The following is a 144179-nucleotide window of genomic DNA, read 5'->3' on the forward strand; positions in this document are numbered from 1 at the left end:
TGTATATATGTGTGTATATTGATCCACGTGTGTCATAGGGAGTCCCTACTATCTAGTTTAGGTATATTATTGTATCTTGTCAGTACACAATTTACTCAAATGAAATGGTATCGAGTGTTAGGGAGTGCACATAATAAGCTAAATCTCTACTACCTAAACTAAACTTATGGTATGCAAACTGCTCAGTTGAAATGGGATCTAATTTCGTGAGATTTACTGAGAAAATCTCTACTACCTAATATAGTATGTTGTTGTGCCTTACCGGTATGCTATATATTTAGATGAAATGGTGTATTGGTTTAGGAGATTTTATAGTAAGTGAGTTTAGATGATCCATATGTGATCATGATTATGCAGTCTAAGTGGCAAATATTAAATACATATATATTATGTAGTCTTGGCATAATCAATAACTCACTTATAAGGCTCATTTATACCATTAATGTGACTGACTTATTTACTGACTGATATAGTAGGGTCCTTAGGTACACATTCTCTGTAATACTCCAATTAGCCCATTGAACTGGAGGACCAGTTTTTTTAAAGGTCCATTTGGCTTATTCATATTTTTATCATTATTATATTTATTAAATTATTATTTTTGTGTGAGTTAAAATAATGGGTAAGTCTTGTAACTTGTACGTGACTTCAATCTTTAAAAGGCTGATAATACGAACCTAGGACGACCTACTCCTAAATCCGTATTATATTAGCCCGGATCTAATTATGTTCAAGTTCTAATGGTCACCTTGACCCCTAACTAACCTGTGATTAGAAACCTTGGTATATAATGAAAACGCCACAATAGATGATGGAAGGCCTATTGATAAGTCAAACTAAAACACTCATTCATTAATGGTGTTTTAAGTATTCAAAAGAACAAAGAGAATTCAATCTCACAAATAATTTTCTGTATAAAAGTCAAGCTTAATTTTTATTGAAAAATAAGCCTTTAAATAGGCTACAAAGTCATGAAATAAACCCTAAAAACAAAGAAAAAATTGGGCATACAAAGTAGTTTCCTATGGTGGCCGAAATTCTCACTCATTTCCTAATCTAATTTGGATTAATTAATTCCTTTATTTTAAATTAGGAATTAATTAATTTACAATAAAAATAATAAAATAATAACTTTCCTAAACTTATTTTTCCAGAAAATAAATAAATAAAAACCAAAAAGGAATGGTAATTTTCTAAAACAAAAAGTAGAATCAAATTAGGAAACTAAAACACTAGCTTTTTTTTGACTAAGTTGACTTTGACCATTCTTTGACCAATTTGAGCTCCAAATCAGCTTCAATATGCTTTTTAGGATGCCAAATAAGCTTATTATGGACTCCCACACGTTTCCCTTGCTTGGAGGAAAGAGAAAAAACCAACTCAGCACAATACAGTAAAGCCAGCACAAAATACAGCAAAAACAGGCCAAATTGACTAACTGTCCATACAACCCCTTTTTGGATGAATTTGAAGCTGATTTGACTTGATTTCATGTCCTCTTATAGATATGTATTGAATCCATGAAACATTGGAACCATTTCATGCTTCACGGCCTCCATAATTGCACCAAAACCGCTACGTGGGTCCGCACCGGCTTCCACCACTTGTATGCTCAAGATAGGTCTTAGATCTTTGGGTATGGACAAGCCCTTTTGAATATGAATTACTCCCTGGATAAATACAACAAGATTTTCCTTAAACTTCTTAGCTTGAGCCCTAGTGATCGACCCGGTCTTCATCCGTATCGGGTCGGCACCCCAGCGGATTGTCGGTTGAGCGAGTTCAGGCGAATTCGCATCAGCTGAGGCCTTATTAATAGGGCAAGAAAGAAAATGCACACACCATATTTTCCTTAAGATTTTGTAGATCACCTCAAATCTACAAGAGAGACGTTAAAGAGCAGTGTGTCCATTTTAGACACCGGTATTACATGTTTTCTGTTTCGCAGATTGCAAATCAAGTTTATCAATGGTTGCTTTTGGATGCTAGTGGTTCTACAATTAATCTGTTAATATGGGAATTTATTAGGTGTATAAGATCCGTGTTTATTTTGTTCCAACATGCACATAAAAAAATGTTAGAAAAAACTCAATAATTATCATAGTTTAAAGACTAATATAAACTTTTAAAAAAGTTAACCTTTAATGAATTGTTCATTTCATGGAAAACAAATGGTTTGGATCCTCCTGTATGATTGTACCAGAGTTTAGCTCAATTCTTTTTATTCATCTCTGAGCATTTCTGCAAAAACAATAAATAAGAAAGTAAGAATTCTAACATTCAACAACTTTTCTCTGATTAAATTGGAAATGAAAATTAATTTGATTACCTTAAAAACCTCACTATCAAAAAGATTACAGAGATATATAATTCCAGTCATCTTGTGTAACATCTTTAGGAAGATATTGACGTGCTTGTTCAGATGTTCAAAACCTTTGAAAATGTTTGGCTAGCTTATTGCGATAGCCATGATAAGCTCTACCACTATAAGAAAATTATCAATTACCGACAAAACCAAATTGTCGGCAAAACTGGCATATCTGTCGGTAAAGGTTTTACTGAGGAAACTAAATTTTTTGGCACTGTCATCGCATATGCTTCCTCTGGGATTGTATTTACCAAGGAATCTTTTACGTTTCTCGGTGAAGCCCTTTACTGACGACTACCAAATATTCTCACCAAATACTATTTCCATCAACCCCAAAATTGTCGGTAAAGGGCTTTCCAGACAAAAAAGAAGCAGTTGAAAAAACAATTATGAAAAATTTTAAATCCATTAGCGATGACAAGCTATTGTCAGCAAATGGTCTTTTAGCGAAGAATTTTATTTTGTTGGCAAGTAATTCTTTAAGGACGAATTTGTGTTTGTCGGCAACGAGTTCTCTAGCGACAACACTATAATTGGGCAGCGAAGGATCCATTACGAACAAATTTATAGTTTGTCGGCAAATGTATCATTGCAAACAATATGTGTTGTTGTCGGAAAATAGTTATTTAGCAAGGAAAGTGGTCATCGGCAATGGATTTTGGGACAAATATGCTACTGTCAATAAAATGTTTTAGCGGCAAAACTTTTTCTGTTGGTAAATATTCAATCATTTACCAAGGAAATGTGTGGTCAGTAATCATATTTCCTGACGAAATGTGATTTTTGTCAGCAAAAGCATTTCCAATTTTTTTTTTAATTTTTACAAAATATGGTAAATTTTTGCAAATTTAAACCTGAAAGTTTTATCAACACAAATATTATACAAATATTCATAATGTACAAATGTAAGTGAACAAAAGAGATAATTCATTAATATTATGAACATACATGTGAATAAAAATCCAAAAGCTACCGCAACAAAATAAAAATATTCGTCTTTGTCAACAATCAGCTGATGGAGTGGGTGGAGGTGGTGGAGGAAAACGAAAAGATGTACCATCACCAGAGCAAGAGTTCTGGACCATAATTTGTTGTATAAACTCTCTCATTTGGCTCATATCTTCTTCATATTTTGACATTTGTTCTTTACTTTGTTGCCTGTATGAGTCATATTCTTCTTTTAAAATTGACATCCATTCTTCACTTTGTTGCCTGTATGAGTCGTATTCGTCTTTCAAACTTGACAATCGCTCATGCAAAGCAGTTGAACCTGGTGATGGTTGTCTTTTACGAGAATATGAGGCTGGTTTTGGACCATATCTCATGCCGGGTATATATCCTGCTCTAGTTTCCAATACTTCTGGCTTAGCTTTATTTTTTAACATAGCCTTTGTAGGTTCCTAAAACCCTACACCAAAATTCATGATCTAAATCCACTTAAGTTCAAAATACTATTATTTGAAAATATAAAATAGTCATTGAAAAGCATCAATTTACCTTTCTATTGGATACATCCATCGAAAACCAACTAGTCCGGCAACTCGTGCTTCAAGTGGTAAATGGACAGCTAAGTGAACCATAATGTCAAAAAATGCTGATGGGAATATTCTTTCTAATTTGCACAGTATAAATGCAATTCCATCTTTCAACTTCATCAAATCATTAATGGAAATTGTCTTTGCACATATTTGTTGGAAAAAACTTGATAACTCAGCCAAAGGATTGCAAATATCCCGTGGCAAAAATTTTCAAATGCCAATAGGAAGAAGACATTGAAGTAACATATGAAAACCATGACTTTTGATGCCCGTTACCTTACCATCTTTAAGATTAACACTTTTTGAGATGTTTGTTGCATATCCATTAGGATATTGTATGGTGGATAAAAAATGACAAAATTCTACTCTCTCTTGTCGTGTTACTGTGTATTTCACATGTGGCTTTACATACCTTTGGTCACCACATTTTACTAAATGCAGGTCTTTCCTTATTCTCATGTCTTCTAAATCTTTTCGAGCTTTATCAGTATTCTTTGTCTTGGTATCAATGTCCAACAGGGTTCCAACTATATTATCACATATATTTTTCTCAATGTGCATAACATCTAGAGTATGTCTTATTTTCAAAGAGAACCAATATTCTAACTCAAAAAATATACTCCTTTTGGTCCAATTCAACTCTGCTGGTGTATGCTTACGTTTCAGACTTGGATGCTTTCCCAATTTCATCGTTTCTACACATTGCAACTGCCTTACTATATCCTCACCAGATAATTCCTTTGGTGCAGATCGAGTGTCATATTGACCATCATGTAGACGACTTCATCTCCAGCGATGGTCAGAAGGTAAATACCGACAATGACCAATGTAACATATTTTACTTCTCAACTTTAACAATAATGTTTCCTTGTTGCACACAGGACAAGCCATATAACCTTTTGTGCTCCAATCTGATAGAAGACCATATACTGGAAAATCATTAATAGTCCATAACACTACAGCATGCATTTGAAAGATTTTACCAATTAAGTAGTCATATGTTGCCACCCCATTCCACAACTCTTTAAGTTCTTCAACCAAAGATCGTAAATACACATCAATTTCTCTACCAGGAGATTTTGGGCCGGGTATCAATAAAGACATGAACAAATATGGTTGTTTCATACATTTCCATGGTGGTAGATTATATGGTGTAAGAATAACCGGCCACATGCTATATGAACTACTCATATTTCCAAAGGGATTAAACCCATCGGATGCAAGACCAAGATATACATTGCGTGCATCATTCGAAAATGACAGATACATTTTGTTAAATTCTTTCCAAGCTTCACTGTCAGGACCCGTCCAGAATTCCTCCCCGGAACCCTAGACAAGCCCTGATCCCAAGGAAACCCTACCGGACCCTCATATGGAAAATCCGGCAGAACCTCCCCGAAGGGATAGACTTACCACAATCACCTGCACTAAAAACACACTTCTATACTCATCCCCTTATTCCTCCCGCAAACTACAATTTGATTCCACAATTTACAGCACTTCATAACAATAGCAACAGTCCAGTGCATAAATAAAACATAAGTGTCCCAATAGCATACAGAGCTTTATGAAGTGCTAATCAACAGAAATACAACAAGATAAAAGAAATAATAATACACTGAAATGAATGAGTACAAAGGTACTTCTCGAACACGATAGCAGCGGAAAATTGGTTCGCTCCGGAAGAACGTCTACCACCATTTGCACCTAAGGGAACGGAACTTAAAAACGTGAGATGCTAATCATCTCAATGAGTGACCCTAACTACTGAACACTTTTAATGATAATAATAATAATAATAATAATAACAATTAAGGGAATTGAATAAATACCAACAATTAATAAATAAATAACAATAACTATTGGAAATAATAATTTCCCTCAAAACTCTCACCGATCACTCCGTTTGAAATGTTCCCTTTTTAAAACAATTTCATAAAACCCGATGTGCATACTTCCCGAAAACCAAGGGATTAACCCATTTGATAAACAATAAATAAATAAATACATACCCCAATATAATTAAAATGTAATAAATTATAATAAATAATTTTTGAACACCTTTGGGGTTTTAAACTTTATTTGAAAACTACACTTAACAATTACACTTGACAAATACACTTGACGCACCACACCATATACCGGTGATGCCCTCCGATACCCAGCGTCCTGAGCACCGACTGGCGGGAAGTTAAAGAGAGAAACTTGCAAACGGCACTTCGGCGTCCCGACAGTACCGCTGCTGAAACCATCATCCAGGCCAAGGAGGGGGGTGGCTGAGGCCAATAACAACTTGCCTGCCCACGGTCCAATGACAACTCACGGGTGAAATAACAATACTTGCGCGCTGAACCACATATACATATACCAGAACACCAATACTGTATGAATGCGTCTAAAATAATTATTAAACCAACTGTACCGTTTTCCAAAATTTACCGTGGGAAATATACCAAATTTTCACAAAATACCATCCCACATATTTTTATTTAACAACGGTACGGAAACATCGATAACCAATAAACCACAATTTTCTCGAAGTACGAGGTTCAACAATAAAAATACCGCGGGCATAATTTATAAAATTTAAACAAATATTTCATAAAATATTTAACCCAATTATACCCGAAAATAATACTTAAAACCACGTACGAATATTACCGAAATATAATTTGCTCATGAATAATAAATAAATTAAACCACAATAAAACCATAACCAAATTGTACCACATGAGCATAATTTAAATACCAATTAAACATAATTAAATTCCCAAAATATTTTTTTGAAGGTGGGTCACTCACCTTAAGCGCGTAAATCAGCTAAGATCCTCCGCAGGATCAACTCCACTACTCGTACGCGCACCTAAAACAACCACAGTGTACCAACCAAATATATTAATATTTTATTCGGATAATTTCCCAAATGGGTACCCTGGGAGCGAACACCAAACGATATCTAAAGGTTGCGAGTTATATACCGAATCGAAACTCGAGTGATGAGGATCACAGATTCGGTCTTACTTTCCGGTGATCGAACCCGAGGTGGTCGGAATCTCGCTGGAAAGCTTTTCGGGGTTCGACTCCGCAATTCTCCCAAACCGTTGCGAATTGGCGGAAACGGATGCCGGATTCGGGTTTAGGAGGTCGAACACAGTGGACAGGGACCGGCGGTGAGACTGGGTACTCGCCGGAACAATAACTTCCGGCGAGCCGCCGCGGTCACCGACAACCGTCGCCAGTGGCGGCGCGTACGGTGGCCGTTGGCTGAGATTTTTTGCAGATTTGTAGATCGAGGGGAGAGGAATCTAACGGGACTGGCGGTGAGGTAAACGGAGGCCGGACGGCGGAGAAATTGCGGTTTGAAGAATTCCGACCCCTCGCCGGAAAAAGCTCCGATCCCCGCGCGTCGGTGGTCCGGTGGCCGTGAAATTTGGTGGGTAGGCCGGACTTGAGGAGGTGGTGAGGGCTGGCTGGCGCGTGTGGCCGAAAAATGGCCGAAAATGGGTCAAACGACGGTGGAGGGAAAAATCGCCGCCGATCTTCGCCACCGCGATCCGGGGGCGTCCGGCGGCCAATGGCCGTGAAACTTTGGGGTTTTGCCGGAAATGGGGAGGGGCTTCTTGCTGGCCGGCGCGTGTAAGGTGGATCGGCCGGAAAATTTGAAAAACTCCGGTGGCCGGTCGGATTCTCTCTCTCTTTCTCTCTCTTCCCCGAGATTTTTGTCAAATAAAAGCCACCGTGTGACACTGTTCATCCACGTGGACCAATCAGGTGACGACACGTAGCATTTCACTGTTCATCGACTCAAAAACATTAAAATATTACGGTATCCGGCAAACTTCACGCGTCCATAACTTTTTAACCAGATGTCCGTTTTAAGCGTGCCGCTAGTCTGTGAACTCGTATCGACGAGCACTTCACAACTATGCATGAGTCAAAGCTCATTTCCCCATAAATAAAAAGTCAACTCCGGCACCCCTTGGACAATTTGGACCTCAACTTGTTTTGGTCATAACTTTCAAACCGTAGCTCCGTTTTCAACGCGCTACTAGTCTACGAACTCGTCCCAATGAATACTTCGTAACGGTACCTCAATTAACCTAGAATTCCAACTAGAACAAAAAGTCAAGTTTTGACCCGCTCGATCAACGGTCAACCTCGGTCAACATGCACGGATTCCGGTGCGATTTGGGACGGGGTGTTACATTCACCATCAGCTGGATGTCAAAGCACACAATTATCAACTCGCTTCTCACTATGCCACCGCATATCCCTTAACGTATGTCTCGACATATATAATCTTTGCAATCTCAACTTTAGTGGAAAATATCTAAGTACTTTGTGTGGAATGTTTTTAACTTTATAACAACTCTCATCACATACTGGACATCTTCCTAAATCAGCATTCTGTTTCCAAAACCAAACACAATCATTTCAACATGCATGAATCTTCTCATGCCCTAATGCAAGTGCACGTAACATCTTCTTCATGGAATATGTATCTTTGGGGATATTTGCATCTTCTGGAAAGGCATCACCTAATAATTGAAGCAACATGTCAAGTGATTTATTACTCCAATGGTTTAGAACCTTGAGATGCATTAACTTAACAACAAAAGTTGATGATGAGAGCTTACAATCTGGATCTAGTTTTCTTCTAGCCTCAACAATTAGATTGTCAAATCCATTGTTATCAATTCTGATTTCCTCATTGGAAGTATTTGGCTCGACATTTTCCATATCATCCACTTCACAAGATTGATACACATCATTCAAAATGTCCAACATATCATCATCATAATATTCATCCATATCTCCTGTTTGTTTCTCTCCAACACTCAAATTGCTCATGGATGCCACATGTTCTTCTCCATGGAACACCCAATTTACATATAATTTATAGAACCCATACCTATGAATATGTTTATGTACAACCTCAATAGATTTCCAATAGGCATGAAGACAATTATGGCACGGGCAACGTGTCTTCCCCTCATCATCCAAATGTTGTTTAACAACTTCAATAAAAGATGCTACCCTATTAACATATTCTCTAGAAAGTCGATTCAGATGACCAATCCAACTTTTATCCATCTATTTCATACATCAACAGATAATAAACAATCCATCCCATTTGGACATGGACATAATCACATCTAGCTACTTCATACATATACATATAGGTATGCTCACCATTATCAACATCCTATGGCTCACTAGCAACTTTCTTATGATTTAGTAAACTTAAGATTTACTAAAACAAATTTCATTAAGTTTATAACACTTCTTATTGACTACTACCTTTGATTTATCTATGTTATGTTAAAATATAACACAATACACAATTCAATCTAAAATCTCTTTCTTGCCCTTTCTACCTCCCAATTACATGTTTCAATATAAAACCTACATAGGAACCAAACACTTATTTTTGCCCTTTCTACCTTGTAATTTTTCTGTCAATATTTTTATTATATTATTTAATTTTATTCAGTCATTTTCTTTTCTGTTTGTATTTGTAAGCAAAATCTAAATTATCAAACATATGTATGTGGATGTCGATGGGATTTATTAGCCATCATCTATAGCAATAAAGCCTATCCTGATTAATTAGGAGGATAAACAAGCTAAACTTTCTTATCACAGTCAGTGTGTTTTTATCATATGGGTATTATTCGTCCTTTCATTTGTTTTAGTAAGTCTAATACTATCGCTCTCCATCTAATCCAATCCAAACTCTTAAGACTAACATTCACACAGTAATTTCAATGAACAATTCATGGTCACGAAATGTAACAACATCAACACCACGACAACTCATAGAGAAGACAGAAAATATGAAGACCATATCAAAGCAATACCAAGTTTCCCAAATCCTCACATTTTGACAAAACAATGCAACATTTCTTTCCAACCACAATGGCCAAGACAGCATGGCAAAAAACAAGGAAAAAAATAGAACGGCACCAATTCAAAGACAGACAGAGAGAGAATAACAAAAGGGCCCAAAAAAGAAAAAACGCACAACATTAAACCAACCTCCAAAACGGCAAAAACTAGATCGGCAACCAAAACGGCACAAACGTCCAGAAGATTGGCTACCTGCAGAAGAAGGAAAGAAAATAAAAGATAAATTCGAAGAAAAATGTTAAGACGAAATTCAAAGAGAGATATGATTTGCTTCAACCTTTGGAGATGCAAAGAGCTGTTGTTTTGACTTACTGTTGAAGTAGATGCAAACCTAGAAATATTTGGCCACTGAGAAAGTCAAAAACCCCAATCTATTGCAAAGGAATAATAAAGAGATCAAATGGAGGAGCAAAATGAAAAGAAAGGAGAAACTATTGTATTTTCATTTATTTTCCCATTTGAAGACTGGCGGGATCGTGTGGCGGGATTGGGGGTTCCTAAACTATCGCAGACAATTTTGTTAAAATTGTGCCCAAAACTTCCACTATTTACCGAGGAATAAACCCTTTTGTTGGTATAGGATATTTACCGAGGAATGCAGTTCGTCACCAATGAAATATTTTTCCGAGAACAACCATATTTCATCGGCAAACACAGCCCTTTTATTATTTTTTTTCTGAATTTATGTGCTATATAACATTAGTAAAAAAATCATTTTCCACACAATCAACAATACATATCAGTTTTTTATTTTGTAAACAATATGTCAATTTTACCTAAATACAAAAATAAAAAAGCAATACCTTTACCAAGTAAATAAATATAAATTTCATCAACAAATGTTTACTATGTTTTAAAAAATGATATAAATATATGATGAAACAAATATAGCTGCTCTCCACCAGTAGCATTAACATCAATATAACTTACCTGCAAAATTAAGGGTAAGCTAAGATAAAAAGTAACTTGTAAATAGGTTGATTCAATTTAATTTTATAGCTTACGGGCCAAAATAATACTACTCTTATTAATACTAACGATAATAATACTAATAATATAACTTATATATTATTATGATACTAACTAATAAGCATATGTCATAAAAGTGTTACAAACATTAATAAAAAAGTGTACACATATGCCATAAAAATAGACGATGGCCAAATTAAATATTTGGGATTTTTTCAAACAATACATTTTTTGGGAAATAAAAATTCCAACACCTTTTGCCAACATTTTCAAACATAGTATATATTAATTACAAACAAATAAAATACATAAATTACCTAAGTAATAATAATACAAAATTTTATATATTGGGATATTACCTTTTACCGACAATAGTATGCCATTTGTAGGTAAATGTAAACGTTTTGCCCAGATAATTTCAAATCGTTGGTAAAAGATGCTACTTTTGCCGACGAAGTTAACATTTCATTGGTGATTACCACTTTTTCCCGACAACATCAAAACTCGTTAGTAAAAGCTATTACAATAGCAGTGAAATTGTGTTTTCATCGTTAAAAAGATATCATTTGCCCACGACTTTTATGTTTTGTCACCAAAAGTCTCAGTGTTACTGAGAAAATGTATTTTCGTCGGTAAATATCTCTTTGGCGACAATATTATGTGTCGTCGGTAAAAGTTTCATCGGGAAATGATCATTTTCTTGTAGTGTACCCATAACACTATACACATATCGATTGATGTTTATTGACCACATATCAAACACAAACTTCTTCTGAAAAATTAAACAAATTCATCATTTGTAACAAATACAAATTAATTTGAAAAATTGACAAATATAAAACACAAGCAAAAAAAAAATCTGCAAACAATCGAATTATATGTGACATAGCCTTTCCAGGGACATTACTTCACTTTTCAACACGTAACGAAGCATATTTTCTAACCAAAATGCCACACTGACTTGTAAACCTCCTCCATCTCTCCTCTCCTCCAAAACCACCCCATGCTCTCAACAAATACCAGCATTATCTTTCCCGTAACCTCAACAATATAATCCGTGCTCCTTCTCCGTGAAGGGCCACGAGTTTTTCTAATCATTGAGGGTGGGATCAAGTCTGTAAAATGTAAAACATATAAAATAGTCTAGTCCAAGCTATACCAATCCCAAGTTTCAAACGAGCACTAGGAGACTGATAAATTAATAATTTGATGTCATTAAAATCAATAAAAATTGTTTAATAAAATTACCAGAGCAGTTCTGGAGAGTTGTAATATCTACATTTCCCACAATATATAGGTTCAGGGGCAACTCCGCCACCATGCTGGGCTGTATTCTCAGTAGTTGCAATATTTGTTGGGTGGTCCAAATTATCCTTCTAGACTTAGCGAAAGGGCGAGGTTCATCTCCATGGAAAATCCAATTTTAAGATAATCTTGACATTCAAAAACCTATATAGATGAGCTTCAACAGCATCAATGGAATTTCAATTTACATTAGGACAATATCGACATGGACAGCATGTTTTACCATCACGATTAACATGATTTCGTGCAACTTTAATAAATGACTTAATACCATCTTTATATTCTTTACACAACCGATTTTGAGGAAGTCTCCAATTCCTATCCATCTGCACATGTAAAACCAATATTAATTTAAAGGAATGCACTTTCAATTCAACTTTTTTGATAGCTCCTCCACAACATATTCAAATTCTTCCCAAATTTTGAAAACATTTTCTTGTAGTTCTTGAAAAATATGATACACATATAGATGCAGAACTTCATTAAGTATGAAATGGTGCTTGAAAATGAAAACTCAGTAATGAGAACACTAAGAGCTAGCAAAAACCATCAAGCATTTCAAAAACTTTTTAAACTAGACGTATTTCAATTGTCTTTTACACCATTCTCTTCACAATAAAAGTTTAACAACACCATGTGTTGGGCCAATTCGGGTGCTCCCAGGCCCCTAGTTAATTTAAACAGTCCCTAAATATCGGGCCCATTTGGATGTTTTTAGACCCGGTCCCACTTGGACAATTCCAGGCCTCAACCCTGTTCGGGTTATTCTAGGCCTCAATTTTGTTGGATGACATCAAGTTTGTGATCTATATGATTTTTTATTGTGTTAAAATTGTTTCAAAAATAAAAAATAAAAAAAACAACAACAAAATTTTGTTAAAACGTAAGTAGCAAAATGCTTTATGAGTGTTTTTAAAAACAATTTTCAATTTTCGAAATTAAAAAGCTATTCTAAAAACAGCTGGCTAAATAAGTCCTAAAAATTCCATTGCCAAAAACCATAACTGTCGTCGTTGATAAAACTTTTTTCTTTTTTGCAAAATAAGATAGGGAATTTTCCTGCCAAGTGATACTCATATGTGAGTTGCAAAATTGAACTCTTTCTCTTCGTCGTAAAAATTCTTTCATAGCCAAGCACTTTCTCGTAAGAAAATGAATTTGGACTGGAGATTCAAAATAGGATTATTATTATTATTTTTTATAAAAAAAATAGGATTATTATATCTATGAAATTAGTAGTTTTTGTCAAAGGATTGTTCACACAACAAAATTTAATTTGTTAAAAGAGTTAACATTAGCTCTGTTAATCCCATAGTTGCATTTCATCCTCAATTTTTTCTTTAGCATTTTAATTCTTAAATTTCAATTTTTGGTGTTAAACTATTTTTCATCCACTTTTAACAATTTTGAATCATGCAATGCACTTTTTTTTTTCTTTTTTTTTTTTGGGTTAAATAGTCATGCAATGCTCCTGATGCAATATGTTAAGGTTTTATACATATGCTTTAAACCTATTAAAAATTAAACTAAAAGTAGTTCAAATACCAAATGTAATTGAAATTTAAGAACCAAAATATTAAAAGAAAAAAATAAATAAGGCATCAACTTGAAAAAGCCTAATAATTGAGAGGGCATAGATGGTAAAAAGTAATAAAGTTTGTCATAAATATTCAAGGATGTTGTATGTTTGAAACAAAATTGACATCGCATATATTTTAAACACTAACAAAATGAAAATGCGTATGGTATAAAAGCTAAATATTTTCATAAAAAAAATTATGTTAATCGTTATTTATTTATATATTTTACTTTTTAAAAATTAAAAATCTAATATGGAAAATTGAATCAATATAGTAATCAATTAAATTAAGCATATAAATATTATTTTTAATATCTATATCAACATGTCTTAATTCCAAGATGAATTGAAATATAACTTTCAAAAGATCAATTCTGTGTAGCTATATAAAAGGCACAAGGTTATCTAGCCACTCATTAGTTTTCTTTGTAGAATAGCTACAATCAGTACATAAAGAGTTGGCAATAGGCCTTATTGCAATAATCTAATCGGAAACCTAATCAGCAAATTCAAGAGGCTGACTGCTGCTTATTCATTTAACTGATAAAAAGAGTCATAAAATTAATAAGGAACACAAACTACTAGAAATACTCCGAAGGTACTTAAGCTTTGGAAGCTTTAAGCGCATTCTGTCTCACATATTTGAGAAATAGCACAATTTTTTCATGAGGGGGGAGTGTCTCTTTCACCACAGGTAGTTCAACCAAAGTTGTTAGCCAAGAAAATATCAATGGAGTCTTCTCTAAGTCTATAATCTTTATGCCAAGGACTTGTTCCTGAGCCTTATAATTTCCCAATATACTACATATCACAATATCTAAAAGTCCCAAATTTTGACCATCAACAGGATGAGTAGAAGCTTGGAAAAAATTCTTCATGCCCTCTTCTAGTATATTTAACTTCTCATTCACTTCCTTAATGGCTTTATGTTGGGCTTCACCATCTGTTTTGAGGACTGAAAACATGGCCTCAAACAACTGCATCATATAGCAATAAATCATATTAAGGTAAATTCAAACTTTTAGGAGGTTTTTTTTTTTAAAAAAAAAAAAAAACAAAACAAAAAACAAAAAACAATGGCTTTGTTATTAAACTATTTCTATTAAAACTTGTTGTAATTAATCTAAAACGTTAATAAAATAGATGGATCACAAAATTAAACATTTAAAATGTGTCAATTAGGTCCCAACGTGATAATACATATATATATATATATATATATATATGTGTGTGTGTATATCATATTGTATGGGCAAAAATAAATAAATAAAAGAAGCGATAGAGAATAAGTGAATCAACCCTCTCTCTCTTTTTATATATATATATATATATATATAAATGTGTGTGTATATCATATTGTATGGGCAAAAATAAATAAATAAAAGAAGCGATAGAGAATAAGTTGATTGATTCAACCCTCTCTCTCTTTATATATATATATATATATATATACAATAATAATAATATTATAATTATTAAAATATTAAATGATATAATAGATGATGCAGCAACATTTAAATAATTTATTTTTTAGTTCATTTATCTATTATTTATCTATTTTTAGATTATACAAATATATCGGTAAATTTAATAAACATTTTGGTATATATAACATTACTAACATACATATATGCCTCCATGAATAAACAAATTATATTTATTTTGCAATCCAAAAAAAATTATATTTATATGATTTATTAAACTTCAAAATATGATTATTGCTTGTAGAACTAAAACATGCATAAATTGTTATGTGCATATAATTATAAAATATTTATATGCATAGTTTAATTTCCAAATTTCAAAATACAGATGTGAAATATATATATATATATAAATATATATATATATGGAAGTAAGAGAAATATATATATATATATATATATATACAGAAATAGTGCTACAATGGAGAAATCGTCCACCGTTTGGAAAGGATAATTATCGGTAGATATCAGATCGTACAGATAATATATGTGAATGAATCTTACCTGTTGCTGAATAAAACTGACCCAGAAGCGAACTTGGGCTCTCTTAAAAGGATCTTGGGGCAAGAGTTTAGGACCAAAATCCCTCCAGGTTTCATCAATATATTCAAGGATGACAAGAGATTCACAGACGGGTTTTCCATTGTGGACAAGTACAGGAATCTTCTTGTAAACAGGATTGTATTTGAGAAGCAAAGGGCTCTTGTTTCTCAGATCTTCTTCCACATATTCATAGGCTATACCTTTCAGTTTCAGGGCAAGTTTTACCCTCTGATTGTAAGGACTTGACCAAGCTCCATGAAGTCTCACTTTATTTTCTTCTGCCATCTCTCTCTCTCTCTCTCTCTCTCTCTCTCTCTCTCTCTGATTGTGCTCTGTTTGGATATTGAGTTTTATTACTTCTATATATATAGACTTTCTATTATCAGAAATCTTGGTTAAAATTGTCTAAGATTCATCTTCTCACCGTTAATAAGGACCATTCGCAGCCTTATTATAGGCTTATTTTATATATAAATATATACTTATGATAATATTAGTCTTTTTTCAAGTTAATCAACATTTTAAATTTAATTTTAAAATACAAGCCCAACCTAATTAAAGAAATTTAATAATTATGTTAAAAGAACTTAGTTTAATATCATTGGCTGGACCTAATATTATCGGCTGGACCTTATAAAAGATTTTTGTATATATACAAAAGTAATTTAAAATAACATTACAAAAATCTGTTCACAAATTTTTTTACTATATCATTTTTGCATATATATATATATATATATATATATATAATATGCTGGTTTATACTCAACAACGATCGGTTTGGGCCATCCAGTCAATTACGTACGCCACTATGATTCTTACTTTTCAATTAAAAAAAAAAAGAAAAAAAAAAAAAGAGAGAGAGAACATGCAAGGAATGTTCTTTAATTCACACGACAATGACCTTATAATCCATTAACTGACCAGGTAAGCGAAATATAACCAACTACATAAATAATTTTTTTAATATTTTCTCTGTTTTAAGCCTTATAAGGAATTTTCATCCTCTGAAATTGGATTAATAATATCCTTTCGAGTTTTGAGATTTTCAATGCAATGGTCATATAGTGTTCATAATTATTTTCAAATTGTCTTACCAAACGGAAAAAACTTTGCTTGCAAATTGATAGCATTTCAAATTTATTACAAGGACTCTAATTGGCTTTACCCAAGCAAACAAAAAGTATACCTTTGGCTAGTAAATACCAACAAAGCTTACCAAACTGTTTTCACACAAACTAATGGCCCGTGGTGTAGAGGATTTAATACATGCCAATTATTGAATTACCAACCAAAAAAAAAAAACCTACGTATATTTAACATAGTTAAGGTCAAGCAGCAGTAGATTTAAGGGCAACATTTCTAAGAGTATGAAGAGCTGCAACAAGCTTGTCATAAGGAGGGATTAACTCTTTCACCAAAGGTAGCTTATTTAAGGCTGAAATCCAAGAAAATATTAATGGGGTCCTGACTGGGTCTATGACCTTTATACCAAGGACTTCTGATTGAACTTCATGAGGGCCAAAAGTTGTAACCAATAGAATGTCCAGAATTCCAAACTTGTTGCTGTCAACCGAAGGAGTCCCATCAGGGAAAAATTCTTTCATTCCTTGTTCAAATACTTCAAATTTCTCATAAAGTTCCTTGGTAGCTTTCTCTTGTGTGTCTCCCTCACTTATGATTACCAAGTACATTGTCTCAAACAACTGCATTTGAACATTTTTTTGAGCATATAAGTTAATGCATATATATATATATATAACTCATTTATTCGATTCTATCCAACAATTTATATTGGATACTTAACGTTCTATTAGTGTTAATATGCCTCTGTTGCAGTTCATAGGACATTAAAGCATCCAATATGAACTATCCAATAAAATCGTCTAGATAAATTTTGTATATAAGATAAATACTTTTTTACAAACTAATAAGTATCACTTTCAAAATAAGATAGGACCCAATACAAATCAAAAAAACAATATAGTGCCACGTCAACATACATTCAAACGTTGATTAACAAAGTTAATGACTCGCATGTTTTTTATTTTCTGTTTTGTAGTGACTAGATTGTGATATGCAGAAAGAATTTTAAGTAGCATAAAATTCTCACCTGTTGATGGAAAAAGCTAATCCAGAAGCGAATTTGGGCTCTCTTGTAGGGATCCTGGGGCAAAAGTTTAGGACCATAATCCCTCCAAGTTTCATCAATATATTCAAGGATTACAAGTGACTCACAAATGGGCTTACCATTGTGAACAAGTACAGGAATTTTCTTGTGCACAGGGTTATATTTGAGAAGCAGTTGACTTTTGTTTTGAAGATCTTCTTCAACATATTCAAAGGGAATTCCTTTGGCTCTCAATCCCAATTCCACCCTCTTGAAGAAAGGGCTAGACTGCACTCCATGTAGTATCACTCTGTTTTCCTCTGCCATCACTTTAATTTTAATCTGCTTTTTGATTGTTTGCTTTGGATTTTAGATTCCAGCACACTAGTAGCTTTATATAAAGTTATTCCCATTAGTTGACTTATTCTCAAGTCTTTACAAAGAAGTCCATAGTCAATATAAAAAGGGCAAAAAAAAAAAAAAAGAGATAATTTATCATAAGTATCCTTATAATAGGATAATTTTTTTTAAACGAGTTGTTGGTCATAATAATGGTATATTAATTATTTTGCTAGGTGATAATTTAGGATAAGTTTCCTCTTCCTCAAGGACGCAGTACTAAACCATATTTTACTATATTTGTCATTTTCGTAATTTCCCATTCAATGAAAATTCTTTCATTCAAAAGCAAGCGACTGGGTCCTGTGATTAAATTGTTTGAACATTTCGAAATGATCTCTTTTTTCTTTTTCTTTTTGTTTTTTTTTTTGTTTTTTGTTTTTTTTTTTTGGTGGTGATCAATGTTTGGATACGGCTAGCTAGATTGACATATACTTCCTGCAAATCTTGTTTAATTGTTTATCAAGTCTTTACAAAGAATTCAAGGTAGCATCTAATCCCGACATAAATAATATAAACATTTTGTCTTTCATTATTATATTAATATATATTTTTTTAGATAGTGATTACAATATATTCTAAACTGAAAGAGAGAGGTAATCTCAAACACAAACCTGATTAAGCCTAGGATTTGAATGTGTATTTTTAATGGTTTTAATCTCAAAGAAATATTGATCAATGAATTACCAAAATCTATTAATATAATTTGTCTTTTTATCAATTTCAGATCAATAAAATAAGTGAAACTAGTCAATTAACCATTTCAAGTCATGTGATTAATTTGGTTGGACCTAACTAATTAAGAGCAGGGGGGCACAGGGGACAGCCAAAAAAAAAAAAAATGTTGCAAATTTAACAAGAGCAAGAACATTAAAAAGACTTTTACTACGATCCCATGATGTATCCTCTGGCCCATTAAACATTTGATGGTACTTACCCTACTCCCTATGGGTTTGGACTAAAACTATAATACAGGAAATTCCCTTCATTTTTAAATAATTTTTATTTTGAAAAGGAGGGAATATGTAATGCTTTAATTTCACTAGGGTTCCACTTTTTTGTTTTATTGATATTGTTTTCAATTTAGTCATTGCACCAATATCATCACTAATCTAGTCAATGTCATTCCACACCCTATCATTGTGTAATTAAATACCAAGTAGCATTTATTAGTAACGTAGCCTAGCATCCTTATTGGTATACTTTCTGCTAGGTAAAAACTCTAATACTACCTATAGCACCCCGTCTCCATTGGCGTTACATTCTCTTTCTCCATTAATATTGTCCCTAATTTAGCCACCATATTTTAACAGTATATAACTTCCATCCATCCTAGGTTACTTCCATTGGAGCATATTCCAAATTTTTTTTGAACTTTGTAGTCAATTAATAAGAAAAGATCTCGATATTAAAAGAATGAATACTTTTACATTTAAACCATCACTATTCCATATTTAGACAGTATGTAATTGAACATCATATAATCTTTACAAGTAAGGTAGTCTATTAATTTCTTGCACCCATCTATATTTACCATGGCACTTCATACCAATTATGTCACACTGATTGTCACATAATGTTACACGAAACTATAATCTCAAATATGTGGGCGTGAAGATAAAAATAAAAATAAAATAAAAAGAGTAAAATAAATAAATAAATAAAAGGGGAAGGGTGGGGGGGAAGAAAAAGAGAGATAAGGATATAGGTAAAGTATATGCCAAAGGAAAAAAAAAAAAAAAAAAAAAAAAAAACACAATACAAAACAAAACAAAACAAATTTTTTTTTATGTAATTGGTACATAGATGATATGGTTCACAAATCATACAGAATTTGACATTCAACAATTATGTTATAGGATCAACATGCTCTGTTTTGACTATACGTATAACTATAGATTTTTTTGGCTTAGATTGTATGAAATTATATGAAATGATACAATATAACAGTTACATGTAATACCTTATTGAAAATAAAAGAGAATGAGACCAAACAAAGGTATATATATCTCACTGCTTTCTACTCTCATGGCAGTTGTTTTAGTTTGAAGCACCAGTTGAATCATATACATGCTACCAAGTCAGTTGGTATCACCCTAAATATTTAAATGCCTACCAACTTGTTTGCCAAGTCTTTACAAAGACTTTTGAATTCATTGCTACAATAATAATAATAATAATAGGACTGAAAGAAGCAGAGCATAAATTGAAATCCCAACTAGGCTGTCGTCTCAGTAACCTACTAATCTCGTTAACTTGTTTGCCAAGTCTTTACAGAGACTTTTGAATTCATTGCTACAATAATAATAATAATAATAATAACAATAGGACTGAAAGAAGCAAAGCATAAATTGAAATCGTCTCAGTAACCACCAGCAAAATAATAATAATAATAATAATAATAATAATAATAATAATAATAGTTAAAGTGTAAGAACTTTGTCAGGATCCTCTATCGGAATTCTAGGGAAAACTCTATCAGAAATTGGGTATCGTCTCTACTAAGAGTTGTATTTACCATAAAAATTCCTAAAAAAAAAAAAATAAAGAAAAAAAAAAACCCACGCAAACAATAAAAACACTTTATTCCTTCCATCTTACTGTACAAATTTTCCACAAAGTTGTAGCATTCCAATAACAAAGAGAACGAGCATAAAAATTTATAATTAACAAATCAACAACAACAGTATTTAAAAATTCTACCCCCAGTATCTAATACTAGAGCATACAAAGAATTTAGTTTAAGAACAAAAATAACATAAGTGCAAAAGTAATAAAAATATTATTATAATGAAAAATAAAAAAAAAATAAAAAATAAAAAATAAAGAAGGAAGAATATTCTACTCCAGATACAGCAACGGAATAAATTACAACAAGCTCGCACCCCGGATGGTTAAAATCTACTAGTCACCTGAACCTAGGGAAGCAGATTTATAAAAATAAATAAATTTAAAAAAAAACTAATAAAATAATAATCATCCTAGTGAGCGGTATCCATCTAAATACTAACAATATTAATCCAAAATCAAAAATAAATAATTAAATAAATAAATTGGTAGTTAGGAAGGTATAAAATTAAAATTAAGTAATTTAAAAAATTATTTAGAAATAAAATTTTCTCTCAAAACCCTCACTAATTCGTTTAGTTTGAAAGGTTCTCCTTCTTATAATCATGTTTTCACAAAAATCTATAAATTTTTATATTCCCCAAAATTTAAAATGGTGATGTAGAAAAAATAAATTGAATAAAAATAATAAAAAAATAAATTAAAACAAAATAAAATAAAATTGTATAATATGATAAAGTTAAATTCAATAAATTTAATAATTTATAAAATAGCAATTAAATAATTTAAAAACATAATTTAAATAAATAAGATATATTTGAAAAACTTTTTATTTTTAAAACATGTATCAGGTATTAACCTGATGCACCATATTATATACCAATTAGTGTCAAGCGACACTTGGCATTAGACCTGGCAATTTGGGTCATGACACGGCACCACGACTCAAAAACGATACGGAATAAATGGGTTTGGGTTTATTATAAATGGGTTCGGGTCATAATCGGGTCAACCCGTTTAACACAAATATTAATCGTGTCATTTTCGGATTGACCTGTTTAACTCGAAATTGACCCGTTACGACCCATTTATTAAACGTGTCAGTTTCAACCCGACACAATTATACATCTATTACAACCTATTTAAATTTAATTTTAAATTAATATTTTATCACTAATATAATATTTAATAACTAAAAAATATTATAAATTAAAAATTTTATAAAAATAATTTTATATTACTAATTTTTTAAAAAAAAAATACATCTTTAATAAAACAAAAACATAAAAAAAAAAATTTCGGGTTAATAGGTTAATTTTTGGGTCAACGGGTTAATAGGTTAGTTTTCGGGTTAATAAGTCAATTTCAGGTTAACGGGTTAATAGGTCAACACGATCCATTAAAATAATCGTGTTAAACGAGTCGTGTCGTGTTGACCTGTTTATAAATAGGTCGGGTTAGTATTTTAGATACCTGACACGATTAATAAATGGGTCATGTTCGGGTTAGGCATTTTTGACACGATTATTAAACGGGTTGACACGAACACGATCCACGAACACGAATTGCCAGGTCTACTTGGCATCACAAGCACCATCTAACCTAGTGTACAATACTATGTACTAATAGGTGCTGGGTGGTACTTAGCATCTCAAGCACCCTCTAAGAAGAAGATAAGAAAGATATCTGCAACTGGACACTTTGGCATTCCAAAAATATTGATGCTAACAATTTGCCATTCTGCAGCCAAAGGGAAGGTAATTAATGCTTACCATGCAAAATTTCTACCAACCCTCTCATCCCTATGTCATGCAAGATGACTAAACAATACATGTGTACTAGTCAATAATATATAGTACAGAATATTAATATTGTATATTACATCTATGACAGTAAAAATAAGCAAATGTAATTTAACACAAAATTTTTATAAATCAATATCGGATTTTTAATAAATTTAACAAACCTATGAGATTTCCTTATTTGATAAATCCACTATTATTACAAAAATATTATTTTCCACAACAAACACATATACACTCGTGTGTGTGTGTGTGTGTGTGTGTGTGTGTGTGTGTGTGTGTGTGGAAATACTTTATTTTTTAAACCCAAATTACAATTTATACAGAATTAAATATAAAAACAACATTATTTTACATAACTCAAATAATAATAATTTTTCTTTAATTAATATGCATCACATAATTTTCTAGAAATTTAAACAATACAATTATCATAAATTTTATTGCACGAAAATACATGCGGAAAATGGATTGGTCCATCAATTGACACAAGTGCCTAAAATATCAACAAAAACACAATACCCATTAAAATAATATTTTAATCAGGAATGATAATTTGCCCCGCACACCCCGAAAACCGTGGTGCATCGTCCCGTCCGGAAAAATCGAGGCTACGGGATGGGCTCTAGATAAATCCTTAAGGTCCGAATCAGGGTCAGGTCGAGATTGGGGAATAAAAAACCCGGCTCGTATATATTTACTTATTTTTTATATATATTTTATGTATTTGGACTACTGTATTTTTTAAGGATATATTTTATTATAATTGTAAATTTGGACCTTGATATATTTTATTGTATTTTAGTTACTTTATTTACATTTTATTCATAAAAAAAAAATTGATATAAATTTATCAAAAAAATTTATACCAATTATAAAAAATAAATAAATAAACGGAGAAAACCGTCCCACCCCGTCCCCAATTGGGAAATCCCCATCCTCGCCCCACCTCTAAAGATACGGGAAAAACCGCGGGGATGGAATGGAAAATTCCCCGTGAGGACAGGGATAAAATTTTAAAAATCGGCTCAACCCTGCCCCGTTGACATTCCTAAGATTAATTGAGTATTTTAACAACCTATATACCAAAATGAAGCCTAGAGTGTAGAGATTGAAGATCTGGTCTTGCCTATCAGAGATTTGGTTGGTGGTGTTTGGGATCTTGCTGCAAAAATCTAGATAATTTAACGCTCCTAGATCTCGTGATCTAACTCGAAATGAGCTAAACGAACGTCGGATCTGAATTTAAAAGGGTCAAATTTGGTGGAAAAGGTGGTGGTTCGACCAGGAACTCGTCGAAATTGGGGTAACCTATGAGCCATCGCCATCGCCAAAAAACCTCTCCGACACCGACACATCAAATGACCACTAACCATGAAAATTTAAGGGGAGGTCAGTCGTTGAGTGGGGTAACACTATGGTGGTGGCAATGATGCAAGGTGATGGCCAAAAAAAGAGAAATCAGTTGGTAGGCGAAACTAACGGCCATCGCTGGAGAAAACAATCCCATCACAGTGCATGATCTCACTGTGAAATTTGGATTGCCGATCTATCTTAAGGCACTCTTCCTCATTGGCCAGCACATGTAGCTCGCCGATGGCCGGAAATAGGTGAAAATGGATGATGGCCTGTGAGCTCTCTCTCTCTCTCTCTCCTTTCTCTCTCTTCCCCCACTCCAAATGGCCCAATAAAACACCACCCGTGGTGCCATTGTGCACTCACAGGATTGGCTGGGCACATGACACATGGGATATGTCAGTGGGATGCGATTTGCATGTTTTTCACATGTGTCAAATATATCCAGCAAAGTCAGTTCCAGAATAATAATTAAAATTTTATAGGTCTATAACTTTTCAATTATAAATTCAAATTAAACATGCCACTAGTCCATGAATTCGTATCAGCAAATATTATACAATAGTATACAATTCAAAACCAAAACTCATAAAAAAAAAAAAAGGTCAAACTCGACTCGCTTGATCAGTCCAAATCGTAAATTATTTCATCCATAACTTTTTAACCATTGCTCCAAATTTAATGTACTACTAGTCTACAAACTCAAACCAACATGTACTTCATCATGGTGCCTTGGTAAAAGTAAATTTTTTCTCACAACAAAAGTCAACTATTGAACCTACTCGGTCAACCTCAATTAACTCTGATGAAAATTCCACTATACTTGCGTACAAGGTGTTAGATAGATATATTATTATATTGGTAGCTGATAAATTAGGATAAGTTCCCTCTTATCGAGCAAGCATTAGACAATTCAACCATATATAATTAATTAATACAATTTTTATTTTCTCATTTTCAGTACTAAAGTCCTTGATGCGATCCACCAGATTTAATATTTCTTTTATTCTTTTTTCTTTTTTTTCCCTTGGAGAAGGTGGAGGGCGATATGATAAATGAAGTGATGGGGAATTTTTTAATCTAAACCTAACCAAATTCAAAATGTAGCAGTATTCTCAAATAGTCACTGTTATCTAAATTGCTATGAGACAGAAACAAAGGAATTCTTATCCCATTAAAATGCCCAAATTCCAAAAATTATTATTTAGATATTTAGTTACATTTTATATTTATATGTTTCTATTGGATTGACAAATTAGTCAACTTAATCCTCAAATATTTTAGGAGCTATTTGGATCATGATGGGACATGTATGCATTAGATTGCTTTTAATTTAATAGGTCTTAGAAGTGCCAATATACAATTCAACATGGATAACCAGTTAACCACCCCAGTTGCTTAATTTATGTGCAGTGACCTTTTATATTTTCCTAAAATTTGACCAGAGATTGGTGGAATTATGTCGCCCCTCCTTGGGACTAAAACAAAAATGAAGGAAAATGTAATTCATTTGACTATCAGTTGTCAAATAGTGTTTGAAATTTGTTACAGAATGACTCTTTGGCCTTATTGAAGCAAACAAATAGTGAACCTTTTTCCGAGGTTACCATGCATATACTATTTTGCACAAAAACTACGGTAAAGCAGCAGGAGATTTAAGGCCAGCATTTCTGATAGTATGAAGAACTGCAACAAGCTTGTCGTGAGGAGGGATTATCTCTTTCACCACAGGTAGCTCAGTTATGGCTGTAATCCAAGAGAATAGCAGTGGATTTTTCTCTTGGTCTATTATTTTTATTCCCAGCACTTCTGACTGAACTTTGTGGGCACCAAATAACGAAACCAATAGAATATCTAGAATTCCAACACTGTTATTGTCAACACAAGGAGTTCCATCAGGGAAAAACTCTTTCACTCCCTCTTCAAACACTTTTAATTTCTCAAACAGTTCCTTGCTGGCTTTCTCTTGTGTTTCTCCATCACTTGTGATTGCTAAGGACATGCACTCAAACACCTGCATTCACAAGTATTCAAAAGTGCACATTTATATATATATATATATATATATATATATATATAATAGTTTTACGGTGTGGATTGGTCCACATGCAAACTATATCTAAATCGACATTTTTTGGAAAAAAAAATCGGCTTTTCTGTGTATACTGTGTACATATATACAGTAAAATTGATATTTTTTTTGTAAAAAAATATCGGTTTAGATGTGGTCTGCATCGTAGAATTTTCCTATATATATATATAATTTTTCCATGAAAAGCATTCATGCCCAAATTATGGTGTGCGATACTCATCCTATCACATGCTGTAGAATGTAAACATCGAGACAATTTCTTTGTTACATCCCATCACGTCTGGTGGGATGATCAACATTAGTTGACCAGAGGACTAACAACCATCATAGAATTGTTGATTACTGACAATTATATATTATATATGAAAACAAAATAAGAATTTGGTAACATTTTCTGACAGTTTTATGCTATATATGAAAACAAAATAGAGAATTTGGTAACACTTTCTGTCTGACCTGCTGCTGGAGATAGCTGATCCAGAAACGAACTTGGGCTCTCTTGTAGGGATCTTGAGGAAGGAGTTGAGGACCATCTTTCCAAGTTTCATCAATGTATTCCAGAATGACAAGTGACTCACAAATGGGTTTTCCATTGTGGACAAGCACAGGAATTTTCTTGTGCACAGGATTGTATTTAAGAAGCAAAGGGCTTTTGTTCGTTAAATCTTCTTCCACATATTCAAATGGAATACCTTTCAATTTCAAAGCCAATTCCACCCTCTTGGAGTAAGGGCTAGCCCACACTCCATGTAATGTCACTTTGTTTTCCTCCATCTCTATAATTTGTCTCCTAAATTTGAGTATTCTTTGAATGTTGATTTATATGATAATGTTAACTAGGATTTATATATACTTCCTGCTAATCTCCTTAACTTGTTTGCCAAGTCTTTACAAAGACTTATGAATTCATAGCAACAACATTATAAAGACTTGGTCATAATAGATTAAAAATATATAATAATAAATAATAAAATAGATTATTATATTGGAAGCTGATAAATTAGGATAAGTTCCCTCTTCCTCAAGCAACTATTAGTCAAGTCAACCTTATATATTTGATTAATACAATTTTTTTTTCTCATTTTCGGATGAATAAATGACTCGGTCTTGTTACTAAAGTGTTAGGATATAAATAATATTACCCTGGAAAATATACAGTTATCTCATGGGGAGTTAGCCGCACCCACAAATGATATAAATGCTACTGTTGCTTATAATAACGCCCAAATCTGGCTTTCTATCTATACTATTTAAAAATTAATAAATAAATAAATAAAGGAAATAAAAAGAGAGGTAAGGATCATATGTGATTGGAAAACAAGAAAAGGAGTGTAGAAGCAAGAGAGAAGAGAGAATGAGAACAAACAAAGGTATGCCTCATTGCTCTGTCCTCTCATTACAACCGTTCTAGTTTGAAGCTAGCACCATTCATTTATCAAGGAGAAATGGAGGTTGTTTTATTATTACCTTTTCCAAAACTAAGATTATGTTTCACATGATTTCTGAAATATTGACTTTTTAAAGTTCAAAATCTGCTTCTTAGACCATCTCCAATTGTATGCCATTTGGGTGTATATATATATATATATATATATTTTTTTTTTTTTTGGCTAAAATAATAAGTAACAATTTTTACATGCCCAAATTCCAAAATTTGTCATCTAGATGCTTAATTACATTTTATTTTTACTAAATTTCTATTGGATGAATGAATTAGTCAGCATAATCCTCAAACATTTTAGGAGTTACTTGATCATGATGGAACATGTATGCATTAGACTGATTTTAATTAATTTTCAAAGGGCTTAGAAGTGCTAATACACAATTCAACGTGGATAAGCACCCCCAGTTGCTTAATTGATGAGCAGACTTTAATAATGATAACCTTCTATATTTACCTAAAATTTGACCACAGATTGGTGAAATTATACTCTTTCTTTTCTTTTTTTTCTTTTTTTTTTTCTTTTTTTTTTTTTTTTGCCCTTTTAGGTATGGACTAAAAAACTAAAATGAAGGAAAATGTCATTCGTTTGACTATCAGTGGTCAAATAGTATTTGAAATTTGTTACAAAATGACTTCTTGTCTTATTGAAGCAAACAAAAAGTGAACCTTTTTTCCAAGATCACCATGCATTGCACACAAACTAAGGTAAAGTAGCAGAAGATTTAAGGGCAGCATTTCTGAAAGTATGAAGAACTGCAACAAGCTTGTGATGAGGAGGGGTCTTCTCTTTCGCCACAGGTCGCTCGGTAGGCTGTAATCCATAAGAATAGCAATTGGTCTTTCTCTTGGTCTATAATCTTTATACCAAGCACCTCTTACGGAGCTTTGTGGGCTCCAAACAGTGAAACCAGTAGAACATCTAGAATTCCCACGCACACACTGTTACTGTCAACACAAGGAATTCCATCAGGGAAAATTTCTTTCATTCCTTCTTCAAACACTTTCAATTTCTCAAACAGTTCTTTGCTGGCTTTCTCTCGTGTTTCTTTATCACTACTGCTTACCAAGGACATGCTTTCAAACACCTGCACTGTAAAAAAATATTTAAAATATATATATATATATATATATACATTTATTATGTAATTTAATTTTGTTATAGTGAGTTTGCATGCGCATGTTATATTATGTGATATCTTTCCTCCAGTAATATCATAATATAACTAGATGACATTTATAATAATATACATCTGCAAATCCACTATAATATAATTGTATATATATAATATTTTTACAGTTTTAATATGATAAAAATTTCATAAGAAATATATAAAAAGTAATATATCATGTCAACATACACATGCCAAAAAAATTTTCAATCACCTTTAAAATAATTGAATCCAATTAATATTAGGTTTCACAAAGAATTTATGTATGTTTCCCTTTCAATATTTAAGTTTTATTATAAAAATATAAAAAAATACTTAACGATGGTACTTATTTGTATAATATGTGTTCGATTGGATATATAGGAACCATATGGAAAAGTCTCTCTCTTTAAGATCATCATAAAATCCTTACCACACAAATCCCTCTATATGTTTATGTATATGATTTTGATTATTGAGCAATGTTGCAAACCTTATCTTAGCAACACTGGCATGGCATGTAATGATTTCTCAATTCTTACTCCATATATACTACTCAAGAGAATGGTAATAATATGGTACAGTAGACCAGTTATATATTTATACACATATATATATATACAAGAATGTTTTACAAGAAAAATAATCTTTATCAACCAAATTTTCTCAATGGTTAAAATTTAAAAATACCTTATCAATAAAATTATAAATATATAATTTAAACTGAAAGCTACTATTATACTATGATTGACATCTAACATCTAATTACATATATGTACACCGTCCAGCATAGAAAAATTATCAAAGTTATATACTGTAAATGAAAACCAAAAAAAAGAATTAAAAAATTAAAAAATAAATAAATAAAGATCAAGAATTTGGTATTTGACCTCTTGCTAGAGATAGCTGACGCAGAAACGAACTTGGGCTCTCCGGTAGGGATGTTGGGGAAGGAGTTTAGGACCATTTTTCCAAATTTCAATTGACTCACAAATGGGTTTTCCATTGTGGACAAGCAGAAGAACGTTCTTATAAACAACAGGGTATTCGAGAAGCGAAAGGCTTTTGTCCATCAAATCCTCTTGCACATACTTAAATGCAACACCCTTCAATTTCAAACCTATTTCCAGCCTCTTGGAAAAAGGACTAGCCCACACACCATGCAGCGTCACTTTGTTTTCCTCTGTCATCTCTATAATTTGTCTCCTTTTGGGTCTTGTTTTGGATGTTGGATTTTATGATAATCCTAGCTAGCTAGAATTGTATATACCTCATGCTTAATTCCTTAACTTGTTTGCCAAGTCTTTAGAAAGAATTCTGATTTCATAGCCAGAAGTAGGAAAGCTGGGGTGACATATCCACAAAACAAATAATATAAACATTTTGTTGGTCATAATTAATTAAAAAAAATTATATTTATATTTTATAAATAATAAATTAGGATAAGTTCCCTCTTCCTCAAAAGAAAAGTAGTAAGTCAACCATATTTTAATTAACATATTTTTTTTCCTTTTTCTTTTTTAAATTTCAGATCAATAGATGAGTCAGTCATGTGATTTAGGTGGTTGGAAATAAATAAATAAACTGCTTACTCTCATTTAAGTGGATGGATTGAAAGATAATTAACCACCCAAATCCAATGGTCTATAAGTAGACTTTTATTAATAATAAAATAAGGGAAAGAAAGAGAGAGAAGAATTATTAGGATTGGAAATATGAAAGAGAAAGCGAATGAGACGCAAAAAAGGTTTATCTCATTGGTTTCTCCTCTCATGGCAGCTCTTTTATTTTGAAGCCCAAGTGGGAGCACATACATGTATGGTTAGTCAATTTGGGAATTGGGAATTGGGAATTCTCCTGTATTGCAACAAAGAAAGGCCTTATTTGAAAGTTTTTTATAAACAAAAAAGCATTTATTGAAAAATACAAAAGAAGAAAAATTCGATAAGATTATTAATAAGAAAAAGAAAAGTATCAACTACTATAAATTAAGGTACGTGTTAATTTTTTATTTTGATTTTTTTTTTATATTTAATTATGTAACTTGCATGTTTGATTCAAATGTAATTAATTAGTGTTAGCTAGTAAGAATTTGTTTTGCATTTCGATTAATTAACTTAAGGGATCAAAATAATAAAATACTAAATCAAATACAATTTGAAATTTTGTTTATTTATTTAATTGAAATACCTAATAAAATTTTACAACTATTAACTATTGAAATAAAGGAATTAGACAGATTAAATAGAAAAAAAAAATTAAAAACAAAAAATTCAAATATTTTAAGAGTTATTTGAACCATGAAGGAGCATCGAACACTTGAGCGTTATGCTGTTTAAAAAATTCAAAGGTCTTAGAAGAGCTAATACATAACTCAGCATGGATAACCACACCCCATATGATGCATAACTGCGAAGTTTCTGTGTGGTTATCTTCTAGTTAATTTCACTTTTCAAGGGGAAAAAAAAAAAAAAAAAAAGTGTATAGTAGTATTTCATTGGAGTTTGAAATGGGGAGCTTCATTTGGTTGAAGTCCACGGGGACTTTCAAATAAAACACAAAGTCTACGGGAAAAAAAAATGAATGAATAAAAAATAAAAGGAGGCACTGAAATCTGAATGGCTGAAGCAAGGTTTCAGTCAGAATTGAAATAATTAACTAAAAGAATAAACCAACTAAAATATAACTAAAATTTTTGGGACACAATAGGAATATTTATTTGTAATTTCCCAATTCCCAGCGTTCACATTAATATAGAGCAAAGTCATTAAAATATATAAATTTTCAGTTTCAAATAAAATTTATTTTATTTTATTAAAATTAAAATTTTTTAATAATTATTGAATTTTTATTTTAACAATAAAATTTGATTGATTAAACCATTTAATAATTATTAAAGATAAATTTTAGTTTAATAAAATATCAGAAACATTTTTAAACTTAGTATATATATTTATATATATATGGTGCATCACCAGAACTTGGTCCTCTCTCTCTCTCTCTCTCTCTCTCTCTCTCTCTCTCTCTCTCTCTATATATATATATATATATATATATATATATATCTATGTATGCATATATAACATAATCATCAAGTCATAAACCCCACCTAATGATAATTTTAGTTTGAATATTGCACAAGAAGGTAGTTGGTATAGTTGATATTGTTCTCAATTAAATAAAAGATAGTTGCTAATATTTAATAAGATGAATGTGATATTCTAATAATACTAAGTATCTTTAGCTCATTCTATAGTCAAATATCATTTTCTATATGTATGTATGTATGTGTATATATATATTGGCTAAAACTGAAGTTAAAAGCTTTTTTAATCAAACTAAAAAAAAATGATATTTATTTTTTTATAGCCTTTTTAATCAAACTAAAAAAAAATTATATTTATTTTCTTCTCTCTCCTATTGAGGATAAATGGAATAGAGGCTGTTTTTGCTTTTCATTTTTATTTTTATTATTATTATTATTTTTATTTTTTTTTCAGGGGTGGAGGTGGAGGCTGTCTTTGCTCCCTTTTCCCAGACAAGTGATTGGGCCAATAGTAAGTCTATGTTTTGGACATTTGGGCGCACTAATTATTCTATCTACTCGGGCCTCTTTGTTGGGCTAGCACACCTCAGTTGAATTTTCTTTAACAAAAATGTTTTCCTAGGAGATTTCCACTAGTTTATTATTAGCTTTTATATAGTTTAAGAAGTTGAAATTTAAATGTATATTTGTAGTTTGAATGAGTTTAATATAGTATTAAAATTTTGAAAAGAATAAAATAAATATGACTGACATAAATTTTAAATATAGTTTTAAATTTTAATTTTTAAAAAGATATTAAAATTATTAATAATAGTTTCTATAATGGCGATCAAGAAAAAAATTTGCTATAACGGCGATCGAGAAAATTTTTGAAGTATTATATTCATCTCTCCTATAAAAAATAAATAAATATATATATATATACAGTCTGTTTATGGTTCAGATGGTCCTCATGTGGATCACAGTATTGGTGATGATTTTTTATAGTATTGGTGACGATTTTCTAAAAAGCCGTCGTTAATACTATAAAAAATCGTCACTAATAATACGATTCTTATACAGACCATCCTCATTATAAAATTTCCATATATATATATATATATATATATATATATATATAAATAAAGAAATCAATATCTACTTTCATAAATCTAGTTTGGTTTACTCGAGCTTAGATGAACACTTGGGATATACTGTAGAATATTATTGCTATCTTTTTTTTTTTTTTTTTTTGATAAATGGATATTATTGCTATCTGGAACATACAAAAAGGTCAAAGCTTTTATTGTCCATGTACTCCTTGCCCCACGCAAAATCAGATCAATATTTGCTTTTAAATAAATAATTGGGAGTACATTTTCTTTATTATAACTTTTTTAAAGTATTGGATTATTTCTTGATATATGGACTCCACGATCTGACAGCCAATTTAAATTACTTTATGTGAATTATTGGTAGATGGAACATGCAATATATAATTTTTTTTTTAATGTAAAATAATATATAATTGCTCAATCTCAAAGTAACAACGACAAAGTTCTAATCCCTAAATTAACCACCATAAATTGAGTTTAGACTTTTGATTTTAGACTTAATTTTAATCCCTGATATTCTGTTAATTAACACTGAAAAAGATCTCTTCAAATCAACTTTATTTTTCTTTAATACGTTATACAATTAATTAATTAAGTAAAATATACATTGGCGGCAAAATTTTATTGTAAAATTCTACCTACGTCTACATCAATATATTCAACGCTACATGTATATACATAATTATATATATATATATATATATATTACTCATCATTGGTCATTGATTATGTTAGGTTTGCATGCAGTCAAAAGAAAAAAAAACATTTATAAATAGGATATAATAAATAAAGAAAAATGTCCCTATACAACTCTTACGTATATACCCCCGGTAGCCCAAGTAAACTAAATCATACATACTCTTTTTTCTTGGAGCATACAGTATGCTTCAGTCCAGAGAGTAATACGTTGACCATGTATTACAATTATATGTATATATATATGTATATAGAGTTTTACAAATATTTTTGGAAGAGACTTTTGAACTTGTTTGGTAATGTAAACTAAGAAATAGGATTTTGGTTATAAAATATATATATATATATTCCCATAGAATGGGTAAACAATTTCATAAAGACCATTTCAAACTTGCGACTTTAAATTAATCAAAATTTTAAGATTGTTTTTAGACATCATGGCACTCAACTCAACTTTAAACAAATTAGTGAACAAAAATCAATACCTGTTTATCATGCATTTTTATTTTTGGCTTGTAATCTTTAACATCATTAGTGAAGGTGTGAGAGGTGTGAGAGTGATATTGGGCACATACACACTAGAAAGGAGTTTTCAGAATAGAAAAAAAAAAAAAAAAAAAAAAAAAAAAAAAGAAAAAAAAGAAAAATAATGCATCAAAATAGGATCAAACTATCAAAAATATTAAAACTCTGTTTTATTAATGCACAAAGATAAAAATACACCATTTCTCTTCTTGCAAGTGTTGTCTAAACAAACACAGACCACAAGAAATTGAAAAAAAAAAAAAAAAAAAAAAAAGCCATACATATAAAACCAACTTGAACACCAAATTTAAGGAAACATAAGCAAACTCCAAAGCTGACCCAAAATGACAAGATTTAAGCCTTTTGTGGTGGGTTAAGGGAGATCTCTCTGAAATATTTGGTAATCTGAACAAGCTTGTCATGAGGAGGGAGTGTCTCTTTGACCAAAGATATTCCCCTCAAAGTTTCAACCCAAGAGTGGACAAGTGGAGCCTGTTCTGGGTCAATCAGCTGAATTCCAAGAGCTTCTTCTGTAGATAAAAATGGACACAGCACAGAGCTCCCAACAACACCCAAAAGACCCAAATTCTCATGTGTAATCCCTGAAGTTCCATTTGGGTAAAATCTCTTCAAACCCTCATCAAGGATCTTGATTTGCTCATGGATTCCATTCAAGGCCTTCTCTCTTGTCTCTCCATCTTTCGTCACTGCTGCCATCACATTCTCTGAGAACTGCCAAATTTCATAAATCAAAACCATTAATTGAAAATTTTTATACAAAAAATAGCCCAAATCTTCTGGTTTAGCAGAAGATTAACAGTTAAAGAATTTGAAACATGTAGTATATAAAGAAAGTGGAATTGATTAGTAAAGGTGGGTGGTTTTGGTTTTATTTACTTACCTTGGAATGAAGAAAGTCAACCCAGAAACGAACTTGGGCTCTTTCATAGAAATCATCAGGAAGAAGCTTAGGACCAGTGTTCTTCCATGTATCCTCGATGTATTCAAGGATGATAAGGGACTCAGCGATGGGTTTTCCATTGTGTACAAGAACTGGGATTTTCTTGTAAACTGGATTGATTGAGAGGAAATATGGCCTTTTGTTCTTCAGATCTTCCTCAACATATTCATATGGAATTCCTTTCACTTTGAGAGCAAGCTCAACCCTCTTTGAAAAGGGACTTGCCCACATACCATGAACTGCTAAAGTCCCTTCTGCTGCCATTGATCCCTCAGAAAAAGAAAAAAAAAAACAAATATGAGAAATTGATCTTTTTCCTTTTTTGGGTTTGAAGAAAAATGATTTTGTTGCTTGGGTTGCTGAAGTTGGTATGGCTACTGGGTTTATATAGATTGTTTTCAAGGGTGGTCCTGTTCAAATTTCACTACTAGATCTGTTTTTCGAGGTGAGTCAAAACTTCCTACCAAATTAGTCATACAAAAACAGCTTCAAATATTTTAAATTTCCTAGTAATTTCTCCTCCGTCGTATTATATTATTTTTGTATTATTCTAGTTTTTGGTCTGATATGGGCCACTTTGAACTTCAATCTCAGCCGTTTGATCAATTCAGTCCAAAAGCTATGTGGGACCCATTTGTGTTTGATAGGCTGCCAATCTTTTGGTCTTTTGGACTGCACAGGAAGCACACCTCTTGTGAATTGAACGAAGCCTGCTATTCGGACCAGGTTTAAATTTGTGGGACTTTCGAGAAGTAGGATAGAATTTTTCATGGATCAAAACCATCTCAAGTAGGCATTTAAAAATATATATATATATATATATTATCATTTGGTATAGTGGGACCCACATTTTGCCATCTGGCATTGCCCGTCTTGAGACGGAATGCATTTTCCTTTGTTGAACAACGGCAGTAAACTTATTCAACTAACAGAGTCAAAGTAGTTGTTAAAAATCAAATGGATTATACTTATACTTAGAAATTAATAAATTTGAAATATTAAAATGAAAAAGAAAAGATTATTGTAAATGTAAAAAAGATATTACTGTTAATGATATAAAAATAATAGTCATTAAAAACTCATTGGGCATAATGCCAGTGACAGTGTTTGGTTATTCTATTCAAACTTAATAGTAAACTTTCCAGGACAGAATACAAAAGGAGGAAAAAAAAAAAAAAAAAAAAAAAAAGTCTTTTATAATAGCATTGAATAAGTGGATTTAAAAAAGAACAAATTGGACTTTGTTAATGTTAAGAAAGAGAGTATAGCTATTTGCTATCTCTTATTCATGCTTATATGAGGAATAATTAATTGGTTCATATTTAAATTTTTTTTTATTTTATTAGGATTAAAAACACATATATGGAAAAGTGAATTATTAAAGGTGCCATTTGATATAGTTGGTTTTTGGCTTTTTATTTTTTGTATTTTTACCTATTTATGTGTTATTTGCCTATCTCAATTTTATTAGTGTTGAAATAGAAGTCAGAGTTTATTAGTTATCCCAATTAATTATTAAGTTAATAAAGAAAAAAAAAATGAACACAAAATGTAATATAATTTCAAAATTTTTCTTTTCTTACCTTCAATGTTATTGATATTTGAAATGCCTAACAACCTAATTAACATATTTATTAAAAAAAAAACTAATTAACACTAACCAATTTGAATAAATAAATTATATAATTAAACTCTATTAATGATTTATTACAAACAGTGATAAATAGTAATTTCCCAAAAGGCAGTGCATTAGTAAGCCGAACTTTATTGAAATATTTTGGTCATGATAGTAAGGCGTCCTTTGACTTTATTTAATGGTAGTCAAAATCGGATGGCAAGTTGAATATACTTGTTGTTGTCTCTATATGGTAGTCATATGCTATTTTTTGTCCTTTTGTCGTCCTAGTGTTTCCAAGTTAAATATTATATATCAGTCATTTTCAATATTTTAAGGGACAAATAATGCTATTTGTCGATGGTATACTAGTAAAACTTATACATTAGGTGCTAATTTAATTGGCTTTTAGGACTCATTTTCTAGTTATTAGATTTTTAATATTAAAAAAAAATATACATGCATATTTACCATATAAGCAGCAGACTTATTGATAATAAACAACAAAATAGTTTGTAAGATAATAATTCGTAAAATAGTTTTATAATTTTTATTTTTTAAATTGACTCAACCAAAGAATAATTTTTCATTTCAAAACTGATTTTTAATTGTGAAAAATATAGTAAGGTCTTTCTCTATTCTTGAAGGGATATTTATGCAAATTTCTAGTTTGAAATTTTTGTATATATTTTCTTTTTTTTCTTTTTTTTTTTAAAGAAATGCTTTCTTTGGAATTTTATTTCTTCTAATTTTTACCCCTTTCTTTCACACACACCCCAAAAAAAAAAAAATCACCTCTTTCCAGGATAAATAAAATATAAAAATTAAATCCAAGTTCGTGAATGAAAAGGTGGAACTGAAAAAAAAAAAAAATTGTAGCAATAAAATGTACATTTTAATTCATTAATTAACCTATAATCATTAGAAAATAAGGAACTATTGTCAAAAACTCAATGTTAATTCTTAATCTTAGATATCATTGGAATGCATTGCTGCATATTTATTGATTGCCATTCTTCTTGACTGGAGGGGGAAAAAAATCAGTGTTCTTCTTGCCCTTTCATTTGTAAACTTTGTAACTCCAAATCCATTTATTAGCACAATTCCTTTTTTTTTTTTTTTTTGGGATAAAATTCCTCTTTTCGTTACTTTTTATGATTTTTTTTTATTACTTTAAGATCTTTACAAGTTCACTTCTACTAAATTCATGTTTCAATAATTAAATTTTAATTTTTGATATAATCCATATACTAATGATATAAAATCTAATAATAAAACCATTAAATTGAACTAATATACACATATATAACCGAATTTTTACAAGCTTATACATTTTGACATTCCTTTATATTTTGCATGCTTAAAATATGTTTATTCTTTTATTAAGAGAAATTAAGGGAATTAATGGATCTGTTTGATAACAGGACCAAAAAAAGGAATAAAGAATATTTTAGTTTTAAATTGTAAAATGGTATTATAATTTAATTTTTAGAATTAAGCCAACCAAGCAAACAGCAATGGTTCATTTCAGTACTAATTTTTAACTCTGTGAAAAATAGTGACATCTCTCTTTTCTTTTTTTTCTTTTTTTGGATGAGATAGTTGTAAAACCTATGAGTTTTGAGGAATTTGAGGCAAAAAGAAGCAAGATTAGTGAATAATACATTATGATGGATTGTCATGACAAAAGGTGAAATAGTATGATGCTGCCATAGTAAGTGTAGACGAGTGCAAAGCATTGGCAAGTTACCTTACTAGTCAAGGATATTAATTGTCTAATCCCATATTGTTTGTATGTAGAACGGTAATGGTTTAAATGTACAATAGATAGTCCTTTGACAACCAAAATCTTTTTAAAGTGTTTGGCTTCAGGGTATTAAAAAACTTTGGGGTTGAGCTTGCTTTAATGAGAGCCATCATAGGATAGGTGGCCTCTTAGGAAGTATAAATAAAATCCTATATTTTTTGGAATGCGATAGATAAATGGAGGACAATATCGGTGATATAAATAATAGGGCGTTAATGGTGGTATCAAAGCCTGTATTCAACCAAAAGTATGCTAGAAAGGATGCTGAACCCCAAAAAGGACGCACTGTAAAATGTTAAAGCACTTAAGGATACAGAAGTATACCAGTAAAGATATTGAACCCCACAGGACAAGATAAGAGGCAATATCAATAAATAATACACTAATATGGATTGTGATGATAAATGGTAAAACAATGTGATGTTACTAGGATAAGTGTGAATGGGTATGAAATACTAACAGGCTATTTTATTGGCAAAGGCTACTTGATATTTAATTTTACATCGTTCGGATGTAGAATGGTGGTAGTTTAAATATTCCACTGAAGATGTTGAACCCTAAAAAGGGTGTATTGTAAGACTTAAGAGCCATGAAAGATGTGAGATTGAAGGTGTGTCACCAAGGATGTTGAATCCTAAGAGCTGTATATTGTAAGACCTCTAAATCCTCAAAGATAAAAGGCAATAAGGTACAAGATCAGTAAACAATATACTAAGATGGATTGTGACAACCAAAGGTGAAATAGTATGATGTTATCAGAATAAGATGGACAGGTATAAAGTAATAACAGGCTATCTTATTGGTAAAGATTACTTGATATTTAATCTTACATCCTTTGGGTATAGAATATAGATGGTTCAAATATAAAGTAAATATTTCCTTAATAACTAAGGTATTTTCAGAAAGATTGATTTCAGAATTCAAAAGAAATATGAAATTAAGTAATTTTCAATAAGAGTAATTCTAAAAGAGTTATATTTTTCCTAAAGTATGAATAAAAAATCCATACCATTTGAAATGCAATGGATGCTGCAAGAGAATGAAGTGTTACAATAGTTTAAATATATAAATTGAATCCAATTTTGTAAATTAAAATGTGAAAATGAACCCCAAAAAAAAAGTGATAATGTGTACTGTTTGGTTTATAAATTAAACTAATTAAAACCATTAGAAAATAACAAACTTTTTTGTCAATTATTATTATTATTATTATTTTCAAAAAATTGGTATCACTATGGAAGTAATAATCAATATTCTTTGATATTACTTTATTTTAATCTACTGCAATGAGTTACTGTATATTTACTATTTGGTATTATTATTGATTGGTGGGGAAACTGTATATTTACTATTTGGTGTTCTTCTTGATTGGTGGGGAAAAAGTAAAAATTGGTGTTCTTTTTTAGAAAAAGATGTTAGAACTAAGAAACAGAGGGCAGCCTAACTAGGTCAGAACAGTCCAAAAACAAAGCAAACAAAAGATAAAATAATATAAAAAAATAAAATAAAAAGAGCACAAAAGAAACAAAGCAAACAAAAGAGAAAATAATATAAAAAATATAAAACAGTACAAAAGAGAATAATAACAACCCGAATACATAAACAAATCAAAGACAATATACTCTCAATTGGCCTTGTTAAACTTTTAGTTTCGTTTGGAAAAATACTAAAACTTAAAGAAAAATTGATTATTTAAATTTAATTTTTCACAAATTAATTTTTTATAAATTAATTTTTTTTATTATGCATGATGAGTAATAAAAAAATTAAAATTTATAAGTAATCAAATTTAATATTATATAATAAATTAAGAATAAATTTATATTTTAAAAGAAATTATAAAACTATTTTTTTTTAGATTATTAAAATGATACTTTTATAAATATTATAAAATTTCCATATAGATAGAAATTTAATTCCCTAATCTATATTTTTCTCCTCCCATACTAAATATTTAAACAGAAGAAAATCATATAATTTTTCTAAAAAAATTTAAATTTTTATTAATTTTATCATTATCCAAACGGATTTTTAGAAAAAAAAAATGGAAAATCTCCCAAGGAAAAAGGAAAATACATTCAAAGCATTAGCACAAAACTTCATAAACTCCTCGAGAAGATGGAACCACCGTTGAAACCACCCACCATTGCTGTTCTTATATTTTCGCTTGTAACTATTTTTGTTAATCCAAAGCCATTTATCAGCAAAATTCTTTTTTGTTACTTTCTATGTTTATTTTTTGTTTTTTTGTTTTAATTGGTTCAATCATCCAGTGTTGGGGATTTTACTTGCTAATATTTATGTTTATTATTATTATTTTTTTTGGAAAGAAAATATATATCTTCATCATGCCCCTTAATTTCTAAAGGGAATTTTGGCTTTTTCCTTTAACTTTTTTTCCCCTCTTAAATTAAAGAATTTAAATTCAAAATTATTGCCTTCACAAACTATTTAATATATATACACACATTAATTTAAGAAATACAAAAGAAAATTAAAATTAATTTAACGTTATTTTAAAAGCATCCCAAAGAACTTTCTATTTATTTTATATTCTTTATTTTAAAGAATTCACTTTTTAAAAAAGAATTTCCATCAACTTTTCATATTGATATTTTAATATAAAAATAGTTTTGCTCTTCAAATATAAAAAATCAAATATATTTTTTATTTTAATATTATATTAATTTAATTTATATGACATAGATTCTTATGCCATTATATAATATTTGAAAAGATAATCTATATGAATATAAAAAGGAAGTATAAGTAGAATAATAATGTTCATAGAAAAAAGAGGAATAAATGACATGAATAAAGTGTTGCCGGATGATATCTTAAAATTTTACTATTATTTTAGAAGATATTTTTCATTATTGAAATTATGTCTATTGAAAATGCTTTAATAATTTCCCACTTAAAAGTTATACTAATAATTTTTATTTTAACTATTAAATCTAGATGTTATAAAATTATGATTTGAAATCTTGATTATTCATCTTTATAAACAATAAAATTTGTATCAAAATATTTACCAAAACCATTTATTAATCAAATAAAAAGGTTCTTAATCTTCGATGTTATATTGTGAAATCTTCGATATTATATTGTGAACTCTATATATATTATTTTAATCTATTGGAACCAAGCGCTGCATATTTATTAATTATTGTTCTTCTTGACTGGAAGGGGGAAAAATATGGGTGTTCTTGTCTTTCACTTGTAAACCTTGTTTGCAACTCCAGATCCATTGATTTGCAAAATTCCTATTTTTATTTCACTCGTAAACCTTGTTTGCAACTCCAAATCCATCTATTAGCAAAATTCCTCTTTTTGTTTGTGAATAAAATTCCTTATTTATTACTTTCTACGTTTTTTAAAAAAAAAAAAAAAATTCCTTATTTGTTATTTTATTTTATTTTTTTGTTTGGGGGTTCAATAGTCCAGAGTTTGGGATTTTACTTCCCAACATGTATCTTCTTTGTACCCGTTAATTTCTAAAGGAAGTTCTGGCTTTTCGCCCTATGAATTATGATTAATCAATAGCCTCCCAATTTTTATTTTTAAAAGTTGATGCATCCAATTCAAAATTATTGCCTCACAAGCCTTTTAATATACATATAATGTGGGTGTAGATGAGAGAATCTTAGTCTTGAGCTAAGATTGGAAACCAAGATTATAGTTTAAAAAATCAAAATTTTCGTTAATGACACGTGGTAATTTTTTTTATACTGATTTTTCTATTTTTAATTACTAATAATTTATTAACAAAATATATTTATTTTATTTGGTAAATAAAATAAAATCAAAAAATTTATTTTGAATGTAAATTTTATATTATCATGTTTAACAATTATATTCTGAAAATGATATCTTAAATTTTTTTTACTAATAAAATAAAATTTATTATTTATGTAATTTGTTAATGTCCAAATAAGTAAAGATTTTTATTATTTTTCATATAATTACATTTGTATATTAAAAAATATTTAATACAATTTAATATTATATGAAAATTTTAATACACGATATATATGGAGACATAGAGACTTTAATGAACGTCATATATATATATAATATATGTTATATATGTAGATACATTTTAATTAATTAGAATATGATATGATAAAAGATTTTTAGATGTTTCCTTTCCAAATTATAAATTTGGCAACCATTAAATTTATTACCAACAAGAAAAAAAAAATCATTTTTATTTGGTAGGCAAAATTTTGTGTAAAATAAGAAAAACAAAATTAACATTCCAATTGTCAAGAATGGGATTCGAACCCATGCCCTTTCGGACCAGTACCTGAAACTGGCGCCTTAGACCAACTCGGCCATCTTGACCTCTATCAGTAAGGCTTCTTAGAAAATCCTTTGTCGCTTTTATCTTTTTTTGGGTCTGTTTTTATTTTTCGAAGCAATTGTCTAAAATGTTTTACCAAAATGTTTTTGATATACATTCCCGCGCTCTGCTGACCAGTCTTATGCTACGCTTGCCTCTGTTCTGTATTGGAAACAAAAATGAAATCTCTCTTTAATCACAAATATCATACCAAATTCGCACTCTTGAACCTCAAATTTGCATCTTCACTTTCTATTATCGATGACCCACCAATTTTTTTGGGTAAATATGGAAGAGGTTCCAGTCCTTTTGACCCAATTCAGTTCTTCAGTGAATATGCAAAATCAAGATTGTGCACCATCACAAACACAAAAGTTCTGCATACCCATTTACTTAGAACAGCTGTTCTGCAATCCAATATCTTTGTTGCGAATTCTTTGCTTGATTGGTATTGTAAATCTGCAGCCATGGTAGATGCACTAAAACTGTTTGATTTGATTCCGCATCCAAATATCTTTTCATGGAATATCATGATCTCGGGTTATAATCAGAATGCTTTATTTTTGAATTCATGGGGAATTTATTGCAGGATGCATTCTTCAGGTTTTGAGCCCAGTGATATAACCTATGGTAGCGTTCTTTCAGCTTGCACTGCCTTACGAGCTCCTATGTTTGGTAAGCAGGTTTATTCACTTGCAATGAAAAATGGGTTCTTTTCAAATGGTTTCGTTCGTGCTGGAATGATAGATTTGTTTGCGAAAACTTGCAGCTTTGTGGATGCTTTGAGAGTGTTCCATGATGTTTCATGTCAGAATGTGGTTTGTTGGAATGCCATTATTTCTGGTGCTGTTAAAAATGAAGAGAACTGGATTGCTTTGGATATTTTTCGCCAAATGTGTAGTAGAAAATTAGTGCCGAATAGTTATACATTTTCAAGTGTATTAACTGCTTGTGCTGCAATTGAAGACATTGAAACTGGAAAAGGAGTTCAAGCTTGGGTTATAAAATGTAATGCAGAAGATGTCTTTGTAGGTACTGCTCTTGTTGACTTGTATGCCAAATGCAGAAAAATGGATGAAGCTGTCAAGAAATTCTCACAGATGCCAATCCGCAATGTGGTTTCTTGGACTGCCATCATTTCTGGTTTCGTGAAGAAGGATGATTCTATATCTGCCGTCAAATTTTTCAGAGATATGAGAAAAACGGGAGAGGAGGTAAATAATTACACTCTCACAAGTGTAATTGCAGCATGCACTCAACCAACCATGATTGAAGAGTCTACCCAAATTCATTGCTTGATATTGAAGACTGGTTTTTATTTAGATGCAGCAGTGGGGGCAGCTTTGATTAATATGTATTCAAAAGTTGGAGCTGCAGATGTATCTGAGAGGGTGTTTCAGGAGATGGAGAATTTACAGAACATGGGTACATGGGCTGCAATGGCATCTTCTTATGCTCAGAATCAAGCCTCTGGAAGGGCAACTGAGTTGTTTCAGAAAATGTTGCAGGAAAGTCTGAAACCAGATGAATTTTGTACCTCTAGTGTCTTGAGCATTATAGGCTGTTTAGACTTTGGGAGACAGATCCACTGCTACGCTCTTAAAAGTGCTCTGGGTTTTTATTGTTCTGTTGGTTGTTCTCTTTCGACAATGTACTCTAAATGTGGTAGTTTAGAGGAATCTTATAAAGTTTTTCTAGAAATTCCTGCCAAAGACAATGTTTCTTGGGCATCGATGATTGCTGGTTTTGCAGAACATGGCTTTGCAGATCAAGCCCTTGAATTGTTTAGAGATATGCTGTCTGATGGAGTTATGCCAGACAATATGACTTTAAATGCAGGTCTAACTGCATGTGCTGTTCTTCCTTCCTTAAAAACAGGTAAGGAAATTCATGGTTATGCTCTTCGTGCAGGACTTGGAAATGATAGAGTTGTTGGTGGTGCACTTATAACTATGTATTCAAAGTGCAGTGCTTTAAAATTGGCAAGGAGTGTGTTTGATGTGCTGCCCGAAAAAGATCAGGTTGCATGGTCTTCCTTAGCTTCAGGGTATGCCCAAAATGGGTATATTGAAGAGGCAGTTTTGTTATTCCATCATATGCTGATGGCTGATTTGGCCATTGATTCCTTCATAGTTTCATCTATTCTTGGGAGCATTGCGCTCTTGAACAAAACAAGTATCGGAACTCAACTGCATGCACACATCATTAAAATGGGTCTGGATTCAGATGTTTCTGTTGGCAGTTCACTAGTGACAATGTTCTCAAAATCTGGAAGCATTGAAGATTGTTGCAAAGTATTTGATCAGATTGAGGAACCTGACTTGATCGGTTGGACTGCTATGATTGTAAGCTATGCTAAAAATGGGAGAGGTGCAGAAGCTTTAAGAGTTTATGAGATTATGAAGAAAGAAGGGATCAAACCTGATTCAGTAACCTTTGTTGCAGTTTTATCTGCTTGTAGCCATAGTGGTTTGGTTGAGGAAGCCCATTTTCACCTTCATTCAATGGCTAAAGACTATGGTATTGAGCCTGGTTATCGTCACTATGCCTGTATGGTTGATCTTCTTGGCCGGGCAGGGAGACTGGAAGAGGCTGAAAGGTTCATTAATGATATGCCCATTGAACCTGATTCTTTGGTGTGGGGAACACTGCTTGCTGCCTGCAAGGTACATGGGGATATTGAGCTTGGAAAGCGAGCAGCTGCAAAGGTCATGGAGTTGGAGCCATATGATGCTGGTGCTTACATCTCCATGTCTAATATTTGTGCAGATGTGGGTCAGTGGGAAGAAGTCCTGAAGATTAGGAGTCAAATGAAGGGAATTGGAGTAATGAAAGAACCTGGCTGGAGCTTTTTGTGACGATAATTATGCTGTGGTTAGTTTCACTGGCTAGTAATTTTGATACTTCGGTTTTACATGTATGTAGGTTTCCTCAAATTTTAATCCGCACCCATCATCCCACACTCCCTAAATGTAGTAAATTAGAAAAGAGAGCCAATATTAGGAGAGAGAACAAACGTAAGACAGATGGACTTGTCCCCTAGTCCATTACCTTTTGTTTATTTATTTATTTTTTATATATTTATTTTTACCTTTTTGTATACCTCCAGCAAAGCGGATGCAAGGAAACAAAGAATGATGTATTTAAGGGACTAGGTTCGTTGAATGAACTCCAAATTTTTGAATCTAAACTAGAACAAAGTTTATGATACTGAACATATACTTCATGTTACAGGTTAGCTGCCTAAAAGCCAAGAATTACTTTGCATTACATTGAGCCACAGGAAGACGATATTTTCTAAGTCCAGAGTTTTGAGAGTTCAATATTCATCGAATGCAGGGGAAAGTCCATCTTAGACCTGTGCGGTTCGGAACACTGAAGGGTGATTAGAGAACCAGCTCAGGCTAATGAAACTTGGCAAAGTTTGTAAACAGGTAAATGGCAAGTAACATGGCATACTTTACATGCAAAAATACCCAGGCAGTTGGTGTGTAGGTTTCTAATCATAAGATTACCACAGATTGTGAGTGTCTTGTATATATGCATGCACTCTCATCCTCACGTAGGAATAATACTGATTAATGCTAACAACTACTATCTTCTGACTAATCTGAAATAGATGAAAACACTGCATATAGATTTTCTGTTTCAATGGGTTTGTTGAGCTCCATTGTGAAACGCAGTGTCTAGTTTTAATGCTTGTGATAGGTCGATACCACTTCCTGTTGATGGAAATTAATGGACATCATGTTAAACTGACTATAGTTCAGATTCATTCAAACTTCTTTTTATCATGCAGCATTTTGCAGTAGATTTTGCTATCAGATAAGTTCAAGTTACTTTAACGGCATAGCTGTACTATCGCAAACACATGATCAAGTTAAAGGCAAATGTTCTTGGAAAATGTTATAGATCCGACATATGGTTGTTTCTCGGCCCCGGGGGGGGGGGGGAGATAATAAATCAAAAACCTTTTTGGAACGGTTTTTGTTATTTTTTGGCATCTTTATTTCTTCCAAAAAAAAAAAAAAAACATTTGTATAAATAATTATTAACATATTACATTTACATAAAATCCCCACGAGCCATAAATCTTATAAAAAACCCCACGAGCCATAAATCATTATTCTAAAACAATTAAACATATACACATATATAAAAGCCAAATCTGCAATCCAATCCCTCATCCGAACTCTCTTTCCGAGTTGATTGTGGCTCATCTCAATCTGTTCAGAAAATATTGAAAAAATATCACGTATGTATAGTTTAAATCATATGCAATTAGTGTATAGTTTAAAGAAAAAAGTAACATTTCTCATGTAAACTTAAATTTCACATAAATAATTATACCAATCAAATAAGGCTTACTTTTATATTTTGAGGGATGATAAATGAGGCACACTTTTCATTTTTTAATGTGCATAATTTTCTTGAAAATCTCCCAAGTGTTAGAAAATCCATGCCATGCAACCCCCAAATCTTTTTTTTTTTTTTTTTTTTTTGGGCTTGTATGCACCCAGACTTTTTCTCTGTCGAAAGAAAAACAAGCACATTAAAGAGGGTTTTAAGTATATAGAACAAGCATGTATAACCTCGAATTAGTCATATAAGACATGGATAGAAGCCAAAGAGATTAAAATTGAAAATACCAAAATTATGTAGTGAGCAGCAGATTTGCTTGAAAACCTCATAATAATCAGCCTAAGCCTAAAAACAAAAGGTTCATCAGAGGTTCCTGTCGATTGTTAACTTATCATAAAATATCATATATAATAAAGATTCCCTAAAAAAGCCCCGCATTTATTAATGCTGAACTGGTGGTAAACTCTAATGTTAACTAATCTAAAATAGTGGCAGCAAAAGCATATGACACAATTTCTAGTAAAGTCTACAATGCAAGGTAATTCCCAACCTCTAGGTTGAACATCTTCATTGTTAGGACTTAGGAGGGACCTCTCCATAACATCTTTTTTCAGATCCGTCTCCAAACGATAACTTCTAGATTTGTCCAAGGACCATTTCCATCCAGAGCCAACAAAAATACAAATATTATCTTCCTGGATGATTGCAAAGCAAGATTTCATAAAATAAATATGTATGTCTTTTCTAATATACTTCTCAATTCTCATATAATAATCTGTAGAGAAACAGCATGACTGGCAGTTTGCAAATATAAAAAGGTTAAAAAGTTGTCCCACTATTCAATCCATGGGAGCTCAGCAAACCAAAAACAAAGGGAATAAATAAGTAAATAAATTAATAACTACATAGAACATGGGAATGGAAGGTTATGGGGCATGGCAGAGCCAAGCCATTGCATATCCTCCTAGTTTTTCTGGACAGCCTACAGCCAACATCTGGATATCAAATAGACAGTATGAGAAATGGCAACCACTTACACTGTGAGAATGGAAGTTAAAGCCCCGGCTTTCACAAGACGGCAGTTAATTAGGAAGAGCCAACAAACTTGATTTTCACATGCTGAAGTGTGATGCCAAAGTTGAGTTCTCTGCAGAGGTGTGATTGTAAATGAAAAACGAAAATAACTAAATCTCATCTGAATCCTTATATAAACCTTCTTCAACCTGAAATTCCAAAGATAAGGGCATAATAAGTTGTGCTAATAACAGAAATTATTCTATCATAAAGGAGTGCAAGGTGGACAAGAAGGTACCACAAAGTTCTGCAGAGAGAAGCCTTCAGATGCAGCTGGCTGTGGACTCTAGGCTTCTTAAAACTTTGGGTTCGGTATATGCATTATTGACCTATCAAAACTTACTGCTTTCTTTTCAAACATGAGAATACCTGGTAGGAAACCATTTCTTCAGTAGCTTTTTATCTCTAATTCCATCATATAGAAGTTCATAAGCATAATAAGTTATATGACTCTTCTTTAAGAGATCTTCCACAACAATCTTAGGTGCTGCCACTGCCCTTTTATCTGCACTGGATATTGTATCCACAACCTCAGGAACAATTCCTTTATCCACCATAATGTAGATGATGCTGACAGCATCTTGAATTCTATGTTTCAAACAAAGACAGTTTAGAACCCTACCAAATGTCGATAGTGACGGAATGAGCCGTTTCTCAATCTTCTCTAGAAGGAAATTATAGCCAGAATCAATATTCCCTACTTTGCAAAAACCATCAATCATTAGTCGATAAGTGTAACTGTCTGGAACATTACCATTTTCACTCATCTCAAAAAACAATTTTTCTGCCATACTAATATTCAGCTTTTCACAAAAAGCATTGATCATGATATTGTATGTAGATGTTGTATGAGAAACCTTAAAGTCTTGTTCAGCTCTTCTAAATAGCTGGTATGATCCATCAAGATCTCCATTAATGCAAAAGCCTTTGATCAATGTACCAAAACAAACAACATCTGGAGCCAAGCCCTTCTTCTTTATTTCCTCTAGCAAGTCTAATGCTTCATTTATTTTATGAGCTTTGCACAAGCTTTCAACAAGAATGTTATATGTAATGATGTTAGGAGAACAACCCTTCTCCATCATTGCTGTGAAGGTGTCCATCACATCAGCATACTTTGCAGCCTTGCAAAGGCCATTCAACAATGTGTTATATGTGATCACATCAGGAGTAACTCCGTGGTTCCACATACTACTTACTAATTCAATAGCATTATTCAAATCCAACTGTCTACAATAACCATCAATCAATGTATTGAAGGTAAATATGTCCGGGAGGTAGCCTTTGGCAATAGCATCATTCATGAGTTTACTAGCATCAGATACACATCCTATTTTACACAACCCATTTATAATTAAATTATATGTCCATATATCGGGGCTGCAACCATTGTCTGACATTTCATTCATCAACTGCAAGGCTTGCAAAATAAGTCCATGCTGAGACAATCCTTTGGCCAATGTATTGTACAAAACAATACTAGGCTTTAATCCCTTTCCCAAGGCCTCATTAAATACAGCCTTGGCACGTTCTACATCACCATCATTGCAAAATCCATTAATTAAGGAGCAATAAGTGAATTCATCAGGGACGAACCCCTTGAAAATTGCATCTTTGAGAATCTTATCGGCATTTTGTATCATACCTAATTTACAATATCCATCAATAAGAGTATTGTAGGTAAATCCATCTGGTTCAAACCCACTATTCACCATTTTATGAAGATAGGACTCAGCTTTGCCAACCTTGAAGTTTTTACACAAGCCATAGATCAATGTGTTATATGTTACAACATCAGGAATTAACCCTTCACTCTTAACATCATCTAACAATCTAACAGCCTCATCAAGCAAACCTTTAGCACAGAGTCCTTGAATGAAAATATTGAATGTAAACAAATTTGGAGATACACCCTTCTTGAGAACCTTGTTGAAAAGCTTTTCACTTTCTTTAACATCACCCTTCTTACATAGGGTATGTATAAGCTTATTAAATGTAGTAATGTTGGGACACATACCTTGCATAAGCATGTCTTCAAACAATTCATATGCTTCAACATGATGATTCTCTTCATAAAATCCACCAATAACAGTACAATATGCAACTGCATTGATCTCACACCCCTGTGAATGCATATTATTAAGAAGCCTCAATGCAACATGAGGCCTGCTAGTCTTGCAAAAAGACTTTATTCTTATGGTATACGTATACACATCTGGATTGATCCCTTTATTTTTCATCATCATATACACTTTGTGGGCTTGATCGAAATAGCCATGCTCAATCAGTACATTCATAATTGCATTATAAGATTGAACAGAAGGCTCACAGTTATAAAAATCCATCCTTTCAAACACATTAACAGCATCTTGAATCCTACCTTTCCTTCCATAGCTCCTAATGGCTCCAATATACATTCCTTCTAGCAAACTGTTATCGATATTGACCCTCGTCTCCAAGAGTACACGTTCCATGGCTTCAAATTCTCCATGAAACCCAAGCTTCTCAACCATGCATTTATATGTCAACAATGTATGCTTGAACCCATCTTCCTTTTTCACTGAGTTGAACATTTCAAGCGCTTTAAGGGGATCTTTTTGATATTTTACTACCGCAGCAACATGTTTGGGAAGCAAAGCAGGACTCATTGTATGTCTGTACATATATATAAATACAACCAGATTTCTATAAGCCAGAAGCAAAATTTTACGTGCTTCAAGTTCTAGCAATCCTAAAACCACGGCAAAAGAAAAACCCAGGTTCAAATGCAATTCAACTTACCATTAAATTTAGCTCTTAGAAAAAATGAACTCCCAAATCTTCGTTGGTCTCTCTGATACTGCAACAAATAAAAGCATACGTTTTTCTCATACACCGGTTGAATTGACGACGGAAGAGACCGTGGGGATGGAGAAAATGAGTATCTGTCGACCGGAAAAGAAGTGAGAATGCCGGAGACGGAGCCGAAGCCGGAGCCGGCGAGAGGGTGAGACCACAGTGGAGCTGGAGAAGGTACTGGGGATGAAGAGGAGAGGAGATGATCCAGTGATTAACATCCTATTATCAACCTATAACATGTGGGACCCATAAGTGTATCATCAAATGCTGACGTGTTGAAATCTGAAGGCGGCAGGATAGTACCATAGGATAGCTGCGCAGTAGGGAATCAACATACGCTTCCTGTTTGCCAAAGCCAGACCCAGAGAGAGAGAGAGAGAGAGAGAGAGAGAGAGAATGGGATCGGCGGGAGAATGGTTGGAGAAGGCGTTGGTGGATCTATGCCAGAAGGTGGAAACGGGTTTGGGTTTGGATACGGATATGATTTCGGGTTTAGTCTCCTATTGTGAGCTCGCTCAACCCCAGGACGCTAAGGAGTATCTTGACGTACAAAACTTCTCTCTCTCTCTTACTCGCTCTAAAATATTTCATGTTTCATTTTTTTTTTTTCCTTAAAAAAGTTTATTTATTGGGTTGCAATTTGTATTTTAGTTAATGGGTTCTCATTCTTTTGTCTAAACTGGGGAAAAAAAAAATTTGGAATTTGAATTGTGGTAAATTTTGGGATCCATTTGAACCGATAGTGTCTCCTATGCGATTCTTGGTTGTCCTTTTTAACTGCGATTTTTATGATATATAGTCAAATAATGATTATTGCACTGAACATTGATTCAATTCAAATTGCTTAATTTCTTGTCCTGCATAATTCTTCTTCAACTACCAATTATATTGTTTAACTTTATTTGTTTATTGTGTGTTGTTCCATATTATTGATTCATTTCTGCTGGAATATGTTTAGTAGTTCACATGAAGTTGTTAGTCGTGACCAGGTCCTTTCCAATGCATTTTCAGTGGAATCCTTTACCAGTATACAAGTCTATGATAACAAACCTTTAATGACTGAAATTCGATCGATGATGGAGAAAGAATAGTTGATAGTGATCCAAAACATGTTGTTGCAATATTTGATCTGCAGCCACGATAAAATTTCAAAGTTTTGTTGAGGCTAAATTTTTTAGTTTCCTTGTTGGTTATGCTGTTTGAGGAGAGTGGGTTTTACACGCTCCATCATGTTCTTATAAGATATGCTTGATCTCTGTTAAAATTTGGTACAGAGTATGTATTGTTGATTTGGATGTACCGATGAATCGTATGCAATTTGATTGGAATTTGTTGGAAGCTTTCATCTATTTCTTCTGTCTTGTATATAAATGGATTTGAGATGTCTAAGGCAGTCCATGACATCTTGTGATACTACTCATATGAGTGCGCTAATAGACACTTCGAAGTTGCCACATAGAATTTTGTTGGTATTGCCCCTGAATTCTAGAATTTTAACGTACACAGGAGTTTAGCTTGTAGGAATGCTGATCAATGCAAAGAAAGCACATCTTAAAACTCAATTGAGTACCTGAAAATTTAACATTTTCGCTGCATATGTTGTGATTTATTTATTGTATGGTTCTTGCTTTATATGGGCCCAAATCAGGACGTGGAGAGGAAGTTGTCTTTTTTGTTGTTATGAGATGCATTAATACATAGAAAGGGAACATATCAGAAAAGGAAACGCTACTAGCTTGATTTTCCGTATTACCATTTCCTTTTCTGCATAATGGTGTTCAACATTCAACATATTGTCTTGACTTTCTGGGGTTGCTCTGTCAAGTATAAAATATCTTCACTTTGTTTTCCTTTGCAGAATATTATCGGGCAGGAAACTGGAAAGGTCATAATTGAGGAATATTTACGGCGAAGAGGTTGCATAGATCTCTGTAGCAGTACCCCAGAGGTTCCAGCTTCGCAATTACAGGCCTATGTGAAGCCACCATCAGATGCTATAAGTGGACCCAAAAAACCATTAAGAACGCCAAAAGTTGTCACAGCTCCCAGTAATCAGACAGAAACAAAAAGGAATGTGGCTTCCACTTCTAGTAATAATCGGGTTTTAACTGAATCCAGTGAGTCGAAATCCACAAATAAAGGAAACCAAGGTAATTCTAAAAAGAAGAAAGCTGGGAGAGTTGTGTCACTAGCAGAGGCTGCCAAAGGATCAATTGTTTTCCAACAGGGGAAACCATGCTCTTGCCAAGCTCGTCGACACAATCTTGTGAGCAATTGCTTATCGTGTGGCAAGATAGTATGTGAGCAGGAGGGAGAGGGCCCTTGCAATTTTTGTGGTGCACTTGTACTGAGGGAAGGAAGCACATATGCTGGACTGGAATTGGATGAAATTTTGCCTCCCTCATCCGATGCTGAAGCAGCAGCTGAAGCTTATGCAAAGAGACTTGTTGAATATGACAGAGACTCTGCTGCACGTACAACAGTTATTGATGACCAGAGTGACTACTATGAGATTGAGGGAAATAGTTGGTTGTCAATGGAGGTAAACTTACTAGGTTTTATAATTGCTGGCCCATACTTTTACCGGTGTTTGAAATTTCACTCACACTTTTGTTTCCCTTTTGTGTTCACTGCTTCCAGGAAAAGGAACTCTTAAGGAAGAAGCAAGAGGAGATTGAAGAAGCTGAGAGGGCAAAACGAAATAAAGTGATCGTGACCTTTGACTTGGTTGGCCGCAAGGTTTGAATCTTTGCTAAACAATCTTTTATTCTCTTGGTATTTCATGAATTGAGCTCTTGCTGCATTAATATGTGTGTAAATGTATTTTTATTATACTCAATAAGTAGGTTTGCATGAATCTTCTTGACTCCAGAGAGTTTCATGCTTTTTCTACTTGATTTTAGCCTGTCCACTTTTGTCCTTTCTGCTTTCAAGTATCTTTGTTGTGACCTAATTCCTCCATAGCTTCGGCAGCTAAATTTTTCATAAACATAACAGCTCTATATGAAATTCCTCATTGATTACAGCATACTTGAGACTACGCATGAAAACATGCATGTACTCTTGTATATCTTATGTACAATCTAAGTAGTCAAAATAATTATAGGAAGAAGCTTTCATTCCTATAATCCCTCATAAATACACAAACAAATCATTTATTGCTTATCTACTCTATTGGAAGTATTTTGAGTTTATTTTCTTTTCTTCTTTCAATTCTTGTTTCCATAGATTTTTATCTTTTGTTCCATTTTAGTCATGCAATAATGATAGATTAGACAATCTCAGATTGGAGTGACAATTATCAAATCAAATTACCAAATTTTATATTAAGCGACTTGACAATATATTATCTGTCAAAAATAAACTAGATACGCCTGCAAACTCAGACCAGCAGACAAGTAAAATATTAACACATCACACAGATACGAAATTTTGATAAGTAAATTTTGGTCATTAGTACGCTACACCACTTGTCACAGCCCTCTCCCCTGTTGTTATAGATGTTCATTGCTGCTTTGGATTGACTCTGTGCTTTTATTATTATTATTATTATTATTATTTTCTTTACTCTAACTTGCAATGGTTTGACAGGTCCTTGTAAATGAAGATGATGTTTCAGAGTTAGGGTCAGAGAGCAGAATATTGAGGCCACCAGAGGAAAGAGAATTAAACCGGATTAAACCAAGCCCGGATCTTAGAGTACAACCGGTCTTCATGGATCCAGGCCCCGCTAGGAGCTCTACGAAAGGTAGACAGCCAAACAAGGTTCTTCAAACTGGGTTGTGCTTAGAAATAACTGGAAGGGTACAGCATGACAGAAACGAGCTGACATCCCTTATGAAAGAATAATTAGTTGGAAACAGCTTCTAAAGGGAAGTTTTGGCATTGTCCAGCTTTAAGCGAAGGTCTGCTTTTTGGTGATGATGGGCAGTTTTCTGTGGATGTTAACTTAGGCAAATATGCTGATTACCATGAGTTCGATTGGTTCGGCATTGATTTGTTTTTGCTGTTGCTTTGGAAGGGGAAAAAGCTAGAGGAATAAAGGAATTTGCTGCATGTGCTTCACTTTTTCTGGCCAAAGTAGAAAAGATTCGGATGGTCCATTTCTCAACCAAAATTTGTTTTAGATAGGTTATCAGTGTCGACAATTTGTTGCGCCAAGTTGTCATATGGATTGTGGAATACTTGTGAGAAGAAATTCAGGCTATTGGCACATGCCACTATTTTCTTTTTTAATACAAGGATACTTTGTTTGTCTAGAAAAATATATTATTGAAACCATAATAGAATGATTAGCCAAATCTGTTACTACTTGTAAAGAACTAATAATTGTTTTCGGCGACGACAAGCCTAAATTGAAAACATTTCCTGGGCTGTGCTGCTGAGGAGAAGATTGCTATGTGCCAATATATGCATTTTAGTGCATTTTGTTAAAATGCGGATAGCCTATAATTTTACCGAATTTTACATAATTAGATATGCCTGCATATAAGGACTATATATATATACACACACATAGTTTTACATTCTGACATTGTTTTATTGATTTATTAATCTATATATTTTAGGCTATTATAATTTGTTGGTAATTGGTATGCTAGTAGTATACTAATGCAAATTCATATTTGATTTACATGAATATTTCAGCCATTAATATATTAAATTTGATGTCTCTATCAGCATCATCGATTCGTATGTTATTTATTGATTTTTATGTAGTGGTACTTTATTTTGTATTGTTTTTATTATTATTATAATTTGGCAAGTACAAGAAGAAAGATTCCCAAAATAATAATAATAATAATAAAAAGGCACGAAGGTGCCGACCAGACCGGTTGGAGTGGCGGGTAGTTATTGGACAGAAAGATGAAGTTAACACACACGGACTCTTCCTCTGTATTCGGGGACACCTCGTCTCTTTCCCCTCCATATAACCAACCTCCTTCTGCATCACACAAGCACATATACACAAGCACAGGGCATCAGACCCATCTCTTAAATCTCATCCTTTTCGCCATTATAGTCCCTACCTACGATTCTATACTCACTTTTGTCATAAACCCATTTCCCTATTTCTCTCTTCTTCTTCTTCTTCTTCTTTTCCCTCATGGATTTGACAATATGAAGATGCATTTCTTGCGGTTTAATTAAGACCCAGAAAAAGTCTACCCTCGCAATCATCCTTCAGATCTGTGTCATTGCTCATTCGGTATTTTACTTCATCATTCATAGTTATTGTCCCTGGATTTTGTGATGCTCTGTTTTCTTGTAATTGTTTTGTTTAACCAAAAAAAAAAAAAAAAAAAAAAGAAATTAATTCGATTTCAATCTTATGGCTTGTTGTCTTAGCCACGAATTTATGATCTTTTTTTGGCTTAATTTTGGGTTGTTTATTGGCAAGAATATCATATGATTATTGTTATAAAATATAGAAAATAATTGTGTGAGATATGTTTGAATTAGTCTTAACTGAATGTGTGATTTGGCTGAACATAGAAGGAACTTCCAAAACCCAGTTGTAATTATCATTTGAAATTTCTGCAATTGGCCTTTTCGAATTTCATATCGATACCAAACTAGTCAATTAACGATAGTTTTCACTAATAGCCTGTTGTCTATGTTATATGTTTCAAAATTTTTTTGATCTATTCAATACTTGAAGGATATGAAGAGACTAGTACTACGGCTGAACATTTCTTGGGGTTTTAATACAATTCTAACATGTTGTTTTAACTGGGATTGTCTATGTCTTTTGTTATACTAGCAATTTGTGAGCATTATATAACCATAATATATATATATATATATATATGCATTGTGCATCCATGGGCAGGTTCTAACTGTAGGATTTGGCCATTGACTGAAACAAAGTGGAGAACTCTTTTCTTTTTTCGTTTATCAGTTTTGTGGAAGTTCGGAAAAAAATAAAAATGAAAAAAAATCGAATTTCTTATGTTATTATTTTATAATTATGTTTTTCTATATCGTAACTTCTGATTGTTTTTTTGACAAATTAAGGCACACCATGGCGACAAAAGGGAACTCAGGAGACCTTAAAGGTCGGGGTTCAATGTCAATTCTTGTTGTTGCTGTTCTGTGTTGTTTCTTCTACATATTGGGTGCCTGGCAGCGAAGTGGTTTTGGAAAGGGAGATAGCATAGCTGTGGAGATTACCAAGCAGTCAGACTGCAGCATCCTTTCGAATCTCAACTATGAGACCCATCATAATGATGATGGCCGGAATGATGATTCTAAAGAAATCAAGGAGATCAAACCATGTGACAAACGCTACATTGATTATACGCCCTGTCACGATCAAATGCGTGCAATGACATTCCCCAGAGAAAACATGATATATAGGGAGCGGCATTGTCCACCTGTAGAAGAGAAGCTGCATTGCCTCATTCCTGCACCTGAAGGATATGCAACCCCGTTTCCATGGCCTAAAAGTCGTGACTATGTACCCTTTGCAAATGCACCTTACAAAAGCTTAACAGTTGAGAAGGCTGTTCAGAACTGGATCCAATATGAGGGAAATGTTTTTAGGTTCCCAGGTGGAGGAACACAGTTTCCTCATGGGGCAGATGCTTATATCGATCAACTTGCAGCTGTTATTCCAATGGATAATGGGATGGTCAGAACCGTATTGGATACAGGATGTGGGGTAAGTTAAAATATATTTAAATTTCCCGTTCTGCTTTTATATGCTTTGTTGCTCTTCAATGAGAATTTATTGTCTGAACATTTTCATTTGATTTGCGGCTATGTTTTGTCTTGGATTATACATATTTCTAGTTGATTTACTGGTCATGGATGATGATTAGGTTGCAAGTTTTGGTGCATACTTGTTCAGAAAGAATGTTATAGCCATGTCATTTGCACCTAGAGACTCGCATGAAGCCCAAGTTCAATTTGCACTGGAAAGAGGTGTTCCAACTTTTATTGGCGTTCTTGGATCTATAATGCTGCCGTTTCCTTCTAGATCTTTTGACATGGCTCACTGTTCTCGTTGCCTGATTCCATGGGGTGCAAATGGTGAGTACTATTTTTATTCTAATGTCTAGCATGTTAGGAAGCTGTGGCTAGTCAAGTGCAGTACTAGATATCATTTTATCTTATTGGGACATCTATTCCACTTTTTAAGTTCATATAATTTGTAGTCTAAATATAGCACTGTTGTGGCTGCCTCATCATGAACCAAAATTTATGTTTCCAGGCTAAAATAATTGGAGATAAACAGGTTTATGCATTTGACAGAGTCATTGCTATTCCATTTTTGAGATTTGTTCTTCAGTATATCTTGTTCATTTCTCTGCATTTTGAGTGTTAAGTTCTAATATTACGGTAATCTACAACATATAACATTGTAAGCGAACTTATTCTGCAGATGGAATGTATATGATGGAAGTGGATCGACTTCTTAGACCTGGTGGATACTGGGTACTTTCCGGTCCTCCGATTAACTGGAAGACTAATTTTGTATCTTGGCAGCGACCTCGAGAGGAGCTTGAAGAAGAGCAGAGGAGGATTGAAGATGTAGCCAAACTACTTTGCTGGGAAAAGAAGTATGAGAAGGGTGAAATGGCAATATGGAGGAAAAGACCAAATAATGAGTATTGCCGTAAACAAAATTCTCATCCTACCATGTGTGAATCCATAAAAGATGATGTTTGGTATGTCTATCATTTGAACTTCTACTCATTTACAAGCTTTGTTTAGTGTTTATTGGTCAAATAAATATTATGTGGAATAGTTTTAATGCCCCAATATTTGCTGCAAATAATTGTGATTCTTATTTTAGAACTAAAATTTCATGATTCCATTTACAGTGAATTAATTTTCTTATGAGTTTTTCCTGAAGCATAATAATATAAGATAAAGAGCAAGGAAAAGTTGTACAAAGAGATGCATCTGTTAGGAACTAAAATATAGCTAAAATTTTTGGTCAACATCTGTGGGCTGCTAAGGGAATTTGGTTGTATTACAAAAGATTTAATTTATGTTGTCTCAAACGTGAACTTTCTGTAGGTTTGAATCTGGTTTTTCAATTATGTTTTTCAAAGAGTTCCTCCACCATGGTTTGAGAAAGCTTTAATTTTCAACTAGAGAGTAATCTTCTTGCTTGTCTAGGTACAAGAAGATGGAAGCATGTGTAACTCCTTATCCTGAGACAAGTAGTCCAGATGAACATGCTGGAGGGGAATGGAAGCCATTTCCAAAGAGGCTCGATATTGTACCTTTCAGAATATCTTCTGGATCTGTCCCTGGAGTATCTGCTGAGACCTTCCAGGATGACAACCGGGCATGGAAGAAGCATGTGAATGCTTATAAGAGGATCAACAAATTAATTGAATCAGGCAGGTACCGGAACATCATGGATATGAATGCTGGTCTGGGAAGTTTTGCTGCTGCTCTTAACTCTCCCAAATTGTGGGTTATGAATGTCATGCCTACAATAGCAGAAAAAGACACCCTTGGAGTGATATATGAACGAGGATTAATTGGCATCTATCATGATTGGTAAATTCTTACACACATTTCTGCCCTTATTGATTTTCTTTGTCCAAGAGTAACGACTCAATGAACCATAAAAAACAAAATTCCTGATGATCCTTTGGCTATCTTTGATCTGTCATTAGTAAATGTGTTTGTTATCAAGTCAAAATTTTCTGTTAAGCTAATTAGCAGCACTTTCATGCTGTGGTTCTTGTGACATATTTCTTTACTACTAAAACTTTTTCCCTTCTGGTGTTATCCACATCCTTGCTGGACATCTTGTCATCTGTGTATTCTTTGGTACACATGGCTCTTAAGTCTCATCCTACTCTTTCTAGTGGATGAGTTCTTTATTTACTTTTTCCATGCCATATATCTGCCTTACCATTCCAGCTTTATTTCTTGTCCTTCTTTCTAATGTTATTCTGTTACTGCTTAGGTACCTATTTCGTAAAGCATTCTGTTTCGTAATTTCTGTTATAGGTTACCCTTCAGTGGACTCTTTTAAGACTTGGTTAAAATTTCTTTTATGTGTTTGTGGTTTTCTTGTGAGTTTCCATCATTTGAAGGCATTGCATTTTTTGTTCGGTAGCTCCAATAATTAAAGATTTTTATATAACCAACCATGAAAACTGTGATTATCACTTTATTTTTCTGGTTTCGTGGGTTAAAATTGTCTTCATTAGCAGGTAATAGTAGTTTTGTATGGGATCAAACGAAAGAGGTTGAGAAACATGTGGGTAACTTTTGGTTGTAATATATTGAACTTGAAACTGGGCACTTTTAGCTTTTATATTTATTGCTTTAATTTTCTTTAGTAAAACATTTTTGTCTGATAAAGTCTCTGTTTGCGACCAGGTGTGAAGCCTTCTCCACGTATCCCAGGACATATGACCTTATTCATGCAAATGGCCTTTTCAGCTTGTACAAGGATAAGTAAGTCCTTTTTGACTTGGTATCTATTCCGACCAGACTGAAGTCTTTATAGTTTGTAACATTGTAATTTAATCATGGGATGTTAGCCTTTCCCAGTTGCTTAGAAACAATCATAATGCATGAAGATGAGGTGGAACCATGTGAAAGGAACCACCTATTTGGGTCATAATAATCAAAGTTTTTGCTAGAAAGGTGGGTCTAAGAGGAAGTCCTACAGTCTTCAGAACTAATGCCATGTTTTATTTCCATAATATGTAGACCCAACTATGTTTATTAGGACAACAAAGAAGACCTAAAATCACTGCTGCTGGACCTAGATGGATTTTTCTCTCCAGTTTGTAGATGTGTTTTGGTCATTGGCCAAATCTGCTTGACGTTTTTCATATCAAATTTTATCTCTGTGTGCTAACATAAAGACAATGCAGGTGTAGTATTGAAGACATTCTTCTGGAGATGGATCGTATCCTACGTCCAGAAGGAGCAGTCATACTCCGTGACGAAGTAGATGTGCTGAGCAAGGTGAGGAAGATTGTGAAAGGAATGAGGTGGAGTACAGAAATGGTGGATCATGAGGATGGTCCTCTTGTTTCTGAAAAGGTACTGTTTGCTGTCAAAAGGTATTGGGTTGTAAGTGACAATAACAACTCCACATCCTCACAGTAAATGGAAACCAAACACGAAAAATCTCCTATTCAAATTCATAAAATTTTATCGTCTCCGTGGGCATCCAGGCAAAGCATGAAAGCCTAGGGATGTGGCTTTTGTAGCTTCTGCAGCATCTTTTCCATTTAATTTTTTTCCCCTTTTTTCTAAAGCTAGATATAGAATATTTATAGATAATTCTTATATCATTTATTTTCATTAAGCAAAACTAGTTTTTGGCATTAGTTTCTGCTGATCAGGATCTTTAAACATTTCTCGAGATTCAATTACATGTATTCTTTTTTACATTTATATCATTTGTATTCATTTTTTAATGTGTAAGTTTTTTACTGCCTAGTAATACCTCTTTACCGTGTTCTGTATAGTTTTTTGCTATATTCATCCAATCGAAAAGAAAGATTCATCAAACAATTCTAAACATATATGACTCACTTTCCTGATTTCTAGAGTATGCACAAATTGATGCTTTGATACCACATATGTAGGAAGAAAGAACTATTTCCCTCAAAGTTGCAACTGTGGAAGGGACGTAATCACATCCTATCAACCATTTAGGATCAAGTCCAAGTACAAAATTGTTAGGCTTTGCTTGTTTAATTAGGTTGTCCTTTTGGGTAAAATTAAATTAAGCTGAAAAATGAACAAACCTTATAGATTTCTATGTGATACTTCTCAAGAAAGTCGTTTTGGGAGCCACCAACATAAGTACATATAAAAAAAGTATCCAACATATTTTTCTAGTATTTTTTGATGAGAATCATATGTATGGTATAAATATGGTTAAGGAACCTCACAATTTATATCAACAGGGACAATCATTCAGCATACGAATTTGGTGGGGCATAAAATGTAAAGAGAAACAAGAAAAAACACAATTCGTTTTAACCTAATTTCTTGTTTGGTCTTCATCATAAAATCTTTGCTAATTTCTTGGGTCATCATAAGATTTAGCTGTTTTTGGTATTTAGCATCAAAGCCGAAACCTAAATTCCACTTTGAACTTTAATTAAGTAGTAAATCCTATTGGATATCTTAGCTAATCCCAGCTTCAATAAAGCTTTTAAATTACTGTACTGCACCATGTGGAAGACAAAATGCCTTTAACAGCTAAACTTAGTCAACATTAATAATGATAACCCATATCATGTTGCATGCAACCAATTACATCGACCCAAACAAACATTCTTCCATTCAAGAATTGCTTTTCTATATATATATATATATATATGATGTGTCTATATAATTGATTTAATATGATCACCAACTTCTACCCTTTCATCTAAAAGCTCTTGGCCTTGATTCGTTTTCCCTAATGACATGGAAAATGGTATTTAATTTTAGACCATCCATTTACTCTGCTTCTGATTTGCATGGCAATTTGCCTGACACATGTTATATGAATGATTGATGGAACATAAATCCACATTCTCAAAAAGCCACTTGTCCCCATTGTGTCCGAACTTATGAGCCTCTTACATAAATTTGATTCCATAATACTACAGGTACCGACTTATATGCCAAAAAACTAATGTATTCGAGAATTTTACAATCCAACAACCATACAATTTCTTTTTGTTGTACAACACTTCATCTAAATTAAATACAGTGAATTTTCTTGGCTTGTGATAAAAATCAAATTTCTGCTAATATTAGCTATTTGAAATTACCAACATCTATTACAAATTTGTTTCACTAACACTATATGACACAACTTATTTGTCAAAAACTTATACACTATCAATTTTACTATATATCCAACCGGATAATTTTCATTTGTAATACAATATAGTAGTTAAAATTAAAGATTAAATAGATTTAGGCCAACTGTTATACATTTTGCATTTTTATGTCCTAAACTATTAAAAAAAAAAAAGTTTTACATTGCCTTCTGTATTATTATTATTTTTTTTCACTTTAGTTTAATTTTATATTTTTAATTGATGAAAATTAACCATGCACAACTTATGTAACTCTATTGGAAATTACTTTATTGAGTTTTAATTCATTTCATTATTAACAAATGGATATGTCTAATTTTGTCAAATATATTTTATAAAATCACACAACTGAGATAAATACGACAAGAGTATATAATAGTTCACGGGACAATCTGACCTTTGTTTTTTTATTTTTTTTAATTTGAAAACCAAAATGCAAAATTTGTAATATTTCATTATATTTGACCCTAAAACTAAATACAAAATTTTTTTCGAGCTTGTGATTAAAATTAAATTTTCATTATGCATATATATATATATATTGATTAAGAACTACTACGTTGATGTATAAAATCATTAGAAGAAATTGAAAGTACGAAGGCACTTGAACCATTGAGAGAATTGGAAGCGACATTATTGGGAATTAAACCCCAAAAAATAGAAAAAACAAAAAAATGGGACCCATTTGCCTACTATATATATAAATGATATACATCCCCACAAGCCCACTTATATAGACCAATTGTCAATGAAAATACAAAGCAAATCGATATAGATGATCATCACCATCATCATCATCATCTCCAGCCCCCTTCTCTCTGTTGCATCAGTTAAGTTCAACTTTTCTTTTTATATAAGCCTCTACCTCCGCCATAAAAATATATACCACTAAAAGAACCTCCTTTCATTCAAAAAGTCTCATCCTGCCTCCATTATTAACCATGGACCAGAACAGTACTGATCTCCATGATGCTTCATTTTCTTACCTGAGAGCAGGTGAAGGCTTAGAAGTGAATAATAATGATTACCTTTCTGGGTCTGTTGAGGTTCAGCAATATCCATCACCTCCATTGATGAGCTTAGGAAGAACAACTAAAACGATTGATCAAGAAGGTGAAATCTGTGTCTTTGGCGCTGAAAGATACTTCAATATGATACTTAATGATGACATTAACAAATCAAGCAAGAGTGGAGGGTATAAAAAAGAGATCAACAACAACAGCAACCAGGTTCATCATCATCATCCTCCTCCTCCTCAAAGACTTACAAGAACAAAGAGCAGACCTGGAACACCAAGCTCATGTTCTGAAGTAAGTTGGAACAGCCAAGCAGCTTTATTACCTCGTCTTAATGGAAACCCATCTCTGAATAAGAAAAAGAAATTATTAAATGGAAAAAATTTCTTTGTCAGTACCTTCAGCTGTGGTGGATCTTGTTCCGATAAGAAATCCATTTATGTTCATGAAGAAGAAGTTAGGAAAGATGATCAACATCAACTCGTTCAAATCGATCGTGTAATTCCTCTCAAACCCCAACACCAACAACAGCAACAACAAAGATTGATCAATGTCAAGCAGAAAAATCATGAAGATCAGCATTTTGCATTTCCGATCTTGAATCCTGGTGCTGTACATACTTCCACAGCAGATGAAAAATTAGTACTTCAATTGGAAGGGAGGAAGAAAACCACCATCGAAGACGAAGAACAGCTGCCGAGGAAGTCATTGGAGGTATTTGGTTCAAACACCATGACAGGTGATGTAGTAGCTATCAACCTTGAGAGGAAACTTTCTATGCTAACTTGGGATGCCATACCAAAAGCTTCAAATGTTTCTAGTGCTTCCGGAACTACTCGAATGAACGATGACATGGAAAGCGATGCTAGTTCTGATCTGTTTGAGATCGAGAACATCTCTTGCGGTACAGGTTTTCAGCCATTATTCACCAGGCAAGTCTCTGATGGTATGTCAAGCTGCATGACACCGACTTCCCGGTATGAACCGAGCGAGGCCAGCATTGATTGGAGTGTCGTAACTGCCAGCGCTGCCGGTGGCCAAGACGTTTCGGTTGTTAGAGACTATGATGAAAAGATGCTTGCAGCAAATAATAGATCAATCAACTCCATAGCCAAAACAAAAGCTGGGATGGAAAAGGAAGTGCAAACAAACAGGCATAGTGGGATATTGGGGTGTAAGAGTCATAAATCAGTGAGAGTTGCTGAATCTGCTTACAGAACTAAAGTTAAAGATTGAGGTTATTAAAGATTTATGAGAAATTTTTCCATTAATATTTTGCAAACATGCAAGGTTAAAATTCTAGACAACCTTTTGTTTGATCATTGTTCATAAAGATATGTTTTTGGTTTTTGATATACTATGCTTTCTTATATTGTTTTTCTTTATTAATAAAAAAAAAGTTTGAATGGTAGAGGTTGGTATATCTTTGCAACGCCAAATAGTGTGGATAGGATAATCTGTGTATAATTATGTTCATAAATTTACAGATATGACTAAGTTTCCGACCTACTTCTACCATTTTGGTTGGAGTTCAAGTGTCTTATTAGCCCGCCCATTTGTTAGCGTCACCTTCGTTTTTCATTTCCTACTTACCCAACCTAACCTCCATTTAAAAATTTTAGAAATAGGGTTTTAATTATATCCATATCTTTTCTGTCATTCAAAGGCAAAACAGCACAAGAAATAAAAGAAAGAGAGATTCTATATTTGTCTGTGGGGTTTTTGAACCCATTTATAGAATATTAGCTAGACCACAAGTTTTTCTGGCCAATAACTTTAATTCCAACCTATTTCTGACTTTTTTAGTTCTGGTTTATGTTTTGTTCTCTTGATTTACAACTGAGTGGCCTTTCATGTTTTGGAGGTTTTTGCTAATTTTAATTTTAACCCAAAAGTTGCTTTTGGAAACCCACCTTTGCCTCACTTATGTCCTTACAAAGATCTAGTGCTTTGGATTGTCATGTATATATTTCTCATATTCTAACAAACTAAAAGGACCTACAAGTTTAGATGCCGGACTTAGAAAAGTATCGAACATTTATAAATTCAACCCATTTTTGTTGTCTTTCAGTGGGGGTTTGTCAATCTTTGTAGCACTATTCCAGCATGCGCAAATTATTTGCAACACAAAATTCCAAAATTTCATGCACATACTCATAGAAGAAGTTTTTTAACATCCCACGAATGATAGCATTCCTAAAGCTTATACAAATAGTTAATAATAGCGTTACAAATATATGATATAACCAGTCATTATAAAATATATATGAAAAAAAAAATATTACATATCACACAGTTTTAGCACTATATTGAATTATTATTTATTTTGAAAGCTTAAACTCTTAAAAAGTAGATTCATATATATATATATATATATATATAACACATGCATATGTAAGGCAAATAATCTAACCATGATAATCCCATAATGCATTACTTTGTCCAAATCTATCTTGCAATCCATTCTAGTGGTAAAAGTTTATAATCAAAATACATATATGTATATATATAAATATTTGTACATGATTTTTTCCCCCTTCATTTGTTTCCCTCAATTTTTTTTCCTCTCTAAACTCAAGGGATATTGCCCAACTTGAACCGTGAAATTTCACTATAAAATGAACAACTTTCTTTTGTAGATTTTGAATGCTTTAAATCGTAGGGACCAAATTAACACGAAGACATAAGTGAAATTAATATAACCAAAGAAAAAGACTACGATAAAAATGATGAGGAGGGAGTTATTACAAAGAATCCCTTGTATATAGGATTGAAAAGAAATCTTAAAAGGAATGTCATCCATAATATTCATGACTCTTTCAAGGCAGTGACACATTGATAGTCACATCCAGAGATGATCAGATAATATATATGAAAATCAAGCAAGTTGGGTGGAGACATTCAATTCTGTAGTTATCTCACAACCAGGGTGGACCCATTCTGTTTTTCCCCCCCACCCCCCACTTCTAATCTTATCTCCCTTTCATTCCACAGAAAATAGGTTGAAAATCTAGTAAACACTTACAACCAACAAAATATTTCGGCAAACCTATCAAAACAGTAAAATTTATAAAATTATTGGAATCATAATAGCAGACTTTCTCTCTGTACAAAGTCCACCTGAAAAGCATTACAGTCACACATGGGATTTTTTTTTTTTTTTTGGTAAAATCACACATGGGATTGAGAGGGATATATGAACCGCAATTATTGAAAATCGGGCTAGCCCTTATGGTTCATTTCAAATTTATTGCTGCTTTTGTTTGCTTAGACATATAGTCATGAAGCCATTAATTATATATATATATATATATATATATATATATATGTATATATTACTGAGAAAGTCTTGTGGAAACCGGTATATTTGCCATATTACTATTGTTTTTAAATCCGTCTTTTCAAAGACGTTTCAATTGACAGAGGTCAGGTTAATTGGTTACATATCCACTCCATAACATGTGCTCGCTTTAAGATATTTATAGTGTATATGTCAATTTTGCTAGAAAAATCTAACAAATAATTAAATTAAAGTTTTCACAAAACTTGAACAATGTAGGTAGCCATGTGCATGATGTGATTGCAGAAAGGCAAGACAGATATATTGAGAGATATCAATAGAGAGGGGTTGCACTCATCACATTTATGTTAAAATATTTATGTTAAAAGAATGAAAAATATTATTTTTCATCATTAGTAAATGATAATTGTTATGAGTTATATGTTATGTAGTAATTTAACTAATTATAGGATATTTACTTTTATAATTTTAACATAAAAAATAATAAAACTAAATATTATAATTAAAATTTATCAAATAAACAAATGATCGTTTAATAATTATAAATAACAAAATTGTAAAAGAATGGACAATAAATTGGAAAACTGGGTGTTAGATATAGAAAAATGTATATATTTGTATTGTATATGTAATCAAGGTAGAGTTGTGGCAATGGAATGTTGTGAAGGGACCGACTTTTAATATATGGTTGGACACTTTGGATTGATATATATACCATAATTAATGAAAACCATGGTCAATATAAATTTATTAGTTTTCGTGGACCACTAAAAAAACATGCACCCATTTAGGTTTGGAGGGTGTCTCAAAGCAAAAACATTTAAAAATTATGTACCATTCACATATGAGCCTAAATTTAAACCACAAAATTCCTTAGCTTTAAAAAAAAAAAAAAAAAAAAAAAAAAGGAAGAATCTTGCGCCAAAAACAAAATTGGGCAATAAGATTGGCTCAAATATCACATCTTTGCTTAATTTGTAGGTCTAAACATCACCATATATAATTCCCATAAGCCAAAATGGTAAAACAATATTCTAAATATGTCAGTGATAAGAAATTAGGCAAAGATATATCCCATCATATAATTGTTTCGTAGGCTGTCGTTGATAAGCATTTTCATTCAAATATACGTATGGAGCTTGTACTGAAGTATGAAGAATCATGTTGTCAAGCTCAAAAAGAAACACAAGTCAAGAAATTGGTGGATCTTTCTAACTTCGTGGGGTACTAAAGTTATTATATTTTGAGCAACAGCCCCATTATTATTTTTAAAAGTACTCGGCCTGCATAACTCAAAAGTAGTTCTAGCTATTAAAAATATAAATAGAATAAATAAAGTATTGTTTAAGCTATTTTACTAGTTTTTAAAATGACAATGGAGGAATGTTAGGCCAAAGAAATAGTGGCCATTACTACTGGACAGTGACAGAGCAATGTTAGAATATTTGAATAGTTAATAAATTAATATAATTTAAATAGGTGAATAAATAATTTCTAAGTTGCCAAAAAAAAAAAATCAATGTCATTGAAATTTATATCCAAAATGTTAATAAACAAGTTGTGCACATCAAATTCCAAAATTTGAAACTAGTGGAGATAATTATACAATTCACCTTGTGCATGCTTTAGGTTGTAAAAATTGGCCCATTGATATTTAGTTTTTTCCTAGAGTCTAGCGAAATTTATAAGCACTTATATTATAGATAGATAAAATTATATCGATAATACTAATTCAAAACAATGTCACTGTTAAACTATAAAACAATATCAAAAGTGATTCATATATTATGTTATTTTTCTAGACCTAAACAAAATTGACAGCCTAACATTCAAATAACCTATACAAATAAACAATAATGCATGCTTAAAATGATATTGTTTTTGGAATAATATAATTGATAGTAGGTGGAAAATGAATTATTTCCTTTCATTGCTTACAAAATATGTTCAATGAAATTTAGAATTTGCTTTACAAAAAAGAAAAAAGGAAAAGGGTCACTTACCTTGAATTCACCAAACACATTTACATATTTATTAAATAAAACACTTCTTATTCATTTAAAAAAGAAAAAAAAAAAAAAAGAAACTGATACACACACACACACACACACACTTCTTTTTAACATCTTTCAACAAAAATTAAAATTCAAGTTCTCAATTTAAAAGTTTTTTTAAAAAAATATGTATGATCGAATTTTAAATTAATAAAGCTAAAAAAATTAATTTATTATAAATTATAAATTTTTTTTTTTTTTTTTAACAACCAATGTCCCCCACAAAAATAACTTACCTCGGGAAAGTCAAACCTCCGCATAGAGTTTTGCTCCATTTACAAATCCGCGAACCCAAAAAATTATTTTAAAAAAAAAAAAAAATGGAGAAAAAACAGACAGAAATCGAAGAAGCCTCCGGCGGATCTCAGCTGCCGAACCCGAACCCGAATCCGAAAACCGTTAGGACGGAGGTTCCTCAGGTGGAAATCCACCTTTACTGGCGGGGCAAAGGTCCGATCGACGTGTTCAAGTCGGACCTTGGGGGTTGGGAACAGGACCAGTTGGATGTCCGGAATATTCTCGACAAGTACGGCTTCAAATCTGTGTTCGCCTTTAAACCGGGTTCGGGCCGTAGCGGTCCGATCCGGTTTCATCCGAGGAACGGCAGGTCTATTTTTCCGTACAAAAATGGATCCGTAATCTACATCGACGGAGAGCCCAAGGTGAAAAACCTACTCTTCATTACTTATACACTGTTTTTTATTTATTTATTTTTATCTACAAGTAATTCATGTGATTTTCTGTTTGGTTGCAAAGAAAATTTTGAACTCACTAAGGAAAAAAATCGGAAATAGTTGTGATTTTATTGAATAATTGTGAACCAGTTGGAAAAATAGGGAGAGTGGTGAAAGCAATTAACCATATTTGCACAATGAAATTTCAGGAAAAAATAAAATAAATTGATACTGGATGGGTTAAATAGGAGATTGATCTTCAAAATGTAATGGAATTACATGCTCAATGCTCATATATACAATAATACAGAGTAGAAGGCAGAAGTGAGATTTTAGTATTTATATTATTCTAATGGTGGCAAAATCAAAACTTATGTGATAACCTTATGTTTTAAATACTTGCATTTTAAAACAGATAGACAAATATACATCTATGACACATGATAATTGAAAAATCTATCAATGAAGATTGAACTTTGCACCATTACTTTTATGAAGTAATACTATTGGAAAACCTTGTCTTCTTCTACTTTTGCAAAATTGGCAAAATTTAGAAACTACTATAACTCTAGAACAAGGAAGGTTGTACCTTTTTGTTGCATTGATAATCCGTAGTTGTACGCGGCCAAAATGTTGTTTAGGATTGCCTGTATTGCTTGAGGGAGGTATTTGTTCGTAATGTTATTGCCCCTTCGAATATCTCCCCCTTCGAATATCTCCCCCTAACTATGACAGAAAGCCTTGAACTATCTTACTTGAACTATTGTTTCCTTTTCAGATCAGTCCAATCATGCATTTCAATAAATGAATTTCATGAAATTAGCCATGTACAACTCGTATAACTTAATTTAGAAATTTATTTATTTATTTTTTATATTTTATTACATTCTTATGTAGTATGTATGGACAATTATACCAAAATCATCTAACAAAATCATGTTGTTCAGAGGGTAATTTAAGGTTTTTTGTAATTTGAGGGGCAGAGTATAAAACAAGTAATAGTTCCGAGGGGCAAAGTGTTATTTACATGATTATAAATATAAGTATTTTGGTTTGCTATGATTGTTAGAGAAATATAAACTAGCATGCTTGGTTGTAAGTGAGTTATTGAAATGTTTTGCTTACGCATAATGGTAGTGTTGGAACAATCAGATGTACCCAAGGATTTAGAACATTGGCTCTCGTGCTTGGGTCATCTGTACCTTTCCCATCAATATAATCATCTTTACCTTTTCCCTATTTTTTCTTCTCTTTTTTGATAAGCACCTTATAGGACACTATTTTAACCAAGGATTTGCCACTGCATTTCTACTACCTTTTGACTGTCCTGATGCCCATGACTTTTTTACCTTGCATTTCTTTGAAATTGTCAAGAGCGATATTGTTTTTGTAATGCTTTCATGATGTTGTGAGTGTTGAGAGATCAAATGATACATTTTTGTTCATTTTTTTAGTTGAGAGAAATCTACTGACTATGAATATTATATAAAATGTTGCAAGGATGTCGGTTTTGCCTTGGCACAGACATTGGATTTATTTCTTTTGGTGAACCAATTATTGAATTTCTTCTAATTGCATTTTCGTTACTTTTACTAATTACAGGATTCCTTGATCAAACCAGTGACCAAGATCTTGTTAGGGGTAGCAGTAATAACCATTTTGATAGCATTGGTGCTAAAGGAAGCACCGGAATGGATTGAAAAATTATATGTTTTTTTTGGAAACTTCCCCCCATGGATCCTTGCTTTGGTAGTTGTTGTTTTCACTCGTATGAGAAAGAGAACGAGGGACTTGCTGAAAAGGTATGGTTGGTAAATAGATACCACTAAGCCTTTTTTGTAGGACTACACGTTTTACACATTTTATTTCTTGATCATTGACGAGATGTCCGAAGCTATCCTTTCAGATTTGATTAGTCATTTTCAACCATATATATCTCAACGTGTATCTCTTCTCTTGTATAATGACTACATTGGTGGGAACAGTTTTCTCTTAATAACTTCATATACACATCAGAAGTTGAGCTATACTCAAAACTACATGCAGGTTGTGTAATATTTAACTGCTAGTGTAGTCACTGCTTTTGAATTTCTTACTTGGCAAAAGAGAAGTGACTGTTTATCTCGAGTTTATTTAGAGGAATTCTGTTTTTGAATATCATTTAGGAAAAAGGTCAACGAAAGGGAGGCTATCTTTTTGGAAATGCGATGAGTTGGATTTAGTTCGAATAAATTTGGGTTTAAAAATGCACTTTGTCATTATTATAGGTTTCTGGCATATGATAATTTTAGAGGTGAAAAAGTTGTGTCCAGTTTCTGCGCTTTTTCTACCTTTTTTATACCATGCCAATCTGTAATTTCATTAAATTCATATAATAAAATGGCATGGTTAGATTGATATGATGCAAAAGAAAAGCATAGGTTGGAGGATAATTTGAGGGCTTTTTGTAGTTTAGGGTACAAAAATGTATAAAACAAGATAATTTGATTAAATGTCAACCCAAAAAAAAAAAAAAAAAAAAAAAAAAAAAAAAGGCAAAAGATAATTTGATTAAAAAGAAGTTTAATCTAAGGGGACGAAGTAATACATAGATGTTAATACAAGGATGAATGCCCTTGCTCTACAAAGGAAATTACGTTACTAGGCATGCCCTTGTTTTCTCAACTTCTTAAAGAAGTCCTCCTTTGGATTATTTCAATTGACAATGATTATCTATCTTAATCTCAAGTTCTGGGTTGAAAAAGGCATTTTTTTAATAATATCCTCAATTTCATAATTGAATAAAAAGAGTTTAAGGAATTTGAATTTTATTTCAATTTTCAACTTATAACATAATAATAGTGCGGAAAAAAAGTTTTCTGTATCAAATCGAATAGCGAAGCAATGCATTGACGTTCTTTCATAAAAGCTTTTTGCTTCAAGTCAAATAGCGAAGCGAAAGCATTCACATTCTTTTATGAAGTGTTTGTTTTTTGACTTTCTTAATATTCTCTCAAAAGAAATAAAGTAATAAACCTAAAGTAGTCGACCTTAGTAAATTCAAAATTCAGAGGACCTTATGCTTGCAATATGCTCCGAGCTCAACGAATGTTAATTATAAAAGCGGGCTCTATAGCCTTTGAATCTTTTTTTGTTTTTTTTGGGTAAATATCCATGGCCTTGAGTTTTGCTTCTATCCCAAGTTTAGTTTTTGGGTATTTTTGTCTTTTTCGAAAATTATTGGTAAGTAAGGTATGGAGATGGGAATTCCTTTACCATTAGACTGTTGTAAAAAAGATAATTGATACTCTTAGTTAATTAAAACACTTTTTTTTTTTTTTATGAAATGCGATGGATTTTACCGCCACTGTCTGTCAAAAGGGCAAATAGTTTTTAGTAATAATGCTAAAAAGAATGATAATAATAATAATAATAACAATAATAATAATAATATATGGGCTAATTATTAGTTACAAATTAATAGTTTAACACTTCATGACCAAAAGCATTTCAAAGAACTTTTTGAAATAAAAATCACATTCCGCATTTTTTATTAAAAGCATAACAAAGAGCATCTTTTCAAATACATAGTAAAATTTTAAAAGATTCTTTAACAATATCCTTTATTTACATTTTTCTTTTTATCTACAAAAAATTATTGTTTTATTTCTATTTTCTCTTTCATTTTATCCAAATTTTCTTTTAATTAGTATAATAATGATATAAAAATTAAATTAAATTAAAATAAATATAATATTAAATAAAAACGTGAATTGGCTCTCAAATCATGCTAGTCAACATAAAAAGATAACCGAAACCATTTTTTAAAAATTAACTCTTTAAAACAGGAGACAAAATAGGCATTTTCGGCTTGTCCTTTAAAAAGCACACTTTTGTCTTTCTTAAATACAGAAGCTGTATTAACTTCAATGAGACTTTAAACTACCTACTTTATCTTTTTGTTCTATTACCCTTACCATAAGTGTCTCATTAAATTTTATTTTTTAATATAAAATATTACCAAACATTGCAAAGCTGTAACTTGTATCACTCTCCTTCCTGACAAAATTAGAGGGTATTATCAAACTTTAATTTTATTTTATTTTTATCATATCTAACTTTTGAATTAAACATAGCTTTTACTCCAATATATATATATATTTTTTTTCTTCCTCTAGTTTCTTTTTCTTATGGTAATAAAAATAGTTGCTGACTCACCATAAGACTTTTTCACCCACATAGCCAACGGCACAATATGTGAGGAAAAAAAATATAATAATAATAATAAAAAAAAGCCAGGCCGGCCAGATCAGCGAGGTGGAACAAACAAGCCATCCACAACAAAATCATGCCCAGTCACGAACTCCGACTCATCCGAAGCAAGAAACGACACCGTATCAGCCACGTGGTTCTCCCTGAGCACACCTTTCAACATAGACCGCGTCTCCACCACTTTTTCCACTTCCTCCATCTCCACTGCACCCAATCTCCGGCGAACCAACGGCGTCCCCACCGTTCCCGGCGACACGCAGTTCACTCGAATTCCATCTCCGGCGAGCTGGAGACTCGCAGACCTCACGAGCCCCAACACGGCGTGCTTCGACATCACGTAGTCGGTTCCGACATCGAACCCTCGCGTGGCCATCACGCTCCCGGTGCAGATCACGCTACCCCTCGTTCCCCGCTCCTTCATCTCCCGCGCCGCGTGCTTCACACACGCCACCATTCCCCGTGCGTTGACGGCGATGAGCTCGTCAAGCGCCGACATGTCGAGGTCCAAAACGGTTTGGCTTCCGGGGGTCGTCGTGCCGGCGTTGCTGAACATGACATCGAGTCGTCCGTACGTACGGACGGTGGTTTCGACGAGGGATTTGACCTGGTCCTCGTCGGTTACGTCGCAGTGGATATAGGTGCAGCGGTCGGGACCAATCGATGCGGCGACGTTTTGGCCCTTCTCGTCTTGTATGTCGGCGATCACTACGGCTCGTGCGCCGTGGTCGGAGAATCGACGCGCCGTGGCTTCGCCGATGCCGCTGGCACCACCAGTGACTATTGCCACCTTGCCGTGGAGTTTCTTGTTAGCGATTGGTTGACAGTCTGTCATTTTTCGGAAGTAGGATAGGGTGTAGTGGAAGAAGTCATACATATATATATATATATATATATATACGGATTTTTATTTATTAATGTAATTTTTATTCTAATTTTATTATATAATTAGATAATAAAAAATTATATAAAAAAATAAAATATTTATGTATAGATCCATGATTAGGTCGGACAGAACAATATGATGTCATCAAAAACATAGAAAAATTTAATATATATATATATATATATATATATTAAATTTATACAAAAATAATTGTCAATTAATATACAATAATAATACTGTCAATTAGATGAAGGTTAGTATTATTACTTTGTAATAACTATGAATGGGCATTAAAATCGTATGTTATACATATAAATATTATTTAAGAAGTAAATTTATTTTTTCTTTTATATATATATATATATATTCAACATATATATATCCTGTTAAATATATATATATATATATATATATATATAAATATATATAGCTATTCAGTTACTTTATAACTAAATTAGCTCCTTCGATATTAAAAATGGAAATTTTATATTTTCCATCAAAAAAATAACAAGAATGGAAGGGATTTTTGAATTTGTTACAATTTGGATTTTGATTTTTAACTAAATAAAATCTAACAATCGTCTCACGCTATTAATGTTAAATTGTATTGAATTTTAAACTAAAAGATACTAAATTATAGAATTTTAAAATTAATTTTGAAAATCTTCCTAGTTTTAAAATGTAAAGTTTTAAAATTAGTTTAATATCTTTGAGTTTGAAATATAATATACTTTCATATAAGTAATGTGATCATGGATTAAAAAATATAAAGAATGGTGAAATTTCTTCTAAATTTCTACATTTTTGAAAGGTTGATAGGAAATTTTAGATTCAAATGGAAATGGATAAAATTTCAAAAATTTCCACCAATTTTTTTTTTTTTTTTTACAAAATTTCTATTGAAACTTTCATCAAATATCCACATCAATTTTTTCACAATTTTATTAAAAATTTTATAATTTCCATGAATTTTTTTGAAATTTTTATGAAATTTTTAAAATTTCTAAAAAAATTTCAATTAAATTTAAATTCTTAAAAAAAATTTATTAAAAGATTAATAAATATTATTAATTTCTAACTGTGTACTTACATAGTATTTTTTTATTATAATAAATTTAATATTTTAATAAATATTATTAAGTAGATATAAATTATAATATGGACAAAAATATAAATATATATATATATATATATATATATATATGTGAACTAAATGATAAATATTATAAAATAGATAAATATTATAAAGATGTATAGAAATATATTCTTCGCAAATATAACTAAATGAATTAATGGAATATCGATGAATGTTTATGAAATATGGTCAAGTAGTAACTTGTAAATACTGTTTCAAACTCAACCATAAAAAAATAATAATTTTATATACAGTCAACCAATATCATATAATGATTATCAATAACGACATCTGCATTTAATATAAGATTCATATGATTAGTATATTAATAATTATATGCAAAATTATAAAAGAGATATAATTTTTAATAATTATTTTTCATATTTCACATTTTAAAATGGGGATGAAGAAGAGACTAATAATTTTCAATCACCTAGGATTTCTATGTGGTACTAAAATAATATTTTATGAAATATAATATAATTGTAATAGTTATTTTATATATATTAATTAACAAATATTTTTATCAAATATATATTTTTACATTTTTATTAATAATAAATATATTTATGACCATTAACACTTACTATATATTGATTGACTAAGAAAAATATAAAATCTATTCAATATTTTTGTAAATTTTATAGTAAATTTGATAATTAATTGAATAAATAAGTTAATTTAAAAATTTTTAAAAAAATATATTTTTTAAACCATCAATTTCTGTTATTTTTATGAGTTTTTATCCATATTCAATAATATTTGATATTTTAAACCTTCGATATTTTCGTCGATATTAATTTTTTGAACCTTGAATGTAACTTGTACCAATTCCTCAAAAATATAACAGTTTGATAATCCACTAGAGTTTTTTGAAAACTGCTAGCCAAATTAACATTATCCTAAACTTAGTTTATATACCACACTAAGCTTAGTTTATGATTAGTGCAAGAATTTTAGCTTTGGATTACCTCTAAACTGGAACTCTGCAAAAACTATTAGTTCATTTAGGATTGACTCTCTATATTTATTATTGGAAATGTTTATTTTTTACTCATACAGCTTGAAGTAGTGATTTTTGTCATCAAAATAAGAACAAATAATCAACCTCATGTATGATGCTAGTATGTAACATACCATATATATATGTGCATGATATATTAAAATGGCCATTACAATGATCATCAATTAATTTAACGAAGTCTGTAATTCACTAAAATGGCCATTAAACACTCTTGTCAAAAGTTAAATAAGATTCAAATTGTTATAAATTAAAAAAATTAATGGTTTAAAGAGCTAACTAAATTAAAAAGTTAAGGATATAAATTGCAAAATTACCAAAATATTGTAATTAATTTTTTTATTAGTACTTTGTAACAACTATGTATGGGTATTAAAATTGTCTGTTATATAAACACAATTGAAAACTAATTTATATTTCTTGTATATTTTTAGGAAGATGATATTGCACTTTTAAAAATTAACAATTGACAACTATATGAATGCCAAAAAAATAAAAAATAAATAAAAAAATTCACAACTATGTGAAAGAAATTATATCAAACTCTTACTTGCTTTTTAGCAAATTGGCTTTTTCCCGCATTATAACGGAAATGGAGATACAAACTCAAAGTCTTTAAATAATGAAATTTGCTATTGGATTGTCTCTAGCTAAGAGGACTAAATTAACTTAAATTTGAAAAGTAATTATTGTCATCAATCCCTAATACACAAATCAATTTTAATTTTTGAGAGGTAAAATATATAAAACTCCTAACAAATATAACAATTTGATAATCCACCAGACTTTTTTCAAAACTGCTAGCCAAATTAACATTTGGGATCCTAAACTTGGTTTATATACCACACTAAGCTTAGTTTATGATTAATGTGAGAATTTTAGCTTTGGATTACCCCTAAATTGGAGCTATACAAAAACTATTAGCTGGTTTAGGATCAATTCTCTGTATTTATTATTTGTTTTCCACTTATACAGCTTGGAATAAATAATTTTTATCATCAAAATACAAACAAATAATCAACTTCATGTATAATGCTAGTATGGTAACATACTATATATATGTGCATAATATATTAAAGAAGACCACCTTATGCACACACATAAATAAAGTCGGATACTTGGTAAAAAAAATATTAAATAGGACAATTCACCTTTCTCAAACTGTGAAGAATTTTGCAACAGAAAAATAATAATAAAATACCAGAAAGATTTTTAGGAAATTTAATAATTCTGCTTTATACATGTATGTGAGTACCCAATGAGATGCTTCTGGACTAAAATGCCTGAAATGACGTCCATATTTTAAAAGTGGAATTTCCATGGTGGAATTCTTGAATGGCCATTGGAAAAGATTCACATATGATATCTTTTTACATATAATATATATAAATTCATTTCCAATTATGTACTTATTTGAGACAAATTGGTCAGTTTCAACGTATGTACTTTATTTTTCTAGAGTAGCTTATAGTTTAGTTGGCACGGACTAGAGGCCAGTGTAGATTCATGAATTCATGACTTGGTAAAGTGGTCTTTCATACTTTTGAGTCCTTTGTTTGGCTTGTGCCTTCATTAATTCTTGTGAATTATCTTAACGGTATATTTTCATGGCCTCCTTTAAAAAAAGTTTCCAACTTTTGAAATGAGCAAAGTAAGAGAATATTTGTGAAAATTGTGCCTGAATTAAATTTTTTCTCTACTAAACTAAAATGGCACCGTCCATCAATCCTGAAAGTGGCTTATTTTGTTTTTGGTAATAATGGAAGATGAAGACCTAATAATAAAAGAAATAAGAAGACAAAACAATTTTAAGGCAGACAAACGTCTCTTAGTTACAAACAAAAACAAAATATACATTTAGTGTGTATGTATATATATATATATATATATATATAGCCGTCTCAACTATTTTTGAGGCTCAAGAAAAATACTTGGGGCCTTAGTATTTTTTTTTTTAAATTAAATAATTGTTTTTAGAAAATAAATTTTTATATAAAATTTAATTTTCTGATTTTTTGAGATGTTAGGTTATTAATTAAATTTTTATATTCAAGTTTTGATAATAAATCATTTTCAATTGATAAAATTGCTAAATTATTTAATCTTTCTTAAGACATTGTTGAACGTAAATAAGATTTTATTAATTTTAATTTTGAAAAACTCCTTTCTGCTGAAGCTATACTTATAGGTATTGTCAGTATTATTCTATAAGCTATCCATGTGTTGGGAAAAAAATTTAATCTTCTTATAAGGTTTACCATCTCAAGTTGTTTTTATTTTAAGATTTATTATTTCTTTTAAAACTTTTAGTTCTGAAAATAAATCTAAACAAGCAATATCAAATAACATGTTATATTTTAAAAGTTTTCAAGATTTAAACATTTTTCTTTTAGAAAATCATCACCAAGCAATTTTAATTTTTCTACATCATATAAAAAATCAAAATTATCTTAATATATCTTAAACTGTTCAAACCTATTTTGAAGTTAAGAAATGACATGATCAACTATATAGTTGAAACCATTAATTTTGAAAGATTCTCCAGGTGAAAATCTCATCTCGTTAGTTTCATTCTCATCAAATTCTTTCTTTCTTCTGATTACATGTTTTTCACAAAATTTTGGTTCTACATTCATTTCATTGGCAATCTCTTTAGCACAAATCACAGCAGATGTAAACCCGTTTTCTCTATAGTTATTAAAAAAAGAAACAAAACCTTTTAATTGATCTAATACAATGGTAATATTCATATCTTTATGTTGTAAAAATTTCATAACAGTGTATACTGCAAATAATATACCATACCAAAGAATCATACATAACAAAAATTCAAAATTTTCAATCTTATATGTTACTAAAGAAATTGCTTCACTTTTTGTTTTAGGTTCATCACTAGTTTTTGCTAGTTGATATAAAGCATATCTTATTTGTGGAGCTTGATATTTTATTACTTTAACACTTTCAAGACGATTTTCCCAATGTGTTTGTGACAATGGTTTAAGAATTAAACTAAAAACATGGTTTTGCAAAATTTTCCATCTTTTTGTAGAAGAAGAAAATAATGGGTGTATATGCTGTGTCACGCTAAAAAATGTTATAGCACTAGGACAAGAATCAGCCAAATCACAAAGCACTAAATTAAGACTGTGACGACCACATGGTGTATAAAAAGCTCTGGAATTTATATCTAACAACTCTTTTGTACGCCTTGTTGTTTACCTGTCATATTAGACCCATTATCATATTCTTGTCCTCTTATATCATTTATATCAGGTTCAAAATTTTTTATTATACTAGTAAGCATAACAAAAAGACATTTTCCTGATGTATTATCCACTTTTAAAAATTCTAAAAAATAATCTTCTATTTTGATTGGACTCGTTGGAATATCGATACATCTTAATATAAGAGATATTTGTTCTTGATGACTTATATCTGGAGAACAATCAAGTATAACTGAAAAGTATTTTGCTTCTTTTAACTTTTTAATTATAATACTTTTTATTTCTGATCCTAATATATTTTTTAACTTATTTCGTATGTTATGACCAAGATAATGATTATGAATTTTACCATTTTGAATACATTTAAGGTGTTCTTGCATTATAGGATCAAATTCTGCAATCATTCCAATTAAACTTAAAAAATTTCCATTGTTATCGTGATAAATCTTCTCATTTGTACCACGAAATGCCAAATTATTTTTTGCAAGATTTTTAAACTACGGCAATAATTCTGACTAATATGTTCCTCCAATGCTCTTTTTCCTTGTTTATCTTTTCTTGTAAATTTTGATCAATGGTTTTATTTTTAAGTAATTTCATTTCAATATCAAACCAAATATTCATATTTATAATATGTTCACTGCTTATTTCATGACTTTTAAGCTTGGCACTAAGATTTTTCCAATCTTGAAATCCTTCGTTTGCTAATTGAATTGTAATTGATTTTTAACTAAATAATTTACAACAAAAGCAAAATACTTTATCTAATTCTTTTGAATATACTAACCATCTCCTATCATGTTTTTCTCCATTAGGTAATTTTCGAATGTAATGAACTGTAAAAAAGTGTCTAGAATTTTCATCATTTGGAAGACATAAATTGGTTTCTCTAATTGGACCTTTTACAACTAATAATTCTATTAAATTTGTATTTATGTTTTCCCATTGTGCTGGATTATTTATATTTTGAACAATAGTTTCATCAATATCATTAAATTTTTTATCTTCTTGATCAATTAATTCATATTATTATTATCTTCTTCTTTAATATTAATATTTGGTGAATTAGATTATGATCATTAGAAAGTTCTTGACAGATTTATTTTTGTCCTAATAAAGTATTATCTTCTAGTGAAAATTCAATTGTTTTTTTATTTAAATTTTCAATTGGTTTTTATGAGTTTTGATTTTTAGTATTAGTAACAAACCTATCAAGTGCTCCTTTTTGAGATTGAATAAGTTCTTCTATTTTTGTTTTTTTTTTTTCCATACGTTTTGTATATCCAGAGTCATATTTTCTAGCAGATATATTTATATTCAAATAATAGAAAATATAGATTCCTAATATTTTATAGAAATTAAAATGCTTAAAATTAAAGAAACAATAAAACCTTATTTATGCCTTATACTTTCAATTTGATGATACTTTAAAATCTGTTACTTACATGAGTATGATAAAAGAACAAACAAAACTTTTATTTAGATTAATTATAATGAGCATCTAGGAGAATAATTGGCCCAAATTAAAAAAAACATATAAGGATTAAAATCTAATCAATTTAGTTGAATAAAAGATATAAAAAAATAAAATAAAACACAAAATACAGAATCGTGAGCTATATATATATGTGAACAATAAGAATAATTAATAAATAATTGCATCATGAATTCACATAAAATAATATATATATATATATATATATATATTAGGAGAATGAATATAAATTCATTAAAATAAATAAAAATCAACAAGTTTACCTTTTATTTTGAGACCTTCTATGTTAGAATTGCAATTATGTATATTGAGTATATAAAAAAATAAACAAATATGAAATGAGTGAATGAGAAACAATGAATGAGAAGAAGAGAATAAAGAAAGTGAGCAATAGAAAAAACACGTATAAACTATGCATAAACAAGACTGAGTATTTAAATGTGTTTTTTTCTTTTTTTACCGTTACAATCTAATTAATTATATAAATATAATATAAAAAGTTTCAATTAAACTTGATTAGTGTTCTTTTTAAAAAATAAAATTAATTATAGATAATGATCAATTAAAAATAATTTAAAATCCTAACAAAAGTCAACTTTTTATATTTTCAAAATAAATTAATAATTATATTTTATTTGATATATATATATATATATATATAGAAAATATATTTTTTGGAGGCACAATAAAACGGCGGTCCTAGGCATATGCCTTATTTGCCTATGCCTTCAGCCGGCCCTGATATATAATTATATATATATATATATATATATATATATATATTATATACTTAGCATGAGCAGAGCGATCATCAATTAATTTAACGAAGTCAGTAATTCACAAAAAACATTTCTCATTTAATTTAAAATTCTTTCCATTCAGATATGATAAACAATTCAGCAGTTCAAGCTCATAATAATCAATTCCACTTTTAAATAAATAAATAAAAAGCAGATGATTGATACGCATTTTTTGACCCAAAAAAGAGAGAGAGAGGGGGGGGGGGGGGGGGGGGGTGTTGTGGTAGTGGTGGTGGAAGGAGAAGAAAAAAAAGATGATTGATGGAGTTGGATTCTCTAAACTGGTCAACGCCACATTATTTAAACCAAATAAAATAGCCGCCGAAAACCCCACAGAACCTCACGTGGCACAACAAATCCTCCGTCAACGGCCAAATCAATCCCAGTCACGAACTCCGACTCATCAGAGGCCAAAACGACACCGCATCAGCCACATGCTTCTCCTTCAGCATACCTTTCAACCTCGACATCTTTTCCACCACCTTCTCAGTTTCCTCCCTCTCAGCTCCCAAACCCCCGCACGTCATCGGCGTCCCCGCTGGCCCCGGCGACACGCTTTTCACTCTTATCCCATCGCCGGCGAGCTGCAAACTCGCTGACCTCACAAGCCCGATCACCGCGTGCTTCGACATCACGTAGTCCGTGCAGACACCGAGCCCCCGAGTCGCAAACGTGTTCGCCGTGCATATTATGCTTCCCCTAACTCCTCTCTCCTTCATCACACGCGCCGCGTGCTTCACACACGCCGCCATTCCTCTCGTGTTCACGGCGATGACCTTGTCGAACGCCGACAGGTCGAGGTCCAAGACGGTTTGGACTCCGGCGTTCGTTATGCCGGCGTTGCTGAACATTACGTCGAGGGGTCCGTACGTACGGACGGTGAATTGGACTAGGGATTTGACCTGGTCCTCGTCGGTTACGTCGCAGTGGATGTAGGTGCAGCTGTCGGAACCGATTGATGCGGCGACGTTTTGACCCTTTTCTTCTTGAATGTCGGCGTTCACTACGGCTTGTGCGCCGTGGTTGATGAAGTGGTGGGCCGTGACCTCGCCGATGCCCCTGGCTCCGCCGGTGATTGTTGCCACCTTGCCTTGAAGTTTTGTCATTTTTGGAAGATGTCAGCAAGCAACTGGATGTGTAAAGTGGGAAGGGATTGGGTTTTGATGATATTATATTGTTTTTTGTATATATATAATTGACGATAGGTAAGATAATTGGTTTTTCTCTTTTTTTTTTTTTTTTTTTTTTTTTTTTTTTTTTTTTTTTTCAAAGCATCTTTTGTAACGTTGTAATTCGACCTTCCGAATGAGAAATGAAATACTATAGATTTTAGAGATATTGGCTTGTGGCAGCTCAAACAATATTCAAATTTATACTTTCCATTTTTATTTTATTTTTATTTTTTGGCATTTTGCATTCTAAATTAAAAAAAAAATAAAAAATTGCAGTATCAGTATCAGTCTTTATTGCATTTTCTGTAAAAATGGTTAGCAGACTAAGCACGTGCTGTGCAAGTGAGATTTAGGCAAGGGCAATTAGTGTCGTTTTTGCTTCTCACAATTGATGTCGACTTCTTACACTAGCAATCTGGAAATTGAAATTAAGGCTTTTTTTGTTATGAGAAAGGGAGAGAGATGCAAAAATGAAACTATAAATTTATATCTAAATGTCTACCAACAATCAGACATGACGTTTTCATTAAACCAAACCACACCAAAAAAAAAAAAAAAAAAAAAAAAACAACAACAACAATAACATATATGGCTTCTATCAAAAAGAAATAAAAGGTTGGAAAGCCCCTATTTCTTAATAAACATTCTCTGTTCTCATTCACTAAAAACAGCTTTAATCTTTCTCTCTTTAGTTTCTAAGAAATATATAACATTTTTATAAACGAACAAACAATTTAGAAAAATATAATAAATATTTGAAAAATTAAGGTGTTGCTTTTCTTTCATTTCCTCTTATTTCTAAGCACTCAAAAACAAACCCAAAAAGCTTCTTTTTTTTTTTTTTTTCCCCTCCTATTGAAAACTCACAGACGGTAATACTGTAAGTGACCAAAAAAATTATTCTTAACAAAGTTAAAAGTGGCCTTCCATTCTAAAATATCGAATAGGGTCTCATCCAATCAATTATTATTATAAAGGGTTCTAATTCAAGTTACAAAATATCCATTGATTTTGTAAAAACGAAATGCATTTAATTAATAGCTTAAATATATGCATTTAATTAATAGCTTAAATATATAATAAACTCAATTAATAATTCCATGTGATTTTCTCAATAATAAAGTTGTTATAGACTAAGGTAAGTGTATTTAATACTTAAAGTTTTAGTAATAGTTAATTAATGTTTTTGATGAAAATAGTTTTAATTAATATTTACTATTAGTTTCTTAGAATTTCTATCATATAAATTGTTTTATCATTCAAACCTAGAATTTTAATTTTGTCTTAGTCTACTTTCTGTTTCATTTTTATGTACCTGAAACTTGTTATATAACTGTCATAGTGTCATCCATGTAATAATTAATTTAATAATTGAATCACTTATAGGCAATTTTTCTTTGTAATCATATAAAAATATTTTGTTAAAATATTAATATTAATTGAAATGGAAAAAAAAATTTCGAATTTTGTTTTTTTTTGCTCAATTATATATATATATATATATATATTTATAAATTTTTTGTTTTTTAACAAAAAATATTTTTTGGACAAAAAAATATTTTGTCCAAACAAATTTTTGAAATCATAATATTATTAAAAAAATACATATATTTACATTTCTATATTTTCTTTCCTTTTACATTGCAGCTCCAAATTAAGAATTCTGATTCCATTCCTGCAAATCGAATACTTTTTACTCTATGTGGTGCATTTTTAGAATAAAAACTGAATTACATTATATAGATTTTTAGAATAAAAACTAAGGTTTGATGACGTTTGTGGAGGTACCCACCATTGTCGTGAAAATGAGTTCATTTATAAAATTTCAATTTTTGGTGCAGGTTGTGGAAGAGAAAAAGCGTTGTTGCCAAAAGGCATTTGGCTTAGGAGTTTTTGGAATAGGGAAAGGTTCCGTTTATGAAAGGGAAAAAGCGTTTTGCTGATATGGAAAATGTTCTTTGATGGGAAAGCAGATCATATGCAGAGGGGCCAGCCACTGGGTAATCTAACATTACTAGAAATATTTTTTTTTCCCAATATAATTTTTAACTTTTGGATGGTACTCTAACAGTACTATTTTTTTTTTTTCCAGTATAATTTTTACCTTTTAATCAAAACTCACGTGTATTGTATAAAAATAAAGTTTTATTGGTCATATGTAAATCATATGATGTTAATGATGTAGATAGAGTGTTGATCTTTATATTGAATAAATTAGAAAATAAATAATTATGATTAAAAGATAAACATAAATAAGGATAAAAAGAAAAAACAAACATAGCCTGGATATCCATTGGAATAAGATTTGGAGAAGGTAAATCTATATTCTCTTATATGTATGATACCATTCATTATTTATATATATTTGAAGATTTTAGACAAAATAATAACAATAATAAAAGAAGTCTCTAATAAATTATATTATTAATATGTATTAATAGGTCGGTTGAAAGATTGAGATCCTTTACATATTTATAGATATAAAGAATTTTACTTTGAATTTACCCTTTTTTCTGCTCTGTAGATATAATGTATTCAATTGTTGAAACTGTACCAAATTACAGTGTTAAGAAATATTCTAATAGCATAAAACTTATTACATTTTTCTATGTTATATTTCATAAATTTATGTAAAATTGCCATGTTTGAATTGAAATACAATTTTCTTCTAACATTTTATTTTTTATTACTTTAATTTTCAATAAAATTTATGATCTAAAAATAAAAATTAAAATGATTTATTTGCTTTTTCTAACATCAAAATTTCTAAATGTTTTTTTTATTATTTTCTACTAAATTCTATTCCTAATTAAAATTTTCAATAAAAAAATTAAACATGATAGATATATAAAGTATAACAATAATGCTAGATGTATCAAAATATTTATCAAATTTGATGACCAAATGATTGTAACACCCCGTCTCTACTTGTAGACGTATCACTCTCTATCAATATTATCCTTAATTTAGCTACCGCGCTTGGTATGGACTACCGATATTATCCCCAATTTAACCGCTGTACTTGGTATGAAGTTTTTTGCTCACTGTCGATATTGTCCCCATTAGCCATTGGACTCAATATGAGGTTTTTAACTCAAAGCTTCACAAGAGGTAACCCATCTTTATCATAACTTTTGCTTGAGCATGTTTAACTTTGAAGTTCTTTCGAATCCTAAAACCAACAGCTTTGAAAATACCTCGGCATTATGAAAGTAACTATTATTATATTTGAACTATTCTCTGATTTACACTCGGACGATGTGAAATTGGACACAGTTAGCCTACTAATGCCCCGTATCTGCCCACAATTGTCATCACAATCCACCTCCCTTGAGATTTAGGGTCCTCCCTAGCACACTTTCGATTAACTATAGGCTTTAATACCATTTGTAACTCCTCGCCACCCATCCATGGACTAACTCTTGCCTGAGCACGGTTGGCTTCAAAATTCTAAAATCGTTCTAAAAAAGCCTTGGTATTATGAGAGTGACTATCATTATATTTGAATCATCCCCTAAACTACACCCAGTGATGTGAGATTAGACACATGGTAGACTACCTGTGCCTTGCATCCACCAAAATTGGTCTCAAAATACACCACCTTGGGGCCCAATGTCTTTGTTGGTACTCTTTCAATCAGGTACAAGCTCTGATACCATTAATTTCTGCCTCTATTAGCAGATCTGTCACTCTTTGCCGATATTTTCTAATTGAGCCACTGCACTCAGTATAAGGTTTTTTGCTTAGAGCTTTCCAAAAGTCACCCATCATTGGATTACTTTTACCTGAGCACACTTAACTTAGGAGTTTTTTTGAATCTTGAAGTCAATCACTCTGAAAAGATCTCGGTATTGTAAGAGTAACTATCATTACATTTGGATCATTTTCTAATTTACATCCAAATGATATGGGGATTGGATATTAGACAGCCTACCAATGCCCAATTTGCCTACACTAGTTGTCACAAATATGGCAGATGATGTGATAATATTTAATTGATTTATTTTTATTTTGTTTTTCTATTTAAGAGTTTATTCATCTATATTTAGATTATATGAATATATCAACCAATAACATCTTAACATGTATGATTTGATAAATAAATTTGGCAATTATTTTGATACTTGTAGTATTACTTTAAGTACAAAACTGATTTCAAAGTTATTTCCCACATTACAAGACATGTTTATAGCAAAGGTTCATCTTAAATGTGTAAATATTGAAAATCTAGTTGTACAAATAACAACTATTAGCACAAATAAAGTGAGAAATAGTTTCAAGAAGACTAAATTATGAATAATAGTAAGGGTACCGAAAAATCTATCAAAATATTTACCAAATAATATTTATTAAATAATAATTCTTACATTCATAATTAAGATATTTGCTGTAGAATGTGCCAGGTGCTAATTTATTTCATTCTAATTTCCATTGGACATTCTCCCCTTACTTTAGCTCTCTCACCTCTTCATCCTGTTCTCTCTCACACTTTCAATTCTTTTTGTTTTTTCTTCTCTATAAAGAAGGAAAAATACATGATAAATTTACATAAACTACTCTGAAAAATAAAATTTTAACTCTTTCATATTCATATCATCAAAAACCACATTTTCATAAAAAAAAAAAAATCGTGAGCAATAGTATATACAATTATAAAGAAAATCCACAAATCTCCCATATTCTTTGGATATTTGAGGAGAAAATCAACAAAAAGTTTACAAGGCAATATTCTAATGAAGCTAGAAAAAAGATAACAACAATAACAGAGAGATAGGAAGATTATTTTTTGGCTTGAAGTCTAAAACTGTTGCTAAGATATAATGAGCCAAGAGGAAATTAAAAAATAAATAGCCCAAAAAAATGCAAAGGAAGAGATGAGCAAGAAACCCATGGAGAAGAGACAAACAAAAAAGAACCCTTTTGATTTGGGGATGAGATCAATGAAACAATAAGAAGAAAATACTTCAGGAGATTGTAAAGTAAAGAGCCAAATGGCAAAAGAGGAAATACAAAAGTTCATTAATGAAGCCTTAAAAACTATGAGAACATGTTTGATAAGTGAGCACATTGTGCTTGTATAACAAATCTTTCATAATTAAAATTTTGATTTAAAGATTTAACTTAGCAACTACAAAACTGATTTTTGAATTATTTTCCACTCTGTAAGAGATGTAGTGAAAATTCATCTTAAATATTTAAAAACTAAAAACCTAGTTGCAGTACAAATGACAATCACTGATATAAATAAAGTGATAGATAGTTTGAAGGAGATAAGACCTTGTTTAGCATAGATTTTGCTTTTGCTTTTGCTTCTACTTCTTCTACTTTTTCAGAAGTGCTTTTTGAGAAGTCACTATTCACTAGCTTTGATTAAAAATGTTTTTGGAAGCCAAAAATATTTCCTGAAAATTATCCAAATGCATTGAGAAGTAGATTTTGAGTCTTAAAAATTGTTTTTGGCTTCCCAAAAGCTATACCAAGTAGGATTTAAATTTGAAATGAATAATATTTAGGGTATACAGAAGTCTACCAAGGTGTTTACCAAATGATAAGCTATCACCTAAGGGTGGGCAAAAACCAAACCAAATTATTGAAATTGACTAGCCCGAACCAATTTGTAACACCTCCTCTTGATAAATACCTAAAAATTTTAACTAGATTTGACTGATTTAACCATTTTGTAGGTTGATTGAACTTTTTGTGTGGTCAAGTTTTGGATATGACTGATATACCATTGTGTAATACTCATCGTTACAAGTTTATAAATTGGTGGTACACCTAATTTTTAGTTACGGTTACAGAATTATGGTTCTAAAACGTTTTGAGCAATGATATTATATATTGTTAATATCAATCCCTGATTTTTATCTGTTAGTGATCCAAGATCCTATATATATGTTGGAAAGCATGCCCAACAATGAAAAAATTACAAAGTACCCATTAGGTCCTTGAAACCCTTCCTAAACCCAAAAAGAACCCAAATCGGGTAGATGCATATCCAATTGCCAACCAGGTCACCATTGATTGACCCTTTTTTGGCTGCCAATCTACCATAAGCACCACCTGTTGGTGTTATTGAGTCTACCATGAGCTTGGCAACCAAATTCAATGGCCAATTGTTGCCAAACGCATCCAAATTGGGCCAACGATATCAGTGATAGTGGTTTGCAAAAATTCAATGAGTTTACTATTTTTTAGCCAACCCATCCCAACCCATAATCCTATTTGGACTAATTTGGACCCCTTTAGTTCCAATTTAACCTCTATTTGCCAAAATTGTCCACGGTTTGAAAGATATATTAATATCAAGTTTGACCAAAATTTTTATAAGTTTTTTCTAGCCATTGACAAGACTTTTAAATCAAGATGAGTACATCAATGCATTTCTCATCTTATGGGTTTTCTGCCGATATATTATTTATGAATTTTAGACATCGTTTTAATATACTTTTATTTTTGGATCAATTAGTTAAATACTAAATAAAATTGGACCGTGTTTGAATAATTTAAGACTAAATTGGAGTTGGTTTTGTATAATTAGATGTTAATAGGACCCTTAGGAAGATTCAATTTTATAAAATTGGCCTTAAAGGTGAAAAATCACAATTTTAAATATTAGGTCCTAAGGGTTTGAGATATTGGACCACTTGGTATTCAATTTTTATAATTTTATAGTTGTATAAATTATTTTAAGACATTTGGTATACACCAATGTATTTGTTTTGATTATATTATAGGCACCTATATTATGACTGGAGGCAATCTTGCTGATGAGCAAGAATGATCACCAGTGGTGTCTTTGAGTGATTTATATTTTTATATGATTTTGGACATATTAGTACAATCTATGTATGATTTGGATATATATATATATATATATTTATTTATTTATTTATATATGAATATCTGCTTTTATATATATTTATTATCATTTTATATGACTTTTGATAAGAATTTAAATGATTTCAAATTCTAATGAGTTCATAATGAACTTAAGAATCTTGATGTATAAATATCTTGGCATTTGAGTTGATGTTTTAATCATTTTGGAAAATATTGATTTTGAGAAAGTAGATTGAAAATATATATTGTTAAGCATGTTTTCATGATTTGTATTTCAAAGTGCTTAAAATGGTTTATGATGATATATATATTTTACTGTTGGTATATATGTTTTAGTACGAAATGATAATTTTTAATTTTTGGAATATTTAAATAAATGATTTGATTTGAAACTAAAAGTTTGGTTTATGGTATGCTAGTTGTTTAAAAAAAAAAATAGAAAAATATAATCTTGAAAGGATTATTTATAAATATCGTACTATTGTTTTTAAAGGATGTACCATATATATCAATATTTTGGTTTTATTGGTATGTTATTAGCGTGCTGGGTGGCCACAATACCTTTAGGATGTTAAGGGTCATAAAATGGGTACCCCAAGATGTCATGGACCTCTTGATAACACTAAATATATCATATGGTATATTGTTTATTTTTTTGGGTATATTATTGGGTTTCTGATATATTTCTTTATTTTTATGGATTTTCCATGATTATTTTATAAATTTATATAGATATTATTTTATGCCAAGTATTTATAGTATGTTGGTTTAAATTATAATATTTAAACGGTTTTGTTATTCATTAACTAGTTTATGATATTGATTTTGAGTATAGATTAGGTTTTGTAAAAAAAACTTTTAAAGAAAAACTTTTCAAAAGGGTAGAATGAAAGGTCTTGAAAGAAAAGTTTATAAAAATAAAATATTATTTTTTTATTATATTATGCCACTTATTGAGATATCCTAATCTTATATTTTATTTGTTTTAAATTCGTTCATTTAGGTTTAGACAGCTAATGGATAGTTTACCTTGTACATTATATATATTTTTCGTAGTTTTCACAACAATAGCAGTATTTATATTTTCTTGTTTATTTTTTTTTCCCTAAACTTATTCACATCGGTTGTATTATTTAATTTTACAAATACTCTAAGAATGCTTTAATCTAAATTATTGACACAATAGTGGTCCTTGCATGTATGCGTAGAAATGGTCTGTAGTATAATAGGCTATAGATATTGATAGAAGTTGTGGAGTTGTATGCTGCTGTGGCTCTATATTTATATATTGAGATATGATTTTATATTACATGCATTGATTTTTTATAGTTCAAATGAGGTTCCATTGGATTCTCTCTTAAAGATTGCTCAATGAAACTTCTCTAGACGAGACCACTTAGAAATTAGGGAAAGTTCCCAAGGCAAGACAGCTCAGGAATTCTTGGGGAACGTTCTTGAGGCGGGTCCTATCACAATTAGTCTTTTTTATTTATTTATTTATTTACTAGTATGGCATTGTCGTAGCTTCTAAAAGAATCACCGTCAACTATGCTGAAGAAAATATCAATTGAAGAAATAACTAGTTAACTGTTTGGTAAATGATGTTGATAAATTGTTACAAGACACAAAAGTTGTATATAAATGTTTGGTAATCTTAAACATAAAATTGCTGTAAAATTTTACTATTATTAAAATGGATATGTTATATATAATTTATATCGGTTTAAAAACACAATTTGTATGCAGTGATTTCTTTTTTGCACTTTAAATAGAATTCAAATATATTATTATAATATATAAATATTATCAATAACTGTAATAAATTTATAATACAACTATATGTATATATATATATATATATATTTAAGTGTGAGTATTTTATAGGATAAGGATAAATATAAATGCAGCGTTGCTAATAAATCAAAGATGTTTTGGGAATTTAGAATTGTTTATTCTGATTATGAAAGAATCAAAATTTCTAAAGAAGTCCTCAGCCTGATTCTCAAATAAAATTTGTAACTACCAAAACTATTTCATAAGCAAGTCATAGTCAGTTTTATCAAATATAAAAGTCAACTAAAATCATAGGGAATCAATCCCAAATAGGCCTTTAATTAGTTTGTCTCTGTTAAAAATTTTTAAAAACTTAATGATTCAATTTGGTTTTCGAGTTGAAGGTTTTCTCAATCCAATCTAATGCAAACTAAAGCAAACTTCAAATTAATACTAATTTTTCAAAAAAAATAAACTATATATTTTTTTGTTCGTGTTTTTATATTGTCTAAATGTGGTATTTATATTTTAATTCAGGGTTTATTATATTGATGCCTCTTGAACTATCGGGGTTGTAATATTTTGCTTTCTAGCCTTTCAAATTAGTGCTACTGCCCCTTGGACTTTAAAAAATATGCATGATAACAAAAAAACGTTAACACCATTTAATTTTGGCCGTTAAGTGTCACATGCCATTCATATGGATACTGCACAGGAAGGCAAAAAATAAGAAAAAAAAATAAAAAAATGATGAGGGGCATTGTTCCAGAAAAAGTTGGAAATGAAATTACTATCCCTCTTAAGAGTACTTATGTAAGTGGCATATGACACTTAAACGCCAAAAACAAATTGTGTTAATGTTTTTATGATTATGGTGGATTTTTTTTTCTTTTTTTAAATATGTGTGAGTACTAAAACCTATTTGAAAGGTCAGGAGGCAAATGCTCTAATCCCGATAGTTCAGGGAATATCAATGCAGTAAACCCCTTATTTTCTAATAATAAAACATTCATATAAGTTTTTGTTTATTTCATCTTATTATAAGTATTTATATTAGCTTAAATATCTATATAATATATATAATATATAAAAGAAGAAGCGTATGCATCACGTGTCAGCATATTCATCTTTCAAATTTTCTCCAAAAATATTTATTCTAATTTTAATTTTATTTATTATTATTTGTTGTTTATTATTTTACCTTTCATGTATATAACCAAATATATGTAAAATGAATTTTTGATATAACTATCCATAACTATCAAATAATTGATAAAATTATATATGGTAATCATTTTGAAATGAATTTAAAATAAATAAAATATTTGATTTTATCTTATTTATCAAATATATATATTTACTATTTTTAAATTATATATTATTCTTATTCTTATTCTTATTATATTATATTATATTATATTATATTATATTATATAACTTAAAAAGAGGTCATCTATATAATATATAAAAATAAAAAAGTCACTAAAATTTTTTGTCATATGTGATTTTTATATTTATTCTGTTCCCTCCAAAATCATTAAAAAATTAAAAGTTAAAAATAAAATTATCTTAAAAATTCTGCAATTTTAAAATCATTGCCATATATTTCTTTATATTCATTTTATTTAAAAACATTTTAAATAAATAAAATCCAACAATAGATTTGTTTAAAAAATTTCACAATATTAATAAAAGTTGAAAGGAATAATTTGATCTTAATTTTTGAAAAAATTCATAATAAATAGGTATTATCATGGTTTGGCTTTAAATATTTGCAACAACATGTACAATAGTTTTAGAATAATCCATATAAATGATATTTTCACAAATAATTTATATAAATAATATTTCCAAAAATAAAAATTATACAATCTTCTTAAAACTTGGAATAAAAAATTTGATCTTAATTTTTGAAAATTTCCATAATATGTGGGTATGAAGATTTTGTTTTTGGTGATGGAATAAAATTTGGAAGGAGAAATTTTGTTCTCTCCTTATTTGGTTACTTTTTCAATTTTTTAAAGATTAGGTAAAAAAACATATATATAATAAAGTATATTTTTATTATTAAATATATTTCACACAAAAACTCTATACATATACATATTTATATATGGATACGTAATAAATGAAATTTTATTATAAAATAATAAGATTAATATATGGTAATTACTAATGAAATTGATCTCTTTATCTGAAATTTAAAACGGATAAAATATTTTTTAATATTTTTAAAAAATTGCTCAAAATATACTCATATATATATATATATATATACACACACATGACAAGATTTAATTAATATGGAGTAATATAAAATCAATTTTATATAAAATGTGGATTTCGTATTTAAAAGTATAAATGATTATTTACAATGTAATAAAAATTATAAAAAACTAATGACCATTAATTTGATTTGTAATTATAACTGAGTTCATTATTGTGATTTTATTCAATCTCAAATCTTAATTGTTATCCCATGTTGATTTTATTTTATTAACAAGAATGATAATTTTATTAAATAATTAATCTACTATTTAATTATTTTTTTATAATTGTATTATTATGTTCTTAAATATAAAAAATGGATAAATTCGATTTGGAATGATAATTATTAAATTTAAATTGAAAGTGAAAAATTAATAATTATTTATAATTTTAATATTCGATATTAAATTATTTAATATCTAATATTCAATATAAAACAAAATTGAAGATTTTTCAGGAATATGTTAAAGTATGATTTTTATTAATCATAAATATATAATTGCACAGGGTTTAACTAATATTTATAAGATAAAATATTCTATATATGGTATAAATAATTATAAACAGAAACAATGAGTTATAAAATTTAGTGAAAATAGTTATTTTACCAAAAACATCTTAAAATATATAAAAAAGAAAAAATCCCTAAAATTGAAGCATGTATATATATATATATAGAGAGAGAGAGAGAGAGAATCTATCATGGGGACCGACCGCATGCCTCCTGTGCGGACCAAACATGTGATCAAAAGTGGAGCCATCTGATCTGCACATTTGGCATCAACGGTTCTGGACAAAAGTTGGTCTCACGCGAGAATTTTGGCCAAGGCTCCCCTGAGCCCTTCGCAGCTTCCTCTTGTATTTGCCTCTGCATTTCCCCTTTCCATTCGTGAGATCTTTAGCCAAATTTCCCTTTCCCCTTCACAGCTTTCTCTTCTATTTGCCTTTGCATTTCCCCTTTCCATTCGTGAGATCTTTGGCCAAATTTCCCCTTCCCCTACGCAGCTTCCTCTTCTATTTGCCTCTGCATTTCCCTTTCCCATTCGCGGCTTCCTGTTTTATTTATCTCTACTTCCACACTTCCACCATTATAGACACTGCAAGCCACAGATCTCCAGCTCACGGGAAAGCCGTTCAGCCCCACCCGTTCTAGCCATTCTCCTGTGCTGCTTCCACCGGCCACTAGATTCTCCACTGCTTCCACTAATTACCAGATTCTCTAGTGCTTCCACCATCGAGAGTATGTAGGTTAAATCTGCAACTTCTATATGTCAATTTACCTTCCAATGTTATACTAGACATACAAAATAACTTTAAAATTTGCATAAATAATATATAAAAAAAAAGACTATCGGTTTCACTCAGGAAACGTGATGATAAAAAAAATATTTTTTACCAAAAACAAAATAAATAAAAATTGGGCTAGTCAAGAAATGACTGGAAGTGTAAAAGTGAGTGGTTAGGCAAAAATGTGTTTCAATAAATAATGATTTTGCATGAGCATATATTTGCACGGGGCTCCACTCAACATTAATGGGTTTTACTCCTTTTTTTTTTTTTTTTTTTTTTTTTTGGGGAATTCATCTCCTCCTCCAAGTAAAAGAATACATTTGGAATGTTATATTTTTTATAAATAGCCATATCAACGACTATACAACTTGTTCAATTTATTTATTTTTCACATACATTTTCTCCCCCTAGCTTTTTATAGTTTTCTGCTGATCTGAACGGTAGTAAATTGCTTTAATTTCATACCTACGTTCATATATATACTAAGCTTTTGCTTCTCAACATAATATATGCATATTTTGTATTAATTAAGCAATTGCATCATATATGAAAATTAGATGATAGTTACATGTAAATATTTTTTATTTTTTATTTTATTTTATTTTATTTTTTGTGAAGAATATGTTATATGCATTTGTTTGGTTAAACAGTACCATAATATTATAGAATATGTTGTATGTTTTATTATTTTTTAGTTTGATTTTGCTGAAGGAGTATAAGAATAATTAATTGAAGTGAAAATGTTCGAAAAGAGTTAGATAATGTTTGCAGATGCTCTAAGAATATTCAATATGGTCTGAGAATCTTTATTTCGCACGAAATATATAACAAAGAGGGGTGACAGGATAAGCATGTACAGGAATGTTGAAAGTGAATGTTAAGCAAACCGTATGAATATGGAAAAACGTGCTAATATATATTTAGTGGTTGTTATTGCTATTGCTTGATAGTCATTGTTATTGCTAGGTTAGATTCGTTCATTTATGTAGAAAGGTTACTGGTGGTTTTTTTTTTTTTTTTTTATATGTCTTTTGGCTTTTTATAGCTTATTAAATCCTACCTTGTGTCCTTTAGAAATCACAGCTGGAGATTAGTTGTGTAAGCATGTCAACAAGTACTAGTGATGTTCAACCAATCCAAATATGCTCATGTGGGCAATATATGCATTTAAAAACATCAAGGATAGATAAGAATCTAAATCGTCAATTTTGAAAATGCTTAGGTGGAGAACAGGTTGTACATAATTGTTCCATGTGTTAAATTTTTATTTGTTTTTGCTTATAAATTAATTAAATTATATATGTTTATATGCCACAGGAAAAATGATATAGTAGATTCATTTGGACAAAAGAAGGTGAAGCTAAACTAGAAAAAATTGATGTATTTATCGGTGAAGTTCGTCGTTTATCTTTGGAAGTGGAGAAATCTAATAATATTCTTGAAGTAATTCAGAAAAATACTAAGAGGAGCGACCAATATGATGTTAAGACGATCATATTCCTTGTACTTTTATTATTTATTTTCTTTAAAATGTTAGTCGAGTAAGCCATCAAGTAAGATATATGTATGTTTGGTTGGTAAACTAATCATGTAGTAAATTCTACCTTATGCTTGTGAAGCACCATATGTATCCTATTAAGCTTACTGTATGTTTTGTTGAAATTGTCTGTTATAATTAACTATGCAATATGATGTGTCAAGTATGTTGAATTGTTTGATGAATTGATTCCCATTTTATTCCCTTTATATTGCTGATGTGGTTCACGTAATGGTAGCCCTTTGGTGTGCGTTACATGCTTTCATTGATGATTTTTATAGGTTCTTGTTTCAAATGTATTCATTATCAATATTAGTATTAACCCTAAAACCAAATCATATTACCTTTTTGATGGCTATGCACATCTCTCTTCTGGGCTTGCTTGTGGTCTTGCTGGGCTTGCGGCTGGAATGGCAATTGGTATAATTGGTGATGCAGGTGTCAGGTAATATTATTATTGTTATTATTTTTTTCTGTCTGCATTACCACATGTGCAGATAAACTTAAATTTACTTGTTTCTGCTTCTTTTAGATAAATATGTCATCAACTTCTGTAACTGTGTTTGAGCAGTATTTCTTTACATATTTGCAAATCTTTGTGCTTGATTTGAGTTCTGAATTACTCATATTACTATGAAAGAAGCTTCACTTTTTTAGTTGTTCTTCAGTTAATGGTGGCTGAGCAGTGCTCATAATGTTCTTGAAAATTATCATTGTGGAAGTGATTGCTCAGCTCCAATTGTTTGATGGTGTTTTATTTATAGATGTAGGATTAAGTTTCTCGAACAAATAAATGCGTTTGAATATGTACTTGTTTGGTTTTATCTGTTTGTGTACTTTTTGACGAGAACCGTTTGAACTAGTGTAGAATATGTAATTCTTGAACTAATGCATGTACGATTTTATTTTCTTGCAAAATGCTGGGTCGTGGGGCATTTCATCCTTAAATAAAATTGAGAGGGAGAGAGGGAGAGAGAGAGAGAGAGAGAAAGAGAGCAAGAGAGAGAGAAAGTTGTGGGGGAGTTATGATATGGATTGGATTTGCCTAACCCCTCATATCATGATTGATCTATCCCTTATATTTTTGACCTGTTTATTTGAATATATTAGAATTTGCCTAATTTATGTATTGTCATACTACATAATTCCTTGTTCAAAATTTTCCAGGGCCATGGTAAGTCATGCTTAAAGAAGCAAATGGGTCTTATGCTTGTGCTTGTGCAAGCTGACATTTCTAAAATGGTGAGTTTCCAAATCTTGACAGGTGGGAAATTTTACATGCTTGAAAAGGTGGGAAATTTACATGCTTGAAAAGGTGGAAATTTTTAAATGCTTCATTGGCTGGCTACTGAACTGACAGTAAAAATTCTATCTTCTTTTACAGGTTTCAATCCTTTGGAGTAAAAATCCATAAGCTATGGTGTAGACCATTTTGAAGTGCAGATTGATTGATCTGGAAAAAAAGGTGCTATGAACCATTTGGTGCTTGAGCTCATTACAGCTTTTAGCCTTCATACTAGTGACAATGTTACTATTGAAGCAAGTTGGTTGTTGAATTGTACCATGAACCCATTTTAAATGTACCAGAAAAGTTAATGTTGACAAATGTTGCCAAATGAATGTATAGGTTCCTGTTGTAGCTCACTAGCTTTGAAAGTGTAACTTGGATGTTTGTGTTGTGAATAAATTACTGAAAGTTAAGTTCTATAAATTCTTTTCCAATTTTATTATTTTTGTTTTTTCCTTTTTTTTTTTAACCAAAAGTGTGTACTGTTAGATAACTAACAAAAAATCATTGTTGGCATGCCTATAAATAACACCAAAAGTATCAATAAATAAAACTACAGCAAATTGACACCAAGAACAAATTAATCAATTATTAGCACAATAGTTCCCATTAAAGGTTTTAAAGAAAAACGACATGCCTGCTGCAATAAATTGAAGATAAAAGCACAGAGATACTAAAATAAAGAAGCAACTGATAACAAGATCAAAAGTTCCAAAATGACAACATACATCAGTACACTATGATAACTATTTCTTGATTGAATGAAAACTTTGTTAGATGAACAATTAACTGTCACTAAAGACTGCATAAGTTGCACTTAATTTCTACTCCTCTGCAACATAAGCTCCCTGCACACATAATTTATGCTCCTTTGCAACACAAGCTGCATGCTGAAAAGGAAAAAGGAAAAATAAATCATCATCAGAACTTTTAAGTCCAAGTCCACTAGTGCTGCAAAAGGAGACAATTATAATAAAATGAAAAACAAGAGCAACTAGAAACAAACGATGAAAACAAAAATAACAAGCAAAAACTATGAATGGACCTAAACATAAATATAAAATATTATATGTCACACAAATGATTAGCGAAGATGCACAAATACTACCTGCAGTCCAACTTCATTGCTGCCTCACATGAAAGAGTATAGTTGTTGCGGAACCAACTTTGCAGATCGAGGAAGGATTTGATTCGAAGAACAATGTTGCCATACTACGTTAAGTCACTGGTCTAGTACAAGTTCATGAAGAGCTTTTTTACCTTTTGACTTATTAGAAATTTATTGAGTGCAGGAACATAAATTCAAATATTTGTGAGCATGTCCAAATGATAACTTGAAGATAGACCATAAGAACTGTTGAGCAAACTAGTATTTCACCATTGAACTTCACCTACAGCAGATTTCTCATTAATTTTCAACCACATTTTCTGGCAACATTAAATTCTAAGCAAACTAATTTATCTAATCAGCAGTATTTTACCAACATTAAAAAAACAAAAAAAGATGACTAGCATCAAAGTGGTTGCAGTTTAGCATAACATAGACAATATTCTCTATAAAAGATACCAAATGAATATAATTGCAGCAATAAATAGTTACATACTTCTCAACAACCAAGAAACCATACTTGAGAGACAAAGGCAAAACTCCAACAGCACTTCAAACTGTAACCACCAGTTCAAAAACCTTCTTTACAAGTCCACTAGGATATCAATGCTGGCAGAATCCTTCTTCACAGCTTCAATCCTTCTTTGTCCTTGTTTGTGCTTTCATCTGGGCTGAATACCATAGCAGATACCCCTATCCATACAAGAACAAGCTAGCATAGTATACTCTTATGTCCTGACTTACACTACACCACCACAGTGAATGTACCCAGCATAATAAATACCGATGCCACCAATGGCAACCATCTACATGAACAAAACAGTTACTGTCCAAATTACATATTACAATGAGAGGCATGCATTACACAAATAAACAGCCAACCAGCAGACATTCATTCCAAGATTCAAAAAACACTTCATATTACAATAAATAAGAAGGTACGGAGTCTATTATCATTACACAACCATATTTTACTAACTAAGCTTATAGTTCTTTCAATCGGATAGAAAACCACACCAAACTACAAATAAAACTATTTCCTCCAAGCTGATGCAAGATACTTTATCACATCCAGGGGGTCATTCCAACTTATTTCTCATGCAGTCCTGTCAAAACGAAGTAAGTTATTAGATAAGCAGCATGTTAGTCCAAGAAAATGTTGAAGACGATAAGGAAACCACTTAGTTTTATACCTGTAGAAGTAAAACTATCAACTACATAGAGCAGCAGCATGGTTTGTACAAGGTATGATCATTTTAATTGCATAAGAATAATTAATAATAAATGTATCATTTTCTTACGAATTGTTGAGGATTGGATAGTTTCTTTTGTCGTGCAATTGCCTAATTTTTCCACAACCATTGCAACGTCGACCTTTATACTTTGCGGTAGTCGTTGTCTTCTCTTTTCCCCCTTTTAATCTTCTTCCACATCCCTTTGCCCTCACTTGAGATGGGTCTTTCAAAGCTTTAGAATCATTAGCATTACTACCTTTTTTAGAAATGCCTCTACTCTTCATGTTGATAACTATGGATTTAATCTTGTCTAGCAAACTTTGAAGACCATCATTCACAATTACACTTGCCTCTTCATTTTTTATGGCTTTATCAATGACTTCCGAAGCAAGTTGTAATAGTTTTGCTCGCCACATCAACATTGAACTTTGTTTTCCACTTATCTCAACACCTTGCTTATCGGAGATTATTTGAGTTTTTGTAACTCTAGTCCACCTTGTCATGATATATTGATTTGGCAACGCATATTACCAAAGAGTCGCAAGAATGCCAAAATATGTCTACAAGGAATTCCTTCACTCTCAGACTTCTTACAAGTACAAGATGCATAGTCCAATACTTTATCATAAGCAATTTTCCGAACTCTATGAACACACCATTTGGACTACTCTCGACCACATACATTTTGTGAATATCATTTTCATGAACAAGTTGTGGCATTGTTAGTAAGCTATGCCATAACTCATCCTGAAACTTAAGGAAAATTTTGCGTGTGTAAATCTTGGGTATTTGTTTTTCCATTTCCAATGGCAATTTCAAAATAGGCTTCTCATTAATATCAATATGATCAGCCCATAACTTTTTGTGACGTTGATGTGCAAGTGCCCTACTAAATTGAAGTATGAAATCCATCAATGAGTTTTTATTTGAAACATACTTCTTGAAAAATGCATGGGAGCTTTCTGCATGTTGGCTACTTGACATTCCAATTGAGAATATATGATTAACATATGCGGGCACCCATCTTGAATGTATCTCAAATGTTGATTTCAACCAATCATTATCATATAGGCTTGCCTTCTCGATGGTAGTCACCCATTTTCTTTCAAACTCTTCAAGGCATTCTGATTCCCAAATGTATTATTGGTAGTCCTTATAAAAATCTCTATAGGTGATTGCATTTAAATATGTGGAAAACTTCTCAAGTATGTGCCAACTACAATACCTATGAAATGTATTTGGTAAGCTTTGAGCCATAGCCTTTGTCATTGCAGGATCTTGATCGGTAATTATCATCTTTGGGTTGTTAATAGGCATACTATCCTTTAATAGCTCAAACAACCAAACAAACAATTCAGTTCTTTCATCACTTAAAAAAGCACATGCAAAAAGCACCATTTGACTGTGATTGTTAACCCCAACCAAGGGTGCAAATATTATACCATACCGATTAGTGTTGTAAATTGTATCAAATACAATTACATCACCAAAACATCCATCAGCTCTTCTAGATACCGAATCAGCTAAAAAACAATGCTTCAATTTACCATCATCATCTACATCTATTTAAAAAAAAAAAAAAAGCATGGATCCCTTTCTTGCTCGGTTAGGAAATAATCCTTCAATAGTTCAGCATCTTGTCCTCTTAATTCATTACGCAACTTAGCTTCATGGTTATAGATATCCTTCTTCGTACACCCAATATTCTCTATACCTCCAGCTTCAAATTCAAGAATACTTATTTGTTGGTGAGTTGGCACATTTCCTGTTGAAAACGTTTGGGATAGTGATTTGTTGGCTTTAGACACACTACAATGTGACCTTAATAAATGCACTCTTCGCGGGGTTGATAATGGATGACTATGTTTTTCAACAAATACACTGATGGCATATTTACCCAATTTTGACCTCACCATAGCAAGTTTTGCCTTACAACTTTCTCTTGTCATACCCTGACACCTTTTTTTCTCACATTCCTTTGTAGAGGACACTCCTTCCTTATAACACACAAATTCTTTCCTCACAATTTCATTCGTATCTTTACATCTCTTAGTGCAACTGCTACAAACACTAAACCCCACCTCTTTTGCATATTTAATGTAAAACTCATGTGCCTCATCTATCGATTCAAATTGTTGTCCAACTTTTGGTTTGCAGTTTTCTAACACTTGGGGAATGTAAACATCATCAATGGATTTCAAACATGATAGCAAGGATATTTCTTCAACTACTATAGGATCATCATTTGCTTCTAACTATAAATCATTCATGTTTCCAATATTGCAAAGCTAATTGCAACCAAATGAGCTTCCTTTCAATCACTTTCTAGCCTAATAGACAGCAAAGCAAAACCATAACAAACTTTCATCAATTAACATGGTAATAAACATCAAATTTTAACATTTAATGCAAATATATAAACAAAAAAATAGGCATAAGCTGATATTTTCCCAACTCATCAAAATATAAGTATGTGAACAAAGAACCTTGTAAAGTATTTACTAGTTTACCACGGGCAAATCTACTCATTTATTCCCAAAAAATATTAAAAAAATTGTTGTTTCATTCTCTGTTCAAACATGTCAAGTCTATATTCTGGAAGTGTTCTTATATATGGCAACAATATAACCAGTTAAATTTATCCTCTCTGACTTGTTCTCCTCTCTTCATTTAATATTCAATTACTCCAATAATTATATATGTTATACTGTTCTGATCTGCTTCTATATTTTGATATGTTATAAATTCTTTTTTTTGTAAACATTTTTCTTTTTCTCTTTTTCTTTCCATACTGTCAAAATGCATATGTCATTGTCTGTCTTTCATCAAGCAAAATGAACATATATATATATATATATATATATTTTAAATCGTTAGCTAGGTAGCTCAATTAATATCGAATCCTACGTACACAATATGAATCTAATGATTCTAATCACACCTACACATACACTTGGTCGGTCCCCATATTTATATGATCGAAGATGATGATGATGATTCTAAATAAATAAAGAAAAATAGTGAACAAAAAAACAAAATTGTGTTTAGACATAAAAGGAGTTTAAATGAAAATCATGCAATCTTAGAGCAGAAGGTTGAAGGTTGTAAGAAATTTCCATACTCCCCATCACCTAATAATACTAGGATTAGAGTTGATGAACTTCCCCACTTGTAACTTTGATTCAATCCTTTCATTTTCTCAATCTCTTCATCTATGATGTCCTACTTTTTCCTACACATGTTAATAAATAAATAGATAAACAAATAATATATGGGATATGATGGCCTTAATTAGATTTTCTTTTTCATTTTTTTTTTACTTAGATTATTGAAGCATAAAATTTCAAGCGACTTGCATTTTCAATTTGGATAGGACTCAACGATGCAAGACTACATGATCGGTTCCATGTAATTGAATGATAAAAAATATAAAACATATAACCAAAATGAAAAAAAAAATTACAAACTATAAAATCACCAATAGAGGACAGAGGCACTCACGGTGGTTGGAACGGTTGGGCTGGAACTAGAAGAGGAGAAGAGGAACCAGAGTAGAAGAGGAATGAGCTGCTGGGTTCGCAAGGATGACAATGGTGGTGCGAGGTGGTGGGTTCGCAAGCGTGGTGCGAGCTGGGAATTTTGGCAAAGCTGTTTCGAGCCGCTGCAAGCGGGAATGTGAGTTGCTGCAAGCAGGAAATGGGAGCCTTGGCCAAAATTCTCACATAAGACCAACTTTTGTCCAAGACCATTGATGCCAGATGTACAGATCAGATGGCTCTAATTTTGATCACATGTTTGGTCCGTACAGGACGCATGCCGTCGGTTCCCATGGTAGACTCTCTCTCTCTTTCTCTCTCTCTCTCTCTCTCTCTATATATATATATATATTTATTAAATTAATTATTATCGATTATATTTATATATATATATATATATTTATTAAATTAATTATTATTGATTATATTTAATGTAATCTATTGTGGTGATTATACATTTCGTGCAATGTACGGAGATAAATCTGGTTAATATATAAAGCTTTAATGTATGATATATATTTAACTATTCAATTTTGAGATGTAATATATAAATGTAAAAGTTATTAAAAGGGTTAAGTATGAAAAAGTTTTAAATATTTTAAAAGCTTGTGTCAATAAAATTTTTAAGGTCAGACTAAATTTTATTTTTCAAAAAAGGGTAAATCACAGCAAAACAAAAACCCTTAAACCATTTTGACACTTACAAATAAACTTTTAAATTATTAAAATAACAAATAATCCGTTCAACTATGATTATGTATAACATGTTGTCCCCATAAGCCGATTAAATACTAAAATTATTTTAATTTAACAAAAATACCCTTTTAGCATTGTGGGTGTAAGTTTCATCAATCACTTCCTATTTTTAGAAGGTGTAAAGGACATCATTCCAGACTAGGATTCCCCACAGATCCAAGTTTTCTTATTTGACACTGTGGTTCATCCCATTAGGGTTGGCGTCAGTTTCTTATCCTTCAAGGAAACAATATACCTAAAGTTATAAATGCCTCATAGTACATCACAAGCAAGGTACATTATAAGCAATTTTAGTAGCTTTTGGCATTTAAATTCTCCATTCTAACTTGACTGTTGAAAGGACATTGGCCGCATCACACAAGCTCCCTTAAGGCTTCCGAATAGAATTTTTTCATTATTTTGCAGATCAACATGTTCTTTATGGTGAAAGAGAGTGCACAACTTGATTGTTGATTTTCCGCATCAACATGCATATCTACTATATTATTTTTTAATATTTATAATAAAACAAAATTTTGTTTTAATCATAAATATTAAAAATAATATTTTTTCAAAAATATTTTAAAATGATATTTTAAAAAAATTGAAAATATATTTTTGTTCAAAAAATTAATACTTTCTTAAAAATTAAAAATATATTTTTTCAAAAATATTTAAAATAATATTTTGTTCAAAAGTTAAAACAATATTTTTATCAAAGAAATTATTAAAATTAATATTTCCTTCAAAAAACATTAAACATAATACTTTTCTTCAAAAAATATTAAAATAATATTTTCTTTGATATATTTAAAATAATATTTTCTTCAAAAAATATTAAAATAATATTAACATTAATTAATTAAATTTCTTGACTATGAATAATATTAAACAATTTTTAATTTAATTTTTTTTTATAAGGATTTTCTTGATGTATAAATTTTTTTTTAACTTGTGAGTTTTTATTTTTTAACCAATCTGCCCGGGGGCATGGGCAAACCTAAATTATTTTAAAAAAAAATATTTTTACGTTGTACCTTTTTAATTGAAGTCGTGCCCATTCAAAATGTAAATTTCTTCTCTAGTATGTTACAATGCCAACTTTTCTTTTTCTTTTTTTTTTTTAAATTTGTATCCTTTTTTGTAGCTTCAATAATGTTTGTCTAATCCAATAGCCCACATTATCTCTAATAAAAAATGGCATAAATATTTGTAATTATCATCTAGAGATTTTAGAATTATTTATCAAGTATATATATATATATATATTTTTTTTAATTCGGGAGCTTACAAGCTGAATGTTGATGCAGCTGTCTCTCGGCATGGTGGCTTTATTGGTCTTGGTGGAGTTATTCGGAATTCTGGGGGGGTGTTGGTTAAAAGCTTTTGCAAAACCTTTTAAGTTGGTATATAGCACTTTGAAAATGGAGTTGATAGCAATCAGAGCAGGTCTTCGGTTTTTTATGCATGCTGGCTTGGATTATGGAGTCCTTAATAATGATTCTCAACAGGCAATCAGGTTAGTTTAATTATAACTCTAATTCTTATTTAGGTGAGAACTATTTTTTGCTCAATGATACTAGGATATGTTTAGATGGTTTGAATAGTTTCAATTGTTGTTTTGCTTCTAGAGAGACAAATAATGTAGCTCATATGCTTGCTAAATTTGCTTTCAGTATAGACTCTTTTCAGTCTTGGAATACCATTGACCCGGATTGGCTTCTTCATGGTGTCCAATCTGGTTTTTGTATTGAGTCTTCTCATTAATAAATTTTGAGCATATTTACAAATTTAAAAAAAAAAAAAAAAAGCACTTATCACTAATATTTAACGATATTTCCATATTATTTCATAAACAACCAATACTATTGGTAGAATTTCTATTAATTATCCTTTCTATATCTTATGAACAACAATTATTGTATTATCATTGATAATTAAAAATTTTATTTTTTTAATATCTTTTGTAGCATTAGCTTGGGAAAAAAAAGAAAAAAGAAAAAAGAGTACTGTTTTACCTACATAAATATGTAATTTTAACTCCATATTATATAATTTCAATAAGCACAGATATATATTTTCAAATTCAAAGGTACGAGATATTTTTAACCCCCACCCAAAAAAAAAAAAAGAAAAAAGGAAAAAAGGAATGACATAATACATATCATAATTTAATATATATATATATATATATATAAAGGTTTCCTTTTAAGTAGAATATTAGAACAAATTTCCACTGTTCATTACTCTTTTATCAATTAACTTTAACATATTAAATCAAAAAATGCCCCTAAGTTATTCATGCTTAAAGTTACATTGATTTAACCAAAGATGCCCTTACTTCAACATATATATATATATATATATATATATATATATATATATATATATATATATATATATATATTTATTTGTAATAATTAAAAAAAAGAGAAAAAAAAAAAAAAACTTGTCATTGTTTAAACTCTAAATTATTTAAGGAAAAAAGAACTTTAAATTATTTAACCAAAGATTCTTTTAATTCATTAACTTTTTGGTCAACGGCTATAAACCCACCAACAAAATCATGACTGACTAAGGAGCTGCCGGAGCAACAAACCCACCGTCGACAGCCAAATCAAGACCAGTAACGAACTCCGACTCATCAGATGCCAAAAACGACACCGCTTCAGCCACATGCTTCTTCCTCAGCACACCTTTCAACCGCGACAAAGGCTCCACCACTTCATCCGCACGCTCCTCATCGATTCCCAAAGTCTTGCACGCGCCAGGCGTCCCCACCGGGCCCGGCGACACGCAGTTCACGCGAATCCCATGGCCGGCGAGCTGCAAACTCGCCGACCTCATGAGACCCACCACAGCATGCTTCGACATCGCGTAGTCCGTGCTAACTCCGGCCCCTCGTGAACCCAAAACGCTCGACGTGCATATTATGCTCCCCCTAACTCCTCCTTCCTTCATCGCACGTGCGGCGTGCTTCACACACGCCGCCATGCCGCGTGCGTTCACGGTCATGATCTTGTCGAACTCGGAGAATTCCAGGTCCAATACTGTTTGGCTTCTAAGGCTGGAAATGCCGGCGTTGCTGAACATGATGTCGAGGCAGCCGTAAATTGAAACTGTGGATTCCACAAGGGACTTGACCTGGTCTTCGTCTGTAACGTCGCAGTGGATGTATGTGCAGCGGTCGGAATCGATCGATGCGGCGACGTTTTGGCCCTTTTCATCTTGGATGTCAGCGATCACTACTGCGCGTGCACCGTGGTTGATGAAGTTGTGCGCCGTGGCTTCACCGATGCCGCTGGCACCGCCAGTGACTATTGCTACTTTTCCTTCAAGCTTCTTGCTTTTCATTGGTTGAAGATCAGCCATTTTTTATTTTATTATTTATTTATTTTTTGGGACAATCAGCTAGTTTCCAATATTGCCTCTAAAAGTAGAAATTGGGTTTTGGGTTTTTATTTGCTTTCGAAAAAATAATTGGCCTTTACTCTATGCTATGTCTTGTCATGAATCATGACCCTTAGAAAATGAAAATAAAAGCTGAAAGAATGGTACGTTTTACAGCATCTTTTGACTTTTGTGGCACTGCTTTGCAATAATGTACCAACATACAGGACTTTAGCAAAATATTCTGTATTTTTATAATTTCTAATATGTAGACATATATGTTTAGAAAATTAAAAGGTGGGATTTTTATCATACATAATATCAAAATTGGTATCTCTTATAATTTTCTTTTTCCTTTCTAAAGTTGAACAAAATTCATCAAAAGTATTTTAAATTGGGAGAAAGGTAAAAATAAAAATAATAATAATAATAATAATAATAAAATACAACTGAAATGTGGAAAAAAAAAAAAAGAATGCAAATTGCAATATTAACAAACATTAGAATGATATGTGCCTTAGAGATCGAACACATATATAGTAATTTGCTTAATATACTGGATCGCAGCATTTCCGAACAATAATACTTACTTCAAACCTCTCACTCCCATATCCAAAAAAGGAGATAAAAAAACTTACACATCAATAACATACATTTAAATAAAAATAATAATACAATTTATAAATCAATAATAAAAAGGAATGAAAGAAAGCGTTAATAATAAATTTTATTTTATTTCATTCACCCAAAAAAAATTAATTTTTTTTATTTCACCTGCCATATATTTTTTTCCGTAGAAAAAATTTGGTTTAAACATATATTGTTAATATAGATTACTTATTTGCTTAATGAAGGTGTCAATTTCATGGAGGCATTATAACAATTAAATTTCTTATATGGGAGAAATTGAAATTTGGCAGAATTTTTATTTTTTATGTTTTTTGAAAAGAAATTTGGGAGAGATTTAAAAGGGGCTGTTTGTAATTTACTCTAGTTTTGTACAAAATTATAATATTGACAGGATAAGCTAATACGTAAATATATCTAAAACAAAAATTATCAAGAGTTTCTCTTTTATAAATATATTGCAGAATAATTTCCCTCTTCATCTCCCTAATTTTTGTTACTTTTAATGGAATCCTGTTGACTTTTTTGTTACATTAGAAATTAGAACAAAAACTCTCGTTTTAAAATATTTATATTCACAATTTATATACCAAACATGTAAATACAAATTATTATGTAAAAAAAAAAAATTATAGTTTCTTTTCTTTTCCCTTTTTTTTTTTTTTATTTTTTTGTAAAAACAAAACGGAAACAGTGGCCCATATTTGCCTTAACCAGCGTACCTCAGCTACGAGTCAACCAACCCACCACCCTGGTCAACGGCACAACCAAAAAAAAAAAAAAAAAATTCATCGCCGCTGAGATTTGAAAACTCCATCAACAACCAAATCAATACCGGTCACAAACTCGGACTCATCAGAGGCCAAAAACGACACCGCTTCAGCTACCTGCTTCTCCTTCAGCACCCCTTTCAACACCCAATACGGCTCCACTATCTTCTCCACTTCTTCTTCCTCATAAGCCCCCCACTTCCGGCGATTCAACGGCGTACCCACCATCCCCGGCGACACGCTGTTCACGCGAATCCCATCTCCAGCGAGCTGAATACTCGCCGACTTCATGAGCCCGATAACCGCATGCTTTGACATCACATAATCAGTTCTCATATATTGCCCTCTCGTCGCCACCACGCTCGCCGTGCATATTATGTTGCCTCTCACTCTCCCTTGTTTCATCGCTACGCTGCGTGCTTCACAGACGCCGCCATGCCGCGTAGGTTGACGGCGAGGACGTTGTCGAACTCCGACATGTCCAGTTCCATGACTGTTTGTAGCTACTAATTGGCTAATTGCATCTTTAGAATATGCAAATTTCGTGTAATTTCAACAAATCATATATAATTGGAAGTAACGATTTCATGTGAAACTCAATTCCTTTTCTCTGTCGGAGTATATAGAATTTGTTAAGGATGGACATGGGTTTGATTGTTTTGGTTTTGGACTAAAACCTTACATAAACCCAGCCATTCGGTTGATCTAATATAAATATCCAACTTAAACCACTGCTAGCTGTAAAATTGAACTTACCCAAACGGAGTATAATCAAGTTGATTTGAATTAGTTAGTTAGTTTGGGGTTGGGCTTTGAGTCTTTTCTGTTTCTTTTTTTTTTTTTTTTCATTTGTAACTAGTTTTAATAAAATAATTTCAAAATTTTAACCATATTCAAATTCAAATTTTAAAATTTTAGCCCATATGCCTGCATTGAAGCAATTAAATATTAATAAAACATAATATCCATTCACATAAAAAAAAAAAAAATCTCTACACATATTTTGATTTCTAAATTATATTCAATATCCAAACAAAAAAATATAATATTGATAATAAATTAATAAAGTTATGGATAAAAAATAATAAAAAAGATTATATAAAATATATATATATATATAATTATTTTAATTATATTACATTCAATTTGAATTTGATTCTATTGGTTTTTATACTTCCAATCCGATACCCAAACCAAACTAACAATTTTCTTATAATTGTAACTCAACCCAACCAAATTTATATGAAAAAACCAATCCAAACCATTCTAGGTGGTTTGGGTTGGTTGATTTGAGTGAGTTGGTTTAATTTTTGCCCCACTCGTGGGTGTATACAGTTATTTTCAATTAAACGTTTAGTGTTGTTGAATTTCTTACCGATAAGAAATTGTGAATTACATTTGGATCATTTTTTAACAATGAAAATTCAAAATTGCCAATAAAATTATTTCTTTTCCATTTTCAACTATTGACATTGCATTGTGTCCATTGTTGTATATTGGACAAAGAATATCAAATTGTGGAGTCGCATTTTTGTCTTTGCATATATATTCAATGCTATAAAGAATCCTATGAACTCGAACCACATGGTCCTTAGTTACAAAAATAAATAGGACCCACATGTGGAACATGTGAGTTTTACTTATTTTTGTGACTAAGGACCATGCGGTTTTGGATCCACAGAAAATTTTCTCTTTTAATGCTCTTAGGGGAAATACAATATCCATTAATCAGTGATCCCATTGCAATAAATTGTTATTGTCAAACTTTAATCTTCTATTAAAACCAAGGCCATGTGACCATAATTTGAAGGTGTCCTGAAGTACATTGGTCCACTTGTAAGAGGATTCTTCACTATCATTAAGGAACGAAAGACTTTGGTTAATTTATTAGGCCTTCAAAGCACCTCATGATTTCTGCTTTGACAAATGCCAATTGTGGATCCAATATAGACAATTGAAAATCTACTACTGGGTGTAGTGTTTATCTAGGCGACTCTTTGATTTCTTGCTCATAAAAAAAAACAAAATATTGTTGCATGTTCAAGCACTGAGTCTGAGTATAAAGATCTTGCACATAGTGCTATTGAAATATCTTGGATGCAACAATTGTTACATGAGTTAAATATCTCATATCCCACTGCTTTTGTACTTTGGTGTGACAACATGGGTGTCGATTTCTTTGCAGCTAATCTGATCACTACGCGAATCACACTGATTAACGACTCAATTAAATGCGTTAAATGAAATAAACGGAGACACAGTTCACTACATCGCCTGACGTTATGTCGCTAAAAACATTATACCAATGGTAATGCAGTAATAAAGTCACCTAATGTGGACGAACCAATGACGCAGTACAAAAACAAGTCGCTAAATGTAAAGAGACTTGTGATGCTAAACACAGAGGAATATGCGACTCTAAATCTCTACGTCGCTAATTTTTAGCATTTTTAGCGACATGTCTAAACTTCGTCACTGTTTTATGTAAATTCATGCGTCACTAATATGGAAGAAACAACGACTCTACATTTATGTGTCGCTAATTGTTAGAATTTTTAGCGACTTATTACACCTCATTGCTGTTTTATGTAAACTTATGCATCGCTAATTTGTAGAATTTTTAGCAACTTGTGTAGTTATACGTCGCTGTTTACTTACAACTACGTGTCGCTAATTTCATATATGTTTAACATTTAGTGACTCTGTTTTTTACGTCGCTATATATTTAAATAAAAGCGTCACTAAAAAACAGGGATGCAAGTTTAGAGCGTCGCTACAGGTCGAAAATGGCGACCACATTGTTATTATGCACCGCTACAAGTCTTTTTAGCATCAATTTTCTTTTTGTACGTCACCGTTTCTTTTTTTTTTTTTTTAATTTGCTTGTTGTAATTTTGATAAAATTTAGTAAAAAATGATAAATACAAAAAAAAATTAAAATTAGCTTAATTCAAAATAATTAGAATACAAAAATTTAAAGTAAACATTTTGATAACAAAATAATTATCAAATAAATTAAATAGTATCTCATGAACTATTTTTACAATTCGATAAACTAATATTTTTACAATATTATCGTTGTTCTTATGAAAGCGAATAAAAAAATTAATTAAATGGATAATAATAAATGTCATAAATATTACTTAAAAAATATAAATAAATCTATGTACCAATTTATTTAGAAGATATTTTTTATCCACATCCCCTCACAGTCGTTACAAACATAGTCACTCTCACATTCATCCTCATCTTCATCATTTTCATTGACACTTGGCAACTATATGACAAATGGATTGTGAGCCATCGTAGTATCGCCAAGAACATCTTCTTCAACCAATTCTTCTTCAACAAAGTACGATGTTGTGGTGGAGTTAAAACAACTGACCATCTCGAATCAAGTTGATCTTCAACATAAAATACTTGTTGAACTTGTGAAGCCATAATGAATGGGTCAGATTTATATCCAATTTTATTTAAATTAACACATGTAAACCCCATCTCATCAACTTTCACACTGCTGCTGTCAAGCCAATTACATTTGAACACGGGAATTCAAAACACAGCGTAATTGACATCCCAAATTTCTCTTATGATCCCGTAGTATGCCATCTCAGCTAAAATTGGGTTATTATCCTTAGCACTAGTAAAATGCTCACTTTTGGCAATTACTTTGACGCCACTTTTATGGGTGACCCGTTTATTATCCCTATCTAAAGTGTTAAATTGAACCCTTCTAATCTCATATCCTTCATGTTTCGTTACTATCCATTGTGGACCATGGGCTATCCATCTTAATGTTTCAGAAACTGTGTAATTTGGTTGACTTCACTCCTATTCAATCTAGTCAATTGAAAAAAATATGAAAAATATTTATTCACTAAAGCTAAAGCTAAAACAATGATACGATATTGAATATTTAACTTCTCCATACCTTATCAGGTAACAAGTAAATAAATGTACGTTTGTGTTCATCTTGAAACCATTTTGCTTTTTTTCCTCGATTTTTTTTGCTTGACTTCAAGACTTCAAAATGAATACTAAAACAAAGAAAAGTTTTTGTAATTAATAAATATATTCAAAATATCAACTTATTTATGCATGTTAATATATATTCAAAATATCAACTAATTTATAATCTTAATATATATATATATTCAAAATATCAACTAATTTGTACATTAACATGTATATACGCACCTGACATAGGGTGCCACTTCTGGTACATTTGAAAGTACGCATCTATGGACTTGCTTCCAAAGTTGTTGATCAATTTATTGATTTTTTCCACCTTTAATGGGGGCACCAACATCATCTTCATCATTTAAGTTTTGATATCTACCAATGGGGTTTCCAGTTGCCTCTAACCCTTTTTGAAATTCACTATAAAACTCAATTACTTCTTCACAAATATAACTTTTGGCAATGCAACCTTCTGGCCGATTTTTATTTCGAACATAACCTTTCAATACTTTCATGTACCTCTCAAACGGGTACATCCATCTGAAATGTACTGGTCCACATAATCTAACCTCTTGAACCAAATGTACAGTGAGGTGAACCATTACATCAAAAAAAGATGGTGGAAAAGAATTTCTCTAGAAGGCACAAAGTTGTAACAAGATCGTTTTAAATTTTGTCTAACCCAGCAACAATGCTAGACTACTTGCAAATTGCATTGAAAAAAAAACTAAGTCTTGCAATTGCATGTCTCATATTCTTAGGAAGGATTGCATGAATTGTAAGAGGCAAGAGTTGTTGCATCAATGTATGACAATCATGAGATTTCAATCCTACCATCTTTAAGTCCTTCATTAAAACAAGATTCCTAAAGTTTGAAGAATAACCATCTGGAACCCTTAAGTCCGCTAAACACTTACAAAACAATTTCTTCTTTTGCTTTGATAATATATAGCAAGCCGGTGGTAGGAAAGTTTGATTTCCGTGAGGTTTAGGGGCTAAGTCTTTCTACAAACCCATTTCTTGTAAATCTAGCTGAGCATTAACTCCATCCTTCGTCTTACCAGGAATATTGAGCAATGTACCATGTATGGTCTCACAAATATTTTTCTTAATATGCATGACATCTAAATTATGTCGCACATGGAGAAATTGCCAATATTCCAATAAAAAAAAAAATGGACTTCTTCTTCCAACGTTTTCAGAATCAACAGTCCTTTTCCTTTTGTTTGAGTTATCAAAACTCATTGCATTCAGCTTAGCTAAGATTTCTTCTCCAGTCAACGGTATTGGAGGCACTCCAAACTCTTGAAATCCATTGAAAGCTTTCTTTTGCCGTCTGTAGCAATGATTTGGAGGAAGAAATCTTCTATGCCCGGTAAAACTCATTTTTTTTCTCCATACTTTAGCCTTCTAGCAAAGGTATTTTCATTGAAAATTGGATAAGCATAATATCCCTTCACTGCATGACCGGATAAATTACCATAAGCTAGAAAATCGTTCACAGTCCATAGGAACACTGCCTTCAAAGTGAATTTCTCTTGATGATAAGCATCGAAGACACTAACACCTTCATTCCATAACTTCTGCAGGCCTTCACCTAATGGCTCCATGTATACATCAATATGATTGTTGAGTTGTTTGGGTCCAGAAATTAGAAGACTCAACATCATAAATTTCCACTTCATACATAACCAAGGAGGAAGATTATACACAACTGTCATCACCGGCCAACAACTATACCTACTACTCAACATACTATGTGGATTAACTCCATCGGCCGCGATCCCAAGTCTCAAATTCCTATCTTCTGATGTAAAGTTTGACCATAAATGAATAACCAACTTCCAAGATGGAGAATCCATAGGGTGTTGCATTTCCCCCATCTTAACCTTTCTCCCATTGGCACGCCATGTCAAATTCTTAGCCGTTTCAACACAACGAAACATTCTTTCAAAATGCGAAATAATAGGAAAGTACCATGAAACTTTATTTGGAATATTGCTAACAACTCCATTCTTACCAATTTTCCATCTAGAAGGTCCACATTTAGGACATTCATTAAGGTCCACATATTCCCTCCTAAACAAAATACAACTTTTAGGACATGCATGAATCTTGGTGTACTCCATTCCCAAAGTACTCACACATTGTCAGTTGGCAGCATCTCGGATAACAATTATAGCAGTACATCGAAGCTCTTATCAGAATATCCATATCTTGCCTTTAAGTTGTACAATTTAACCAAGGCCGATAACTTGGTAAATTTGGTGCAACCTCGGTACAATGGTTTCTCTGCATCCTACAATAACTTAGCAAATTCATTAAGATCATTATCAAAATGATCAAAGACACCACGGGTCATTTCTAAGTTATTGAAAGCCACGTCTTCCTCACTACCACTATCATTTCCATTACATTCTATATTAGTATTATCAAAATGAGAAGATGGTCCAATTCCGTCATTACATGACTCAGCATGCCAAATCCATTTCCGATAATTGACATCAAACCCATTCCAATATATATGACCTTTAATATCTCTAATAGAATGGATTTCTATATTCCCACATTTCATGCAAGGACATCGTATGGCATTACAATCCTTGGCATTCTCCATGCTAAATTTCAAAAATTCCATCACGCCCTTAGCAAAATCATTTGATGTTCTATCTTTTGTTATCCACGATTTATCTATTTTCCTTATCAATCTCTAAGCAGAGCAATGTCAAGCAATATAACAAACAAAATATCTACAAAAGCAAGATTATGAAAACCCAACCAAACCTAACCTGCGGGTGAAATGGAAAAAGAAAAAACAAAAAAAAAACAACCCACCACATGCCATCATTAACCACAAAGAAAAAAATGAAACTCACCTAGGCGATGGAGATGAAGGAAGAAGAAACCCAGCTAACTACGAAGGCGAAATAGGGAACCCCAGCTTCCCAACAAAGCGTAGGCAATTGAAAAATTAAACCCGAAATATCCAACTCTTCAATAACCCATAGATTGCTTCCAACTCTAAGTACTTCATGCAGTTTTAGAAAAGAAAAGGGATTCAAAGGCGAGTGTAAACATTTTAAAGGGTGCCAAAAATTTTCGGGTAACCGGCAATGCAATCTACTCGTGCAGAGTCGCTTGTTAATTTATATTGTATATTTAGAATTATTTAAGTTTTAAAAGTGCAGTTTATTTTCTGTTTAAACTTGCAAATTTTTCTATTGTTTGATAAAAATTATTGAACTGGAGACGCAAGTGAACCCAATCACCTCGCCTGTTCACATAACGGTTTTTTTTCCCCTCTTTAATGATTTTTTTTTTCAAGTATAGTTTGTTTTGTGTTTAAATCTGCAAGTCACTTAAATTGCATTTTTTTTAAAAAAATAATAATAAAAAATGGCGACGTAGTTACTACAACACGAGTTGCCGGTTCCCTTTTACAAAAGCAATATGGTGACCCAGTTTGTTCATACTGCATCATCCGTTCATGTTTTAATTTGTTTTTCTACTTAATTTTTGTTTTGTCTTGTTCATCTACAAATATACCAATGTAGCAATCCAATGAACATATATTCCATTGATCTAAAAATAGAAAATAGTTTTATCGATGCTTTTCACATAGAATTGTATGACACAACAGGACTTATTGACCAATTCTATACATAAGTTTGATAAAAGGCTGTATTTTCACTTGTTAGTGCTTCAATGATAGTTTGTTTGCTTTTCAAAGTTACAATTTTATTTGTTTTTCATATTTATATTTTATTTTCTGTTTAAACTTGCAAGTCTCTGTATTGTTTGATAAAAATTATTGAACCGGAGATGCAAGTGAACCCAATCACGTCGCCTATTCACATAATGGTTTTTTTTCCCCTCTTTAATGATATTGTTTTTCAAGTATAGTTTTTTTTTGTATTTAAATCTGCAAGTCACTTAAATTGCATTTTTTTTAAAAATAATAATAAAACTGGTGACGTAGTTACTACAACACGAGTCACCAATTCCCTTTTACAAAAGCAATATGGCGACCTAGTTTGTTCATACTGCGTCGCCCTTTCATGTTTTAATCTGTTTTTCTACTTATTTTTTGTTTTGTCTTGTTCATCTACAAATATACCCATGTAGCAATCCAATGAACATACATTCCATTGATCTAAAAATAGAAAACAGTTTTGTCGATGCTCTTCACATAGAATTGTACCACACAAAAAGGACTTATTGACCAATTCTATACATAAGTTTGATAAAAGGCTGTATTTTCACTTGTTAGTGCTTCAATGATAGTTTGTTTGCTTTTAAAAGTTGCAATTTTATTTGTTTTTCATATTTACATTTTACTTTTTGTTTAAACTTGCAAGTCTCTATATTGTTTGATAAAAATTATTGAACTGGAAACGCAAGTGAACCCAATCACATCGCCTATTCACATAATGGTTTTTTTCCCCTCTTTAATGATCTTATTTTTCAAGTATAGTTTGTTTTGTATTTAAATCTGCAAGTCACTTAAATTGCATTTTTTTTAAAATAATAATAAAAACTGGTGACGTAGTTACTACAACACGAGTCATCGGTTCCCTTTTACAAAAGCAATATGGTGATCCAGTTTGTTCATACTGCGTCGCCCTTTCATGTTTTAATCTGGTTTTCTACTTAATTTTTGTTTTGTCTTGTTCATCTACAAATATACCCATGTATCAATCCAATGAACATATATTCAATTGATCTAAAAATAGAAAACAGTTTTGTCGATGCTTTTCACATAGAATTGTACCACACAACAAGGACTTATTGACCAATTCTATACATAAGTTTGATAAAAGGCTGTATTTTCACTTGTTAGTGCTTCAATGATAGTTTGTTTGCTTTTAAAAGTTGCAATTTTTTTTTCATATTTACATTTTATTTTCTGTTTAAACTTACAAGTCTTTATATTGTTTGATAAAAATTATTGAACTGGAGACCCAAGTGAACCCAATCACATCACCTGTTCACATAATGGTTTTTTCCCCCTCTTTAATGATCTTATTTTTCAAGTATAGTTTGTTTTGTGTTTAAATGTGCAAGTCACTTAAATTGTATTTTTTTAAAAAAAATAATAATAAAAATAGGCGACATAGTTACTACAGAACGCATCGCCGGTTCCCTTTTACAAAAGCAATATGGCGACCCAGTTTATTCATATGGTGTCACCAGCTCATGTTTTAATTTGTTTTTCTTCTATATTTTTGTTTTTGATTGTTCATCTACAAATATATCCATGTAGCAATCTAATGAACATATATTCCATTGATCTAAAAGTAGAATTGTACCACACAACAAGGACTTATTGACCAATTTTATACATAAGTTTGATAAAATGCTGTATTTTCACTTGTTAGTGCTACAATGATAGTTTATTTGCTTTTAAAAGTTGCAATCCTAATAAAATATTTTTTTTTTCATATTTACATTTTATTTGTTATTTAAACTATCAAGTCTTCATTTTGTTTAAAAAAAATATTGAACTGGAGACGCAACTGAACATAATCACGTCGCCTAGTCCTCTCAATGATTTTTCTTTTTTGCTCCTCAATTATCTTGTTTTTCAAGTACAGTTTATTTTGTGTTTAATTTTGCAAGTCAATTAACTTGTATATATTTTTTTTCTTTTTTAAAAAAAAATTGCTAAAGGGCGATGCAATGACTACACAATGCATCGCAAGTACCCTTTTTAATGTTTTTCTTTATTTGTCTTATATTTCAAGTACAATTTATTTTGTGTTCAAATTTGGAAGCCTCTTAAATTGTTTTTTTTTTTTAAATAAAAGCTAACTGACGACCCAATATGTTTCCCCTAGCATTGCCGGTTTGTTTTGAGATATGTATATATATATATATATATGTTAATTTTTTTGGGTCTTTAAATTTTTTTATTTGCCCCTAAATTTCCAATAATAATGAAAAAAATAAGAAACTAATAGGGCACGTCTTCCAATGGGCTTTCTTGTCAACCACTAACCCCGAGTACATATGTTAGGGGAAATTGAGTTTTGGAAGCAATCTACATAATATTTTAAGGTTTTAAAGGTTTCTCTCCCATTAGGCTATTGGGTTTCTTTGAAGGGTTTGAAGGATTTCAACAGTTTATTTCCTTAAAAATTTTCTGTTTTCATATTCTTCTTCTTGTCGTTGGCTGGATTGGAAGCACTTTAAGTTTTTGCCATGGGTTGGGTGGCTGGGTCGTGGCCGTCGCCGTCGCGAGGTTGGGTGGCTGGGTTTCTTGTCGTCGCCATCGTAGGGGTTGGGTGGTTGGGTTTTCGCCGTCGCCATTGCCTACAGTGGTTGCTAGGTTTTTACCTTGCCGTCACCATCGACTACTTTGGTGGCTTGTTGTTCCTCTTGATTGCTGGATTTGTAAAGGTGTACTATTTTTTTTATGATATATGGGGTTCGCTGGTGTATGTTTAGCTTCTTGTTGAAAAATAGTTATATTATGTGTTGATATTTTACATTCAAGATATAGTCATTATAAAATGCGAGGGAAATAAAAAATGACGTCATTTTAGGGAGAAATATGCCTCACAACCAATTAGTGTTCGTGTTGCCTTTTGTGGTTGAAAATGTTAAATGGTTGTTAAGGGAGATACAAGTTAAAAGGATACTTTTTGCTGCATAAATTGGTAAATAAATCACATGACCTATGGATGTTTATTTTTGCTATTAATATTAATCAGTATGTTATTAATAGCATAAATTGCCTTTTGTGCATGTATGTAGAATTATGGATCCTTTTAATGATCATGCCCTCTCGGGAAAGGATGACGATGGATCGCCATCAAGAGCATAGAAGAAAAGGAGCTACACTGATGAAAGGCCTTAGGACGGATTTGGGGGGAAGAAAAAGTTTGGAACCTCATTATAATGAGGTTGGCATTGCTATTAACCATGCGGCTGTCCAAATTACCAATTTCGAGGGCTCATTGGTTAGGAGTACAATTCCAATTACTATTAAAAAATGGAGAGACGTGTTAAACATGTTAAAAGATAACCTATGGGTTTCGATAGAGGTAATACATTAATGTTAATTGTTTATTATTAGTCATATTTATTTGATGCAGATTTTATAGGTTTTTTCCATTAGTAACTTGTATGCATTTACTTGTATTTCTAACTTACCACATTTACTGTTAACCAATATTAATAAATATATATGTTTTAAATTTGCAGCAATATACGAAAAAAGACGAGAGTTTAAGAAAGAGAACTTTAAGCGATTGTGCTGAAAAATGGAGAAAATTCAAGAATAAATTATATGTACATTTTATTAAACCATATATCGACACATCCGAAGTGTCTGAACATCGACCCAAAATGTATACATTCATAACCCGAGAGGCGTGGAATGAATTTGTGAAACAAAAGTTGTCGGATGAATTCAAGGTATAGTTTTATTTAATGCACGTTAATGTTACTTGTATAAAATTTGTTATGGTGACTTACATTATTTAGGTTTTCTAATATGTACATGGGTTTATAATTTTGTAGGCATCAAGTCGCCAATATTCTGAAAAAAGGAAATTAAATAAGTATCCGCATCGAATGGGTACAATGGGATATGCCCGATTGGAAAAAACCATTGTATGCAATTTGTTTTTATTTACATTTAACTATATGTAATTTGGCCATTGTTAATAATTTGCATTATTAAAATTTATTTGTAACTTTTGAAGCAAAACAAAAGAGGCACCCAAGAGTGTATCAGCTGAGATGACTTATGGATACGGGCGCGTATGGGGAAGGATGGAAAATATGCAAATGAAGAAACTGAAAATATGGTGGAAAAAATTGTGAGTAAATTTTTTTTTATGATTATTTGTTGCATATATTATTATTTTGTTAAATCTTATATCGATCGAGACATTTAATCATTTAATAAATATGTTGTAGAATGTCCTAAGGAACAAAGCAGCAGAAGAAGAAATTGACCATTTACCTCTGGTTGATATCCTCACACAAACATTGGGGAATGACGAATACGCAGGTAGGCTTAGGGGTCGAGGCAAAGGATACACGGTGGCAAACTTCTTCCATACCCTTAAGCAACGTCCACAGAAAAAGACTAAGGCCCCGAATAATGAAAAATATAAGAATATGGAGAAGCTGATTGCTGGTCTTGTGGGCATCCTCAAAACTGAAAGCAACAAAGAGAAAGTACACAAGCTCCTATCGTCATGTGGTTTTACCCTCCCATCACTTTCTGCTATATCCGATGATGTTGCTGCTCAGGAGACCCAATCTAAAGCTACGGTAGATCCTCCTCCCATGACGTGTGCAGAGGTATTTTGACCCAAAAAAAAAACCGTATTTTTCTCATTAATATGTATGTTATGCGGTTACATATATGTTTAAGTGGGTTATTGTTAAGATGTCATTTGTCCAAGTGGATAGCTCCCATGGTTGAGTACCCTTATCTATGTCCATGAGATCATGGGATCGAGTCTTTTAAGTGAAGGAATATTGTTATGTGAATATATATTAATTTGTTTTTAACTTTGTAGGGCGTAAAATGCAATCTTGCGCAAGGCAATGTCGGCCATATTGTAGCAAGTGGCACTTTGGTACCTTCTATGCCAACGGATATATGCCATGGTACGAAGCTAGATGCACAAAATTGTAAGGTCACTGTTGATGAGGTGATTGATGCATTTGCACCTTTGCCTGTTCCATCATTTGACATTACATGTGTCGGTGATGCTGAAGGTGCTTTTGTTGCATGGCCGAGACATCTTGTTATTTTGCCATCCGATTAGGTATTGTTTGATTGAGCTATATATAATAATTAATTTTGTATATGTTTTAACTAATTTAGTTTTTGTTATACTTCAAATTTTGTTTGTTGATATTTGTAGGGAAGTTTGAAGAGTTCACATGTTGAGGATGATAAAGATGATGATGTTGATCCCATAATCCTTACCCCACCAATCCTCGAGTTGCTGCATCGGATAAAAATTGTCAAGAGTAATATTTTATATACATTTCAAATGAAAAAAGAGATTTTTAGGGAAGAACAAATGTTACGCATAGCTAGAAGTGACATATCCGATTTTTGTTACATGCAAGAATTGTCTACCTAGTGCATCTTATTCTATATAAGGTAACCTAAATTTGAATGTGTTTATAACTAATTATTTCATTCAATTATTTATAAATTTGGTTTTAAAAACTATATTTACTTGTAATCGGATTACGCAGGTTTTTATGTGATGGATTGACGGGCACACAATCTGAACAGAAATTTTGCTTTGTTCATCTAACTATTATTGCATCCGTTGGTCATCCAAACCTTCATGAACGGATGATACATATAGTGAGTAAATGGCAAGATGCATCGCTAGATCAGCTATGGTTTTTTCCTTACTGTGCAGGGTATATTGTGTTAGTTTTAATTGAATTATGTTGTTACAATATTAATTTAATAAAACCTCATATTAACTAATAAATTTATTGGTGTTTTTAGCAATCATTGGATGCTTTGTGTTGTTGATGTATACAAAGCAGTAGCATGGTTTTTTTATTTCTTGAAAGCTCATAAGAATAGAATTGATGGGGATTTAAAATCTTTGCTCGATGAGTAAGTTAAAAACTCTTAATTTTATTTAATTAATTGTTCTTATATTGAATATACTATTTAAGCTACACTATAATATTATACAATATTTTTATTTCTATATAATGCATTCGTTGCATGGAATGAGGGGAAGAAACCCGAAAAGAAATTTTGGTGGCAAAATGCTAAGGTAATTATTATATATAAAGTGAGCATTATTAGGTGTTAATAAATTTACATATTTGTTGTCTTACACATGTATTCTTATCTAATATTATATATTGTTTGTAAATTCAGACTTCTATGCAACCCGGAAGCACTGAATGCTGTTATTATATTATGATAATAATGAGAGATATTGTCAGGACAAATCCTCGTCAACAAAATATAAGAACAATGGTAAATTATTTAATGATTTCATATTTCTACTAATAACAATTCATATTTATGATTGTTTGTATATGTATGATTATATAACTTTATAATGTTCAGTATAAAGTTGTCACTTGGTTATAAGCTGATCAGGTCAACCAGTTTAGAGAAGAATGGGCAACCCAGATGATCTCAAGCATCTCATCACAATGAATATCTATGCATGGCATGGTTGTGTAATAGCTTTTGTTTGTACATATAAAATGGTTGACCAATATGTAAATATCGTAGATGAGTTAATATTTAATTAATTCAATGGTGATTTTGTTTTGTAAATATTCAATGCTTATTAAAAGATGAGAAAAAAAATTATTAAAATACAAAAAAAAAATTTTCAACGGCAATGCATTAGGAAGGATTTTGCATCGCCTGTTCCATTACCAAAAAAAAAAAAAATTTAAGTGATAGCAAATTTTAAAACATAATAACATGTACTGAAAAAACAAAAAAATTAAACAACCACCTAAGAAATATTGTTTCACATATTTAAGAAATAATTTCAATGCGTATTAGATGGTAAGGTAAAACAATATGAAAAAAAAAAAAGAAAAGTCACCAACGACGCATGGTAAAGACTTATGCATTGCCTGTTCCACCTAAACAATATTACTTCACATTTTTAAGAAACAATTTCAATGCTTATTTGATGATGAGGTAAAAAATTATTAGAAGACAAAAAAAAAAAAAAAAAATTGGAATAGACAACGAATAAGGAAGTATTCTGCGTCGCCTGTTCCATTCAAAAAAAATAAAAATTAAACAAATATCGAATTTTAAACCATAATAACCTATACTGGAAAAAAAAAGAAGTTAAACAACCACCTAAGCAATATTGCTTTATATATTTAAGAAATAATTTCAATGCTTATTTGAAGATGAGATAAAAAATTATTCAAAAAAAAAAAAAAAAAGGAACCAGCGACGCATAAGGTAGGCTGCTGTGTCGCTGGAATGAAAAAAAAAATTAAACAAACACCTAAGAAATATTACTTCACATATTTAAGAAATAATTTCAATGGTTATTTGATGGTCAGATAAAAAATTATTAAATTAAAAACAAAAAAAAAATGTAACCGGCGACACAAAAGCAAGTGTTATACGTCGTTTGTTTGTTTCAAAAAATATATTAAATTGATAGCAAAGTTTAAAACATAATAACCTGTATTGGAAAAACAAAACAAGTAAACAACCACCTAAAAAATATTGTTTCACATATTTAAGAAATAATTTCAATGCTTATTTGGTGATGAGGTAAAAAATTATTAAACAAAACAAATTTGGAACCTGCAACAAATAAAAATATCTTCTTGGTCATCTGTTCCCTTCAAAAAAAAAATAAATAAATAAACAGATAGCAAATTTTTAAACATACTAACCTGTGCTGAAAAAACTAAAAAGATAAACAAACACTTAAGAAATTTTACTTCACGTAGTTAAGAAATAATTTCAATGCTTATTTGATGATGAGGTAAAAATTATAAAAAAAAGCAAAAAAAAATTATTTATCACCGGCGACGAATAAGGAATGTTTATGAGTTGCCTGTTTGTTTAAAAAAATAAATTAAACTAATAGCAAAGTTTAAGACATAATAACCTATACTGGAAAAACAAAAAAATAAAACAAACACCTAAAAAATATTACTTCACATATTTAAGAAATAATTTCAATAAATATTTGATGGTCAGATAAAAAATTATTAAATAAAAAACAATAAAACCGGTGACACAAAAGCAAAATATCTACGTCACCTGTTTGTTTCAAAAAATATATTAAATTGATAGCAAATTTTAAAACATACTAACTTGTACTGAAAATACAAAAATGTTAAACAACCACTTAAGCAGTATTGCTTTAGATATTTAAGAAATAATTTCAATGTTTATTTGATGGTCAGATAAAAAATTATTGAAAAAAAAATTTTGAAACAGGCGACGCAAAAGGAAGTCTTCTGGGTTGCCTGGTCCATTCAAAAAAAAAAAAATAAATTAAAGGGATAGCAAATTTTAAACATAATAACTTGTACCCGAAAAACAAAAATAACCACCTAAGAAATATTACTGCACATATTTAGGAAATAATTATAGTGCTTATTTGAAGATGAGAAAAAAATTATTAAAAAATAAAAAATTTATTTTTTGAGCCGGCAACTTAAAACTAAGGTTTCTACGTCGCCTGTTCCATTTGAAAACCTTAAATGGGTAGCAAATTTTGAAACATAATAACCTGTACTGGAAAAACAAAAACATTAAATAATCACCTAAGCAATATTGCTTCACATGCTTAAGAAATAATTTCAGTGCTTATTTGAAAATGAAAAAAAAAATTATTAACAAACATAAAAAAAATTAATTTCATATATCCGGCAATGCATAAGTAAAGCTTTGCGTCGTTGGTTCTCGTAATTATAAAACAAATATAGTATTCGAATTACTTGCAAATTTTAAAAGAAAATAATCTGTATTTGAAAAATAAAAATATTAATCACCACACCAGTAATTTTTTTTATATATTTTAAGATATATTTTTAGTATTTATTTGTAGATAAAAAAATAATTAAAGAATAATAGAAAAAGAGTTGATATTCATATATGCAGAGACGCCAAGAACCAGAGTCGCTTCTTGTTGTTTTTAGCGACCTTTGGTTTATGCTTTTTGTATCGTCGCTAATTTTATGTCGCTAGACATCAATTTGCTATCTATTTAGGGACGCTGTATAAAGTGCGTCGCTTGTTGTTTTATTTCACGACGTACTATTTCTCTTGTTTATATTACGTCGCGTGTTTGGTGTCGCTAGATCGCTTTTTTTGCATAGTGGATGTTGAATAAATGGACAAAGCACATTGAAGTTAATGTATATTTTGTACATGATAATGTCAAGATCCTCCCAGGATTTTCTACTGGAAACCTAAACTAGCCTTTATTAGGAAAAATTCTACCAGAGGTTCCTATTGCAAATCCATTAGCATCTCCCTTAAGGGTTGGATTTAAAACCCTGTATAGAAAATACATTCCAAAAATATTATCATTTTATTTCTCCCACCTTGCTACAAAATTATTCCACAAGGTTGCAGCACTTTAATAATAAAGAGAATAGGCACGAAGATTAATAATTTATATATCAATAGCAACAACATTTAGAAATTCTACCCCTAACATTTAATACCAAAGCATACTAAAACTTTAGTTTAAGAACAAAAATAACACAAGTGCAAAGGAAATCATAATAGTAGTACGACAAAAAAGAAAAAGAGGAATGATCATAATTTTTTTTTTTTTGGGTGAATAGAGGAATGATCATAATTAGTTGTTACAACTATAATATGTGGATATATTTTAACAATATTCTTATTTAACTTAATTTTAAATAAATATTTATATACAAATAGAATTATTTAATACAATCAATTAATAATAAAAAGTATTTATAACATAATATTTTAATATAACTTTCCTTCAATTAATAAAGTTTAAGCTGCAACTTTTTTTTTTAATTACACAGTTTTTCTATTATTTTTTTGTTTATTTTTCAATTACTTTAGTTGTTCAAATAATCCTAACAAAATCAAGATATTTCTTATTTTGCCTCAATAAATGTGTTTATTTTGCTTTATTTTTTACATAGATTTGCAATCAGTTTACCTATTTCCTTTGATAATTCATTCTTTTCTCCCAAAAACATTTTAAAACATAAAAAAATTAATTCTCAATTTAGCTTCTAATTAGTTGGACTACAACTATTTCCCACACTGTAAATTAATGTAATCACATATATAACGATGCCCCTTTGAGCAAATCTCCTGGATCCATCACCGCACTTAATCAATACATAATATACAATATACAAGAGCTCCAATTACTTTTATTCTCTTTATTCTCTATGTTGAATCTCACACTCGACAACTGAATATAAAGTCTAGTGATAAAATCTCCTTTTCAATTTATCAAAAAAAAATTTTTTTTGTATTTTCAAAGTTGATTTATGTCTTCTAATCGATACCTGAAGTCAAAATCTGGTGATAAAATCTTCTTCCTAATTTATTCAAAAAGATTAAAAAAAAAAGAAAAAGTTTTCTATTCTGTATCTTGAAAGTTGGTTGTGTCTCCTCATCCAATCTAAGCTTTCAGCAACATAAGATTTGTATATATTCCAAACGCAACCCACATGGAAGGCATTTTTCAAGTTTGTCTTAATTTTTTTTCCCCGCTTAAACTATACATGTATTTGACCATTTCAATTCTTTAGAAATAATTAAATGATAAACAAAGTTACTCTCCATTTTTATGTAGGTAGATGTCCCTCTTAACGTGTTTTATGTTTGCAAAAAATTAAGTTGATGATTCTGATTTCAGCAAACCATTTCAATACTTCAGGATAGTAGAACTAATTAAATTATAAACAAAGTGACCAAAAAAAAAATATCTGCGCCAGCCGGGAGTCGAACCCGGATCAATTGCTACCATGCAGATTTTATACCATTGTGCTACTGGCGCTTTTGTAAATTTATCTTTGATATAATTTGTTTTAGCCGTACTTCTCCCACCAACTACTCCATACGGACATTTATATGTTTGAGCGACATGTGAAATTTCATTTTTATGTGAATAGGGACTATACATGTTCTCTTGCAACATAAATAATTTGCTGGAAATTAGATAAATAATGTAAAAGCAAGACGGTTTGAGTATAAGAATTTTCAAAAGCTGAAACAACAGAAGGTAAAAAGCATGATAAAGTTTAAAGATACATAATATGATTAACCCAAAACTAAAAATAATAAACTCTTTTGTTGGAAAAAAAAAATATATATATATATATATATATATCTAAACTCAAACCACTGAAAGGAGAAATTGTTATTAGTTGGCCCACAAGACATAATTTGTATCTTTTTTATTATTATTTTTTTTACGTTTTGGACAAAAGTATCACAGACCATAGTATCACAGACCATAATAATAAAATACAAGTAGAATAAAAGTGTTTTACCCAACCAGATCATCGCCGGGGAAAAACATGTTAGAGTTGGACCTAGGCCCACTAGTGTGAATGATATGGGTTTTGGTTGTTGAGTTTTGAAATAATATTTTTATTTATTTATTTAAATAAAATAATCTTTTGATATAGTGGGAGAGAGTTTTACAGGTGAAAAACTCTTAAGAGAGGTTGAAGGTTGCACGTACTGCAACGTTCTTTTTTTTAACTTTATTTTTTGGAGAAAAAAAAAAGAAAAAAAAAATAGAAAAGAAACAGTGGTAAAGTGAAGATACACAGAGAGTTCGAAGAGAAAAGCTTCAGAGGTGCTGTATCTGAAAGTTTTTGCAGCCGTTGTATCCTGGGAGACGTTCGCTACAAAACTCCTGCACCGGTGGGCGTAAAACGTCTTAAGGACACTGTGGTATCACACAGGCCTCGGTCAACCTTTGTAGAAAGTAGATCAATTTCAAAGACCTACAGGTTCTAAAATGCTGTATTGATTTTGTATTTATTTTTATTTATTTTGTATTAAATTGTCCACATATATTTACATATATTCATCCATGAAATTTTCCCAACAATCTTAAGACGTTTTATAATTTTTATATATATGTAAATATAATGTGGAAATTTAAGTTGTTTATTATGTTATTGTTTACTGTTAAATATTTCCATGTGTGTTTCACCATTGAAACAAAGAAAAAAAAAAAATTTGGTAAACCCGTGGGTATAAAAATTTATGGATGATTATTAATTTTTTGTTTTTGATCAAAAATCTTTCCAAAATTGAATTACCCATAAATTTTTAAATATTTTGGTGTATTTTTGGTAATTTTTTGGCCACTGGGAGAGTGGAAAAGAGGAGGAAAACTGTTGCTGGGTCGTGTGACCCGTTTACCAGAGAAACCGGGTCCAAATGACCCGGTTGAAGGTTGAAGAAGGAAAAAAAAAATTGGGTTTGGGCTGTTTCTGAAAAGCTGAGCCGGTTTTTAAATGTTATTGGGTCAGGCCCAGTTCTAAAGCCCAGAGAAGGTTAGAACAGGCTACTGTTCAACCCAGGATCCAGGCCCGATTGAGATCAAGGCCCAAGAGATCCGGTCCAATGGCAAATGGGCTTACACGTGTCGTCCAAAAAATGAGCCACGTGTCGCCCAATTGATGGAACACGTGTCGATCTGATACAGATGACACGTGTCTCCTTCTCGGACGGCCACGTTTCATGCTCTGGACAGTCCACGTGTCGACCTGCTACAGGTGACACGTGTCTGTCTCTAGTTGCGACACGTGTCATCAATAGTGCCAACAGAATCGCTACGTGGCATGTCCATGTCATCACTAAGATGACGTGGCCTGGTGCCACGTCAGCATGGGTATGACATGGCGGTTACACATCACCAGGATGATGATGTGGCCTTGTGCCACGTCAGCGGGTTGATGACGTGGCATGGTACCACGTCAGCGGGTTGATGACGTGGCGTTGTGCCATGTCATCACTTTGATTATGTGGTCGGTGCCACGTCAGCGGAATGATGATGTGACATGGGTGCCATGTCAGCCGTATCGGCCACGTCAGCATAGTGCCGGTGAATAGTGACTATGAATAGTATTTTTGGAATGTATACAGTAATTTTTGTGGTGTATTCAGAAACCCTAAAATTCATTTTTTGTGTGTTTTCCTTATGGAAATTGCATATAATTAGTTTGTTAATATAGAAAATAACAACTAATTGATTTCTGTTTGATGATGATACAGAAATGGCAAGTGGAGACAACAGGACTGTGCCCACTCAGACTTCTGGAATTCAGATGCCTCCTTCTGCTAGTCATGCGGAGAAACCTGAGAAGTTTAATGGAGCAAACTTTAAGAGATGGCAGCAGAAGATGCTATTTTATTTGACCACCCTGGGACTTGCGCGGTACTTGACTGAAGATGCGCCACCCAGTAATGAAGAGAGTGATAAGGAGACTCTCATGGCGGTGGATGCGTGGAATAATTTCGATTACTTATGTCGGAATTATGTCCTGAATGGCCTGTCTGATGCCCTGTATGGTGTATACTGTGACACGAAATCAGCAAAGGAGCTGTGGGAAACACTGGACCGAAAGTACAAGACCGAGAATGCGGGTTCAGGAAAGTTTATTACAGGCCGATTCTTGGATTACATGATGGTGGATGCAAAGCCAATAATGAATCAAGTACATGAGTTGCAAGTGCTAATTCAGGAAATGCTTGCTGAAGGGATGATAATGAATGAAGCTTTACAAGTGGCCTGCATGATTGAGAAACTACCTCCGAGTTGGAGTGACTTCAGGAATTATCTGAAGCACAAGAGAAAGGAGATGGATATGGAGGCTCTTATTAGCAAGCTTCGCATAGAAGATGACAACAGGAAGTCTGATAAGAGAACTTCGAAGGCCGTGTTGAAGGCTAATGTTGTGGAGCATGGTCAGGGCTCCAAGAATAAGAAGCAAATTGGAAAAGCTTCTAAGCTAGGGCCAAAAGGAGGAATCTCCAAGAAGGCCAAATTTCAAGGCAGGTGCTTCAACTGTGACAAGATGGGTCACAGAGCTACTGAATGTAGGCTGCCAAAAAGAAAGAGGAACCAGGCACAAGTGATGGAGGACATCACTAAAGAGGTTGACGATATTGACCTAAGTGCTGTGATATCTGAGGTGAACTTGGTGGGATCTAATCCTAGAGAGTGGTGGATAGATACTGGTGCGACCCGCCACGTGTGTTCGGATAGGAGTATGTTCACTTCCTTCGAACCAAATAAGAATGGGGAGAAGCTATTTATGGGTAACTCCGCTACCTCAGAAATCCAAGGTGAGGGCAAAGTAATCCTGAAGATGACCTCGGGGAAAGAGCTGACTCTGAATAATGTATTGTATGTTCCAGACATTCGCAAGAATCTGGTATCTGGATCGTTGCTGAGCAAACATGGTTTTCGCTTAGTGTTTGAGTCAGACAAGGTTATTTTGTCTAAATTTAGGATGTTTGTGGGAAAGGGCTATGTAGTCAATGGTTTATTTAAGCTGAATGTAATGACTGTAAAGCCTAAAGAAATGAATAAAGCTAGTAGTTCTTCTGTTTACTTGCTTGAGTCTTCCATTTTATGGCATGGTAGACTAGGACATGTTAATTTTAATTCTCTGCGGAGATTAATTAACTTAAATCATATTCCCACATTTGAAATTGATTCCGATCATAAGTGTGAAACTTGTGTGGAAGCAAAATTAACGAGGTCATCATATCAAACAATTGATAGAAATAACGAACCTTTGGATTTAATACATAGTGATATATGTGATTTAAAATTCGCACCGACTAGAGGTGGTAATAAGTATTTTATCACCTTTATTGATGATAGCACGAAATACTGCTATGTATACTTGCTTAAAAGCAAGGATGAGGCTATAGAGAAATTTATTCTCTATAAAACGGAAGTTGAGAATCAACTCAACAGGAAAGTTAAAGTGATCAGAAGTGATCGTGGTGGAGAGTATGTAACTCCTTTCGGAGAGTATTGTGCTCAACATGGCATAATACATGAAGTTACTCCACCATATTCGCCACAATCAAATGGTGTGGCTGAACGGAAAAATAGAACCTTGAAAGAAATGATGAATGCAATGTTGATAAGTTCTGGAGTACCTCAGAACTTATGGGGGGAAGCCATTTTGTCGGCAAATGACCTTTTAAATAAGGTGTCCCGGAAAGATAAGGTAAAGACACCTTATGAGGTATGGAAGGGAAGACAACCCTCCTACAAATATTTACGAGTGTGGGGGTGTCTAGCTAAAGTAGTAGTACCTACACCTAAGAAGGTGAAGATAGGTCCCAAAACTGTTGATTGCATCTTCATAGGATATGCACAGAATAGTAATGCATATCGGTTTCTCGTGTATAGGTCACAAATTTCTGATATACACAAGAACACAATAATGGAATCGAGAAATGCATCATTTTTCGAACACATTTTTCCATATAAAGTGGAAGAAGGACCGAGTACGTCTAAAAGAACTTATGATACTATTTATGATGATAATCATGATAGTGATCAAGAACAAGAAACTGAAGTTGAGCTTAGACGTAGCAAGAGAGTAAGAACTGAAAATTCCTACGGTCCGGATTTTCTTACTTATATGCTAGAAAGTGAACCTCAAAGCTTCCAAGAGGCCATAAATTCTCCTGAAGGGAATTTATGGAAAGAAGCGGTTAAAAGTGAAATTGATTCCATCCTGCAGAATCACACTTGGGAGTTGGTAGATCTTCCTCCAGGTTGTAAACCTTTGGGTTACAAATGGATTTTTAAAAGAAAGATGAAAGCAGATGGAACAATAGATAAATACAAGGCAAGGCTTGTAATTAAGGGATACAAGCAAAAGGAAGGCCTTGATTATTTTGACACTTATTCTCCAGTAACGAGGATAAATTCCATAAGGATGGTACTGGCAATCGCAGCATTGCGGGAGCTTGTAGTACATCAAATGGATGTGAAAACAGCCTTTCTGAATGGAGATCTAGAGGAAGAGATCTACATGGAGCAACCTGAGGGTTTTACTGCTCCAGGACAAGAAAGGAAAGTTTGTAGATTGGTAAAGTCCTTATATGGACTTAAACAAGCTCCAAAGCAATGGCATCAAAAATTTGATAATGCCATGCTAAAAGATGGGTTCAAAATAAATGAATGTGACAAGTGTATCTATGTAAAAGATACAGAGAATGGATATGTTATTCTATGTTTGTATGTAGATGACATACTCATAGTAGGTAGTGACGACAATATGGTCCGAACTACAAAAGCCATGTTAAATTCTAAATTTGACATGAAAGATATGGGGCTTGCAGATGTGATTTTAGGTATGAAAATCACGAGAACTTCGAATGGAATCATTCTTAGTCAAACTCATTATGTAGATAAAATACTGGCTAAGTTTAGTAATGATGATACTAGTATAGCCAGAACACCCATAGATATGACTTTACACTTATCCAAAAATAAAGGAGAAGGTGTATCTCAAGTGGAATATGCTAGGGTGATTGGAAGTCTGATGTACTTGATGAGTTGTACCAGACCAGACTTAGCCTACGCAATAAGTAGACTAAGTAGATACACGAGTAATCCAAATGAAGATCATTGGAAAGGGATCGTTAGAGTACTACGATATCTACGATATACTCGTGAATACGGACTGCACTATACAAGATATCCTGCTGTATTAGAAGGATACAGTGATGCAAATTGGATATCAGATATAAAGGATTCAAAATCCACTAGTGGCTATGTATTCACATTAGCAGGTGCAGCTGTGACATGGAAGTCCTCGAAACAAACTGTGATAGCTCGATCCACTATGGAATCCGAGTTTATTGCTCTGGATAAATGTGGTGAAGAGGCAGAATGGCTACGCCAATTTTTAGAGGACATTCCGAGGTGGCCTAAACCTGTGCCAGCAATAAGTTTACATTGTGATAGTCAATCTGCGATTGGCAGGGCACAGAATATTATGTATAATGGAAAGTCTAGACACATTCGTCGTAGACACAATTCCATTAGACAATTAATCTCAACTGGAGTTATCTCAATTGACTATGTAAAGTCAAAAGATAACATTGCGGATCCGCTAACCAAAGGGTTAAATAGAGAACTAGTTGAGAAGTCATCGAGGGGAATGGGATTGAAGCCCGTGAATAAAGTCAATACGATGGAAACCCAACCTAGTTGACTGGAGATCCCAAGATCTAGGTTCAATGGGACAACTCAATTGTAAAGACTAGTATGGATCACTGGGGGGGGGGTTAATCCTCTGCCCATTCCTATGATGAAACAGTGATAAAAAGAGGTTAAGCATAAAAGTATGCTTTTAATGATTCCTATAAGCGTGTGTTTAGTAATCTATGCATAGGTATGCTGATTATAAAAGAAATAGGAATCACCTATGTGAGAGAGAAGAGTGGCCGCTTTAAAGGAGAATTGTTTAGGGCACAATTCTTTAGAAACTCTCGCAGAACCAGGAAGGTGTTCAGGGCCAAAATGAACACAATAGTGAGAACTGAAGTGTATCAGGAAGGAATCATGTGTGGGCTATGTTGTCATTTACACAAAAGACGAAATGGTTCAAAGATATCGCTTCTACCATAAGTCAGTAAAGAAAATGTAATCTCTCAAGGGAAGGTTCAAAGAGTAACATCTACCTATCCTATGCAGGTTCCGACTGTAGAGCTTTACCACTAGAGTCATGTTTGTATTTTTAAATCAAATCATTCATGTGGGGGATTGTTAGAGTTGGACCTAGGCCCACTAGTGTGAATGATATGGGTTTTGGTTGTTGAGTTTTGAAATAATATTTTTATTTATTTATTTAAATAAAATAATCTTTTGATATAGTGGGAGAGAGTTTTACGGGTGAAAAACTCTTAATAGAGGTTGAAGGTTGCACGTACTGCAACGTTCTTTTTTTTAACTTTATTTTTTGGAGAAAAAAAAAAGAAAAAAAAATAGAAAAGAAACGGTGGTAAAGTGAAGATACACATAGAGTTCGAAGAGAAAAGCTTCAGAGGTGTTGTATCTGAAAGTTTTTGCAGCCGTTGTATCCTGGGAGACGTTCGCTACAAAACTCCTGCACCGGTGGGCTTAAAACGTCTTAAGGACACTGTGGTATCACACAGGCCTCGGTCAACCTTTGTAGAAAGTAGATCAATTTCAAAGACCTACAGGTTCTAAAATGCTGTATTGATTTTGTATTTATTTTTATTTATTTTGTATTAAATTGTCCACATATATTTACATATATTCATCCATGAAATTATCCCAACAAAACATAGAAGCCGTCCACAGCCAAATCAACCCCAGTGACAAACTCCGACTCATCAGAAGCCAAAAACGCCACCGTTTCAGCCACGTGCTTCTCCTTCAACACCCCTTTCAACTTCGACCTTGACTCCACCAACTTCTCCACTTCCGCCGTTTCCACTCCCAAGCACCCACACATCAAAGGCGTCCCCGGCGACACGCTGTTCACTCTTATCCCATCGCCGGAGAGCTGCATGCTTGCCGACCTCATGAGCCCCAGCACGGCGTGCTTCGACATCACGTAGTCAGTGCCGTAATCGAAACCGCGAGTAGCCAACACGCTCGCCGTGCATATAATGCTCCCCGTCACTCCACCTTCCTTCATGGCACGGGCCGCGTGCTTCACATACGCAGCCATTCCGCCGGTGTTTACGGCGAAGAGCTTGTCGAACGCCGAGAAGTCGAAGTCCAAGACGGTGTGGCTGCCGGAGGTGAAAATGCCGGCATTGCTGAACATTACGTCGAGGCGCCGTACATGGAAACTGTGGATTCGACTAGAGACTTGACTTGGTCTTCGTCGGTTACGTCGCAGTGAATGTAGGTGCAGCGATCGGAACCAATCGATGCGGCGACGTTTTGACCCATTTTGTCTTGGATGTCGGCGATAACTACCGAACGTGCTCCGTGGTTGATGAAATTACGCGCCGTTGCTTCGCCGATGCCGCTGGCACCACCTGTGACTATTGCCACTTTTCCGTCGAGCTTGTTCTTCATTTGAATATCTGTCATTTTTTTTGGATGGATTTTAATTTGTTTAAAGTCATTATGGATGTAACTGCCTTTTGTATCGTACACCTAATCATTGATAGATATTTTTTTTTCTTTTTTATTTTGATTTTTTTTTTCCTTTGTGGATGATAAATTTTTTTAAAAATATATATTAGAAACGCATATAATTATTTTTAATTAAAAACTATGTAACTGCATGCTTCTTTTCTCCTTTCTCTGCTGCCCTCTCTACTGTCCAGCACTTTCAGGTTCCTTTTCTGCCCGCCTACTCTAACACTTTTAGGTTCTTTTTCTTCCTCTCTCATTCTGTATTTTTCGATATATAATATGCTTAGCTATGTTTTGTGTAAATGCTGCTTAAATCTATAATATTCTTACAAACTATGAACGCAGAAAATTAATTTTGTGGTTTTGTGGTTTTTAAGAGGATACAGGGGCAAGGCTCTTTAAGAAAAAAAATATTATATACATATATAATATCAATTAAAAATATTTGACAAGTAAAATTGTTAATCTGTTTGCTTACATAATTAATATATAGAAAGACTGCATGCTTCTTTTCTTCCTTCCCCCCTCCCCCCCCCCCCCTTTTTTTTTTCTTTTTGTTTCACCTAAAATTATGAAAAAAACAAGAAGTCCTATCATTCATTTGTAATAGTAGAACACCTATAGACATCTTAAACCATTTCGTCCATACACATCAATTAATGTGGATTGTCCCATTTTTTTTTTCGGGGCGCTCAAAATATCAAATCGGTGGAATTGATGAAAATTTTTTTGAGCACGAGTAATTGGTACTTTATGGATTTGAAAACAGGACTCATGTTCATTATCTAACACTGGTTTGTGATTGTCATTTGCACAGCCTCAATGTTAACATCTAGTATAAATGAAAGTGCTTGGCAACAAAAGTGTCTTTGTGATGGTTATATGAAACTACAGATATCTCATTCAAAAAGAAATCCAAATAGAAAATATTGGAAATGAAATTAGTGGATCAATGATTTATTAACTATTTGAATGTTATGTAAGATGGTAAATATTGTGGAAAGTTTGTATGGGATGATGAAATATATCGTATTTGACAGAAACATGAACAATATAGAGATAGAAATGTTGATTAATAAAATGGCTAGTCTAAACAATAATGTAAGGAAATTAAATTCCAATATGAAGGGTCTACTTAAAATTGCTAAAGAAGAGGAGCATCATGGAAAAAGCGATTATAACTGGAGATTATTAACTATCATTGTTATAGCTCAAATATCAATTTGTTATTTTTACAAGAATATGTAGATTTATTAGAAATGAAATGTAATGACTTGCACTTAAAAGTATGTTTGACAATTATTAGAGTCTATATGACAATTATTAGAAGACGATGAAGTAAATGATGTCATCTTATATTAATTGATATAGAAGATAGATTTCCATTTTAGCAACATGTTAAGCATAGTAGACTTAAGCAATCCATTATTTTCTTCATTTCCCATAAAAATAAAATAAAAAAAGAAATCCATTTTATATTTTATATTTATTTTATTTATTAAGTAGATCCCATTTGCAATCTACTAAGAGAAAGATAAAATAAACCAACATATATGAACAAAGAGCAAGAAGCATTCATGAGTCAGTAAATACCACCATGTATTAAAAGTTCAACAATATGATGTCATGCGTGAAATCTAATTCCTCAAGGTATTTGGCTGATAAACTACACTAATATTTTAGTATATATAAAGTACAAGTCGACAATGAAGATAGAAATATAATGGCATTCCACACTTCAGCCTTACAATCTGAAGCCTCTATATTATGACCAAACTTAACAATCGGTCACACAGCCTTCAACACGTCATTATCTCCATATAATTACCAGTAAAGAAGGGAGCAAAATTGCAAACAGAGGTGAATTCAACTCCTGGCTTTCAGGGCATTCACGATATGGCACCTATGATCTTTTAGCACCATGTAAATTTGATCCTAAAAAAAATAACAATACTAGGATTCGAACTTATGAAAAATTAATAAAAGGTTTATGTGCAGTCATATATATTGAGTATAAGAAATTACAAGCATGAGAAGTTAAATCATCATCTTCACTTGACCAATAGGAATTGATATCTTGATCATACATTGTGGATCTATATAATAAAAAATTATTATATACATATAAAAAAAAAAAAATATATATATATATATATATATTAATAATACTAATAAAAGTCTTCAATAATAATAATACTAATAAACATGATCTTTTTTATGTAATATATATTTCAAAGAGAGAATATCATATAAATTAACAATTGATTAAATTTATCTTTCTTGCAACAGAGGACAATTCCTTTTATAGTGTTCTTGTCCACGAAGTCCACATCCTTGACAAAGTCGTGATTTTGAAATTGACATCTCTTTTGGAGTTTTAAATCTTTTTTTCACATCCTTTTGATCTCACATGTGATGGATTATTAGTATTTGGAAAATCTTTTGTACTTCTTTTGCTATTTGTTTCTGGCATTAAAATTCCATCATCGTTCATTTCCTTAATTTTACCACATAGATTCAATCTCATTCAAAAGGAATTTGGTACCCTTAACTGTGAGAGATGCATCATCAACTAAAGTAGAACAAGGTCGAGATAAACTTGCATGCCTAGTCACCAATGACATATCGTGTTGGTCATTCATTTTTTTTACCATTGTTATCCCACATTTCACCAATTTTTGCCCTTTTTGTCCATCTCCTAAGAATGTATTAGCTTGACAAAAACATGACTTGTTTAATTCGAAAGTACACTAATATATGTCTACATGGAATTCCATTAAAGTCAAATAACCTACAATTGCATGACACAAAATCTGAAAGCTTGTTATATTTAAGTTGTCTACTTCTTGATGAACAACTTCCACCAGCCTTTTGCACAGTATAAAGCATAAACTCATCATCCTCAAATGTGCAACGTAAGAAATACACAGAACTTTCAAATAACTTATCTTGAAAAATTATAAAATTTCTCTTTGTGTATATTTTCACCATTTGTATCTCCATTGGGTACATAGTTTTTAACTTTGGTTGCTCATTCACATCAATATGATTTGCAACTAACTCATCATGTCTTTGATGATTAACAACTCTATTAAAGCATACAATAAAGTCCATCAATGAATTTTTGTTTTAGATGTACTTTTTGAAAAATGCATGTGAACTTTCTACTCTTTGACTGCTCAACATCCCTACATTGAAGATACGATTAAAATAAATAGGAACCCACTTGTTATGGATTTCATACATTTGGCACAACCATGTATTATCATCCACATCAATATTCTTCAACAACTCAGCCCAACTAGTTTCAAACTCTTCAATAGTCTCAGAGTCAAAAATGATATTTTTGAACCAATGATAGTTATCCCGATAAACTATTGCATTCATCTTCTTTAAAAATTTATTCAAAATATGTCAGATACAGTATCGATGACAAGTTGATGGAAGAACTTGAGAAATAGCCCTAGTCATTGCAGGATCTTGATCCGTAATAATCACATGAGGTGCACCCCTTGACATTGCATCCGACAATTGATTGAATAACCAAATAAAAGATTCGGTTTTTTCACCACTCAACAAAGCACATCCAAAAATGACAGTTTAACCATGATGGTTTACTCTTGCCAATTGAGCAAATATCATATCGTATTTATTCGTGTTATAAGTTGTGTCAAACACTACTACATCACCAAAGAAATGATACGATCTCCTTGCAAAAGGATCTACTCAGAAGCGTCTAACAAGCCTTCATTTTCATCGAGTTCAAACTTAAAGTAAAAGGCTGGGTTTTTTTCTTCCTCGGAAGAAAAAAATTCAATTAACAATTTTGTATCATTATCTTTTTTATCGTCTCTCACCCTCTATCAATAGTTTCTTAAATCTTTCTCAATACATCCGATATTTTGAGAACCACAAGCTTTTATTTCCAGCACCATTATTTGTTAACACATTGAAATATTTGTTTCTGATAACTGTTGGCTCAATTCTTTCAATATATCTAAGCAGCATTTACACAGATAAGAGGGAGATTTCCATGTGGTACTGCAATTCAATATATTTCCATAAGCAGTATTTTCAATATATTTACTGCAATTTCAATATAGCATTTACACTTATTCTTTCTTCTTACAAACTTACTTCTCTACGTTTATATATTGTAAGCATATTACAGATCTAAGCAGTACTTACATAGAACATAGCTAAGCATATTACAGATCAAAAAAAATTCTAAGCGGATCGAAAAATGCAGAGTGAGAGGGGAAGAGAAGGAATCTGAAAGTGCTAGAGTTGTTGGGCGACAGAGAAGGAACCTGAAAGTAGATGAGCTGGTTTAGGGATTTAGGAAAGAAAGGAAGAGAGGAATATGCTAGAGCTGGAGCTGGGCAGCAGAGAAAGAAGGAACATTGAGCTGTTCCCCCCCCTCTCCTGGAAAATGGGTGCCAACGCACCGTTTCATTAAAACATAGAAATGGACGTGTTTTTTTTTTTTCCCCCTTGAAAATGCGTAAGTTGGGCAACAGAGAAAGAAGGAACCTGGAGCTGGTTTTTTTTTTTTTTTTTTTTCCTCGAAAATGGGTGCCAATGCACCGCTTCATTAAAACATAGAAATGGACGTGTTTTTTTTTTTTTTCCCCAAAAAATGGGTGAGTTGGGCAGCAGAGAGGGCAACAAAGAAAAAATGAACCTGAAGGTGATTTTTTTTTTCCCCCTCGAAAATGGGTGCCAACGCACCGCTTCATTAAAACATAGAAATTGACGTGTTTTGTTTTGTTTTTATGGGTGAGCTGGGCAACAGAGAAAGAAGGAACCTAGAGCTTTTTTTTTTTTTCCCCTCGAAAATGGGTGAACTGGACAGCAATGAAAGAAGGAACCTGGAGCACTTTTTTTTTTTTTTTTTTTTCTCTCTCTCTCTCAAATGGGTGCCAATGCACAATTTCATTAAAACACAGAAATGGACGTGTTTGGTTTTTTGTTTTTTTCCAAAATGGGTGCAAATGCATCGTTTCATTAAACGGGTGAAGGAAATGGACGGATCCTTTTCATAGCACTTCTGTTACCTTATATATGTATATATATTAAAGAAAAAAAAAACTACTCTACAAATTTTGAAAATTTTACTATTTATATTTATGGGCTGAATTCAGTTGGGTTGGACAAGCGAAGGTTAGAGTTTGTTGTGTTTAAGAAGTGATTTGGTTGTTAAATGTATTTAACTTAATGTGTAGATCTCCCTCTATCCTTTCTCTTCAAATAATTCAAATAAATCCATCAAGTCTTTTTTTTTTTTTTTCACTGAATAAATCTATCAAGTCTTTATCTGAACTTAGAAACTTCCTATTCTTAGCTCCTGAAATGTCAATTACTAACTTGAAATGATCCTCAATTATAATCATCTCCAATAGATATTAAATTAGAGCCAAACAATAGATGAACCAAACAAAAATCATCAAGGTCTGCATCTTCTATTTTGTATATCTCACCAAAAGCATGGACAATGATTGCCAACTTTATTTTACCTTAAAAATATAAATCAATTAAGAAGTGAAAATATAAAGCTCAAATATGTTAAAAAAGCTGAAATATGAAAATTCAAGTTACCACTTCTTGGAATAAAATTTTCCATCATGAACCCTATGGGACTTCATTATGTAATATTTGGATTCTTCACTACGAAATTTTATCACAATTTTTTTTATAGCAATATATATTTATATCATTTCTTTTTTTATTTTTTGTTAATTAAGTGTCTACAATCCTAAAGCAAAACAAAATACATTTAGTATGTAGAAAGAAGAGAATAAAAAAAAAAAAAAATACAAGAACTCCAAAATTCAAAGCAATAACAGTACAATCAAATGGAAGAAATTTGAGGGCCAAAAGGTCCAAAATTTCACCTTCAACATTATGTCTCTAATGGTTCATCTTTTGAAAGAATTTGAAAAATCCAAATTTCTTCAATAAAGATTTTTTATTAAGTACTAATTTAAAGAACCCTAAGATAAATTCTTTGAAAGCCCCCATATATATTCAAAATAAAAAACCATAAAAAGAGAGACCAAAAGTGTAAACAACCCTGGAATTTGTATGATGTCTATAGGTTTCCTGCTCAAGGTTTAAGCCCTCAACAATTGTTTCTCTTCTTCATATTGAAGCCAAAGATGGATTTGTTTGGCTTAATAAATTATTATTATTATTATTATTATTATTATTTTGTGTTTTTTGATATTTAGAAAGTTGTGGTCACATACATTGAGAAGCGTGCACAACTTGCATATCAAGCTAACTTACTACAATCTATTCCAAATTCACCTTTTATAATTTTTTTTATCAAATATAAATGCATTAATTGACCCTCTATCCATTAGATAAAATGGAAGTAAATAACGACTGGGGTAGTGAATGATAAATCTGAAACTTTAAGAAAGTCAATGATATTTTAGCAAATCTGAGGGCCCATGATTTTTTCCCAATAATAAAATCATTCCGCCCAATACAATATTCCTATCAAACCAAACCCATGGTCACGTGGAGGTAAATTACGAAACTTCAAAGCCGCCTGGGCACCCCTAGTCCAAATATTTTCCAAGTAACTAGTCAAAAAGACCATTCAACCATTTAAAGTCAATGTGCAATGCAAATGTTCTAATCACAAACATTCATTTAAAATGGTTCCATTGACAAACATGATCTAATTAACAAAGAGTCATACCACACCTCTAGCCCAGTTGCCAGGTTTAACCAAACCTAACATGTAGCACTCTTATTTTCTCTATGTAAAGGGGCCATAAATGGAAAGAAACATATCTTCAACACAAGTTACGCCTAAATTAGCCCTTTCTCCTCACAATTTCCAAACAAAAGATGATTTGAGCTTTGAAGAATATAATATGTTGGTACCATACCGGCGGCTCCTATTTTTTTATTTCTTTTTGTCACCTTAAGTGGAATAGTCATTAGAAAGTTCAAGAAATTCAACCTGATTGTTTTCACTCAAACGATATTATTGACGAAAGCTTGCATATATATTTCCAATTTACTAGTTCTTTCAAAATTGCCTTTTGTTCTAAACTTTCTCATTAATATCTTTAAGAAAAATTATTCCATGAATATCAATATCTTTAATTAATGAAATCAATTGTAATGACTTGGAATTTGATAAAGATGAGGACTAGTTAGACGCATGACCTAATTTCAAAAAGATGAAAAATTAGGCCCACAGAAAATTTAATTATCAAGAATTGAGAAATTAAAGATTGAAAGCAAGTCCTCTCAAATGAGTATTATTTTGAAATTCTAAGAAAAAATGATATTAAATATATATATATATATATATATATATATATTTCAAAAATAGTTATATTTAGAAGATATAGA

At 31.7% G+C, this 144179-nt stretch overlaps 12 protein-coding genes, 2 long non-coding RNA genes, 1 other non-coding gene and 4 pseudogenes across 20 annotated transcripts; 6 read left to right on the forward strand and 13 right to left on the reverse strand.

Moving 5' to 3' along the window:
• Positions 1 to 13943: 13943 nt before the first annotated feature.
• Positions 13944 to 16041, reverse strand: LOC107405516 (glutathione S-transferase U9-like). The gene is made up of 2 exons (XM_016012584.4): positions 15658 to 16041; positions 13944 to 14646 (listed from the first exon to the last, which is right to left on the reverse strand). The coding sequence occupies exons 1-2, from the start codon at positions 15979 to 15981 to the stop codon at positions 14272 to 14274; spliced, it is 699 nt and encodes a 232-aa protein (XP_015868070.3). The 5' UTR covers positions 15982 to 16041; the 3' UTR covers positions 13944 to 14271.
• A 744-nt stretch (positions 16042 to 16785) lies between these two features.
• On the reverse strand, positions 16786 to 18185 carry LOC125422444 (glutathione S-transferase U9-like). The gene is made up of 2 exons (XM_048474153.2): positions 17810 to 18185; positions 16786 to 17402 (listed from the first exon to the last, which is right to left on the reverse strand). Exons 1-2 carry the CDS (start codon positions 18131 to 18133, stop codon positions 17028 to 17030), a joined length of 699 nt encoding a protein of 232 aa, XP_048330110.2. The 5' UTR covers positions 18134 to 18185; the 3' UTR covers positions 16786 to 17027.
• A 7273-nt stretch (positions 18186 to 25458) lies between these two features.
• On the reverse strand, positions 25459 to 26826 carry LOC125422445 (glutathione S-transferase U9). The gene is made up of 2 exons (XM_048474154.2): positions 26480 to 26826; positions 25459 to 25945 (listed from the first exon to the last, which is right to left on the reverse strand). The coding sequence occupies exons 1-2, from the start codon at positions 26795 to 26797 to the stop codon at positions 25565 to 25567; spliced, it is 699 nt and encodes a 232-aa protein (XP_048330111.1). The 5' UTR covers positions 26798 to 26826; the 3' UTR covers positions 25459 to 25564.
• Positions 26827 to 28167: 1341 nt separating this feature from the next.
• Positions 28168 to 29918, reverse strand: LOC125422673 (glutathione S-transferase U9-like; annotated as a pseudogene).
• Positions 29919 to 34125: 4207 nt separating this feature from the next.
• LOC107409956 (glutathione S-transferase U9-like) lies at positions 34126 to 35291 on the reverse strand. The gene is given in 2 exon segments (NM_001323853.2): positions 34126 to 34708; positions 34878 to 35291. Coding segments are annotated over 2 exon segments (702 nt in total). The 5' UTR covers positions 35202 to 35291; the 3' UTR covers positions 34126 to 34330.
• Positions 35292 to 42625: 7334 nt separating this feature from the next.
• On the reverse strand, positions 42626 to 42706 carry TRNAL-CAG (transfer RNA leucine (anticodon CAG)). The gene has a single exon. It is a non-coding gene; the product is annotated as a tRNA-Leu (tRNA).
• Positions 42707 to 42744: 38 nt separating this feature from the next.
• On the forward strand, positions 42745 to 46930 carry LOC107409617 (pentatricopeptide repeat-containing protein At1g74600, chloroplastic). 3 transcript variants are annotated; one of them, XR_007241021.2, is made up of 4 exons: positions 42745 to 45578; positions 45814 to 45859; positions 45939 to 46138; positions 46504 to 46930. XR_007241021.2 is itself a non-coding variant. In XM_048473956.2 (2 exons), exon 1 carries the CDS (start codon positions 42884 to 42886, stop codon positions 45560 to 45562), a length of 2679 nt encoding a protein of 892 aa, XP_048329913.2. In that variant the 5' UTR covers positions 42745 to 42883; the 3' UTR covers positions 45563 to 45578; positions 45939 to 46498. The 3 variants fall into 3 exon arrangements, 1 of the variants encoding a protein (XP_048329913.2); XR_007241020.2 differs by lacking the exon at positions 46504 to 46930 and having other exon boundaries at positions 45939 to 46498; XM_048473956.2 differs by lacking the exons at positions 45814 to 45859; positions 46504 to 46930 and having other exon boundaries at positions 45939 to 46498.
• A 686-nt stretch (positions 46931 to 47616) lies between these two features.
• On the reverse strand, positions 47617 to 51062 carry LOC125422409 (putative pentatricopeptide repeat-containing protein At1g74580). 2 transcript variants are annotated; one of them, XM_060814583.1, is made up of 4 exons: positions 50922 to 51062; positions 48379 to 50795; positions 48104 to 48289; positions 47617 to 47761 (listed from the first exon to the last, which is right to left on the reverse strand). In XM_060814583.1, exon 2 carries the CDS (start codon positions 50786 to 50788, stop codon positions 48494 to 48496), a length of 2295 nt encoding a protein of 764 aa, XP_060670566.1. In that variant the 5' UTR covers positions 50789 to 50795; positions 50922 to 51062; the 3' UTR covers positions 47617 to 47761; positions 48104 to 48289; positions 48379 to 48493. The 2 variants fall into 2 exon arrangements, with proteins under 2 accessions (XP_060670566.1, XP_048329914.2); XM_048473957.2 differs by lacking the exon at positions 50922 to 51062 and having other exon boundaries at positions 48379 to 50803.
• A 278-nt stretch (positions 51063 to 51340) lies between these two features.
• On the forward strand, positions 51341 to 55385 carry LOC107419254 (uncharacterized). 2 transcript variants are annotated; one of them, XM_016027998.4, is made up of 4 exons: positions 51341 to 51524; positions 52837 to 53520; positions 53619 to 53717; positions 54570 to 55385. In XM_016027998.4, exons 1-4 carry the CDS (start codon positions 51375 to 51377, stop codon positions 54825 to 54827), a joined length of 1191 nt encoding a protein of 396 aa, XP_015883484.2. In that variant the 5' UTR covers positions 51341 to 51374; the 3' UTR covers positions 54828 to 55385. The 2 variants fall into 2 exon arrangements, with proteins under 2 accessions (XP_015883484.2, XP_048329915.2); XM_048473958.2 differs by lacking the exon at positions 51341 to 51524 and adding an exon at positions 51601 to 51741.
• A 446-nt stretch (positions 55386 to 55831) lies between these two features.
• Positions 55832 to 61415, forward strand: LOC107419258 (probable methyltransferase PMT2). Its single transcript, XM_016028004.4, has 7 exons — positions 55832 to 56187; positions 56997 to 57642; positions 57803 to 58013; positions 58366 to 58651; positions 59109 to 59498; positions 60333 to 60410; positions 60836 to 61415. Exons 2-7 carry the CDS (start codon positions 57004 to 57006, stop codon positions 61071 to 61073), a joined length of 1842 nt encoding a protein of 613 aa, XP_015883490.3. The 5' UTR covers positions 55832 to 56187; positions 56997 to 57003; the 3' UTR covers positions 61074 to 61415.
• A 1977-nt stretch (positions 61416 to 63392) lies between these two features.
• Positions 63393 to 65177, forward strand: LOC107419253 (protein PHYTOCHROME KINASE SUBSTRATE 3). The gene has a single exon (XM_016027997.4). The coding sequence runs from the start codon at positions 63733 to 63735 to the stop codon at positions 65041 to 65043; it is 1311 nt and encodes a 436-aa protein (XP_015883483.3). The 5' UTR covers positions 63393 to 63732; the 3' UTR covers positions 65044 to 65177.
• A 4228-nt stretch (positions 65178 to 69405) lies between these two features.
• LOC107419255 (uncharacterized) lies at positions 69406 to 71972 on the forward strand. Its single transcript, XM_016028001.4, has 2 exons — positions 69406 to 69824; positions 71439 to 71972. The coding sequence occupies exons 1-2, from the start codon at positions 69483 to 69485 to the stop codon at positions 71649 to 71651; spliced, it is 555 nt and encodes a 184-aa protein (XP_015883487.3). The 5' UTR covers positions 69406 to 69482; the 3' UTR covers positions 71652 to 71972.
• Positions 71973 to 73891: 1919 nt separating this feature from the next.
• Positions 73892 to 74953, reverse strand: LOC107419257 ((+)-cis,trans-nepetalactol synthase NEPS2-like). The gene has a single exon (XM_016028003.4). The coding sequence runs from the start codon at positions 74917 to 74919 to the stop codon at positions 74125 to 74127; it is 795 nt and encodes a 264-aa protein (XP_015883489.3). The 5' UTR covers positions 74920 to 74953; the 3' UTR covers positions 73892 to 74124.
• Positions 74954 to 82854: 7901 nt separating this feature from the next.
• LOC125422522 ((+)-cis,cis-nepetalactol synthase NEPS3-like) lies at positions 82855 to 83849 on the reverse strand (annotated as a pseudogene).
• An 11562-nt stretch (positions 83850 to 95411) lies between these two features.
• Positions 95412 to 99239, forward strand: LOC112491584 (uncharacterized). Its single transcript, XR_003055894.3, has 3 exons — positions 95412 to 97973; positions 98696 to 98770; positions 98913 to 99239. It is a non-coding gene; the product is annotated as an uncharacterized LOC112491584 (long non-coding RNA).
• Positions 99240 to 99467: 228 nt separating this feature from the next.
• Positions 99468 to 104940, reverse strand: LOC132800488 (uncharacterized). Of its 2 annotated transcripts, XR_009635609.1 has the most exons (4): positions 104661 to 104939; positions 101226 to 103489; positions 99925 to 101030; positions 99468 to 99706 (listed from the first exon to the last, which is right to left on the reverse strand). It is a non-coding gene; the product is annotated as an uncharacterized LOC132800488 (long non-coding RNA). The 2 variants fall into 2 exon arrangements; XR_009635608.1 differs by having other exon boundaries at positions 99925 to 103489; positions 104661 to 104940.
• Positions 104941 to 107901: 2961 nt separating this feature from the next.
• On the reverse strand, positions 107902 to 109008 carry LOC107419256 ((+)-cis,trans-nepetalactol synthase NEPS1-like). Its single transcript, XM_016028002.4, has one exon. The coding sequence runs from the start codon at positions 108800 to 108802 to the stop codon at positions 108005 to 108007; it is 798 nt and encodes a 265-aa protein (XP_015883488.3). The 5' UTR covers positions 108803 to 109008; the 3' UTR covers positions 107902 to 108004.
• Positions 109009 to 109987: 979 nt separating this feature from the next.
• On the reverse strand, positions 109988 to 115787 carry LOC107419259 ((+)-cis,trans-nepetalactol synthase NEPS2-like; annotated as a pseudogene).
• A 20194-nt stretch (positions 115788 to 135981) lies between these two features.
• LOC125422674 ((+)-cis,cis-nepetalactol synthase NEPS3-like) lies at positions 135982 to 140813 on the reverse strand (annotated as a pseudogene).
• Between the last annotated feature and the right edge of the window lie 3366 nt (positions 140814 to 144179).

The sequence above is a fragment of the Ziziphus jujuba genome, chromosome 2, assembly GCF_031755915.1.
Source record: "Ziziphus jujuba cultivar Dongzao chromosome 2, ASM3175591v1".
Taxonomy (NCBI): Eukaryota; Viridiplantae; Streptophyta; class Magnoliopsida; order Rosales; family Rhamnaceae; genus Ziziphus; species Ziziphus jujuba.

Coding starts and splice junctions, on each gene's coding strand:
- LOC107405516 (XM_016012584.4), bottom strand. CDS start 15,981: ATGGCAGAAGAAAATAAAGTGAGACTTCATGGAGCTTGGTCAAGTCCT. Junction 14,647..15,657: donor TCAGTTTTATTCAGCAACAG/GTAAGATTCATT, acceptor TATATGATGCAG/TTGTTTGAGGCCATGTTTTC.
- LOC125422444 (XM_048474153.2), bottom strand. CDS start 18,133: ATGGCAGAGGAAAACAGAGTGATACTACATGGAGTGCAGTCTAGCCCT. Junction 17,403..17,809: donor TTAGCTTTTTCCATCAACAG/GTGAGAATTTTA, acceptor GTTCAAATGCAG/TTGTTTGAGACAATGTACTT.
- LOC125422445 (XM_048474154.2), bottom strand. CDS start 26,797: ATGGAGGAAAACAAAGTGACATTACATGGAGTGTGGGCTAGCCCTTAC. Junction 25,946..26,479: donor TCAGCTATCTCCAGCAGCAG/GTCAGACAGAAA, acceptor TTGTGAATGCAG/GTGTTTGAGTGCATGTCCTT.
- LOC107409617 (XM_048473956.2), top strand. CDS start 42,884: ATGAAATCTCTCTTTAATCACAAATATCATACCAAATTCGCACTCTTG.
- LOC125422409 (XM_048473957.2), bottom strand. CDS start 50,803: ATGTACAGACATACAATGAGTCCTGCTTTGCTTCCCAAACATGTTGCT.
- LOC107419254 (XM_016027998.4), top strand. CDS start 51,375: ATGGGATCGGCGGGAGAATGGTTGGAGAAGGCGTTGGTGGATCTATGC. Junction 51,525..52,836: donor ACGCTAAGGAGTATCTTGAC/GTACAAAACTTC, acceptor TTTCCTTTGCAG/AATATTATCGGGCAGGAAAC. Junction 53,521..53,618: donor ATAGTTGGTTGTCAATGGAG/GTAAACTTACTA, acceptor CACTGCTTCCAG/GAAAAGGAACTCTTAAGGAA.
- LOC107419258 (XM_016028004.4), top strand. CDS start 57,004: ATGGCGACAAAAGGGAACTCAGGAGACCTTAAAGGTCGGGGTTCAATG. Junction 58,014..58,365: donor GATTCCATGGGGTGCAAATG/GTGAGTACTATT, acceptor CTTATTCTGCAG/ATGGAATGTATATGATGGAA. Junction 59,499..60,332: donor ATTGGCATCTATCATGATTG/GTAAATTCTTAC, acceptor GTTTGCGACCAG/GTGTGAAGCCTTCTCCACGT.
- LOC107419253 (XM_016027997.4), top strand. CDS start 63,733: ATGGACCAGAACAGTACTGATCTCCATGATGCTTCATTTTCTTACCTG.
- LOC107419255 (XM_016028001.4), top strand. CDS start 69,483: ATGGAGAAAAAACAGACAGAAATCGAAGAAGCCTCCGGCGGATCTCAG. Junction 69,825..71,438: donor ACATCGACGGAGAGCCCAAG/GTGAAAAACCTA, acceptor TACTAATTACAG/GATTCCTTGATCAAACCAGT.
- LOC107419257 (XM_016028003.4), bottom strand. CDS start 74,919: ATGACAGACTGTCAACCAATCGCTAACAAGAAACTCCACGGCAAGGTG.
- LOC107419256 (XM_016028002.4), bottom strand. CDS start 108,802: ATGGCTGATCTTCAACCAATGAAAAGCAAGAAGCTTGAAGGAAAAGTA.